This window comes from Coregonus clupeaformis, chromosome 37, assembly GCF_020615455.1.
Source record: "Coregonus clupeaformis isolate EN_2021a chromosome 37, ASM2061545v1, whole genome shotgun sequence".
NCBI lineage: Eukaryota > Metazoa > Chordata > Actinopteri > Salmoniformes > Salmonidae > Coregonus > Coregonus clupeaformis.
This window is the reverse complement of record NC_059228.1, coordinates 28,466,140-28,587,730: the sequence shown is the minus strand read 5'-3', so window position 1 is coordinate 28,587,730 and position 121,591 is coordinate 28,466,140. Positions and strand designations below refer to the sequence as shown.

The 121,591-nt window shown below is 45.4% G+C and overlaps 2 protein-coding genes across 3 annotated transcripts; both read right to left on the bottom strand.

Annotated features, from left to right (window-relative positions):
• Positions 1-3,257: 3,257 nt before the first annotated feature.
• On the bottom strand, positions 3,258-42,960 carry LOC121553522. Of its 2 annotated transcripts, XM_041866700.2 has the most exons (3): positions 42,813-42,960; positions 25,854-26,457; positions 3,258-6,892 (listed from the first exon to the last, which is right to left on the bottom strand). In XM_041866700.2, exon 3 carries the CDS (start codon positions 6,881-6,883, stop codon positions 5,324-5,326), a length of 1,560 nt encoding a protein of 519 aa, XP_041722634.1. In that variant the 5' UTR covers positions 6,884-6,892; positions 25,854-26,457; positions 42,813-42,960; the 3' UTR covers positions 3,258-5,323. The 2 variants fall into 2 exon arrangements, with proteins under 2 accessions (XP_041722634.1, XP_041722633.1); XM_041866699.1 differs by lacking the exons at positions 25,854-26,457; positions 42,813-42,960 and adding an exon at positions 17,845-19,424.
• Positions 42,961-46,830: 3,870 nt separating this feature from the next.
• Positions 46,831-60,643, bottom strand: LOC121553602 (rap1 GTPase-GDP dissociation stimulator 1-like). Its single transcript, XM_041866848.1, has 14 exons — positions 60,335-60,643; positions 55,208-55,312; positions 53,988-54,110; positions 53,135-53,260; positions 52,781-52,909; positions 52,120-52,245; positions 51,813-51,956; positions 51,291-51,422; positions 50,850-50,984; positions 50,512-50,637; positions 49,165-49,304; positions 48,902-49,028; positions 48,478-48,606; positions 46,831-48,354 (listed from the first exon to the last, which is right to left on the bottom strand). Exons 1-14 carry the CDS (start codon positions 60,345-60,347, stop codon positions 48,227-48,229), a joined length of 1,683 nt encoding a protein of 560 aa, XP_041722782.1. The 5' UTR covers positions 60,348-60,643; the 3' UTR covers positions 46,831-48,226.
• Positions 60,644-121,591: the final 60,948 nt, after the last annotated feature.

Genomic DNA, 121,591 nt, shown 5'->3' with positions numbered 1-121,591 from the left:
TAAGATTTTTCTTGAACGAGTCGGATGTGAAGGATATTCTACAGACACCCGACAAGGCCCAAATCCCTGTCATTCGCATGAGAAATAGACAGAGATATTGTGGACGTAGGTCGGGGTGCCTTGTAAGGATCCGACGGCGAGCGAGTAAACTGCCTCTTCCATCAATCCTATTAGCCAACTTACAATCATTTGAAAACAAAATGGACAACCTAAGATCAAGGATATCTTACCAACGGGACATTAAAAACGGTAATATCTAATGTTTCACGAGTCGTGGCTGAACGACGACATGAATAACATACAGCTGGCGGGATATGCGCTACATCGGCAGGATAGAACAGATGACTCCGTTAAGACAAGGGGTGGCGGTCAGTGTATATTTGTAAACAACAGCTGGTGCATAAAATCTAATACTAAGGTCTCAAGGTTTTGCTCGCCTGAGGTTGAGTATCTCATGATAAGCTCTAGACCACACTATTTACCATGAGAGTTTTCATCTATATTTTTCGTAGCTGTCTATTTAACACCACAAACTGATGCTGGCACTAATCAATGAGCTGTATAAGGACATAAGCAAACAGGAAAACGTTTATCCAGATGCAGCGCTCCTAGTGGCCGGGGACTTTAATGCAGGGAAACGTTCTACCTAATTTCTACCAGCATGTTAAATGTGCAACCAGAGGAAAAAAAACTCTAGACCACCTCTACTCCACACACAGAGACGCGTACAAAGCTCTCCCTCACCCTCCATTTTGCAAATCTGACCATAATTCTATCCTCCTGATTCCTGCATATAAGCAAAAACTAAAGCAGGAAGCTCCAGTGACTCGGTTAATAAGGAAGTGGTCAGATGAAGCAGATGCTAAGCTACAGGACTGTTTTGCTAGCACAGACTGGAATATGTTCCGGGATTCTTCCGATGGTATTGAGGAGTACACCACATCAGTCACTGGCTTCATCAATAAGTGCATTGATGACGTCATCCCCACAGTGACCGTACGTACATACCCCAACCAGAAGCCATGGATTACAGGCAATGTCCGCACTGAGCTAAAGGGTAGAGCTGCCGCTTTCAAGGAGCGGGACTCTAACCCAGATGCTTATAAGAAATCCCGCTATGCCCTCTAACGAACCATCAAACAGGCAAAGAGTCAATACAGGACTAAGATTGAATCATGCTACACCGGCTCCGACGCTCGTCGGATGTGACAGGGCTTGCAAACTATTACAGACTACAAAGGGAAGCACAGCCGTGAGCTGCCCAGTCACACAAGCCTACCAGACAAGCTAAATCACTTCTATGCTCGCTTCGAGGCAAGCAACACTGAAGCATGCATGAGAGCATCAGCTGTTCCAGATGATTATGTGATCACGCTCTCTGTAGCCGATGTGAGTAAGACTTTTAAACAGGTCAACATTCACAAGGCCGCAGGGCCAGACGGATTACCAGGACGTGTACTCTGAGCATGCGCTGACCAACTGGCAAGTGTCTTCACTGACATTTTCAACATGTCCCTGACTGAGTCTGTAATACCAACATATTTCAAGCAGACCACCATAGTCCCTGTGCCCACAAACACTAAGATAACCTGCCTAAATAACTACCGACCCGTAGCACTCACGTCTGTAGCCATGAAGTACTTTGAAAGGCTGGTCATGGCTCACATCAACACCATTATCCCAGAAACTCTAGACCCACTCCAATTTACATACCGCCCCAACAGATCCACATATGATGCAATCTCTATTGCACTCCACACTGCCCTTTCCCACCTGGACAAGAGGAACACCTACGTGAGAATGCTATTCATTGACTACAGCTCAGCGTTCAACACCATGGTGCCCTCAAAGCTCATCAATAAGCTAAGGACCCTGGGACTAAACACCTCCCTCTGCAACTGGATCCTGGACTTCCTGACATGCCGCCCCCAGGTGGTAAGGGTAGGTAACAACACATTTGCCATGCTTATCCTTAACACGAAGGCCCCTCAGGGGTGCGTGCTCAGTCCCCTCCTCTACTCCCTGTTCACCCATGACTGCATGGCCAGGCACAACTCCAACACCCTCATTAAGTTTTCCGACAACACAATAGTGGTAGGCCTGATCACCGACAACGATGAGACAGCCTATAGGGAGGAGGTCAGAGACCTGGCCATGTGGTGCCAGGATAACAACCTCTCCCTCAACGTGATCAAGACAAAGGAGATGATTGTGGACTACAGGAAAAAAAGAGGTCTAAGCACACCCCCATTCTCATCGACGGGGCTGTAGTGGAACAGGTTGAGAGCTTCAAGTTCCTTGGTGTCCACATCACGAACAAGCTATCATGGTCCAAACACACCAAGACAGTCGTGAAGAGGGCATGACAAACCCTATTCCCCGTCAGGAGACTGAAAAGATTTGGCATGGGTCCTCAGATCCTCAAAAAGTTCTACAGCTGCACCATCGAGAGCATCCTGACTGGTTGCATCACCGCCTGGTATGGCAACTGCTTGGCCTCCGTCTGCAAGGCACCACAGAGGGTAGTGCGTACGGCCCAGTACATCTCTGGGGCCAAGCTTCCTGCCATCCAGGACCTCTATACCAGGCGGTGTCAGAGGAAGGCCCTAAAAATTGTCAAAGACTCCAGCCACCCTAGTCATAGACTGTTCTCTCTGCTACCGCACGGCAAGCGGTACCGGAGTGCCAAGTCTAGGTCCAAAAGACTTCTCAACAGCTTCTACCCCCAAGCCATAACACTCCTGAACAGCTAATCATGGCTACCCGGACTATTTACATTGTCCCCCCCACCCCACCCCACCCCCTCTTTTACATTGCTGCTACTCTGTTTATTATCTATTCATAGTCACTTTAATGTACAAATTACCTCAATTATCTCGACTAACCAGTGCCCCCGCACATTGACTCTGTACCGGTACCCCCTGTATATTGCCTCCCTACTGTTATTTTATTTTACTGCTGGTCTTTAATTATTTTTTATTTTACATTTTTTACTTATCTATTTTTTACTTAACACTTTTTTTCATTTTTTTCTTAAAACTGCGTTGTTGGTTAAGGGCTTTTCAGTAAGCATTTCACTGTAAGGTTTACACCTGTTGGATTCGGCGCATGTGGCAAATAAAATGTGATTTGGTTTGATTTGAGATTGAACCTTCCATAGTATATGTGAATTATCCACTCCAGTGACATTGTTTCTGATAGCTTTACAGCAAGGTAGACAATGAGAAAAAACATATTTTTATTTGTAATGACTGCATTAGTGTTACACTCTAAATACCTGACATTAGTGTTACCAGAGGTTAGTTTAGCTTCAGTAATACAGATGGGGAAAACACAGTTTCCTAGATGCCACCACCACAACTTCATCTAAGATACTTTATTGCTGATATCAACAGTAGCCTAGAACACATTATCTGAGACATACTGTATATTGACCATTCATTTGTGGTATTACTGGTTTGCCAAGTTACAAATCGACTTACATTGGACATAACCATCAATACAGGTGAGTGTTTTAAAGACTTGATAACAGCAGTAATATTCTACTGATAAGGACTTCTATTAACCTGCCATCTGGTCTCACGTCCTCCATTAGAAACCCAACAATACTGAACAACCTGTGCTGTGACCTGAAATGGCAACTTTGTGATTATTACTAAAGTATGATAAATGAAGTGTATTCAAATTATTCTGTAAAGAACAAAAGAGCCCTTTAATGCGAAGCTTGGTCATTATTTAATACACAATAATAACTTTCTTCAACATTATACAACTGATATCATGATTAAACAGTTCGTCCTGCATTGTAGCAACAGTAAAAAGCAACTTTAAATCAGGTTATAACACGTTTTGTGTTTGTTGTGATTGGTCAAAATCTCTTGGAAATGCAATATGTTGTAAATTACATACTTGACAGGTTTATCAAACTAACCGGCTAGTTGTAACTAATCTATTTTACAATACCAATGCAGTACATTGCTATGGCACAGTAAATTGATAAGATACTGTTACAGTGGTGATGGAATTCAGACTCAGAGGAGAGGTGTGGGTCTATTCAGTGATTGTAATTTGATTAACAGCATGACTGTTAACTGGTTAATAGTTAACCTTTAACCCTCTGGTTAGATATATTACTAAAATCATTCTTAGGCTGTGGTTTTGAGTCCACAAGACAATCATCACGCAGAACATATACATGAAAGCACGTGTCAAACTCATTCCACGGAGGGCTGAGTGTCTGCGGGTTTTTGAACCTCCCTTGTACTTGATTGTTTAATTAAGGCCACTGATTATAAGGAACTTCCCTCACCTGGTTGTCTAGGTCTTAATTGACAGGAAAAACCAACAACCAGCAGACACCCTCCATGGAATAAGTTTGACACCCCTGCATTAAAGGGTAAAATGCAATAAATCTTTATATAAGAGAAGTTGAAATATGGAAAGAAAAATGTATTCACAAATAGGCCATTTCGCCTATTGTTATGTGCATTAATATATTGTATGATGTGATGAGATGTTTGCGTTCTTGATAAACATTCTCCAGTCTGTTAACCCCTTCTCTATCTCACGGTTTTCTCCTCTGCATCACAGTGTTGTATGAATCATCTGAGATCACAGACTTTGAGGTCAGTTGAAGTTTTGCTTTATGGCAGTCTAATGAAGTACTGTCAATTCAGGATTGTGATAACTTTTCTAGATTTTCTATGTGAATATGGGGCAGTAGAAATGATTGTGAAAAGAAGGGTGTACATTTCTGTTGGCCCTATCATGTGCTAAATGATATACAGTATACTGTATGCTTCAAACATTCACACTGAATTTGATTAAATCATAGCATCAGAAATGAGAGGAAGATTGACACATATTTCTAGCCATAGTGATTAGAAGTCTGTAGTGTATTGGTGCTTTATTTTCCTACACTGTGTTGTTTATACCTTTTAGCATGTCCATTTACAGAAAACCCTTGTTCAGATTGAGTTATTCCCCTCAGTAAATAAATAATTCCTAAATTATATAGAAATCATTATATCACTTTGTTTGACTGTTATGGCAGCACGCTGTTCTATCACTTGGCATCTATGGTGATGATGAAGGTACCGTTACCAATGAAATCCATCCAAATATAACCTTTCACTGTCTTTCCATTCACCTCTTTTATCAATATGATGGTAGGTTCTTGTACACATGCCATGATTCTGACTGACACACAGATTCTCTTCATCCAGACTGGTCACACTATCTCTGGTGTATTGGAGTCACATTTGATAAAGTAATAAAGCAGAAGCCATCTTGACCACGAAATGCAGTGTTCAGGTTTTCCCCCTCATTCCACGGCCGTGCTGGAGCGTGCGCAGCAGGCTGGGGTCCTGATATAGCCTAACACCCCGCTCCTCTTCCTCCTGCCGCCGGCACCACTGCTGCTCTTCCTGGATGTGGCCGTATCCTGGCGGGACAGCTTGGCAGCGCGGCCAGCAGTCTCCTTGATCTGCAGCTCCAGGTGCTTTTGGATGGCCAGGCCCAGCTCCTCAGGGTCCACAGAAGCCCCGTACACCTCCCACGTCATCCCCTCCGCATCCCACTTCACCTCCTTCACTGGGGGCTTCTGGGACGTGTCCATCTCATTCCCGTTCTCGTTCTTGTTCCCATTCCTGTTCACGTTCTCCTCCACCAGGCAGACCTGGGGGAACACGTGGGCCGGACACGTCTCGTGGACTTGGCCCGTCTGCACCGCCACGTCCCTGAGCTCCCTGTGGGACATCATGGTCCCTGTGTCCCTGGTGGCTCTATTGTTGCTGCTAATACAGCTATACTCCTGAATGTACTGCTGCAGGGCTCCACTAGGGGGCAGAGTGTTGGCCCAGGAGCAGTTGAGGTTGCAATTGAGGTTGCAGCATTGCTGCAGGCGCTTGGCATCCAGCCCCGTCTCGCTGACGGAGGACATGAGGCGAGGGAAGGAGAGGAGGGTAGGCGCTGGGTGAGGCGGCAGCACCCTCTGGTCCCTGAACTCAGCTTCTGTGCCCGGAAGGCGTGGCAGCAGCTGGGCAGGGTTGGGGATGGGTTGGGGGTGGCAGTATGCCGCAAACGTGTCCTCCAACGTCCCGTGGTGGTGGGCGAAAGTGCAGTAGCAGATGGCCTCCTCACATGAATGTGGGCATTGGGTCTCAACGCCGACCTCAGCGGCTGTGTTAGAGGGGCTAGGGGCACCGACCCTGACACACCCGGCCTGAGGCTGCTGTGTGGGTCTGTCTCCCCCGCCGTTTCCCTGTCTGCAGGCAGTGGTGTTGGTTGTGGTTGTGTTGCAGTGCTGGAGCTGCATGGGCTGCTTGCAGGCTAAGGTGGAAAGGTAGTCTCTCCTTGGGCACGAAGGGCAGCTGGTCTCACTGTGAGGTTGGGGGGCAGGGACCTCCCTGAGCATGTGGAGGGTATCTGAGTGACTCCTCTGGACAGGCAGCCTGGACAGATCCAGTCCTCCCAGGTATCTCTGTGATGATGATGAGGGGTGGGGCGCCTGGCTCTCTCCGAAGGCTGATAACACGCTCCCGCTGGCTTGATGACCATGATTGGTGATGCCCTCCTTGTGGTGATGGGCTGTGTGAGGGCAGACAGCATTCCTGGTGTCCACACAGTCAGGTGTGTGTGGTTGGATGGTGTGCTGGACGGCCTGAGAAGGCCCCTGTCTGCCTGTTTCTCTGTCTCTATGAGAGCATGGAGCCGTATCCTCATTGGAGCTCTTCCTGAGTTCCTCCTGCCTCAGAGGACCTGTCAGCCCATCTGTGGAACTCTTCGAGAGAGGTAGGAGGGGGTCGGTGCAGAGGGAAGAGTCAGGGGAAACACTGCCCCCTGGTGGGTATAACACTGACACGGGATGCCCACTCTCTGCCATGGGAAAGCTCTGGAACACAATGGAAACAGATAGAGCATCAACAATATGGCTCAGGGACATAAGCTCTTATTTATGTCAAGGGGAGCTTACACAGTGTATGCATGAGGACTCCCTGATGAAACCAGTCATCTGGTACTATGCTAATTGATTCGTTATGAGATGACTCATCGTCCTACTGGGAGCTAGTCTACTGTAACGCCAGACTTGACAGCTAGAATTTCAGTGTTTTTAAAATAATTGAAGTCGAGTCTAGCCCCAAGTGTTTTCACAGTGTTAGTGTAGTGGTTTTGTTGATTTGCAAGAGAGACACAACCATTTGGTCTCTGCAGCTCAAACTAAAAAAGGAAAACTCCACCCAAAAAATATATTTTGGTATTTGTTTCATTAGTTAATTGTTGATATAGTCCCAAAATGTTTAGCATGTCAGCAATCAAGTTGTCAAGATATATAGCCTTCAAAATACAGAAATATATTAGGACTTTTACTGAGAGCTACCCGGGGGAAGATACCTGATCCGCGAACCTCTGAGGGACATGTCTTCTGAATTTCAGTAAGTGAATTTAAATGAATATGTATAAAAAAATGAAAAAAAATGATAAAAAATTAAATTAAAGCGAGTATCGCATAAAAAGTTACCCATAGTCTTATAGAGAGAAGACTATTCACTAGTTTTAGGAGAAAACTAGAGCGAGGCGTAACGGTACCATGGAAAGCCCCGCTGACAGCTGTCTGTAGGCATTTATAAGAGAAATATCTACGTGGTCTGCAGCCACTACAAAATAACAGAAAGTATTTTTGAATAAGAGGTGTTATTATATATGTATAGCAAGTAGCGGCAAGAGAACCGTTGACGATACATATGGTGCATAGCAAGTAATGACAAGAGAATTGTTGACGATGCACATGGGTTAATGAGGAGATTACCAAGTACGTTTGGGAATAGTACTAAGTGAATGTGGATGTGTTGTGTGATTGTGAGATATGACATATTAAGCTGATTGAAATGTGATAATAAGATTGATTGAAATCTGTATATTAAGCTGATTGGATAATAAGATTAATTGAAATGTGTATATTAAGCTGATTGTAATTTGGATAATAAGAGAATGAAATTTAGCTATAAATTATTGAGTGAATGAGAGCTGTCAGGGGACTAGCTCACGTGTGAAAGAGGTGAATGAATGCTCCAACCAGTTCTGTGAGCTGAGTTTTTTGATCTGTAATGTTATCTAGGGTTCTGTCCAACACTGCCGTTGGGTCTACTGTTAGAGGATAACATGTCTCGGAAATCTCATACGTAACATGTCTCAGAGGATAACATGTCTCGTTAGTAACGAGGATAACATGTCTCGTTAATGTCGAGGATAACGTCTCATTGGTAACGAGGATAACATGTCTCTGAGGTTAACATTACTTTAGATTACATGAGGATAACATGTCTCATCTATAGAGTTTGATGTATAACGTTATTATGTGCGTGGAGTTATGAAAGAAGAGTACTATTCCAAATATGCTGTTAAATAGGACTAGTGTAGATATCTAAATACCGGTTAAATAGAACACCAGCGAATGAGAAAAATGTGTTAAAGCAGTGTGCTTGTGACAGTTAAGGCAAGATATGAGAGTATTGTGTGCTTGACTAATTAACTGAACAGGAGATTATCTCCAGCGTGAAAGCTGTGTGGTTGTGAAAGTAAGTGTTAATTTGAGGAACATTCTTAGAAGATTTAAGATTTTTTTTAAACACTTTAAATATGGGTAAAAAAATAGTAAGAGCAGGAGGGACAATCCGAACTAGGAACCAAGGGGGCCGTGTAAAATAATGGCTAATAAATTTGGTAGGGGGGTACTGAACCAAACAGAAGATTGGACAAAATGGACAGATGGAGATTTCCCAGCTGACGGGACACTGAGCACTGATAAACTGGAGTCCATGAGAAGCCAACTTGAGAGAAAAGAGAGACAGAACAATAAAGTGAAAGTGAAGTGGGACGATTTCAGAAAATGGGAGAGGGAAGCAGAAAAAGCAAAAGATAAAGCTGTAAGAGGACTGCTGGTGAAACAAGTGGAACTACCAGAGAAGAAATAGGAGGATGAAGAGAAGAAGAAAAAGAAAAAGCCTGGCTGGCCCTTCTCCGAGGGGAACCCTTTCATGGGGCCCAACTGGTATCCACCACTGCCGAATCCTCCACCAGCGGACAGGGGTGGCCAGGTGCCTGGTGGAGGAGCGGGATATTTACGAGCTGTCAGAAGAGCTGCAGAGGGAGCTGGAATGGAAGATAGAAGGCTACCTGCAAAGACAACAGGAACGGAAGAGAGAGAGAGTGAAGAAGAAGCACTAGAGGACCTCAGAAGAGAACTGGAGAAATGTAAGAGACAAAAGGAGAAGAGAGAATGTAGAAATACTAGATGCAAATTAAGGAGCAAGACTCCCGAGTGGGAGCATTGCAGTGCTAGCTGTGCCACTAGAGATCCTGGTTCAAATCCAGGCTCTGTCGTAGCTGGCTGCGACCGGGAGACCCATGGGGTGGCGCACAATTGGCCCAGGGTAGGGGAGGGAATGGCCAGCAGGGATGTAGCTCAGTTGGTAGAGCATGGCGTTTGCAACGCCAGGGTTGTGGGTTCGATTCCCACGGGGGGCCAGTATGAAAAATAAAAAAATAATGTATGCACTCACTAACTGTAAGTCGCTCTGGATAAGAGCGTCTGCTAAATGACTAAAATGTAAGCAGCAGGAAGAATGTCAGTAAATAAGTTTTAGTTTTAGTAAACAACCACAAAATTCAATTTTTGGTGGACACTGGGGCCGTGGTCTCAGTGTTAAAAACATCTGCCCTATCTGTTCTCCCCTCAAGGAAAACAATGCGCACAGTTGGAGCGTCTGGAATTCACTCTGAAGAATGTTTGACCTTTCCCCTAGATGTGGTGTGGGGTGAGGGAAAATGGTAACACAGATTCCTATATTTATCTGCCTGTCCGGTAAATTTATTAGGAAGAGATTTGATGTTTAAAATGAATTTATCTGTTGCATGTACTGAAGAAGGATTGTCATTGGGATCGAGGGAAAATGGAATCTTCCCGTGCCTAATGAACTGTTACTATGCTTGGTATTTGAATGATCAACATGTTGAGGGACAGCTGGGAGAGCAATCCCTCTCTTCACCATTGCATGCTAACTGGGAAGGTTCTGAACACCTACATTGTACAGCTGCTGTTCCCTCATTCGAAAGAGACCCTGATTACCAGAGAAGGAAAGTGAGAAGGAAAGTGGTCAGCTTCAACAGCAACTTTCTATTCCCCATTCTGGGCTATTGAAATTATATTACCAAGAAAATAACCAATTCCCATTGAAACCATGCCTGTGGTATTACAAGATAATTCACACATTGATTGGCTAAGAGACATACCTGAAGAACTGTGGGCTAAATCAAAGACTGACATTGGACGCATGAAAGGAGCTGCACCAGTTGTGGTAGTTCCAAAAAGCACCCACAGACCTTACAAAGCTCAATACCCTCTTAGCAAAGAAGCTGAAAAGGGTATTATTCCCATTCATAGTGCATTGGTGTCACGGTTAACTAAGCCAGAACCCAGAAGCAGACCAGGACACGGTACGTGAGACAAAGGTGAGTGTTTATTTATAGAGTCCGAGTGAAGCTGAATAATCCAGGGAACAGAGCGGGTGGCGTGGATGGGTTGTTGAGGGTGCAGTGGTTGGTCCGGTACTGGCTCGGCAGCCGCCGACCATCAGGCAGAGGTTGGGTGAAGGTTCCGGGTGAGAGACTGCAGACAGAACAAAACGGAGGTGAGTACACAGCAAATCAACAAGGTGCAAAACAACAAAACTAACGCTAGAACTCAAGGGCTGATACGCTGACAAACATACTGTTCATGGCTAACGCATCCGGCAGGAACTGGATGTTGGGCCAGAGCCTAAGAAGGGTGATGATCAGGACCAGGTGTGCAGATTGCTGATGGGATGCAGGTGCGGAAAACCAGAGCGCTCCCCCGGAGCGTTCCCGAACCCTCGGGAAACTGGAGAATACGAGCAGGAACACTAGTCACCAGACAGGACCCGACTCAGACAGCCGGGATCGTCACAGTACCCCCCCTCCGACGTAACGCCACCGGGCGGACTTCCCGGAGCGCCAGGATGGAGGCGGTAGAAGTCACTGATGAGGTCTGCGTCTAGGACCTGTCGCCGCTGGAATCCAACTCCTCTCTTCAGGGCCATACCTCCCAGTCCACGAGATACTGGAAACCCCGGCCCCGCCGTCTGGAATCCATGATGCGACGCACCGTGTAGGCAGGACCACCTCCGATCATCCGAGGAGGAGGAGGAGGAGGCGGAGGAGGCAACAGAGGACTGAGGAAGACAGGCTTGAGGCAGGAGACATGAAAGGTGGGATGGACTCTGAGCGTCCTCGGTAGTTTGAGTCGAACTGCCACTGGATTGATCACCTTCTCCACCACAAACGGACCAATGAACTTCGGCAACAACTTCCTAGACTCAGTCCGTAACGGAAGATCCCGTGTGGCCAACCAAACCCTATCTCCGATGGTATAGGTGGGAGCGGGAATCCGCGCACGATTCGCCTGGAGCTGATACCGGTCCGAAACTCTAAGGGAGTGCCTTCCTGGCCCGATGCCAGGTCCGGTGGCAACGCCGAATATGGGCCTGCACAGAAGGCACTGAGAGCTCCTTCTCCTGAGAAGGAAACAGGGGGAGGTTGATAGCCATACAGGCACTGGAAGGGAGACATCCCAGTGGCAGATGTAGGAAGAGTATTGTGGGCATACTCAACCCAAGGCAACTGAGAGGCCCAGGAGGTGGGGTTGGAAGAGACCAGACAGCGTAGCGTTGATTCCATCTTCTGGTTGGCTCTCTCCGCCTGACCATTGGATTGGGGGTGAAAACCAGATGTGAGACTGACCGTAGCTCCAATGGCCAAACAGAAGGACTTCCAGACAGCAGAGGTAAACTGAGGGCCACGGTCGGAAACGATATCACTGGGCAAACCGTGGGACCCTGAAAACCTCCCTAACCAGGATCTCGGACGTCTCCGAGGCAGAGGGAAGCTTGGCAATTGGCACAAAGTGGGCGAACTTGCTGAATCTGTCCACGATAGTCAGAACGACCGTGTTCCCCTCAGAAGCGGGCAACCCCGTGACGAAGTCCAGGGCCAGGATGCGACCATGGTCGCGGGGAATAGGAAGGGGGTGAAGTAGTCCAGAGCTGGGCCGATTGGTACTCTTATTCTGCGCACACACTGGACAGGCAGCAACAAAACCCCGAGTATCCTCGGCCATGGCAGGCCACCAAAAACGTCTGCGAAGAAACGCCATAGTCCGAGCCACGCCAGGGTGACAAGCCATCTTGCTGGCGTGGGACCATTTGAGGACAGCAGGACGAACCGACTCAGGCACAAACAACCGACCGGGTGGACCGTTACAGGACCGGGCTGAGTCCGAAGGGCCGCCAGCACCTCCTCCTCAATCTTCCACATAACTGCTCCCACGACGCAGTTCCGGGGGAGGATTGTCTCGGTCTTGGACCCACTCTCCTCCGTCTTGGAGAACATCCGGGACAAGGCGTCCGCCTTGCCGTTCTTAGATCCAGGTCGGAACGTCAGGGCAAACTTGAATCGTCCGAAAACAACGCCCACCTGGCCTGACGGGAGTTGAGACGTTTAGCCGATTGCACGTAAGCAAGATTCTTGTGGTCCGTCCAGACCATAAACGGTTGCTCCGCCCCTCCAACCAGTGGCGCCACTCCTCCAAGGCAAGTTTCACCGCGAGAAGCTCCCGGTTACCCACATCGTAATTCCTCTCCGCAGGCGAAAGGCGACGAGAGTAGTAGGCGCAGGGATGGAGTTTACTGTCCGTGGAGCATCGCTGCGACAGGATGGCGCCAACTCCCACATCAGACGCGCCCACTTCAACGATCGAACTGACGGGCCGTGTCCGGTTGAGAGAGAATCGGTGCGTTGGTGAATCGCCTCTTCAAATCCAGAAACGCTCGATCCGCCTCCGGATTCCACTTGAAGGTCCTGATGCTGGAAGTCAAGGCAGTTAACGGAGCGGCCACACGGCTGTAATCCCGGATGAATCTGCGGTAGAAATTCGCAAACCCCAAAAATCTCTGGAGCTGCAATCTCGTACCGGGCTGGGCCCATTCCAGAACCGCTCTAACCTTCTCCTGGTCCATCCTAATCTCTCCCCTGGAGATGATGTACCCGAGAAAGGATGTCGTGTGGGCGTGAAACTCGCACTTCTCGGCCTTCACAAACAGGCGATTCTCCAACAATCGCTGCAGAACCTGCCGGACATGCTGGACGTGGTCGGAAGGTTCCTTCGAGAAGATCAGAATGTCATCCAGGTAAACAAACACAAAGAGACCGATCATATCTCTCAGGACGTGTTCACCATACTCTGGAATACCGCTGAGCATTGGTCAGTCCAAACGGCATCACCTGATACTCGAAGTGACCCATCGGTGTATGAAACCCGACAACCACTCGTCCCCCTCTCTGATCCGGACCAGGTGATACGCATGCGTAGGTCTAGCTTGGTGAACACCGTAGCACCCTGTAAGGAGTCGAAGGCAGAACTCATCAAGGGCAGGGGATACTTGTTCTTGACCGTGATGTCATTCAACCCCCGATAATCAATACACGGTCGAAGAGAGCCATCCTTCCTTACCCACAAAGAAGAATCCTGCCCCAGGGGTGATGACGAGGGACGAACGAGACCAGCAGCTAGGGACTCCTTGATGTAGGTCTCCAACGCCTCACGCGTTCAGGTCGGGAGATACTGTATAACCTTCCCTTGGGGTAGACAGCTCCAGGGACCAGGTTGATGGCACAATCATATGGTCGGGTGGGGAGGGAGTGACAGAGCCTTCTGCTTACTGAAAACTTCCCCCAAATCGTGATATGTCTCGGGAACCAGGGACAAATCTGGGGTTTAGCCTCAATCACCTGACTGGGAACCGAATGGGGGCAGGCAGTCTTGAGACAGTTAGCATGACAATCAAGGCTCCAACTTCGTTACCTTGCCCGTCACCCAATCGAACGTGGGATTGTGTTCCCTTCAGCCAGGGGTATCCAAGGACCAGAGGAACATGGGAAGACGGCAGAATGAAGAATGAAATCATCTCAGAATGATTCCCCGACAACCGCATCTTAACCGGGTTCAGTCCTCATCGTGATACGTGCCAGACTACTGCCGTTCAGAGTGGTAGCTTCAATGGCTTCCGGTAATTGCTCCTTGGAAAGCCCCAGCTGTTCCACCAACTCGGCATCTAGAAAGCTTCCACCGGCACCTGAATCGATAAAAGCGTTAATCGCTAAGCTCTGATTCCTGTTCATAAGGGTAGCCGGGAAACGCGGTCTGACAGAGGTATTGAGAGAGTCAAACTGGCTCGCTAAAAGTCCTCCCAACTTTAGCGAGCGCGCAGTTTGGACGACCCGACTGGATCCTGAGAAGCTGATCGGTTGGACGGGACCCATTGCTTCTCCCTCCTTCGCTCTCGGACTCCGATTATCCACCCGAATAGACAAAGCTACCAAGCTGTCCAGGTCACTAGGCTCCGGATAGGAGATCAACTCATCCTTGAGCTGCTCCGACAGACCCTGGTAAAAGGCCGCTTGCAGAGACTCCCTCGCTCCACCCACTCTCCACAGCCAACGTCTTGAACTCGATCACGAAGTCGGCCACGCTGCGAGTTCCTTGGCGAAGCGAAAACAGGCGCCAGCTGCGTCCCCTCCCTCGGACGGAATGGTCGAAGAGCTTCCTCATCTCGGCCGTGAACCCCTGGTATGAAGCCAGCAGGGATCCTGTCGTTCCCAAACGGCTGAAGCCCACTCCAGCGCCGACCACGCAGCAACTCAATCACAAAGGCTATCCTAGCCTTGTCTGTGGCATAAGAGTAGGGCTGTAGATCGAACACTAGTCCACACTGCATAAGGAAGGAACGGCATCTTCCCCAGCTCTCCCTCATACTTATCCGCGTTCGGAACCTTGGGCTCACGGATGGACACAGCTTCAGAAGCGGCAGGCGAGATGGGTGAAACCGGTAGTGGATCCTCCACCGGACACTTGCGTTGGTTCTGGACCTCCGTCAGACCGGTAGAAAGGTTCCGAACTGACAACGCGATCTCCTGTAGTACCGTGCTATGATGGCCCAACATCTTCTCCTGCTGGGTAATAGCATGGCGAACAGAGTCCAGGTCCGCTGGGTTCATTACTGGCCGGATCGTTCTGTCACGGTTAACTAAGCCAGAACCCAGAAGCAGACCAGGACACGGTACGTGAGACAAAGGTGAGTGTTTATTTATAGAGTCCGAGTGAAGCTGAATAATCCAGGGAACAGAGCGGGTGGCGTGGATGGGTTGTTGAGGGTGCAGTGGTTGGTCCGTACTGGCTCGGCAGCCGCCGACCATCAGGCAGAGGTTGGGTGAAGGTTCCGGGTGAGAGACTGCAGACAGAACAAAAACGGAGGTGAGTACACAGCAAATCAACAAGGTGCAAAACAACAAAACTAACGCTAGAACTCAAGGGCTGATACGCTGACAAACATACTGTTCATGGCTAACCATCCGGCAGGAACTGGATGTTGGGCCAGAGCCTAAGAAGGGTGATGATCAGGACCAGGTGTGCAGATTGCTGATGGGATGCAGGTGCGGAAAACCAGAGCGCTCCCCGGAGCGTTCCCGAACCCTCGGGAAACTGGAGAATACGAGCAGGAACACTAGTCACCAGACAGGACCCGACTCAGACAGCCGGGATCGTCACAATTGGTTGAAATAGGTGCTCTGGTTCCCTCCCCGAAGTCACCCTGTAACACACCAATTTTACCTGTTAGGAAACCATCTGGTGATTATCGTTTTGTGCAAGACCTTAGAATAGTAAACGATGCTGTACATGCTAGAGCACCTCTGGTGCCTAACACTGTTACCATTTTATTCCAGATGCCTCCTGGTAGTTGTTGTTTTTCAGTGATTGATTTAGCTAATACTTTCTTTAGCATCCCTGTGGCTGAAGAGTCACAGGACTGGTTCTCCTTTACGTTTCTTGGGGCTAAATGGAAATGGACAGTGATGCTCCAAGGCTACGTGGAATCACCGGTGATCTTTGCCCAAGAAATGTCTCGAAACCTAGAGGGTTTTGTTGCTCCGGGAGGGAGTACTTTGGTTCAGTATATTGACGATTTGTTGGTTTGCTCACAATCAGAGGAGAGATGTCACGAGGACACTCGAGCATTGTTGGTTTTCTTAGCAGAAAATGGTGTCAGCCCCTTGCCTGGGCCTTCCAGACCATATGAAACCTTTTCATCTGTTTGTTTCTGAGACGGGTGGGTTTATGTCAGCAGTTTTGACACAGTATCATGGTGTGGGATATAGACCTGTGGGTTATTATTCTAAACGATTGGATAGTGTGATCAGGGAATGGTTTCCTGTTTGAGATCGGTAGCGGCTGCTACTGAGGCTGTTTTGCCATGTTCTGATATTGTGGCTATGTCTCCCCTAACCGTCCATGTGCCCCATGATGTGTACGCAATTTTTACACAGGCAAGAGCTGCTCATTTGACACCTGCGAGACTGCTAGACTATCAGAACATTCTGTTGACAATGTCCCATGTTACTCTGAAAATATGTAAAATTCTTAACCCTGCAAATCTTCTCTCCACAGCAGAGGCCGGTGAAGACCACGAATGTGACTTAGCTATTAAAATTGACTGTAGGCCTAGGTTGGACTTGAGAGACACCCCATTAGAGAATCCGGATTTTGAGTTTTTTGTAGATGGGTCTGCTCAGTGTAATGATAAAGGAGAGCCTTTAGTTGGTTATGCTGTTGTGACTAGTTTAGAGACGGTGGAGAGTTCAAGGCTCCCATCGAATTATTTGGTTTGACTAGAACTTGTATTTTGGCTAAAGATATCTCTGTTAACATATACACCGACAGTAGATATGCGTTTGGTGTAGTGCATGATTTTGGAACATTGTGGAAGAGTAGTTTTTTAAAAACTTCCTCTGGAAAACAAATTGCTCACGGTAAGCTTGTGTCCTCTCTGTTGGAGGCTTTTCAACTCCCCTCGTTAATCTCGGTGATAAAGTGTCAGGCCCATACTCCCTCTAAAGATAACGTTTCTCTGGGCAATGCCAAGGCTGACTGTGCAGCTAAACAGGCTGCATCCTCTTCTGTTTCCCCCCTCCTACAGATGGCGGTAGTTCCAGCTCCCACCAACTTTTTCTCTGTTAATGATATTGTTGCTTTACAGGCCACGACTGATGCTTCAGAGAAACGCAAGTTGGCCTGGTGCTGCCATAAGGACGCCTCGGTGTGTAGCTTGATGAATGGAGCAGACCTGCCATGCCCCGTCAAAAGGAGGGATGGTGGATCTTGTAAATAAATATTGGTGTACAGTAGATTTTACTGCGTTTGCAGAACATTTCTGTAAGAAATGTTTGATTTGTATGACTAACAATGTTGGACACGGCATTTTAATATTCCCCCGCGTCCTATCCAAGGCCTGAAGGACCCTTTGAGCACTTAATGATGGACTTCATTGAGTTGACCCCTTGTGAGGGGAATAAGTATTGTTTGGTGATTGTTGACATGTTTTCTAAATGGATTTATGCTTTCCCTTGCAGGAGAGCCACAGCAGCTGTTGTGGCGAAAGCACTCGTGAGAGAGATCATACCCAGGTGGGGTCTGCTATCAAAAATATATTCCGACAATGGTTGACATTTGGTAAATGAGATTGTTCAATCCCTGTCAGAGGCTTTGCAGATTGATTTGAGAACTCATTGTAAGTCACTCTGGATAAGAGCGTCTGCTAAATGATGTTAATGTAAATGTAATTGTGCCTATCATCCCCAATCTGCGGGTGCGGTTGAAAGGGCGAACCAATCTCTGAAAACTAAATTAGTCAAATTGATTGGTGAAACAAGCCTGACATGGGTGAAAGTGCATCCATTGGCACTGATGAGTATGAGAGGCAGATCCCATACAGTCACTGGTCTCTCTCCACATGAGGTACTGACTGGCCGTCCCATGAGGATGACAAATGCGCCTTTTCCCCAGAACAGGTTGTCCCTGCAAGGAATGGAGAAAGACATGGTTAAGTATTGTATCACCTTTAACAGTGTTCTTAAGACTATTTTCCCCCGGGTGAAGGCTTCTTTGCCAAATCTAGCAGGTGGAGCTGAACACTGTTTGAACCCAGGTGATTTCGTGGTGGTGAAAGACTTCAGGAGAAAGAGTTGGAAGGACTCCGTTGGAGAGGCCCGTACCAAGTTCTTCTGACGACCCCCACTGCAGTGAAGGTTGCTGAGAGAGATACCTGGATCCACGTGTCGCACTGCAGACGAGTTCCTAATCCAGAAGACGATGGGCCCTTGTCAGTTCCAGTGGTGCAGTGTGGCCCTCCTCTGCATTATCTCAGGAGTGCTAATGAGAACGGTAGGTTGTCCCCTTGTGGGAAACCTGACAGAGGGTAGAAGGAGCCCTGAGCGAAAGGGGTCAATGCTGGTCCGGAGCAGTGACCCAGAAGCAGATGGTCATCGTCGAAAGAGAGCCCTGATGGGCCCTCATAACAATGAGGACAATTTGTTTAGTTTGCTTAATTGTGTTATTAACATGCTGTAAGGTGATCTGTGCCTCTCTGGCTGGTAAGATTTCAGCAGCTATCATGTTTTCTGCTCCTCCAGAGGATGGTGAACTTAATGAACTTCCAACTCTGGATGAGCTCCCATTTCCCGCTGTAGATACGGACAATGAGTAATGATTGAAGGTTGTTTTCTTTTAACAAGTTGAGGGTCTTAGCAGAATTGTTAAACAACAGGGTTTTATATTTTCACTAAGTTGATGTCCCAGGGACAGTTATAAAAACATAGGCCAATCCAACCCGATTGTGGTAAGAGATATGGAAACAATGGTTAACACTGAGAGATTTATTCACCTCTGAATCTACAGTTCTCTTGTGTCTGTGTGTGTATTTTTGATACTCACTCCCATTAATAGAAGTATAACCTTTATTATGATTATAGTATTACCATACTAATTGGATTGTACAACCCAGAATGAAGGGTTTGAAATGATGAAGTGTCTGGTTTTTATGTGTTGATTTCGCTTACTTTAATATAAATATTTTGATAGAACCTCCTTTGAGGGAAGCTAAAATCTAAATGATTACATTAAAATGTTATGATTATTATCACACAAGTGATAAGAGGATGGAATGTGATGGAAATTGTAATGTTGGTGCTTTCCTATTCTATACATTTCTATATTCTATTTAATGTTCTAATAACAAGTAAAGAAAAGTATTTAATAAGATTATTTCCTTCATTCAGATCTAGGATGTGTTATTTTAGTGTTCCCTTTATTTTTTTGAGCAGTGTACTTACATTTATTGTCTTTGGTAATATTATTGTCATTGATTAGCCCAGTCTGATATTGATATGCAAGCGACATACTGTAGTCCTGCACATCTAATGTGTTTCCTTGTATCTATCATCAGAATAAACACCAATCAACTGGGATCGCTAGCTGGACATTCCTTCTTTAAAAACACAATGCAAGAGAGTTACGAAGTAGGATCACATCTGTTACACCATGAACAGACTGGTCAGGTATCTCTCACTCACAGTGGCAGAGATTAGCCCGTCAGATTAGGTCTGGCTCAGCCCCTCACTGATCCATAAGATTACAAGAGAAACACAGGATTGTCTGTGTCTTCTTTGAGAGCATTAAGTGGTGTCTTCAATGTAGCTTCTCTAAAGCTTTGGTACTGTATGTGTTAACTTGTGACATGGCGTGATGATACGATGTCGGCTACAGTGCTAAACCTCGGTCACATAACCTTTAAGTCAAATATCCTTATACTGTATACACTAAACAGGTTCCACTTAACCAACAACACGCTTCCAATACAGGAATGATAATTAAAATGATGTTTTTCTCAGCCTATTAACATGTTTTTTTTTTTATGTATGTTTTTACTTGTATTTATTCAGGGGAGCCCAATTGAGACCAGGGTCTCATTCTCAATGGTGCCCTAAGAACAAACAATTCACAAATCAACAAGAGACAGCAGATACAGATTCACTACATTTCAACAACACAAATCAATTATTTCAATCAACCAAAACACCCGCAAATCTAGTGAATTCATTCCTCATCGGCGTTCTAAACTGCCCTATTGGCACCAGGGATTCAAGAAATAATGAGGATTGTAAATTATTCCAAACATGGGGGGCATTAAAATTAAAGGCTGATTTACCTAGGTCGTTAGAGACACAAGGGACCTCAAGAGTTAACCAACCCTGTGAGAGGGTTTAGTGCCTCATATTTTTATACTTTACAGAGAAGTGAGATATGTTGAAAGCTTGTGCAGCAGAGCTTTGTAAACAAAAAGGGAGAAATTAAGTGATCTACAGGAATTTAGAGAGGTCCAGCCGACCTTCTGATAAAGGATGCAGTATTAAACCTGTCGCCTGTGATAAAGTGAAACGTACTATGGTACAGTGCATCCAAGGGTTTTAGAGTAGTGGCTGCTGTATTCTGATAAATGGTGTCACCATAATCAGGAGCTGGCAGAAAGGTTGCCTGTACAACCCGCTTCCTGCTGTTTAGGAAGAGGCATCATTTATTTATATAAAAGAAGCCTACTTTAAATCTCAGCTTCTTAATTAGATCATCCATATGTTTTTTTGAATGTCACATTGTCAATCCAAAAGCCCAGATATTTATAGGCTGGAACCTGTTCGATGAGAGAACCATCCAATGCATAAATGTGTAAACCATCTGAAATATTTCTACGAGAATTAGAAAACACAATACATTTAGTTTTTCCCGCATTAAGTACCAAAGTATCAAAAGTATCAAAGTATTTGATACCATTAAGTATCAAAAAGGGCTTTCTGCAAGGCAAAAAAATCCAATTGCAGCTCTAACACAGACTGGTCAGCTGTAGGGGCAACAGTGTACATAACGGTGTCATCTGCATACAGATGAATGTTACAGGTTTTTGCAGATAGACCAATATTATTTATATAAATACTAAAGAGGACAGGTCCCAAAATCGACACCTGCGGGACACCTTTAGTAATATCGAGCTAACTTGACACCATCAGAAAGCACACATTGTGTCCTTTCTGACAGATAGCTCCCAAACAACTTGCAAGACGCCTGGCCGAGGACCATTTCAGACAACCTTTTAATGAGTAGGGGATGGTTGACAGTATCAAAGGCCTTGGATAGGTCTATAGATATGGCAGCACAGTGATTCCTATCCAATTGGGAGTTACAGTCTTGTCCCATCGCTACAACTCCCCTACGGACTCGGGAGAGGCGAAGGTCGAGAGCCACGCGTCCTCCGAAACTCGACCCTGCCAAGCCGCACTGCTTGCTTAACCCGGAAGCCAGCCACACCAATGTGTCGGAGGAAACACAGTCCAGCTGGCGACCGAAGTCAGCTTGCAGGCGCCCGGCCCACCACAAGGAGTCGCTAGAGCGCGATGGGACAAGAAATCCCGGCCGGCCAAACCCTCCCCTAACCCGGACGACGCTGGGCCAATTATGTGCCGCCTCATGGGTCTCCTGGTCACGGCCGGCTGTTACACAGCCTGGGATCGAACCCGGGTCTGTAGTGACGCCTCAAGCACTGCCTTAGACCGCTGCGCTACTCGGGAGGCCCTATGATCTAAGCAATTTAACACATAATTTAAGACAAGCGTAGCTGCTGAAACCATGCTATGTCCAGGTCTAAAACCAGACTGGTACACATTAAGAATATAATTTGAAGTGTACCTTTCTATGTACCCTTCTATGGGCTTTTTTAAATGGTGCATTTAATTCCCATTTTGTGTCTTGTTATTCTACTTCACATAAGAGGCCTCTAGGGCCAGTTTAGCTCTAAAAGCATCACCAATGAGCCTGCTCTACCCTGGGAGCCTAACGCCCCGTGGTAGCTCTCCATCCAACCCCATTCCCATGGTACACCTCCCTGTAGGGGCTCTGCGAGGGCTTTACAGACTGAATAAGAAAGCAGTGGCAACAACATGAACATTTGTTACAATCTTTTTGGGATAACATGCATGACATGCATGATGGCCTCTGTGCATTGTTAAATGTATTTCTTGAATGAATCTGTGTTGACAGCTCACAAGCTGAATGTTTTCACAGTCAGTTACAACAATATGTGTTTATGTAAATCATTATTGTCTACAAACAAAATAAGCCCTTTCAATTCAATGTTTACAATGTTGACAGATAGAAGCAAACGCTCAAGTCATTTAACATTGTGCAGTGGAATCATTGTAGGGCCTGGTGTCAGTGGGCAATCTGATCTGAAGCACAGAGCACAGGGTAACACTTTTTTGGATAGTCCATCTGTAGGTGCTCTACAGACCATCTACAGACTATCAGTAACATTTCAACTAACATATGGAAATGTCTGCTCTACCCAAAATTACAACCAAATAATTGCAGCATTACCGCAAAAATGGAAGGGGGAAAAAGTAAGGAACTTGTCTGTCGGCCCTGCATTAAAGAACATAATTGGTTAAAGAAAATTGTGATAAATAAAAAAGTATACCAGTTTCATTTAAGGACCAAAGGATTGACAGCCGTCCCATATAGATTGCAAAATAGTTGGGAAGAGATTTTTGAAGTACCGATTCCATGGCATAGTGTTTATGAACTGATACGCAAAACGACGCCAGATTCAAAACGTATAATTTTTCAATTAAAATTATTATACAAAATTCTTGCTACCAATAGAATGTTATTTATATGGGGGATACAATCTTCCAAGTGCTGCAGATTTTGCTGCGAAGAGACAGAATCATTAGATCATTTGTTTTGGTACTGTCCATTTGTAGCTTGTTTTTGGTCACAGGTCCAGGAATGGCTGAAGGATTGCTAAATGTACCTGGAGCTAACCCTGCAGATAGCACTACTGGGTGATCTGAAAAGTCATAGTCAATCGATCAATAATATAATAATACTTTTAGCAAAAAAAAAAAAAACAATTTACAATCTGTAAACCGGATGGACATCATTAAAATGATCGGAGAGGTTGAGGGTAGAGGAAGTTCAGGAGTAAAAACAAACAAAATAGAATTATTGTAAAATTGACTGTGTCCATACAATGTATATAGTATGTATAAGCTGGAAGTAGAGGCCTAAGCATTGTTGTTCACTAGTTTACTCCAATTAGGGAAGGGGTGGTGGGGTTGGAAAGTAATAAAGGGAAATATATTTTTTTAAAGGATATGTATATATATGTATGTATATGTATTTATATGTATGTATGTGTATATGTATGTGTATGTATGTATATGTATATATATACAGTGGGGGAAAAAAGTATTTAGTCAGCCACCAATTGTGCAAGTTCTCCCACTTAAAAAGATGAGAGAGGCCTGTAATTTTCATCATAGGTACACGTCAACTATGACAGACAAATTGAGAAAAAAAAATCCAGAAAATCACATTGTAGGATTTTTAATGAATTTATTTGCAAATTATGGTGGAAAATAAGTATTTGGTCACCTACAAACAAGCAAGATTTCTGGCTCTCACAGACCTGTAACTTCTTCTTTAAGAGGCTCCTCTGTCCTCCACTCGTTACCTGTATTAATGGCACCTGTTTGAACTTGTTATCAGTATAAAAGACACCTGTCCACAACCTCAAACAGTCACACTCCAAACTCCACTATGGCCAAGACCAAAGAGCTGTCAAAGGACACCAGAAACAAAATTGTAGACCTGCACCAGGCTGGGAAGACTGAATCTGCAATAGGTAAGCAGCTTGGTTTGAAGAAATCAACTGTGGGAGCAATTATTAGGAAATGGAAGACATACAAGACCACTGATAATCTCCCTCGATCTGGGGCTCCACGCAAGATCTCACCCCGTGGGGTCAAAATGATCACAAGAATGGTGAGCAACAATCCCAGAACCACACGGGGGGACCTAGTGAATGACCTGCAGAGAGCTGGGACCAAAGTAACAAAGCCTACCATCAGTAACACACTACGCCGCCAGGGACTCAAATCCTGCAGTGCAAGACGTGTCCCCCTGCTTAAGCCAGTACATGTCCAGGCCCGTCTGAAGTTTGCTAGAGTGCATTTGGATGATCCAGAAGAGGATTGGGAGAATGTCATATGGTCAGATGAAACCAAAATAGAACTTTTTTGGTAAAAACTCAACTCGTCGTGTTTGGAGGACAAAGAATGCTGAGTTGCATCCAAAGAACACCATACCTACTGTGAAGCATGGGGGTGGAAACATCATGCTTTGGGGCTGTTTTTCTGCAAAGGGACCAGGACGACTGATCCGTGTAAAGGAAAGAATGAATGGGGCCATGTATCGTGAGATTTTGAGTGAAAACCTCCTTCCATCAGCAAGGGCATTGAAGATGAAACGTGGCTGGGTCTTTCAGCATGACAATGATCCCAAACACACCGCCCGGGCAACGAAGGAGTGGCTTCGTAAGAAGCATTTCAAGGTCCTGGAGTGGCCTAGCCAGTCTCCAGATCTCAACCCCATAGAAAATCTTTGGAGGGAGTTGAAAGTCTGTGTTGCCCAGCGACAGCCCCAAAACATCACTGCTCTAGAGGAGATCTGCATGGAGGAATGGGCCAAAATACCAGCAACAGTGTGTGAAAACCTTGTGAAGACTTACAGAAAACGTTTGACCTGTGTCATTGCCAACAAAGGGTATATAACAAAGTATTGAGAAACTTTTGTTATTGACCAAATACTTATTTTCCACCATAATTTGCAAATAAATTCATTAAAAATCCTACAATGTGATTTTCTGGATTTTCTTTTCTCATTTGTCTGTCATAGTTGACGTGTACCTATGATGAAAATTACAGGCCTCTCTCATCTTTTTTAAGTGGGAGAACTTGCACAATTGGTGGCTGACTAAATACTTTTTTCCCCCACTGTATATATATATATATATATATATATATATATATATATATAAAAAGAAAAAAAACATATGGGGGATTGGAAGTGATGCAGACAATTACATTGATGGAAGTTACAATCTATCTGCAATATTAAAGCTGATCTATCCCCCAAAAAATATATAAAAAACATTAAATAAAATACAAACAATTCAACTACCCTAACCCTATTCCTAACCCTAACCTTAATCCCTTATCTTAACCCTAAACGTAACCTTAACCCTAGCACTAACCTTAACCCTTACCCTAACCCTAACCTTAATCGTAACATTACAAGCATTTGCTTATGAACTGATAGTGGACTATCCGGACTATCAAATAAATTGAGACTGAGCACAGAGGCACAACAAGTCGTCTGTCTTGGCTACATCTAAACTGCTTAAAAGCAGAGGTTAGGTCACTTCAGAAAATAGACAAAGCAGGCAGATGATATGGCCTAAAGGTTTAGGAACATGCAGCCAGTCAGTAATAAAGAAAGGAATGCCAACACTTTGCCCACTGACACCAGAACAAAACACCTGATGTGTGGTAGTCTGAAAGTAGAGGTGTGAGAAGTCAGATTAAATGCATTAGTTGCCTTTTTTCTTTTTACATAAATGCTTCAAATATTTCAGAATGTACCTCCTCACACAATGCAACAAATTGATATTCTTACTACTATGTGTTAGACACACCTAAATAGTAATAATTTCTCAAGTATCTGAAGTGTGTATGAGACTAGGGCCAGATGGTGACTGACTGCATGTATTGACTCACTCAAGGCCTGCATTCATTGTTTTCCAAAAAATAACCTGTAGGTAAAATACCACCCCCACCCCCCACCCCCACCCTCACCCATGTACACACACACACACACACACACACACACACACACACACACAAACAACATCAACAAAACAACAACAACATTTCTGCACCTCTGGAATGCAGAGATTTAACCCTTTTCATCCTTGAAGGTCTCTGTTGTAACCCTTGCTTACCTTTTAGAAAGAATACGTGCCTTACGTTCCTCTTCTTTATTTTCTCTCCTCCTTCTATCCCTCTCTTTCTCTCTCTCTCTCTCTCTCTCTCTCTCTCTCTCTCTCTCTCTGTGTGACAGAGTCCAGTTGTCCCCCAAGATCCCAGGATTATGCCCTGTTAGTCCAGAATGTTGGAAAGGAAAAGGAAAGTGGTTCTCCTTCCCTCACATCTACAGGTGACCCCCCTCTTGCCACGCACCGTCCACAGAGCCCTCCCTCCCTTCTCTCCAGTCTCTTCCTCCGTCCCTCTATCCTGGCCGTGAACAAGATGGAGCAAACCTTGAGATAATCCTCTCTTTCATCTGATTACAAATGAGAGGCTGCACTTGCAAATCTTCAAATCGCTTCCCAGGAGAGAGGGGTAGTGTGTGTGTGTGTGTGTGCGTGTGTCTATATGTGTGTGTGACGGTGTTAGAGATGGGTGGTGGGGGTGGTTGTTTGGCTCTGTGTGTGGTGGAGAGGGGGATGGCAGATAGGACTAGGGGATTGGATGAAGAGAGGGGAGGGGGAATGATAATGAGGAGATGCTCAGTCAGGCAGACAGTGTCATTGCCACTCCATCCACCTAGGAGAAAGAGAGAGAGAGAGAGGAAAATGCATGAATGAATGCTCTGGCAAAAATAGAAGGTTTAATGGCGGAAAACAAAAACGCCCCCTCACACAGACGTTCTGTTTCTCTTGCATCCTCCTCCTCTCTCTCTCTCTCTCTCTCTCTCTCTCTCTCTCTCTCTCTCTCTCTCTCTCTCTCTCTCTCTCTCTCTCTCTCTCTCTCTCTCTCTCTCTCTCATCCTCCTCCCCACACCCACACATGCACCCACACACACACACACACACACACATTATTTTGACTCCTACCTCACCTACTCCCTTACACACTCCACATCATTCTCGACCACTCTCCATCACTCTGTCCCTGTTGCTATGGAAACTGCAATACTCAATGGGACCCTGATGAATGTTCATTTTCTAAGTTGCTGGGAGGCGACAGACAGTGAAAACATGTCCGCCTGGAATTGACAGTGCTCATGGTTGTCAAGTTACAAGAGAACAATGTGATTTTAAGTCTATTTCTTCTGCATGGATGTCACATGCCATGGTATGTCTGTCCTTGCATGACAACGAATTAAAAAGCATGAATGTAATTTGCTTGAGATGTCATATTAAGATGAGAAGTAATGGGAGTATTGTAGTACTATGTGTTAGAATGGATTAGATAGCTATGACACTATAAAACAGTATTTATTGTAGTTCATAAGGTTTCCCTTAAGCACAGATCTAGGATCAGCTTACCCTTCCCAAATCGTAACCTTAACCATTGGGAATGCAAAACTGACCGTAGATTAGTATCCAGGGGCAACCAACATACTCTATCCTGCTTTGATAACATGAGAGTCAGACACTCCTGGACAGCATTCATATGCAACAGTGTGAGTGGGAGTCCATTGGCTGTGCGAGAGGAGGGTAAAGATCAGGGGATGGGGACCTTTAGTAAAGGACCTATCCTCACCACGGTAACTGGTGAAAAATACAGGCAGAGAGGGTGTTTGAGTGGAAGACAGAAAATGTGTGATCAAACAAAAGGCAGTCTTGACAAAGCCTGTAAGACATATAACATTTCCTTGTTTGGGATATTGTAATTGTACATCTGTGGAAGGTCAAATGAAATAATTATATTTATCTAGCAGAGGGAACATAAGTAACCTTTGATCTTCTAATTAGCTGTGCTTAGTGCATGCTGCTGAGATTAAAATATTGTTGTTTATAGTCCAGGGGATATGTGTGGAATTGTAGGTGATATGTTCACTTTTTCATAAAAGCATGAACATTTTCAGAAAGGGAGCCATTGCAAAAATGCCTCCTGGCGGCCGTGGCGACCATTTTTCTATTCTGCCATAGCCGGACAATGTATTTTCCTTCATATCTGCTGAACCAAACATGATAACACAGAAAAGGTGATGTGTACACCTACAGTCGTGGTCAAAAGTTTTGAGAATGACACAGGTATTTGTCTTCACAAAGTTCGCTGCTTCAGTGTTATGAGATATTTTTGTCAGATGTTACTATGGTATACTGAAGTATAATTACAAGCATTCCATAAGTGTTAAAGGCTTTTATTGATAATTACATTAAGTTTATGCAAAGAGTCAATATTTGCAGTGTTGACCCTTCTTTTTCAAGACCTCTGCAATCCACCCTGGCATGCTGTCAATTAACTTCTGGGCCACATCCTGACTGATGGCAGCCCATTCTTGCATAATCAATGCTTGGAGTTCGTCAGAATTTGTGGGTTTTTGTTTGTCCACCCGCCTCTTGAGGATCGACCACAAGTTCTCAATGGGATTAAGGTCTGGGGAGTTTCCTGGCCATGGACCCATAATGTCGATGTTTTGTTCCCCGAGCCACTTAGTTATCACTTTTGCCTTATGGCAAGGTGCTCCATCATGCTGGAAAAGGCATTGGTCGTCACCAAACTGTTCTTGGATGGTTGGGAGAAGTTGCTCTCTGAGGATGTGTTGGTACCATTCTTTATTCATGGCTGTGTTCTTAGGCAAAATTGTGAGTGAACCCACTCCCTTGGCTGAGAAGCAACCCCACCCATGAATGGTTTCAGGATGCTTTACTGTTGGCATGACACAGGACTGATGGAATTGCTCACCTTGTCTTCTCCGGACAAGGTGTTTTCCGGATGCCCCAAACAATCTGAAAGGGGATTCATCAGAGAAAATGACTTTACCCCAGTCCTCAGCAGTCCAATCCCTGTACCTTTTGCAGAATATCAGTCTGTCCTTGATGTTTTTCCTGGAGAGAAGTGGCTTCTTTGCTACCCTTCTTGACACCAGGCCATCCTCCAAAAGTCTTTGCCTCACTGTGCATGCAGATGCACTCACACCTGCCTGCTGCCATTCCTGAGCAAGCTCTGCACTGGTGGTGCCCTGATCCCGCAGCTGAATCAACTTTAGGAGACAGTCCTGGCGCTTGCTGGACTTTCTTGGGCGCCCTGACGCCTTCTTCACAACAATTGAACCTCTCTCCTTGAAGTTCTTGATGATCCGATAAATGTTTGATTTCAGTGCAATCTTATTAGCAGCAACATCCTTGCCTGTGAAGCCCTTTTTGTGCAAAGCAATGATGACGGCACGTGTTTCTTTGCAGGTAACCATGGTTAACAGAGGAAGAACAATGATTTCAAGCACCACCCTCCTTTTAAAGCTTACAGTCTGTTATTCTAACTCAATCAGCATGACAGAGTGATCTCCAGCCTTGTCCTCGTCAACACTCCCACCTGTGTTAATGAGAGAATCACTGACATGATGGCAGCTGGTCCTTTTATGGCAGGGCTGAAATGCAGTGGAAATGTTTTTTTGGGATTAAGTTAATTTTCATGGCAAAGAGGGACTTTGCAATTAATTGCAATTCATCTGATCACGCTTCATGACATTCTGGAGTATATGCAAATTACTAGCAGTCAATATAACATCAATCAAGCTCATTTCGCATCACATCAAAATCAATGAATACAAATGTTATTTATATAGCGCTTTTCACAACAACGATTTTCACAGAGTGCTTTACAACAACCCGGCTTAGACCCCAAAGAGCAAGCAGCAGCTATGTAGCAAGGAAAAATAAAGAAAAGATAAAGAAATAACTTTATTCAGCTGTACATAGAAGGTTGGAGTGCAAGCTGTGACAAGCTGTCAATTTAGACAAGAAAGTACAGCAGAGTATATCTGGCCACCAGACAGTTGTTAATTTAGGCAAGACGTATTATAATAAATTAATGGATGACCAACAGGGTCATAGTAGATCAGAGTGTACAAGACCCTAGCCTGAGAGTTGTCCACATACGCGGACGAAAATCTTATATTCTATACGCAATCAGACCCCTTGACTTTTTCCACATTTTGTTACGTTACAGCCTTATTCTAAAATTGATTACATTGTTTTTCCCCCTCATCAATCTACACACAATACCCCATAATGACAAAGCGAAATGTCACGTTCGTTGTATAAAGGATCGGACCAAGGTGCAGTGTGGTATACGTACATGTTTAATTTATTAAATAAACACTTGACAAAATAACAAAAGCAACTGAACGTGAAGTTCTAAAGGCTAACAGCAACAAGCCAAAACAGAAACTGAAACAAGATCCCACAACTAAAGGTAGGCAAAATGGCTGCCTAAGTATGATCCCCAATCAGAGACAACGATCGACAGCTGCCTCTGATTGGGAACCACACCCGGCCAACATAGATATAGAATACACTAGATTCTATCCAAATCACACCCTGACCTAACCAAACAGAGAATACAGGTGATCTCTAAGGTCAGGGCGTGACATGAAAACAGGTTTTTCAATTTTTTTGCAGATGTATTAAAACATTTAAAACAGAAATACCTTATTTACGTAAATATTCAGACCCTTTGCTATGAGACTCGAAATTGAGCTCAGATAAATCCTGTTTCCATTGATCATTTTTTAGATGTTTCTACAACTTGATTGGAGTCCACCTGTGGTAAATTCAATTGATTGGACATGATTTGGAAAGGCACACACCTGTCTATATAAGGTCCCACAGTTGACAGTGCATGTCAGAGCAAAAACAAAGCCATGAGGTCGAAGGAATTGTCCGTAGAGCTCCGTGACAGGATTGTGTCGAGGCACAGATCTGGGCAAGGGTACCAAAACATTTCTGCAGCATTGAAGGTCCCCAAGAACACAGTGGCCTCCATCATACTTAAATGGAAGATTTTTGGAACCACCAAGACTCTTCCTAGAGCTCGGGGAGAAGGGCCACAAAGCCTCTTTCACTCATGCTGCCAAACATGCCCTCGTAAAACTGACTATCCTACCGATCCTTGACTTCGGCGATGTCATTTACAAAATAGCCTCCAACACTCTACTCAGCAAATTGGATGTAGTCTATCACAGTGCCATCCGTTTTGTCACCAAAGCACCATACACTACCCACCATTGTGACCTGTATGCTCTTGTTGGCTGGCCCTCACTACATATTCGTCGCCAAACACACTGGCTCCAGGTCATCTATAAATCACTGCTACGCAAATCCCCGTCTTATCTTAGCCCACTGGTCACCATAGCAACACCCACCCGTAGTCTGCGCTCCAGCAGGTATATCTCACTGGTCATCCCCAAAGCCAACATCTCCTTTGGCCGCCATTCCTTCCAGTTCTCTGCTGCCAATGACTGGAACGAACTGCAAAAATCTCTGAAGCTGGAGACTCTTATCTCCCTCACTAACTTTAAGCATCAGTTGTCAGAGCACCTTACCGATCACTGCACCTGTACACAGCCATTCTGAAATTAGCCCACCCAACTACCTCATCCCCATATTGTTATTTATTTTGCTAATTTGCACCCCAGTATCTCTATTTGCACATCATATTTTGCACATCTATCATTCCAGTGTTAATACGAAATTGTAACTATTTTGCACTATGGCCTATTTATTGCCTTACCTCCATAACTTACTACATTCGCACACACTGTATATATATTTTCTGTTGTATTTTTGACTTTATGTTTTGTTTACCCCATATGTAACTCTGTGTTGTTGTTTTTATCGCACTGCTTTGTCATGAGCACTCTCTCTCCCTGGTAGCAACATTAATTGCATTCAATTATCTTCCACTCTGCTCACCTCCCTCTCTCTACTCAGCCTAACTAGCTCCACCTGCCCTGCTCTGCTCTTGTTACCTGGCCAGCTGCACTGCATTTCCCACTCACCATCCTCACCTTGCCTCACTCTGTTCTAATTACTCTGCCAGCTGAACTGCATTTCCCCACTACCTCTCCCAGTATATCAAGCCCTGGTTTTCAGCCAAGCCCTGTCAGATCGTCTTCAAACCCGGACCAGTAACCTGCCTGTCTGCGCTCTGACTCCTGTTTGTGATACCGATCCTTTCTTGACTGCCTCCTTGTTCTACTGCCCCGTCTATCCCAACCTGCCTTCTGGACCTCGACTACTCTCCGATCTTCAGCCCCTCCGGTAACTCGTTTCTGCCTTCTGTCTCTCACCACGATATTTGCCCAGCCCTGATCTGTACTTCTGCCTGCCATTCATATTGCTGTTGTGTGTGTGTGTTCCCCCAGGTCTCCGACCACCAGATGAGCGTGCCCAGACGTTTCACCACCCTCAGCCCGATACGCCGCTCCATCACTGGGGAACACACACACTAAGCACTTGGACTGGACACCCCCGGACATTTGGTGACCCCCGGAGCACAGGTACCCACAGGAGGACCCTGAAAGACCCCTGACACCCCTGGGACTCCTCTTCCCGCCTGTAACCTTGAATAAAGAACTCTGAATTTGAACTTGCGCTCTTGGGTCCTCTTCTGTTCGTGACAGAACGATCTGACCATCATGGACCCAGCGCACTCCCTGACCACGATGGAGGAAGAGCCAGAGAGGACTGCCCTACAGCGACTGGAACGCTCTGAGGGAGACATAAATCGGATGGCTGGCGACATCGCTTCCCTTCTCCAGCTATTCAACCAGCAGCAACAACAGTTCCAACTGCAGCAACAACAGCTAGCCCAAGCCCTGCAACTACTCTCAAGCCCGGCTACTCCACCTGCACCCCCCTGGTCCTTTTGTTCCTGTACCACCGATACTCCTTCATCCCTCCGCTGGAGGTCCCAATGCTGCAGGCCCGGCAGTGCTGCCACCAGATCCCCACGCTCCTGAACCAAGGATTGGGAACCCGGAACGTTTGATGGCAACCAGAAGCAAGTAAGACCATTCTTGAGCAGCTGCCGAATCCAGTTTGCACTACAGCCCAGGACTTTCTCAACAGAGGGAGCCAAGGTGGGGTATGTCATCACACATCTCACCGGTCGAGCTCGGTTGTGGGGAACGGCGGAATTCGACCGGCAAACCCCAGCCTGTGCCTCCTTCAGTGCCTTTGAGGAGGAGATGTTAAAGGTCTTTGACCTAGGCTCGCCAACAGCCGAAGCGTCACAAGCTCTGCTCACCATCCGTCAGGGCAATCGGACAGTGGCAGACTTCTCCATTGACTTTCGTACCCTGGCCAGTCAAAGCTCGTTTAACCCAGAGGCACTGGTGCAAGCCTTCCTCCATAGCCTGGCGGACTATATCAAGGACGAGCTTGTTTCCCATGACCCGCCCTCAACGCTTGATGCCGCCATTGACCTTGCCGTTCGCATTGACCGCCGTATACAGACCCGGAGGAGGGAGAAGGGCCGTCTCAGTCAACCTGCCATCCGTACTCGGGTCGATACCGCTTCTGTCCAGCCCCTGCCTGTCAAGTCCCATAGCCAACTCAATCAGCCTGAGCCCATGGAGATTGGCCGTGCCTCTCTGACTCCCGAGGAGCGTCGGCGCCGTCTAAGCTCCAACCTTTGCCTCTACTGTGGTGGCGAGAATCACCGTGTCGCTACTTGTCCGGCAAAAGCCGCAGCTCACCAGGTGTAGGGGAGATCCGGGTGAGCTCAACAAGCCTTCAGTCTCCCTCCATCCGAAAGACCCTGCTTCATCTCCGCCTTCAGCTTTCTGACAAGACTCATACATTGGCCGCCCTTGTGGATTCCGGAGCCGAAGCAAACATCATGGACCCTGAGCTTGCACAGCAACTGGGCGTGAACCATCATCAACTGACACAACCCATTCCTGCACGAGCCCTGGATGGGCATCATCTTGGCACTGTCACTCATATCTCCGCCCCTGTGACAATCCTGCTGTCAGGAAACCACCAGGAGTCCATCCAGTTTCACCTCCTACACTCACCTGGCCAACCACTCATTCTTGGATACCCGTGGCTCCGTCAGCACAACCCCCACATCGACTGGGAGACAGGAACAGTCCGTGAGTGGGGAAGGAGTTGTCACCAGACCTGTTTAAGGGGGGCCACCCTGCCCGTTCACCGGGAAGGATCTAGCGCTACCTCCGACATATCCAATGTTCCGGCCTGTTACCACAGCCTGAAAGAGGTGTTCAACAAATCCAAGGCGACATCTCTACCCCCACACAGACCCTATGACTGCGCGATTGATCTCCTGCCTGGCACAGCACCTCCCAAGGGTCGTCTGTATTCACTGTCAGCCCCGGAAAGAAAGGCCATGGAGGACTACATTAATGACTCTCTTGCCTCCGGGGGAATTAGGACCGTCGTCTTCCCCGCAGGAGCGGGATTCTTCTTTGTCGGCAAGAAGGACGGTTCTCTTCGTCCATGCATAGATTACCGGGGTCTGAACGACATCACGGTTAAGAATCGCTACCCACTGCCCTTACTTTCGTCTGCCTTCGAACTGCTGCAGGGAGCCACTGTATTCACTAAGCTGGACCTTCGCAATGCCTACCATCTGGTGCGGATGAGGGAGGGAGACGAATGGAAGACAGCGTTCAACACACCAACCGGCCACTATGAATATCTCGTCATGCCCTTCGGCCTCACCAATGCCCCAGCAGTTTTTCAAGCCCTAGTGAATGATATCCTCAGGGACATGCTAAATACGTTCGTATTTGTGTACCTTGACGATATTTTAATATTCTCAAAGACTCTGTCAGAACACACGCACCACGTCCGGTTGGTCCTGCGCCGCCTGCTGGAGAACTCTCTTTTCGTGAAGGCAGAGAAGTGCGAGTTCCATGCCAAGACCGTTTCATTCCTGGGGTATGTGGTGACCGAGGGCAGCATTCAGATGGATCTCACGAAGGTGTCGGCTGTCACTTCCTGGCCAGTTCCTGAGTCTCGGAAGAAGTTGCAACAGTTCCTGGGCTTTGCCAACTTTTATAGGAGATTCATCAGAAACTATAGCACAGTGGCTGCACCCCTCACGGCGCTAACCAGCACTAAACAACCGTACCAATGGACATCAGCTGCTGATAAGGCCTTCAATATCCTCAAGACATGTTTCACTTCTGCTCCCATCCTCCAGATGCCAGATGCAGCAAGGCAGTTTGTGGTGGAGGTAGATGCTTCGGACGTGGGAGTGGGTGCAGTGCTTTCTCAAAGAGCAGCTGAGGATGGCAAGATGCACCCCTGTGCCTTCTACTCCCGTCGGCTAACCCCTGCCGAATGCAACTACGACATTGGGAACCGCGAGCTGTTGGCTGTCAAGCTCGCCCTTGAAGAATGGCGGCACTGGTTAGAGGGGTCAAAGGAACCATTCGTAGTGTGGACAGACCACAAGAACCTGGAGTATATCCAAACAGCCAGGAGGCTGAACTCCCGTCAACAGCGGTGGTCTCTGTTCTTTACTGCGCTTCAATTTCACGCTCTCCTACCGCCCGGGGATCTCGCAACATCAAACCTGATGCTCTTTCCCGGATGTTTCAGAAGGACGAGACCACCGCCATGACAGCTCCCATTCTTCCCAGCCACTTGGTCGTAGCGGCCCTCACCTGGGAGATCGAGAAGCAGGTCATGGAGGCTCTTCGGGACCAGCCAGGTCCAAGCACCAGCGCCCCCAACCGTCTGTTTGTTCCAGCAAATCTCAGGTCACCTGTGATTCAGTGGGGGCACGAATCCCGTCTGGCCTGTCATCCCGGCATCACTCGCACCCTTCATCTGGTCCGCCAGCGGTTCTGGTGGCGGGGGATGAGACGGGATGTCCGAGAATTCATCCGAGCTTGTCCCACTTGTAACCGAAACAAGACTCCCAACCAGCCTCCTGCTGGGTTGCTGCAACCCCTACTCATACCCAAGAGGCCCTGGTCCCACGTTTCACTGGACTTTGTTACGGGCCTTCCGCCCTCTGACGGACACACAGTCATCCTTACCATTGTTGACCGCTTTAGTAAGATGACCCACTTCGTGCCCCTTCCCAAACTACCCTCTGCTAAAGAGACCTCCCAGGTGGTCCTGGAACATGTGTTTCGTATCCATGGCCTACCCCAGGATATAGTGTCAGACCGGGGCCCGCAATTCTCAGCAACCTTTTGGAAGGAGTTCTGTCATCTCCTTGGGGCCACCGCCAGCCTATCGTCTGGATTCCACCCGCAGTCAAACGGCCAGACTGAACGCATGAACCAGGAGCTGGAGAAGGCACTGAGGTGTGTGGCTTCCCAAAATCCCCGGGCCTGGGCTCAACACCTGCTCTGGGTGGAATATGCCCATAATTCACTCACCAGTTCCTCCACCGGGCTCTCCCCCTTTCAGTGTGTCTACGGGTATCAACCTCCACTGTTTGCCAGCCAGGAGGCGGATGCCACCTGTCCGTCTGCTCTTGCGTATGCCCGCCGCTGCCGCCGCACTTGGGCCCAGGCTCGCACTGTGCTCCTGAAGTCTGGAACCAGCTACGCCGTCGGTGCCAACCGACGGAGGACCCCAGCACCTACTTACCGGGTTGGTCAGAAGGTCTGGCTGTCTGCCCGGGATCTGCCGCTGCGGGTTGTATCACGAAAGCTGGCCCCTCGCTTCATTGGTCCTTTTCCTGTGCAGAAAGTCATCAGTCCAACGGCGGTCCGACTTCAGTTGCCCGCTTCCATGCGGGTCCACCCCACCTTCCACGTCTCCAAGGTCAAGCCGGTCCATGAAAGTCCCCTGGTCCCTGCAGCTCCGGCGCCACCTCCTCCGCGCCTCGTAGATGGCGGTCCTGTCTTCACCGTCCGGCGGCTGCTCCGCTCTAGGCGAAGGGGTAGGGGTCTCCAGTACCTCGTTGATTGGGAGGGATATGGTCCAGAGGAGAGGACCTGGATCCCGGCCAGGAGGATAGTGGACCGGACCCTTATCACTGACTTCCACCGACTACATCCTGATCAGCCTGCAATCCGTAGGGGCCGTCCAAGAGGGGTTCCTAGCCGTCCGGCCCGCCCTGCTCCTGTCTCAGTGCCTGTCCTGTCTCCCGACCGTGACCCTCCAGCTCCTTCTGAGGATGAGGAGATTCACTCGGACCGCTCGGAGGAGTTCTGACCCGCCGCCTGCTCCCCTCCACCCTCCCGGCATGATGTTGTTCTTGGGACTTCTGGGGCCGTCCCTTGGAGGGGGGTCCTGTCATGAGCACTCTCTCTCCCTGGTAGCAACATTAATTGCATTCAATTATCTTCCACTCTGCTCACCTCCCTCTCTCTACTCAGCCTAACTAGCTCCACCTGCCCTGCTCTGCTCTTGTTACCTGGCCAGCTGCACTGCATTTCCCACTCACCATCCTCACCTTGCCTCACTCTGTTCTAATTACTCTGCCAGCTGAACTGCATTTCCCCACTACCTCTCCCAGTATATCAAGCCCTGGTTTTCAGCCAAGCCCTGTCAGATCGTCTTCAAACCCGGACCAGTAACCTGCCTGTCTGCGCTCTGACTCCTGTTTGTGATACCGATCCTTTCTTGACTGCCTCCTTGTTCTACTGCCCCGTCTATCCCAACCTGCCTTCTGGACCTCGACTACTCTCCGATCTTCAGCCCCTCCGGTAACTCGTTTCTGCCTTCTGTCTCTCACCACGATATTTGCCCAGCCCTGATCTGTACTTCTGCCTGCCATTCATATTGCTGTTGTGTGTGTGTGTTCCCCCAGGTCTCCGACCACCAGATGAGCGTGCCCAGACGTTTCACCACCCTCAGCCCGATACGCCGCTCCATCACTGGGGAACACACACACTAAGCACTTGGACTGGACACCCCCGGACATTTGGTGACCCCGGAGCACAGGTACCCACAGGAGGACCCTGAAAGACCCCTGACACCCCTGGGACTCCTCTTCCCGCCTGTAACCTTGAATAAAGAACTCTGAATTTGAACTTGCGCTCTTGGGTCCTCTTCTGTTCGTGACATGCTTTGCTTTATCTTGGCAAGGTCGCAGTTGTAAATGAGAACTTGTTCTCAACTGGCTTACCTGGTTAAATAAAGGTGAAATAAAAAATAAAATAAAATGATCCAGTCAATGGTCAAAAAGGAAGAGTATCTGAGAGATGAAGGAACCCTGTCTCACTCCAGACTGCACAGTGAATCACTCAGACTTGCCCATAATCACACTGCATTCAAAGTGGTCAAAAAGTGTCACTATGATTGTAACAATCTTGAATAGTATACCTTGAATAGTATATATTGAATAGGATCTCAATATCTTCCAGGTAGTGTCACCATGTATACTAGCAAAAGCCTTGAAGCCTATGAAGTGAGAATGGGGAAGTGGGGGGGACCATACATCCTTGTCCCGTTCAGAATCCTGTTTGCTCCTGCCTTAGCTTGGTGTCAATGGCTGACTCTATACATTTTCGGAACGGGACAAGGATGTATGGTCCCCCCCACTTCCCCATTCTCACTTCATAGGCTTCAAGGCTTTTGCTAGTATACATGGTGACACTACCTGGAAGATCTTGAGATCCTATTCAATATATACTATTCAAGGTATACTATTCAAGATTGTTACAATCATAGGGACACTTTTTGACCACTCAAAAATGGTTGATAAAAAAATGGTTGATGGCATTACCCCAAACTGAGCTTCACTTTCCAGCATTATGTATAACAAAAATAATATTATATTTTGTATGTTTTCAGAAACAGCGATTTAATCTGATTTCTTTGCCATGGCTCACCCACGTTCACCAATATATAATAATCTGAACTGTTTATGATGTTGTACTTGGCACCATTGTAATCCTTGACCATCAAAACATAGCTGTAGACATCACCTTTTCTGTGTTCTCACATTTGGTTCAGCAGATATGAAGGAAAATGCATTGTCCGGCTATGGCGGACTAGCAAAATGGCCACCACAGCCGGCAGATGGCATTTTGAGGTTGTACATGGCAACATTGTAATCCTTGACCATCAAAACGTAGGTGTAGACATCACCTTTTCTGTGTTATCATGTTTGGTTAGACAGATATGAAGGAAAATACATTGACCGGCTATGGCAGAAATAAAAATTGGCCGCCAAGAGGCGTTTTTGCGATGGCTCCCTTTCTGAAAATGTCCAGGACCCGAAACTGTACAAGTGTACCACGTTTTATGCTTTTCTAAAAAAGTTAACATAATTTTCACACATTGGCTGGACTAGCATTGTAAGCAAGTCTTACTGATGTGTGGAAAGGGGTTGTGTTTGATCGGATGGGCTATGCTTGTGTGTCTGTATCTCAGTGGTTGTGATTGTTGTAGCGGCCTTGGGGGGAGGGATGCTGAGTTATTATTAGGAGCGCCAGTCTCATTAAGACAGTCTGAACATCTGGAGGGGGGCTGTACCAGGGACAAATGTGTGGGGATTAAGGGTTAGTGTTCAAAGAGTGACAGTAAGCGAGGCATTGGGGATTGAGGCAGACCCATAGTGTTTTCCCTGCTGACCAACAACCTACACAGCTAAGAATTATGTCAGGGCTCCTGTTCCAATTACAGTAACAGTTTCAGGACCTGAATAGAATCAGACAGAAGGAGTAATGAGACAGATTGAGACAAGTTGTCTGTTGAATTTCAGACTGAAATGAAATTAGATCCACTATCATACAACCCTGCTACGACAAGGTATCTCAGCAACAGCAATGCCCTAACATGGTCGTGTTATCTTCCCAGCATTGTTAGAGACAAGAACGCCTGAGCCGCATTCAGATATAATTACAGGCAGAGAAGAGCTCTGCGAAATAACTGTCTGAAAAGAATATTGATGACTGACACACTCGGCTCACTGAATAGATTCCCTGCTACTCTCTGCACACACAAACAACTCTCCAAATCTTTATGCAAACTATCCATGAAAATTTGGAGAAAAAAAATAAAATAAAATAATTGAAAAACACCTTTTATCAGCAATGGCTGTGTATAAACAAACATTGGAGCAGGCATTGACATCCGGATAAGGCTGTGTTTGAGTATGCCTCGTTCCCAACAAAGACCGTCAGAGATAAAGACACACCATCTCCTTGTAGTTCCATTGGCCATTGGAAGCAAACACATAGGAGGTGCATTAGCAGTAAAACATCTGTGGTGTGAGAAACTCTACCAGGTAGTTGACGTAGTAAGACTAGAAACTTTATAGCACTATTCAAGCATCAACTGTAGGCTAAACCTTTTCTCTTGGAAAGAGAAAACTGCTCATGTGATACATGAACCTTCACATATACAGTGGGGAGAACAAGTATTTGATACACTGCCGATTTTGCAGGTTTTCCTACTTACAAAGCATGTAGAGGTCTGTAATTTTTATCATAGGTACACTTCAACTGTGAGAGACGGAATCTAAAACAAAAATCCAGAAAATCACATTGTATGATTTTTAAGTAATTAATTTGCATTTTATTGCATGACATAAGTATTTGATCACCTACCAACCAGTAAGAATTCCGGCTCTCACAGACCTGTTAGTTTTTCTTTAAGAAGCCCTCCTGTTCTCCACTCATTACCTGTATTTACTGCACCTGTTTGAACTCGTTACCTGTATAAAAGACACCTGTCCACACACTCAATCAAACAGACTCCAACCTCTCCACAATGGCCAAGACCAGAGAGCTGTGTAAGGACATCAGGGATAAAATTGTAGACCTGCACAAGGCTGGGATGGGCTACAGGACAATAGGCAAGCAGCTTGGTGAGAAGGCAACAACTGTTGGCGCAATTATTAGAAAATGGAAGAAGTTCAAGATGACGGTCAATCACCCTCGGTCTGGGGCTCCATGCAAGATCTCACCTCGTGGGGCATCAATGATCATGAGGAAGGTGAGGGATCAGCCCAGAACTACACGGCAGGACCTGGTCAATGACCTGAAGAGAGCTGGGACCACAGTCTCAAAGAAAACCATTAGTAACACACTACGCCGTCATGGATTAAAATCCTGCAGTGCACGCAAGGTCCCCCTGCTCAAGCCAGCGCATGTCCAGGCCCGTCTGAAGTTTGCCAATGACCATCTGGATGATCCAGAGGAGGAATGGGAGAAGGTCATGTGGTCTGAAGAGACAAAAATAGAGCTTTTTGGTCTAAACTCCACTCGCCGTGTTTGGAGGAAGAAGAAGGATGAGTACAACCCCAAGAACACCATCCCAACCGTGAAGCATGGAGGTGGAAACATCATTCTTTGGGGATGCTTTTCTGCAAAGGGGACAGGACGACTGCACCGTATTGAGGGGAGGATGGATGGGGCCATGTATCGCGAGATCTTGGCCAACAACCTCCTTCCCTCAGTAAGAGCATTGAAGATGGGTCGTGGCTGGGTCTTCCAGCATGACAACGACCCGAAACACACAGCCAGGGCAACTAAGGAGTGGCTCCGTAAGAAACATCTCAAGGTCCTGGAGTGGCCTAGCCAGTCTCCAGACCTGAACCCAATAGAAAATCTTTGGAGGGAGCTGAAAGTCCGTATGGCCCAGCGACAGCCCCGAAACCTGAAGGATCTGGAGAAGGTCTGTATGGAGGAGTGGGCCAAAATCCCTGCTGCAGTGTGTGCAAACCTGGTCAAGACCTACAGGAAACGTATGATCTCTGTAATTGCAAACAAAGGTTTCTGTATCAAATATTAAGTTCTGCTTTTCTGATGTATCAAATACTTATGTCATGCAATAAAATGCAAATGAATTACTTAAAAATCATACAATGTGATTTTCTGGATTTTTGTTTTAGATTCCGTCTCTCACAGTTTAAGTGTACCTATGATACAAATTACAGACCTCTACATGCTTTGTAAGTAGGAAAACATGCAAAATCGGCAGTGTATCAAATACTTGTTCTCCCCACTGTATGTGCCTTGAACATTATCCGTCACAATAGGTAATGCTCTTGGGTCAAGTTTCACTTTACAACATTTTGGATATTCAGTCAAGCTGTTTTCCCCTTGGGGACAGTTTAATCTGCAGACCTGCACTCTAATATCCATGTTTGTGTTCACGACAGCAAGCAAAATGAAAGTGCCACATATGCTGCATTTGAGCTCTTGTGCTGTGTACATACTGTATATATGACAGGGGTTCCCAAACTTTTTGGGCCTGCGAACCAATTTTGATATTACAAAAAAACAAATACCCCACCATGTAAAAAAAGTGGCCAATGTTTACTTTTTTAATTGGGGCTATAACAGTCTATAACAAATCAGTCTGACTTTTTACAGTATTTAAATCTAAAAGAAGTATGATTTGAAGTGACTTAAATGCTTCAGAAAGGCATTGGGGAGTTCAGAAGATCATCAGGCAATAATCATGTATGATCTTCTATGTAGAAAAGAACATCCTCATTGATGATGTTCTTTTCCCCCCAGTCTGATTCAGTGCCTGGTCTTGTCCACTCTGTTCTAATGAGTCCTGCGTTCTAGAGGGGAACGCATTGTAGAGGGAAACATACGTGTTCCTTAGAGTCTTATCTTTCAGTGATGGGGTCATAATATTTTGGAGCTTAAACTGTTCAAATGATAGAGCCACATTTGTAGGAAGAAAACAGAAACCGCTTTGTTTATTGCAACCACATCTAGCGGCTACCGGAGGTTACTGACGTAACCCCGGTTCTATGAACCAAGCACATAATATTATTATTTTTCCGAGTTTCTCTCACGACCCCATTTTCAAATCAGGCGACTGCACATGGGTTTGCGACCCCATGTTTGTGAAACGCTGACATAGAACATACATAAAGGAACAAGACCATATGGTAATTGGATATACAACACACATTTCAGTCATTTAGCAGACGCTCTTATCCAGAGCGACTTACAGTTAGTGAGTGCATACATTTTTCAAACTGGCTGCCCGTGGGAAACGAACCCACAACCCTGGCGTTGCAAGCACCATGCTCTACCAACTGAGCTACAGGGGACCGTACATATACAACACAGCAAAACATTTTACCTGTTGGACACTTTGAAACTCTTATCTGGATTCAAACCCATAACTATCTTATACAGTATAACCACCTGTCACCAACTGAAGAACATAAAAAAGCCATTCAGGTATGCAGGTATGTGGTAATTGGAAGGATTGGAAGGCATTGTAACTTGCCCTGTCCCATTTCATGTCTAGTATTACCTTCATATTACAGGGTCAGGTCTATGGTGTTCCAGTGCTCCTCTCTGGTTTCTTCGTTCTCTTGTTGCTTTAGCAACCTCTACGTTAGCCATAACACCCCTCTCTGGCTGTGGAGCTCACACCTGACCCTGTGAAAACTGTGGATTCAGTGTAGAGCGTATCGGCAGTTCCAAAGTGCACTATTGTTCATTCACAGGTGCTTTTTAGAGCTCAGTTCCTTGTTTTCTGGCCCTGCAAACACGCCTACGCACACAACCCTGAGACACACCTACTCTACAGTATATCTGCATATTCAGTTCCACACGCAGACTCACCTTGACCTAGAATGCATTCCTAAACCCATTTGTTTTCCTTTTCTGGCTTCACAGTTCACACTACCTGATAGAAGGAATCTGCATAGCATGAATTATTCTCGTCTGATGGCTTTCTGTGATTCATACAAAGCACTGTGATTCATTCAAACCTAGGAGAACATTATGAGCTGAAATGAAGGAACTCAGATAAAAAACTGGCACATTATATTGTATTGCAAGTCACAGTATGCAGATTCTACAGAGTGTGACTCGTCATAAACCATAGATACTGCATGTGTTGTTATTGCGGGTTGCTTTGTCACACTTTATCTACACTCTTCAGATTGACAGTAGAAGTTGTCAAAGCATTAGGGTCATCAGCAATAAGATGCCATGGCCTGTAATCCATTGAGATCAAAGGGTGAGGATCAACAGTACCAATCATAATTGAGGTTAAACCATGGAGCTACAATAGACAGACAGTATCCGGATGTAGGTTCTTGATTTGATCACTCTGTTTTACATAAAGGATTTACATAAATTCACTGAAAACCTGCACTAACACAAGGTTAAATTAACAGTACTGCAATTTTCATGTAGCATAATTTGTACCAGCTGATAGCCTAACCACCAATCAAGCAACATTACATCGGCGGAAAAGAGTGAATGGATTTACTAAACATTACAATTCTGTTGCTATTTTTCTGCGACAATACTTTTAAATCCCACACCTGTACATGGCGGACAAAAACGATAACCCAGCATTTGTGTTTACCACAGGAGGTGAGGGATCGCATACAAGCGTCTTTTGTTTGACCTTCTTTAGATTTATGCTTGCTAAGCCCCCTATGAGAGCCACCATTTCTATTGGACACAAAATTATCTGAAACACAACCAAAACAAACAGCAAATGCATCCAACAAGTTTGTAGAGTCACAAGCTTGATGTAATCATTGCGCGCTAGGAATATGGGACTAAATATATTTTTACATTTTTACAAATCTTTTGACTACTTTAATACACATACAAGTGAATTTGTCTTAATATTTTTGGTCCCCTAAAATGGGGAGACTATGTACAAAAAGTGCTGTAATTCCTAAACGGTTCACTCGATATGGATGAAAATACCCTCAAATTAAAGCTGACAGTCTGCACCTCATAGTCATTGTATTATTTCACATTCAAAGTGCTGGAGTACAGAGCCAAAAAATGGATCACTGTCCCAATACTTTTGTAGCTCACTGTATTTTCCAAGGTGACACAGGTCTCAAGTGACAGGGTTTGTCCTTGGTCTCTGTTAAGTGGGTCTCGCGTTTATACAATACACCCCACAGTCTCTTTGTAGAGAGAAGAGGATTTGAGGATGATGTTGGGTAAAGGATAAGACAGGAAATCATGATGAGAATAACACCCCTCTGTGTGTTGTTTTATCTGTGCAGATCAGTATGTGAACAACCTTGAGAGTCACAAATGTATTTTCTTTTCAAGTACTTTAGACTTCAAGGTGCATTTTCCATTAACCTTATCTGTCAATTTGCCCACATCAATCCAGTCATAGTACCTTAGAATAGAAAATGTCCACGTCAACATTTTCCAAATGTTACCTGATGCTGCTGAGAGACAGTCCAATGACCTGAAGAGAGCTTTCTCTGCACATCACTGGACATCACTCAACCTTTCTGTCTGTCTAGTGCTCAGAGTTTCTGGGGAAAGCTCTACTAGAGGACATAGAAGATGTAGGAGCCATATCATTTGGATTTATTTATTAGAGCCTGAGGTGCTATCTGAGATCTGTATTCTCATACAAAATGAATGACATTCAAATATGCGATTCATACACTTCCATAGATAACTTGGTATACTGTGGTATACATACTGTATCTATCATGGGTGACAATTATAGACATCTCTTACTAGTAGGCTATGTGGTCCTACATGTTTATCCCACACCGTAAATACTGCAGTGCGACTGCAAGAAAGACACTCTGGTACACAACCATAGTGATTATTGAGGTGGTTATCTGATTGGTTCAGGGTGCAAAAGTGTTAATGACACACTCGGAACTCAGCTGTGCTCTGCCTGGTGTGAGTCACACACACGCCCGTGCACACACACACACACACACACACACACACACACACACACACACACACACACACACACACACACACACACACACACACACACACACACACACACACACACACACACACACACACACACACACACACACACACACACACACACACACACACACACACACTCACACACACACACACACACACTCACACACACACACACACACACACACACACACACACACACACACACACACACTCACACACACACATAATCTTTTCCCAACACCAGTTGTTAAAGGGGTGGTTTGGTTGATAGCAGTCCCATGTTTTGCTGTGGTTTTCTCTGTTTCAACTGATGTTTATCTGTCGAAACAGATTGCTCAGGAAATAGCAGGCAGTTGAATGTGCGGACACAGGCACGCACGTACAGACACACACACACACACGTCTGGGCTCTTGGCCCAGAATCCCACTCTCCTGCAGTGTGCAGAGATCAACCATTTTACAGTGCAATCTCTGCAAATCAGCCGCTACCCAATGATATACGCGCAAGCTTGTACTCACACACAGTAAACTGACACATACAGACACACACACACAAACAAACACACACACACACTGAGTACTGTAATTGTGTACATACTGAGCCTCATTTCAATAAAGAGCTCTGAATACGCATTGACTGTACTGTAAAAACAATGTTGCCATCTAGTGGTTAGAGTGGTTGTCTTCTCTCTAATGTGGCACATTGTTTCCCTGCGCTTCTACAGCCTGGACAGACAAGGGCTTTTCACACAGTAGGTATGGATGTAAAGCACAGTAAGGGCCTTAACCACCTGACTAAAACATTACCACTCCTGTAACCACTGAGGCTTTAGTTTATCTGAATATGGATGAGGCAAAATAGGTTTAGGGAGGGAAAGAGCCTTAGGGAGTCTGAGACAATGGGTTTATCAGTGTTCCGAGTACGCTAGCAGAATGAGAAGGGCAGCCATTTTGTTTGGAAAAATGACAAGCAGACGGCAGACCCATACTGAACTGAAAGTATTGGACTGGAGAAAGAAAATGACCAGTAGCCTTCCTCCAAATTGCTTAACCTGTCCTATGTTTTCAGATATGCATATGAAGAAAAGGAGACTAGGACAGGAAGTATTTTTGAGAACTGAAACACACCCACATTCAGTCATACATACTCCAATGAACAGAAAAGAGTCAGGCCATTGCCAGTTTTTTCTGTAAGCCATCCTTTTTATTAAAACACCAACGTTGTTATTTCAAAGATCAATTGAAGAGTTTATTTCCAAAACGCTATATCCACAAATTTTTCACATTCGTGTTTTTTCATCAGAAATGATTGCTTATGGGTACCTTCATGTGTGTGTAAAATATTACTATTCTCAGATTTGTATATAATTCATAGATTTTAGATGTATAAGAAAATGTGTTTTTTGCAAAACGCCATTAGCTGGAATGGAATGTTCGTATCCTGTATATTTGACAGTCATATGTGGTTGTCTCACCGAGCTATCTTAAGATGAATGCAGTTGGTGTAAGTCGCTTTGGATAAGAGCATTTGCTAAATGACAAAAATGTCAAATGTAAATGTTTTACATACATATTATTGTATTGAATTATTTATTTAAAAAATAAAATAATATTTTTGTCACAAAAGTATTATTTGTACATTTCTTTATTAAAAATGTCGTTATTTGTTACATATTTGTTAGCATTTTGAAAAAGAACATGATTATGTGTCTCTCTGAAATGAAAAAGTTATAGATTTTAAACAAATACATCTCTGTCATTGAACAACCATATGCCATGATTAGATAGTGAGAAAACATACCAATCTCTTTCATAATTTCATAATTTACCAACATATTTACAAATGTATATATAGCGTTTTGGAATGAAATGCTTCAATTCAACAACAACAACTCAGCTCCCATTGGGTACTAAAAAGGAAAGACAGACAGAGTCCTGTTTTCAGTTGCTATTTTCTATATTAATCCTTTTAAAATAGCCAGCCAGTCACCATTGGGCTTTAGACACCTTAAGAAATTGGTGTTAAAAGGAGTTGAATCAGCAGGGATCTGAGAGCAACATTAAAGGTCCTTTCACCACAAGCCCTTTGCTGCCCCAGCATCCGCATAACATATTGATCCCTTTTAGTCAGAATGTTAGAGCTGGCACCCAGTGGGAGAGCTGCCTGACACTCTCACAACTCTGTAATGATTACCCCCAGTGCCCACCCACCTGTGGTCTAACATAACTTAGAATTAGAATGTACTTTGGTATAATATCGCAATTGAGATATTGGCTCTGAATGCTTTTCTTGAGCTATACACTGTAGATATTACCAAGGGGATCTCACTATGCAAGATCCACAGAAAAGAGACAGGTATGGTCATAGTCTAGGAACATTTACATCCATGTACATTGATCAATATAGAGCATAGATAGAACATCACATTAAGAAACAGTGTCAGACTTTAGTTTTATGTTTTCCATTGAGGGTAAGCACATTAGATACTATGAAACAGTAGCCATGATTAACACTATGGCACATACATTCGCAAACATTTCCTTTGATAATATACACTGGTCGTTATAGGAAATCATACATACATTGAATTGATTGGTGTACTGATTAGAGTAGCTATTTCACACATAAACACGGGGATGTTGTGATTCGTGTGCGTTTTCATGGGTTGGCTCATTCAGCTTGTGCTTAGAACATATGCTATCACCTTGTTAGCTCTTTGTCAGATTGGGTTGGTCAGTCCTAACATAGCTATGTCCAACTGTGCTCTCCAAAGGCCAGGTGAATGGAGGCCCAGCTTTGGAAGACTCAATATCTGCTTCTTTTCAAACCCTCCACCCCTTCTCATCTGTCAGAACGAGGGATGGGTTGTTATCTGGTGAAGTGCGGTTGATGGAGAGGATGGTGTAGTTACGAGAGTAGGGGAGGTTGCGGTGGCACGTGGTACTGAGAGTCTGTGGTCACATTGACCAGGGCAGTGGTCCGGTCAGGTCAGTCTAGCTGGTTTCAGAGAGCATGGCCAGCACTGTGTCGGCCTGTGTGGCTAGCTTGGTGCTGGAGTGACCAGAGAGCTTGTTGAGCGTCTCCTTCAGGTTAAGAGATTCCATTTCTTCCTTCATCGAGCCTAAGAGAGAGAAGTATAGAGACAGAGATAAAGAGAGAGAGTGAGAGAGAGAAAGAAGGAGCGAGAGAACATGAGTGTGTGCGTGTGTGTGTTTGCACGTGCGTGCGTGGGTGGGGTACCTACTGGAGTTGGCCAGGCTACAGATAAGCCCTAGGGCGCTGAACTTGAACTCCACCGCCCCTACTGGGTCATCCAGCATCTTCTGCAGTGTGGGCAAGAGCTCTGCCTCCCGGAATGATTCCTGCATGGAGTCTGGAAAACAGCAGGACATGTTACACGCACACATGCAAGGAGAGTGTGTTAGTCTCTCATTTACAGGAAGTACATCATGGTATTGTACATTGGTATGCAGGGGAATTAGTATAACCTAAAAAGAGCTTACAGTAATTCACCATTGTAAAATATATATTGATATTATTACAAATATATTAGTTTTGGTTACTGTCAGTAAACCTGTATCTAGCTACGTTCTGTTAGTCCAAAGGATAGCTTTAGATGTGTTGATCTTTCCATCTGATTGCTCTCAAAGGATAGTAGAATCCCTCACCGATGTCAATGGCAGATGCAATCGCCATGGCCACCAGTGCTTCATTCTGCATGATCAAGTGTTCACTGGTTGCCATGGAGATGAGGTGTCGCACCCCATCTGCTTTGGTTACAGCGTTGATTACTTCCTGTCAGAGTCGGAAGGGAGAGAATCAGCCTCTAGAAGAGATGAAGATTACATACTGTATGTTTGTATGGTGTGTGTGTGTGTGTGTGTGTGTGTGTGTGCGTGCATGCGTGCATGCGTGTGTGTGAGTGACTCACTGGGGCACGGGAGTGTCTAATAAGGGCGGCCAGGAGGCGGTTTGCCTCTCCCCTGACCCCTGAATGGTCCCGTGCCTCACACCACTCCATGATCCTCGCCAACAAAACCTCATCTTTACCCAGCACTGCAGCTGCCTCCTCTGAGAGAGGAGGAGAGGAGCGAGTGGAGGAGGAGAGAGTCAGAGATAGAGAGGGGGTGTGAGAGATTGAGTGAGGGGAGAGAGTAGAGATGAGAGAAATATGTTGGTTAGAAAGGGATAGAAAGAGAGAGAGAGAGAGAGAGAGAGAGAGAGAGAGAGAGAGAGAGAGAGAGAGAGAGAGAGAGAGAGAGAGAGAGAGAGAGAGAGAGAGAGAGAGAGAGAGAGAGAGAGAGAGAGAGAGAGAGAGACAGAGACAGAGAGAGAGAGAGAGAGAGACAGAGACAGAGAGAAAGGGAGGGAACGATAGAGAGAGAGAGACAGAGAGACAGAGAGAAAGGGAGGGAAAGAAACAATGAAAGGATTAGAGAGAGTTGTGGGGAGAAGAGTTAAGGGAACGGAGATTGAAGAATGTAGAAAGAGAACCACAGAGAAAGGAGAGAGGTGAAGTGAGAAAGCAGACTCAGAGTGGTGATTCCCTTAAATGTTATTGGCCACATGCGCCGAATACAACAGGTGCAGACATTACAGTGAAATGCTTACTTACAGCCCTTAACCAACAGTGCATTTATTTTTAATAAAATAGTAGAATAAAACAACAAAAAAGTGTTGAGAAAAAAAGAGCAGAAGTAAAATAAAATAACAGTAGGGAGGCTATATATACAGGGGGGTACCGGTGCAGAGTCAATGTGCGGGGGCACCGGCTAGTTGAGGTAGTTGAAGTAATATGTACATGTGGGTAGAGTTAAAGTGACTATAAATAAATAATTAACAGAGTAGCAGCAGCGTAAAAATATGGGGTGGGGGGGGCAGTGCAAATAGTCCGGGTAGCCATGATTAGCTGTTCAGGAGTCTTATGGACTATTTTACTCATAAAAATCAGGCCATGTGATGTGTTGATGATGATAATGATGTTGATGATGATGATACATGGTTTTCTTGTTTTTTTGTCTTTTATCTGTTTCGAGTTCTTTGCTAAATGAAATATTGATCACAAAACATGGATGATTGGTGGTTGACTAGTTTGATGTGCTGACTGTCCCTGTGTGCTATGTTTGGTGCATTAGATGAGTCCCACACACATTCAATTACCTCTGCACTAGATACATGCATTTTGCCTATATTTTAGTTTAGTCACATACAGTATAACCCAGACCTCTACATTAAGCACACATCCTATTTTCCTTCACCATACACCTTTCCCACTCACCTTGTCCATCCACCATCATGCGCAGGGTGCCCAGCAGTTTGAACTGCACTGGGGGCATGTCAGAGCGCAGCAAGGTCCTAATTCTCTCTGTCACCCCATCCTCCAGCATCCTCACCTTATTACTGGCTGAAACACCAGGTAGAAGAGGGGTCACAGTGGTCTTAGAGCTGAGAGTCCTCAGTGTAAGAAGAGCTTACAAGATAATCACATTAGTGATACATTTTCCGCTGCCAGTTTGTCATTCAGTGGTGGGTTCAGTGGGGTCAGTGTGTGTGTGTGTGTGTGTGTGAGTGCGTGCGTGTGCATGTGTGTTTGTGGTTATCCATCCTACTATATACCTGGGATCGCCAGGTTTCTGAGTGCGCTCAATCCGGCATGCTGGACGGACACGTCGCCTTCGTCCACATGCTGCTCCAGCAGGGTCAGGATATGAGGAACCACCCCCAGCTCCAACATCTTCACACAGTTACTGTCTGAGAAGGGTGAAAGAGACAGAGAGAGACAGAGAGAGAGAGGGAGCGGGAGCGGGAGGGAGGGAGGGAGGGAGGGAGAGAGGGAGGGAGGGAGGGAGGGAGGGAGGGAGGGAGGGAGGGAGGGAGGGAGAGAGAGAGAGAGAGAGAGAGAGAGAGAGAGAGAGAGAGAGAGAGAGAGAGGAGAGAGGTGATAAGGTAATATAATTTGGGCTTTAGAACATCAGAGACTGATGAGAATCCATTCTCATGTCAAAACCAAAGCAGTCAATGCAGATAAGTCAATCTGAAGGCATTTTGTCATCTCACCGTTCCTGGCAAAGTTGGCGATGGCCAGGGCTCCAGAGAGCTGCAGCTGAGTGTTGGAGGACTGCAGCCAGGAGAGTACGTCCTGGTACACCACCCCCGTGCCCTCGCCGAAACACTTCTGCATGGACTCATCTAATGCACCAAAACACAGCACACAGGGACAGTCAGCACATCAAACTAGTCAACCACCAATTATCCATGTTTTGTGATCAATATTTCATTTAGCAAAGAACTCGAAACAGATAAAAGACAAAGAAACAAGAAAACCATGTATCATCATCATCAACATCATTATCATCATCAACACATCACATGGCCTGATTTTTATGAGTAAAATAGTATTCTTAGTTTGAGAGTATTTTAGCTCGATTACATACGGAATCAAACATCAATCAAATTGAGTGATGTGAGCTGACAGACAGTGAAGGGGTGTGTGTGAGTGAGGCATGGACTATGGGGTTAGGTTCAAGGGGAGGACCATAGAGGGATTCTGGTGCCTCCAGGTCAGGTTGAGTTCTTTACCTCCCAGCAGGAGAGAAACGATAAGGTTAGAGGCGATCTTGATGCTGCAGAGGTCATGGGGGTCAGAGCCGCCCTGTAGACCTCGAATCATCTCAGACAGAGCCTCAGGAACCCCCGACTCCACAAACTGCAGCTTCAGCACGTCTGACAACAGCAGCACAGGAGGGGTGTGTTAGTCTGAGCACACATTCATTCAACCCTCCATGTGAAAAGCTTAAGCCTCACTTGCAGCCTATTTCATCTCATCCGTTTCTGTATAAATGATAATCATTTGAATGACCACATTCAGGCCCTTGCCCAGACTCACCATTCTCTCCCAGTGATCCCAGCACCTCCAGTATAATGTGTCTTCTCTCTGCGTCAGTAGCCCGTTTTAGCTGGGCCGTCAGCACCTCTGCCACGCCCACCTCTACTAGCGCCTCCCGCGTCGTGTCTGCAGGGGTCAGAGACCACTTTTTTAAATGGACACCTTTGTCTAACCAGGCCTGTCAGTTAAGAAACAATTTTCATTCACAGATAAGATGTGAGAAACACAATAACTGGTTCAAGTCAGTATATTTACATTTTAGTCATTTAGCAGACGCTCTTATCCAGAGTGACTTACAGGAGCAATTAGGGTTAAGTGCCTTGCTTAAGGGCACATCAACAGATTTTTCACCTAGTCGGCTCTGGGATTAGAACCAGCGACCTTTCGGTTACTGGCACAACGCTCTTACCCACTAAGCTACCTGCCGCTCCAAGTAAACAAATGAGACAAGCACGCAATTTTGGTTCAGAAATGTAACCAAAAACAAACAGGCTTTCCTCCCCACTGGCTACAGACGTCAGTTCAACGTCTATTCCGGGTTGGTTCAATGTAATGTCATTGAAATGACGTGGAAACAACGTTGATTCAACCAGTGTGTGCCCAGTCGGTCCCCTCTGTGACCCTCTCTAGAGTATACTAAAGTTCCTCTGATTTGACTCACCCATGTCAGCCAGGTTACAGAGGGCCAGCAGACACACGTTGACCAGTGGGTCGTTCTCTAGGTTCTCCCTCATGATGGCTACCAGCCTGGGGATCACCCCACACTGCACTAGCTGATCCTGCTGGGCCGCTGAGAGAGGGAGGAGGAAAGAGATGAAAGGGGAAGGGAGAGAAGGAGGTAGAGAGTAATGGAGACTGAGATAAATAGACATAGAGACGTGGAGGCACACACACCAAATCCACCAGGACATATTCATTTAGTAGGCAGATTCTGGTTCAGATTTATCCTGTCACCGCAGGTAAAGCCTGATTCCCCCTGGGAAGGTCCCGGCCTGCAGGAGTCAGTCTCACTCACTGTTGTCGAAGCAGATGCGTCCGATGGCTCTGCCAGTGTGGAGCAGCAGCTCCTCGTCTGCACTGTTCAGCAGGGGCACCAGAACCGTCACGAGGCCCGCATCAATGCACGGGTCCCTCACCGCCGCTGGAACACAGGGACAGCATTTCCTTAATCTCTGTTTCTACCCACAGTAAGCCTATGGCATTGTTGTGTTTGTAAATAGAGGACTGGATCTTGCTAGATGCAAATGAAAAGTACTCCTGCTGCTGTCATTGAGTGATAACCAAAACCACCCCCTCATTTTTGGTTTAGGGTTGGTACAGAATGCATATAAGTCAGTGGCAGAAGTTCTGCTTTAAGAAAAATATATATAGATTAAAGAACAAAGGATAGTGAAGGAAGTATAGGGCACATCAGTAACATATATTGTGCATAGATATCATCTACATAAAGTTAATTAAAAGAGAACATTAGCATAACTTATTTTGAAAGGGCACTTTGAACCTCAAGTACCCACTGGGCACACACTGGTTGAATCAACGTTGTTTCCACGTCAGTTCAATTAAATGACGTTGAACCAACGTGGAATAACAGTTGAATTGACATCTGTGCCCTGTGGGTACTTAGTAGAGGTCATGAATATTAGTTGATAGGTAATGAGTAGGAGCAGGTGAGGTTGCACAGAGACCACTGTTCTGTCAAAACTGTCCATCAATGGAAATTGTCTGATTACAGCCATCCATAGCAAAATGAACTTATTTTATTTTCAAACACAGTGCGAGTCAGAGTAGTAGTGATTAAGGGCTTGGTTCTCTCCATTAAACTCAGATTGGTAATCATCCGTTCTTCACGGGCTGGCATCTCAACTCACCTTCCCTGGCCATTTCTGCCACCACCAATGCCACTTGATTGGTGAGAGGACTCTTCTCCCTGAGGGACTGGGCTAGGATGGGAAGGATCCCACTGGAGGCGATCTCCACAGCAGCTCCCTTCTCTGGGGACAGATCATACACACACTTATATGTCAACTACCCCTTGGCATTGAGATACAATAGAATGGAATTGAACTGAAGACAGAAAATGACAATTGGCTTTATAGTAACATAAATAATCTTTATTGACCTATAGACAAACCAGCTAATTGTTAACCAGAAATGAACTCAGACACAACTTTTGCTAATGAAAGTGTCCCAGCATTAGATGTAATGCCATTTCCTGTGCCAAGTCTCTTCTCTTTGATGAGCTTGATCAGGATCACTGAGTGCACCGGTTGTCTTTGGCTTTCCTCTCTCTTCTCCTCTCTACAATTAACAATGACTCTAACACCTCTGTGATGTCAGGAGGAGACCAGAGAGAGAAACTAAAATTGAATCCTCCTCTGTTGAGCTTAGGAGGGAGATTCATTGTGATTATTAAAGCAGCAACATGCAATAGACACAGAGGAAAACTTAATATTAGCATTTCCCCTTTCAGAGAATGTCACAACTGCCGAGGAGGCAGGTCAGGTTGTCAGGCACTAGGCCACGCTGCTATGGTAATAATGTCCCCTTGCCCGTTTTTGAGGAGAACCAAATGTGGCTGCCCGTGCACAGTGCAACCTCATATAAATTGGATATTTGCCGAACCAGAAAGAGGGAGAGATGGAGAATAACCTGACCTGTCACTCTCACACTTCCTTCCTTTCATTCTTTCTCTCCGATCCCCCCTCCCCCTCTTCACAGCACTGTGATGTTTAATGAATACAGATGAGAAACAGCAGGGGTGTTCTGAACACTGCTGCAACACTCAGTCTTTTTATAGCTGAAGATTTGGGCCAAGACTACGCCAGGCATCCAAAATATGATTTTTTAAAAAGAGAACTTGTGCCTCAGCCCAGAAAATCAAAAAAGGGGGAACGATAGATTCCTAAACAACATGATAAATATGTTGAGATAATTGAAGCTGAGACGATATATCGTTTCTAAATGATCTGGCCTTGCTTGCCATGGCCAAAGCAATGTCATAAAAGCTGACTGCTGGGAACAGGGCAGGAGTGAGATTGATGAGTCCGAGGTCAGTGTCTACTGGTGTGTGTGTAGAGTACAGACTCACTCTTGTCCAGTAGCACAGCCAGCAGGGTGTCCAGATGAGGCTTCAGCTCCTGCTCTACCAGCTCGGTGCTCACACTGATGGCATTCAGTGCCTCTGTCAGAGTGTCTGCAACACATACACACACGGGCACGGGCACGCGCACGCACACATCATATATTAGTCATATCCTTCTGCAGAACAACTACACTGCTTACATATACTACATAATATTCCTGTAGATATAATACATGCTGGTACTGTACATTCTGATCTTGTATACACACCCACACATAAATATCTACACTGAAACCCCTCATGAACCTTCAGGCTTTCCAATCTCATAGTGGCTTGCAAATGCGCATACACGTCAATAATGGTATAAATGTATTGCCCTCATTCATCATCCTGCCTACTGTCAATAGATGCAAACCAACACAAGCTACAGTAACGCTGTTTTTATGTTAATTCTGAATATTTCTGGACAAGTGACTCCCCCAAAGACACTGCAGTGATTGCAAATAAATGTTGCTGCAATGCACCTCAGCAAAACATACTGTACAGGACCAGAGTGACATGAATATATGAATACACAGGCAGAGAGATCAAGTCGCATCATGCCATTTTACATCGGAGACAGGGAGGGGGTGGCTGGCGATGGTATCCCCCATACCAGAGGCTAGGAGTAGAAGGGAGAGAAGGGGGGGGAGGTGCATGTTTACATCATTCCTCGAACATGCCTCTGTCCCCTCCAGCTAGCAAATATCTGACCGCTTGGTACATGTTTTGTCACGTCACACACTTTCCTGCATGAGGATGTTGTTGTGACAGGGGACACTGTGTGCGTGCGTTCGGCGTGTGTGTATGGGGGCGGTCTCGCCATTCAGGCTCTCCATTGGTCTCCCCATACAGTCTACTTATAGACAAATTAAATCAAATCAAATCAAATCAAATCAAATTGTATTGGTCACATGCGCCGAATACAACAGGTGCAGACATTACAGTGAAATGCTTACTTACAGCCCTTAACCAACAGTGCATTTATTTTAAACAAAAAAAGTAAAAATAAAACAACAAAAAAAGTGTTGAGAAAAAAAAGAGCAGAAGTAAAATAAAGTGACAGTAGGGAGGCTATATATACAGGGGGGTACCGTTGCAGAGTCAATGTGCGGGGGCACCGGCTAGTTGAGGTAGTTGAGGTAATATGTACATGTAGTTAAAGTGACTATGCATAAATACTTAACAGAGTAGCAGCAGCGTAAAAAGGATGGGGTGGGGGGGCAGTGCAAATAGTCCGGGTAGCCATGATTAGCTGTTCAGGAGTCTTATGGCTTGGGGGTAGAAGCTGTTGAGAAGTCTTTTGGACCTAGACTTGGCACTCCGGTACCGCTTGCCGTGCGGTAGCAGAGAGAACAGTCTATGACTAGGGTGGCTGGAGTCTTTGACAATTTTGAGGGCTTTCCTCTGACACCGCCTGGTATAGAGGTCCTGGATGGCAGGAAGCTTTGCCCCAGTGATGTACTGGGCCGTACGTACTACCCTCTGTAGTGCCTTGCGGTCGGAGGCCAAGCAGTTGCCATACCAGGCGGTGATGCAACCAGTCAGGATGCTCTCGATGGTGCAGCTGTAGAACTTTTTGAGGATCTGAGGACCCATGCCAAATCTTTTTAGTCTCCTGAGGGGATAGGCTTTGTCGTGCCCTCTTCACGACTGTCTTGGTGTGTTTGGACCATGATAGTTCGTTGGTGATGTGGACACCAAGGAACTTGAAGCTCTCAACCTGTTCCACTACAGCCCGTCGATGAGAATGGGGGCATGCTCAGTCCTCTTTTTTTTCCTGTAGTCCACAATCATCTCCTTTGTCTTGGTCACGTTGAGGGAGAGGTTGTTGTCCTGGCACCACACGGCCAGATCTCTGACCTCCTCCCTATAGGCTGTCTCATCGTTGTCGGTGATCAGGCCTACCACTGTTGTGTCGTCGGCAAACTTAATGATGGTGTTGGAGTCGTGCCTGGCCATGCAGTCATGGGTGAACAGAGAGTACAGGAGGGGACTGAGCACGCACCCCTGAGGGGCCCCCGTGTTGAGGATCAGTGTGGCAGATGTGTTGTTACCTACCCTTACCACCTGGGGGCGGCCCGTCAGGAAGTCCAGGATCCAGTTGCAGAGGGAGGTGTTTAGTCCCAGGATCCTTAGCTTAGTGATGAGCTTAGAGGGCACTATGGTGTTGAATGCTGAGCTGTAGTCAATGAATAGCATTCTCACGTAGGTGTTCCTCTTGTCCAGGTGGGAAAGGGCAGTGTGGAGTGCAATAGAGATTGCATCATCTGTGGATCTGTTGGGGCGGTATGCAAATTGGAGTGGGTCTAGGGTTTCTGGGATAATGCTGTTGATGTGAGCCATGACCAGCCTTTCAAAGCACTTCATGGCTACAGACGTCAGTGCTACGGGTCGGTAGTCATTTAGGCAGGTTATCTTAGAGTCCTTGTGCACGGGGACTATGGTGGTCTGCTTGAAACATGTTGGTATTACAGACTCAGTCAGGGACATGTTGAAAATGTCAGTGAAGACACTTGCCAGTTGGTCAGCACATGCTCGGAGTACACGTCCTGGTAATCCGTCTGGCCCTGCGGCCTTGTGAATGTTGACCTGCTTAAAAGTCTTACTCACATCGGCTACGGAGAGCATGATCACATAGTCATCCGGAACAGCTGGTGCTCTCATGCATGCTTCAGTGTTGCTTGCCTCGAGCGAGCATAGAAGTGGTTTAGCTCGTCTGGTAGGCTTGTGTCACTGGGCAGCTCGCGGCTGTGCTTCCCTTTGTAGTCTGTAATAGTTTTCAAGCCCTGCCACATCCGACGAGCGTCAGAGCCAGTGTAGTACGATTCAATCTTAGACCTGTATTGACTCTTTGCCTGTTTGATGGTTCGTCGGAGGTCATAGCGGGATTTCTTACAAGCGTCCGGGTTAGAGTCCCGTTCCTTGAAAGCGGCAGCTCTACCCTTTAGCTCAGTGCGGATGTTTCCTGTAATCCATGGCTTCTGGTTGGGGTATGTATGTACGGTCACTGTGGGGGACGACATCATCGATGCACTTATTGATGAAGCCAGTGACTGATGTGGTGTACTCCTCAATGCTGTCTGAAGAATCCCGAACATGTTCCAGTCTGTGCTAGCAAAACAGTCCTGTAGCTTAGTATCTGCGTCATCTGACCACTTTTTTATTAACCGAGTCACTGGTGCTTCCTGCTTTAGTTTTTGCTTATAAGCAGGAATCAGGAGGATAGAGTTATGGTCAGATTTGCCAAATGGAGGGCGAGGGAGAGCTTTGTATGCGTCTCTGTGTGTGGAGTAAAGGTGGTCTAGAGTTTTTTTCCCTCTGGTTGCACATTTAACATGCTGGTAGAAATTAGGTAGAACGGATTTAAGTTTCCCTGCATTAAAGTCCCCGGCCACTAGGAGCGCTGCATCTGGATGAGCGTTTTCCTGTTGATTAATGGCCTTGTACAACTCATTCAGTGCAATCTTAATGCCAGCATTGGTTTGTGGTGGTAAATAGACAGCTATGAAAAATATAGATGAAAACTCTCTTGGTAAATAGTGTGGTCTACAGCTTATCATAAGATACTCTACCTCAGGCGAGCAAAACCTCGAGACTTCCTTAGTATTTGGTTTTGTGCACCAGCTGTTGTTTACAAATATACACAGACCGCCACCCCTTGTCTTACCAGAGTCAGCCGTTCTGTCCTGCCGATGTAGCGTATAGCCTGCTAGCTGAATGTTATCATTGTCGTCGTTCAGCCACGACTCGGTGAAACATAATATATTACAGTTTTTAATGTCCCGTTGGTAGGATAACCGTAATCTTAAATCGTCCACTTTATTTTCAAAAGATTGAACGTTGGCTAATAGGATTGATGGAAGAGGCAGTTTACTCGCTCGCCGTCGGATCCTTACAAGGCACCCCGATCTGCGTCCACGATATCTCCGTCTCTTCTTCACGCGAATGACGGGGATTTGGGCCTTGTCGGGTGTCTGTATGATATCCTTCGGGGACGCCTCGTTGAAGAAAAAATCTTCGTCCAATACGAGGTGAGTAATCACTGTCCTGATATCCAGAAGCTCTTTTTGGTTATAAGAGACGATGGCAGAAACATTATGTACAAAATAAATTACAAATAACGCGGAAAAACACACATAATAGTACAATTGGTTAGAGGGCTGTAAAACGGCAGCCATCTTCTCCGGCGCTGTTCATACATTACTTTGGAGCCAAGACTGTTATTGATTACTATAATCTTGGCCGTAAATCACTTTCCAACTTCATTTAACCAATCTGAAAATAAAGCCATGTGAACAAAAAAATAGCCTAGAACCCTTGACTTGAGAGCAGAGAGAAAGACAGAGCCTTGTCAATGTGTGGGTGTGACAGTCAGCTGTCCTCTGTGCTGTTCCGTCAACACACACTTTCTGAGCAGAGCCACAGAGAGAGCCACAGCACAGAGAGTAATCACCTTGGCTAATCCCTGGTAAGCAGTGTGGAAATAGAACCTGCAGTGGGGGGCTATCAGGGTTATATGCACAGTGTCAATTACCATAGAGACCCCCGTTCCTCTGTTTCCATTTGTCACTCAGTGTGTGTGTATATGTGTGTGCATGTGTGTCTAGACAGGGGAAATGCTGCCTACAGCAGAGTGTTAATCTGTCCCCCCGAGACGTCAATTCAATGTTAATTCCACGTTGGTTCAACGTAATTTCATTGAAATTACGTGGAAACAATGTTGATTCAACCAGTGTGTGCCCAGTGGGAGTGTGCTTCCATTTAGACATCTCCAGCCCTCCCGGCTCTCTCTCCCCTCCTCGCCCTGTCTCCCGGGGTTTCTATGGCAACAGCCCCCTGCACCCTCTCTCTATCCCAACGGGTTTACCTGAGCCGGTAATGTCAGCCTATGTTACTATGACCTTTAAACACAAGACAGGAAACGAAACACCTTGTCTCCTGGAATCTAGCCTGAGCTACATCCTTGTTGATCCCTGCTGTACTGTACATCCCCACCCTGCTCCAAATATTGTCAACGCCTCCACTGCTAAATGCACTCATTAGCATGCACACGCTGTAAGGGAGGTTTTCAGAAAGGGTTTTTCTACTCACCCATGTTAGCCATGGCTGCAGGTCGGCAGGCGCTCACTCTGTCTCCCTAGGATTCTATCCCGGCTCCCTGGCTGTGTGTGTGTTTGGCTTAGTAATGAGAGAAGAGTAGCCCTTCTTCAGGCCAGGCGTGCCCCGTCTCCCAGCTCTGCTTCAGTCAGCTGAGCAGTCTGTGTCTCCCTCCCTCCCTCTCTCTCTGCTCTACCACCCTGCTCCCCCTCTCATCACTGCACTTGCGTTCTCTCTCCCTATCTCCCTCTCTGTCTCTCTGCCTTCATTTCCCTCTGTTTCTCTCACACAGTACGAGAGCTTGGGACTATAAGGTTCTATCTGCATTTTAGTCAAAATGTAGTTATTGACATAGCCTTGTTCTGTTCAATGTTCTCTAACTATATAGTACTCTAAATACCCCAATTCATGTTGTTAAGTTCAAAAGAATACACGGATAAAAAATTGCTGACACCATTCAAACCAATGAAGGTTCGGAACACTGTCTGTCTTGTCTGTACCGCTCAGTCCCTGCCTCTGTTTTCTAATTCTCTCATGTCTTTCTCCTTCTCCTTCTCTTTCACACAATCCCTCCCACTCCCACTCCCCCTCCCCCTCCCCCTCCCCCACCCTTCTGCCTCTCTTCCTCTCGCTCTCTCAAATCAATTCAATTCAATTCAATTTAAGGGGCTTTATTGCCATGGTAGACATTTGTTTACATTGCCAAAGCAAGTGAAATAGATAATAAACAAAAAGTGAAATAAACAATCAAAAATTAACAGTAAACATTACATTAATCGAGAATTTCAACAAGCATTTTGCTACGGCTGGCCATGCTTTCCACCTGGCTACCACTACCCCGGCCACCAGCTCTGCACCCTCAGCTGCAAATTGCCCATGCCCCCCCGCTTCTCCTTCACACAAATTCAGACAGCTGATGTTCTGAAAGAGCTGCAAAATCTGGACCCCTACAAATCATCTGGGCTAGACAATCTGGACCCTTTCTTTCTAAAAAATAGCAGCCGAAATTGTCGCAACCCCTATTACTAGCCTGTTCAACCTCTCTTTTGTAACGTCTGAGATCCCCAGAGATTGGAAAGCTGCCGCGGTCATCCCCCTCTTCAAAGGGGGTGACACTAGATCCAAACTGTTACAGACCTGCAGTGAGGGAAAAAAGTATTTGATCCCCTGCTGATTTTGTACGTTTGCCCACTGACAAAGACATGATCAGTCTATAATTTTAATGGTAGGTTTATTTGAACAGTGAGAGACAGAATAACAACAAAGAAATTCAGAAAAACGCATGTCAAAAATGTTATAAATTGATTTGCATTTTAATGAGGGAAATAAGTATTTGACCCCTCTGCAAAACATGACTTAGTACTTGGTAGCAAAACCCTTGTTGGCAATCACAGAGGTCAGACGTTTCTTGTAGTTGGCCACCAGGTTTGCACACATCTCAGGAGGGATTTTGTTCCACTCCTCTTTGCAGAACTTCTCCAAGTCATTAAGGTTTCGAGGCTGACGTTTGGCAACTCGAACCTTCAGCTCCCTCCACAGATTTTCTATGGGATTAAGGTCTGGAGACTGGCTAGGCCACTCCAGGATCTTAATGTGCTTCTTCTTGAGCCACTCCTTTGTTGCCATGGCCATGTGTTTTGGGTCATATTCATGCTGGAATACCCATCCACAACCCATTTTCAATGCCCTGGCTGAGGGAAGGAGGTTCGCACCCAAGATTTGACGGTACATGGCCCCATCCATCGTCCCTTTGATGCGGTGAAGTTGTCCTGTCCCCTTAGCAGAAAAACACCCCCAAAGCATAATGTTTCCACCTCCATGTTTGACGGTGGGGATGGTGTTCTTGGGGTCATAGGCAGCATTCCTCCTCCTCCAAACACGGCGAGTTGAGTTGATGCCAAAGAGCTCGATTTTGGTCTCATCTGACCACAACACTTTCACCCAGTTCTCCTCTGAATCATTCCAGATGTTCATTGGCAAACTTCAGACGGGCCTGTATATGTGCTTTCTTGAGCAGGGGGACCTTGCGGGCGCTGCAGGATTTCAGTCCTTCAGGGCGTTGTGTGTTACCAATTGTTTTCTTGGTGACTATGGTCCCAGCTGCCTTGAGATCATTGACAAGATCCTCCCGTGTAGTTCTGGGCTGATTCCTCACCGTTCTCATGATCATTGCAACTCCACAAGGTGAGATCTTGCATGGAGCCCCAGGCCGGGGGAGATTGACAGTTATTTTGTGTTTCTTCCATTTGCGAATAATCGCACCAACTGTTGTCACCTTCTCACCAAGCTGCTTGGCGATGGTCTTGTAGCCCATTCCAGCCTTGTGTAGGTCTACAATCTTGTCCCTGACATCCTTGGAGAGCTCTTTGGTCTAGGCCATGGTGGAGAGTTTGGAATCTAATTGATTGATTGCTTCTGTGGACAGGTGTCTTTTCTACAGGTAACAAGCTGAGATTAGGAGCACTCCCTTTAAGAGTGTGCTCCTAATCTCAGCTCGTTACCTGTATAAAAGACACCTGGGAGCCAGAAATCTTTCTAATTGAGAGGGGGTCAAATACTTATTTCCCTCATTAAAATGCAAATCAATTTATACAAATTTTTACATGCGTTTTTCTGGTTTTTTTTGTTGTTATTCTGTCTCTCACTGCTCAAATAAACCTACCATTAAAATTATAGACTGATAATTTTTTTGTCAGTGGGCAAACGTACAAAATCAGCAGGGGATCAAATACTTTTTTCCCTCACTGTATATCCATCCTGCCCTGCCTTTCGAAAGTTTTTGAAAGCCAAGTTAACAAACAAATCACCAACCATTTCGAATCCCACCGTACCTTCTCTGCTATGCAATCCGGTTTCTGAGCTGGTCATGGGTGCACCTCAGCCCCGCTCAAGGTCCTAAACGATATTATAACCGCGATCGATAATAGACAGTACTGCGCAGCCGTCTTCATCGACCTGGCCAAGGCTTTCGACTCTGTCAACCACCGCATTCTTATTGGCAGACTAAATAGCCTTGGTTTCTCAAATGACTGCCTCGCCTGATTCACCAACTACTTCTCAGATAGAGTTCAATGTGTCAAATCGGAGGGCCTGTTGTCTGGACCTCTGGCAGTCTCTATGGGGGTGCCACAGGGTTAAATTCTCGGGCCGACTCTTTTCTCTGTGTATATCAATGATGTCGCTCTTGCTGCTGGTGACTCTCAGATCCACCTCTACGCAGACGACACCATTTTGTATACATCTGGCATTGGACACTGTGTTAACAAACCTCCAAACAAGCTTCAATGCCATACAACACTCCTTCCGTAGCCTCCAACTGCTCTTAAACACTAGTAAAACTAAATGCATGCTCTTCAATCGAACGCTGCTGGCACCCGCCCACCCGACTAGAATCACTACTCTCGGCGGGTCTGACCTAGAGTATGTGGACAACTACAAATACCTAGGTGTCGAACTCCCGAGTGGCGCAGTGGTCTAGAGATCCTGATTCGAGTCCAGGCTCTGTCGCAGCCGGCCGCGACCGGGAGACCCATGGGCGGTGCCCAATTGTTCCAGCGTCGTCCAAGGTAGGGGAGGGTTTGGCTGGCAGGGAAGTGGGTTCGTTTCCCACGGGGGGCCAGTATGAAAAAAACAAACACATGTATGCATTCACCAACTGTAAGTTGCTCTGGATAAGAGCGTCTGCTAAATGACTAAAATATCTGGTTAGACTGTAAACTATCCTTCCAGACTCACATTAAGCATCTCCAATCCAAAGTTAAATCTAGAATCGGCTTCCTATTTCGCAACAAAGCCTCCTTCACTCATGCTGCCAAACATGCCCTCGTTAAACTGACTATCCTACTGATCCTTGACTTCGGCAATGTCATTTACAAAATAGCCTCCAACACTCTACTCAGCAAATTGGATGTAATCTATCACAGTGCCATCTGTTTTGTGACCAAAGTCCCATATACTACCCACCACTGTGACCTGTACGCTCTTGTTGGCTGGTCCGCACTACATATTCGTCGCCAAACCCACTGGCTCCAGGTCATCTATAAATCACTGCTAGGCAAATCCCCGCCTTATCTTAGCTCATTGGTCACCATAGCAACACCCACCCTTAGTATGCCCTCCAGCAGGTATATCTCACTGGTCATCCCCAAAGCCAACACCTCCTTTGGCCGCCATTCCTTCCAGTTCTCTGCTGCCAATGACTGGAGCGAACAGCACTAACTCTTATCTCCCTCACTACCTTTAAGCATCAGTTGTCAGAGCACCTTACCGATCACTGCACCTGTACACAGCCCATCTGAAATTAGCCCACCCAACTACCTCATCCCCATATTGTTATTTATTTTGCTCATTTGCACCCCAGTATCTCTTTTTGCACATCATCTCTTGCACATCTATCATTCCAGTGTTAATACTAAATTTTTATTATTTTGCACTATGGCCTATTTATTGCCTTACCTCCATAACTTGCTACATTTGCACACACTGTATATATTTTTTTCTGTTGTATTTTTGACTTTATGATTTCTTTACCCCATATGTAACTCTGTGTTGTTGTTTTTATCGCACTGCTTTGCTTTATCTTGGCCAGGTCGCAGTTGTAAATTAGAACTTGTTCTCAACTGGTTTACCTGGTTAAATAAAGGTGGAAAAAAAAAAAAAAACATTCACAAACGTTTGAAAGGAATATTGACATTTCATATGTCATATTATGGCTATGTACAGTGTTATAACAACGAGCAAATTGTTAAAGTACAAAAGGGAAAATAAATAAACAGAAATATGGCTTGTATTTACAATGGTGTTTGTTCTTCATTGGTTGCCCTTTTCTTGTGGCAACAGGTCACAAATCGTGCTGCTCTGATGGCACACTGTGGTATTACACCCAATAGATAGGGAAGTTTATCAAGATTTATCGGCCAAATAGCATTCCAGTTTGCTCTGTTTCTTGGTAAATTATTTTCTCATGATTCGGTTGGGGCTAATTGTGTTGCTGTTGCTGTCCTGGGGCTCTGTGGGGTCTGTTTGTGTTTGTGAACAGAGCCCCAGGACCAGCTTGCTTAAGGTAGTCGTCTCTAGGTTAATCTCTCTGTAGGTCATGGCTTTGTTATGGAAGCTTTGGGAATCGTATAATTTAATCTCTCTCTCTCTCTCTCTCTCTCTCTCTCTCTCTCTCTCTCTCTCTCTCTCTCTCTCTCTCTCTCTCTCTCTCTCTCTCTCTCTCTCTCTCTCTCTCTCTAAATGCTCATCAGTCAACTATTAGCTCCTAGGAGACACTGAGACTGAAATGCAAGAAGCCCTAACAATGACGCAAAAACGGATTCCCTTTACGGGTTCAGCCTCCCCGTAGACCTTTTACGATTACAACAAATAACAACAAATAAAAAAGAATGGTGTGACTGCTAAATAAATAATGCAGTATAAACTACAATGGGTAAGCTACTGTGATAGGACTATCTATCTGACATCATCTTATAGTTTTTCTCGATTGCTAAGACACATTTCTTGAAAGCTGCTCTCCTTTTCTCTTAACTGTGAAGACAAAACCCAATTTTCAAGCTACATTCACAAAACCTCAGACTCTTCTTGCAAAACCAAACTTTCACCTCAAAACAGTTCAATCTGTGCTCAAAACTGAACTATGTTGTCAAATCGTGCCCCGAGTCAATCAAAATTAAAAACACTACTGAACAGTCACTAAACACTACGTAGAAAAATAGAAAACACAATGCTCAGGACATGAAGCTGGAGAAATAAATGTTTATTGTTCACTGTAGGCTAAATGCATGTTGCAAAACAAAAAAAACCTGTGCATTTAGCACTTGTACAAAAAGACAAAACAGAAATCTTGTGCATTTACATGTAGCACTTGTAAAAACAAACAGAAATCTTATGCGTTTGCCACTTGTGTACAGTAAGCCCATGTAAAAATAAAGTACAAAAATATACAAATAAGTGCATTACTCAGCCACAGCATCATGTCTCCGTACTGGGTCAGGCCACAGGACTTCATCCACATCACAGGCCACATATTGTCTGGCCAGGCAACGGGGGGAAAAAAACCTGGCATGCCGTATCCAGGCTTGGCATGCCTCCACACCTATGTCACCACAGGCAAGTCCCATGGCTTGCAGGAGATTTACCCTGGTGTAAGGTTGGCGTTCATATACCTTCCACCGCCATGAGGAGAAGAATTCCTCAATGGGGTTTAGGAAAGGGGAGTACGGTAGAAGGCAAAGATTGATAAAACCTTGGTTCATATTGTACCACTCTCTAACCTGGAGGGCTCTGTGAAAACTCACATTGTCCCAAACAACAACATAGATGGGATGCTCATCCTGCTGCCCTAACAAAGCATCTCGCATGTGATTGAGGAAAATGAGGAGCTGGTGAGTGTTGTAGGGCCCCAGGTTGGCATGATGGTGGACAACCCCATGATTGCTGATGGCAGCACATAATGTGACATTGCCACCACGCTGCCCAGGAACACCAACAATGGCCCGATGGCCAATCACATTACGGCCTCTCCTTCTCCTTTTGGTGAGATTAAACCCAGCTTCATCCATGTAGATGTATTGATGGGGTCTTTCCATTGCATCCAGTTGAAAAACCCTCTGTAGAAATAGATATAGTTTTGTAAGTGATACGGAAAAAGTGATTTAGGCCACTACAGTAAATCACTACTTAGAGTAATCAACATTGAATGTGTCTGGATATATGCCAACCTGTACATACTGGAATCTTTGCTCTTTGACTCTGTCTGAGTTGCGATCAAAAGGCACTCTGTATAGCTGTTTCATGTGCAGTCTGTTGCGCTTGAGGACATGATCAACAGTAGAGAGGCTGACACTGTTGATACCCTCAAAATTTAAATGGTCCTCAATGATCTTCTGCTGAATTTCGCTCAGTTTAATGGCATTGTTCTCACGGACCATATCAACAATTAGGGTCTCTTGGTGTGGGGAGAACATACCTGTCCTCCCACCCCCATGTGGCAGTCTTTCAATTCTACAAAAAGAGAACATGGAGTTACAAAAAATATACATGGAATACTAGGCCTACAAACAGTTAGACCAACCCTCCATTACAATACTACAGTACATTGGTACAGTGATGTACTGAAACATATATTTACTTACAGTATACTGTGGTACAGTATATAGTATGTCATACAGTAATTGCTGTCAACATTTACATACTGTACTATAATGTCAAAAAAAGGTAATTACCTGTTCTCTTCTCTAAATCTTCGGATTATGGTGGACACAGTGAATCTACTGATGTTTGGTTGTACCCTTTGTCCAGCCTCCCTCATGCTCATACCATGGACAAGAACATGGTCAATCACAGTAGCTCTGATTTCATCAGATATTACTGTTCTTTGTCTTCGCTGACCCCCTCGACCACCTCGACCTCCTCTCACACGAACTCTTCCTCTCAGATTTCTATCCATTGTAGGGCCTCACAAACCAGTGCTCTCTGAACTGGCTTACTGTAAATGTTCCCTCACATCATTACAGTTTTTCTCAATTGCTAAAACACTCAACCCTATTGTCTGAACCAAATGCTCAGTTGCCTGAACCCACTGATTGAATCAATCACTCTTTTGGCAAAACCATAAGCACTTTTCACCTGTTTAGACACAACTTGCCAACACATTTTCATTGTGATGCACCCGTGCTGCATAATGGTGAGCACAGGTGACAAAAGTCAAACACAATTAGAGCACAGGTGTCACCACTTGAACACAACAACTTAAAATTGATCACACTTGTGGCTAATGATGTGAGGGAACATATACAGTAAGCCAGTTCAGAGAGCACTGGTTTGTGAGGCCCTACAATGGATAGAAATCTGAGAGGAAGAGTTCGTGTGAGAGGAGGTCGAGGTGGTCGAGGTGGTCCGAAGACAAAGAACAGTAATATCTGATGAAATCAGAGCTACTGTGATTGACCATGTTCTTGTCCATGGTATGAGCATGAGGGAGGCTGGACAAAGGGTACAACCAAACATCAGTAGATTCACTGTGTCCACCATAATCCGAAGATTTAGAGAAGAGAACAGGTAATTACCTTTTTTTTGACAAGTACAGTATGTAAATGTTGACAGCAATTACTGTATGACATACTATATACTGTACCACAGTATACTGTAAGTAAATATATGTTTCAGTACATCACTGTACCAATGTACTGTAGTATTGTAATGGAGGGTTGGTCTAACTGTTTGTAGGCCTAGTATTCCATGTATATTTTTTGTAACTCCATGTTCTCTTTGTAGAATTGAAAGACTGCCACATGGGGGTGGGAGGACAGGTATGTTCTCCCCACACCAAGAGACCCTAATTGTTGATATGGTCCGTGAGAACAATGCCATTAAACTGAGCGAAATTCAGCAGAAGATCATTGAGGACCATTTAAATTGTTGAGGGTATCAACAGTGTCAGCCTCTCTACTGTTGATCGTGTCTCAAGCGCAACAGACTGCACATGAAACAGCTATACAGAGTGCCCTTTGATCGCAACTCAGACAGAGTCAAAGAGCAAAGATTCCAGTATGTACAGGTTGGGGATATATCCAGACACATTCAATGTTGATTACTCTAAGCAGTGATTTACTGTAGTGGCCTAAATCACTTTTTTCCGTATCACTTACAAAACTATATCTATTTCTACAGAGGGTTTTTTCAACTGGATGCAATGGAAAGACCCCATCAATACATCTACATGGATGAAGCTGGGTTTAATCTCACCAAAAGGAGAAGGAGAGGCAGTGTGATTGGCCATCGGGCCATTGTTGTTCCTGGGCAGCGTGGTGGCAATGTCACATTATGTGCTGCCATCAGCAATCATGGGGTTGTCCACCATCATGCCAACCTGAGGCCCTACAACACTCACCAGCTCCTCATTTTCCTCAATCACATGCAAGATGCTTTGTTAGGGCAGCAGGATGAGCATCCCATCTATGTTGTTGTTTGGGACAATGTGAGTTTTACAGAGCCCTCCAGGTTAGGAGAGTGGTACAATATGAACCAAGGTTTTATCAATCTTTGCCTTCCACCGTACTCCCTTTCCTAAACCCCATTGAGGAATTCTTCTCCTCATGGCGGTGAAGGTAAGAACGCCAACCACACCAGGGTAAATCTCGCAAGCCATGGGACTCTGCCTGTGGTGACATAGGTGTGGAGGCATGCCAAGCCTGGATACGGCATGCCAGGTTTTTTTCCCCGTTGCCGGCCAGACAAAATGTGGCTTGTGATGTGGATGAAGTCCTGTGGCCTGACCCAGTACGGAGACATGATGCTGTGGCTGAGTAATGGACTTATTTGTATATTTTTGTACTTTATTTTTACATGGGCTTACTGTACACAAGTGGCAAACGCATAAGATTTCTGTTTGTTTTTACAAGTGCTACATGTAAATGCACAAGATTTCTGTTTTGTCTTTTTGTACAAGTGCTAAATGCACAGTTTTTATTTTGTTTTGCAACATGCATTTAGCCTACAGTGAACAATAAACATTTATTTCTCCAGCTTCATGTCCTGAGCATTGTGTTTTCTATTTTCCCACGTAGTGTTTTTGTGACTGTTCAGTAGTGTTTTTAATTTTGATTGACCCGGGGCACGACTGACAACATAGTTCAGTTTTGAGCACAGATTGAACTGTTTTGAGGTGAAAGTTTGGTTTTGCAAGAAGAGTCTGATAATAAATAATAATAATATGCCATTTAGCAGACGCTTTTATCCAAAGCGACTTACAGTCATGCGTGCATACATTTTTTGTGTATGGGTGGTCCCGGGGATCGAACCCACTACCTTGGCGTTACAAGCGCCGTGCTCTACCAGCTCATTAGCCACAAGTGTGATCAATTTTGAGTTGTTGTGTTCAAGTGGTGACACCTGTGCTCTAATTGTGTTTGACTTTTGTCACCTGTGCTCACCATTATGCAGCACGGGTGCATCACAATGAAAATGTGTTGGCAAGTTATGTCTAAACAGGTGAAAAGTGCTTATGGTTTTGCCAAAAGAGTGATTGATTCAATCAGTGGGTTCAGGCAACTGAGCATTTGGTTCAGACAATAGGGTTTAGTGTTTTAGCAATTGAGAAAAACTGTAATACATCTTATTACATCATAATTCCTTCCTATCGACAAGACTTGCTCGGCCAACAGAGCAAGAGACATTCATTTCATAAGAAGTAGCAAAATAAGGCCACACCAGCGACACATCATGTAAAGTAATACAAATAAAGATAGAAATTAAAATAGAACCCATTACTGTAGTGGTGCAGGAAATGCTGGTACAGATTAAGAGGCTCTGTCAGCAAGATGATCAATACTTATACTGTGTTAGGAGTGTTAAAACCAAATTGATGCCAAGAATAGTTGTATTACCATGTCCATGGATGTGCATAGAAGGACTTTAAAAAGACCTCCAGCTAAGAGCCACATGTATGGATAGTTCCATTTCTGCTGCCCTGGTCCTCTGTAGCTCAGCTGGTAGAGCACGGCGCTTGTAACGCCAAGGTAGTGGGTTCGATCCCCGGGACCACCCATACACAAAAATTTATGCACGCATGACTGTAAGTCGCTTTGGATAAAAGCGTCTGCTAAATGGCATATTATTATATTATATTATTATTTTGATCAGCAGGTGGCAGTGTAAGACAGATCACTAAAATGATTTTTTTCCGCCCCAAGGTTGATGATTACATTTTGTCTCTCCAACTTACATCCATTATCAATATTCGTGATAGTTGCGGTATCTACTGAAAAACTGTCATGTAAAAATGGCAATGCCATTGTCCAAAGCTTTAGTGGCATGTTTGATTCCTCCACTCTGTACAAATAATGTGGACACAATATCAAGGCCTGTTCTTTGTTTATGAGTCATGTCCCACCTGGGACAAAGAGGACTAAGTAAGGAAGTCTGTAAATAGTTTCCCTCTTATTGACTTTAGATTTAACCCAATGAACAGAATCCATCATGACCAGACCAGGCATGTTATCACAAGACAATCATGGGGAAACCCAGGTCTCTCTGACACAACTTATTAGTGATTCTACCTCAGACAAGTCAGCTAAACGTATTGGAAGGTCTGAATAGGGGCCAGAAGGTTACTGGACACAGAGGGAATATTTAGCCTCACTGCTTCTGTGTCCTGTTGACAGATTCTGACCTATGGTAAAGCTTCAGAGTTAAATAAATATATCTTACTCAGTGATGTGTCCATTCCAGACCCAGATAGAATGCATTATATGGATAAGTGCATCATTTGTATATTAAATGCTCCATACATAGACAGGGAATCATATTTTGTTAGACTGATGAAACAAAACCAAGAGCTTTTTATTCACAGCACGAGGTGTGTTTTCTTTTCTTTCTAAGTGTGCCTGCCACAGAGAAAACACGTAATTCAATTACCCAACAGACAATCTAATTGGTGTTACAGTTCAGATAACTCTATTTCATGGACAGAGCAAGTTAAGATCAGCCTCTGGGGTATTTTAAGAGAAGAATCCAGGAGCACTTCAGAAGTGCATCAGCTATTATGACAGAGAAGCAGTCATTCGTATTCACACGTTCCTTCCTCATGTCATGCCTTATAACAGAGACATTATTCACACTACTGCACAAGAGCATAAGAGCAGCTTTGTGATTCATTGCGCCTTTCTGGATGACGTCAAAGTCAGCGCATCAGGCATACTCTAAATTCCCTAATTGAACTGTCTGTGAAGTAGGGCTGTAGTTCATGTACTGTAGTAGTTTGTATCAGAAAACCACATCTGGTCCAAACTGAATGACCTATTTCACAGCTGTTACGTATGGTATTTGACAATGATAGTGGATGCTGTAGTGTTGTCAGCACTCCCTCCCGCCACTGGCCAGATAATTCCAGTGTTAGGGAAGGAAGGTAATTTCTGGGAGTGGTGCTGTTGTCTTCCCCAGACAACCTTCATTAGCTAATGGCCTTGTCCAGGACTAATCAATTCAGTCTCCCAGACATCCCTCTTCCAACCTAGACAGTACGCAGTGTAACACTCTGTGCCCTCTCTCTTTCACTCTCTCCCTCACTCCTTCTCTCCCTCCCTTGTTTCTCTGTTGTCTCCTTATTCCATCTCTTTCACCCACCCAGAAACCCTGCTTTATTTCTGTTTGTCTTTTACCCTAGGCAGTGACATTGGAGATACATGCTCATGCCTTTCCCTGTTTAACTGCCCAAGAGGCCTGTTATGACGCAGTGTGAATTACTACAGCCTGCTCGAAAATAACTACCAACTAAATTATAACATTCATTCAAATAAAAACAATTATATGTGGAGTCGTATGGGACAGTGCCATTAAAATAAAATGGTTGTCAATGTAATAGGTACCCCTAAAGGGTTCAAACTGGACATTTCATAAAGTCTGCTCCTTCATATTACTATATCGTTCATCAGTGAGTGGGTGGGGTTTCTCTCTCTCTCTCTCTCTCTCTCTCTCTCTCTCTCTCTCTCTCTCTCTCTCTCTCTCTCTCTCTCTCTCTCTCTGACAGCTGGGATGGTGGACCAAGGCTCTATGGGTGGTCAGGGGAAGTGTCCTCTGCCCCCCCGTCGGGGTGTTACCCCCTGTGCCAGCTGAGACAGCTCCCAGACCTTACGCCCTCATCAAATAGTCAAAAGCACCAAAACACAGGGACCCCTTCATCCTCCTGGAGAGTACCCACATCATGCAAGTAATTTGAAATATAATGACGACCCTACAGTATACTCAGAACTGCATATTTAAGACTGGGTGAGGGGGGAAGCGCACCCCTTGACCTGGGCCAGAAATAAACAAAAGGAAAGATCCAGAATGAAGTAACAGACTGCATGTGTATGGCGACAAACATGGAAGATGGAGTCTAATAGAAAACACACACATCCACACACACGTGCACTCAGAAGTGTGTGCACACGCACATTCGCACACACACACACACACAATGTGGACACACAAAAAGTGAACACACAGATAATCCCCTTTCTTCATTTTTTCTCATGTGGAGTGTAGAGATTTTAGAGTGCCAGTTCATGAGGCTCTGACAGATTCATCTCCTTCAAACTCACTGTGTCGTTTTGCCAGATGAAGCTGTAAACTGATCAAACGGAGAGATTTGACATATATTGATGAATTCCTCAAAGCCATCCTGTTTCATTAATTGCAGGACCATTATGCAAAAACTTGCACAGCCGGCGATATCTACATTCCAATGTTCTCATATGGCATATAACAAGACATTTGATCCTGTTTCGATTTTCCTTAAGACAACTTGCTACAATGTGGCAAAACATAAATTCCTGCAGCAGTTCTGCACCTCTTTGCCTGCCCACTGGGCACAAACTGGTTGAATCAACGTTGTTTCAACGTATTTTGTCAACGTATTGTGACGTTGAATCTATGTTTGAAAATCATTTGGATTTGCAAAAAGTCATCAACCAGTACTGTTTTCATATCATTTCCACCAGCATTGCAAACATTAAAATTTGGGTAAAACTTCAATTTAAATACAATGACTTAACCTGACTAACAGGTTGTTACATCAATCTAATTTCAACGTAATCATCAAAACTATGTATATGTTGAAATTGCGTAGGAAATTCCACATAGAATGGTTACAAATTTCACGTAGAATTTAAGTGGAAATTGTAACACAATTCAAGTCATGTGGTGTTGTAAATACACTGACCATGCAACATCACATCCATGCCACTTTTTCATAATATTTTAGATGTTGAAATGTTTGCATATTCTCACTGTTTAATCAACATCTGTTTTTCATCCTATATTCAATATACTGTATATTGGGTGGTTGAAATTATGTTGAATTTCATATTTGATTAGACATATTTTATTTGACTTTGTTTCAATGTTGACAGTAAAATGGTATGTTTGAATCAACGTCATTGTTTCAACGTCATGCCATCAACCTAAATAAAGAGATACCTACAGTGCATTTGGAAAGTATTCAGACCTGCCACGTTTGTTCATAGACGGGTCAGACCAAGGCGCAGTGTGATATGCATACATGTTTATTTTAAACTTAATAAACAACGACAAAACAATAAACCAACGAAACGTGACGTCCAAAGGTAACACACAACAAACCTCACACGGAACAAGATCCCACCACCCCTAATTGCCAATAGGCTGCCTAAGTATGCTCCCCAATCAGAGACAACGAGCGACAGCTGCCTCTGATTGGGAAACACACCCGGCCAAACATAGAACTACAAAACCTAGATCACAAACATAGAAAATACAACATAGAAAATCACACCCTGACTCAACAAATAAGAGTCCCTAGAGTCAGGGCGTGACAAGACCCCTCAACTTTTTCCACATTTTGTTACGTTACATCCTTATTCTAAAATTGATGAAATTGTTTTTTCGTATGGTGGATGGAGTGGTTGGTGCACGCCGACTGACCCGTATGGTGGATGGATTTGTTACGCTATGGTTAAACCCAGCACTCAGAGAAACAAAACACGACTAAGGGAGTGGAAGAAACAAAATTATTTTAATAAAAGTTCAATTTGTCTTAGTCCAAAAACAACTGAAGAAAAGGAACAGAGTGGGCTAGTCGGCTCCGGAGGAAGGAGAGGCTGAGGCAGGCAGGCAGGCAGGCAGGCATGTCTGAACTGAAGACAAAACAAACGACAGGTTAAGGAGAGTAAAAAGCCAGGCTGAAGACAAAGACAATTTAACTTTACTGGTGAGCCAAGTTACCGCTCTAGTAAGAACAACGATCTGGCGCCGGTGGAGAGCCATGCCCAGGAATTAGTAGTGCAGGTTGATGAGAGAATAGGATGCAGCTGCGTAGGCAGGAATCACTGGAAACAACCCGCAGCTGCACAGGAGAGGCAGATCCTGAGCACGCCCCCCGATCCACTCCAGACACACCCACATAATGGGGACAAACACACATACAGATACAACAGACAAAGAGGGGACAAAACAAGGAGGAAGGGAAACAGAAAAGGGAGAGACAAGCTGCCACATAACAGGATTGGTTGGTGCACGCCGACTGACCCGTATGGTGGATGGAGTGGTTGGTGCACGCCAACTGACCCGTATGATGGATGGAGTGGTTGGTGCACGCCGACTGACCCGTATGGTGGATGGAGTGGTTGGTGCCGACTGACCCGTATGGTGGATGGAGTGGTTGGTGCCGACTGACCCGTATGGTTGATAGAGTGGTTGGTGCACGCCGACTGACCCGTATGGTGGATGGAGTGGTTGGTGCATGCCGACTGACCCATATGGTTGATGGAGTAAAGAAGCCCATTCCATCCATTCTTTTGTTTTTTGAAGAAGAGTATCTTCCTTCGCATGTACAGTATATTTGGGTTACAGTACCTTCCACTAATATTGGCACCCTTGGTAAATATGAGCAAAATGGGCTGTGAAGAAAATGTCTTTGCTGTTTATCCTCTTGAGAAAAACCTGTATAAATAAAGGCTAAATAAAAAGTGTTAAGTAAAAAATAGATAAGTAAAAAATAATGCAAATAGTCCGGGTAGCCGTGATTAGCTGTTCAGGAGTCTTATGGCTTGGGGGTAGAAGCTGTTAAGAAACCTTTTGGACCTAGACTTGGTGCTCCGGTACTGCTTGCCGTGCGGTAACAGAGAGAACAGTCTATGACTAGGGTGGCTGGAGTCTTTGACAATTTTGAGGGCCTTCCTCTGACACCGCCTGGTATCGAGGTCCTGGATGGCAGGAAGCTTGGCCCTAGTGATGTACTGGGCCATACGCACTACCCTCTGTAGTACCTTGCGGTCGGAGGCCGAGCAGTTGCCATACCATGCGGTGATGCAAACAGTCAGGATGCTCTCGATGGTGCAGCTGTAGAACCTTTTGAGGATCTGAGGACCCATGCCAAATCTTTTCAGTCTCCTGAGGGGGAATAGGCTTTGTCGTGCCCTCTTCATGACTGTCTTGGTGTGTTTGGACCATGATAGTTCGTTGGTGATGTGGACACCAAGGAACTTGAAGCTCTCAACCTGTTCCACTACAGCCCCATCGATGAGAATGGGGGCATGCTCAGTCCTTCTTTTTTTTTCCTGTAGTCCACAATCATCTCCTTTGTCTTGATCACGTTGAGGGAGAGGTTGTTATCCTGGCACCACACGGCCAGATCTCTGACCACCTCCCTATAGGCTGTCTCATCGTTGTCGGTGATCAGGCCTACCACTGTTGTGTCGTCGGCAAACTTAATGATGGTGTTGGAGTCGTGCCTGGCCATGCAGTCATGAGGGGCCCCCGTGTTGAGGATCAGCGTGGCAGGTGTGTTGTTACCTACCCTTACCACCTGGGGACGGCCCGTCAGGAAGTCCAGGATCCAGTTGCAGAGGGAGGTGTTTACTCCCAGGGTCCTTAGCTTCGTGATGAGCTTTGAGGGCACTATGGTGTTGAACGCTGAGCTGTAGTCAATAAATAGCATTCTCACGTAGGTGTTCCTCTTGTCCAGGTGTGAAAGGACAGTGTGGAGTGCAATAGAGATTGCATCATCTGTGGATCTGTTGGGGCGGTATGCAAATTGGAGTGGGTCTAGAGTTTCTGGGATAATGGTGTTGATGTGAGCCATGACCAGCCTTTCAAAGCACTTCATGGCTACAGACGTGAGTGCTACGGGTCGGTAGTCATTTAGGTAGGTTATCTTAGTGTTCTTGGGCACAGGGACTATGGTGGTCTGCTTGAAACATGTTGGTATTACAGACTCAGTCAGGCACATGTTGAAAATGTCAGTGAGGACACTTGCCAGTTGGTCAGCGCATGCTCGGAGTATGCTTCCTGGTAATCCGTCTGGCCCTGCAGCCTTGTGAATGTTGACCTGCTTAATAGTCTTACTCACATCGGCTACAGAGAGCGTGATTCCATAGTCCTCCGGAACAGCTGATGCTCTCATGCATGCTTCAGTGTTGCTTGCCTCGAAGCGAGCATAGAAGTGATTTAGCTCGTCTTGTAGGCTCGTGTCACTGGGCAGCTCGCGGCTGTGCTTCCCTTTGTAGTCTGTAATAGTTTGCAAGCCACCAAGTAATGATGGTGAGGATGACCCTTCACAACGTAAGCCAACTCCTAATTCTTGATCACTGTATTTGAGAAAGGTACTCTAATTGTAAAAACAATTTGCATGATGTTGTCCAATCTTTTATTGCAGAGAATCATCTTGGTCTCTCACATGACTTAACCCTGGAGCATGAGGTCTCCTTCTGCCTTCTTAATTGAGGGATCCCCTCACAAAATCACTGCAAATTATCATCAGACCCTTTTCCTGTGACAGACGCAAGTATGAAACTCTCCATTTAGAATGTTGGTTAGAAATTAGATTGTGTTTAGATTGCCTTACAAATATGTAGAAAAAGACTGGATGTTATTTTACACTTGCATGTGTTATTGTTTTAGGCCTACCCTAAAAAAAAAAAAAGATCCGCCAGAAAACCTGTGCCAATGAGAAGCAAAAGGCAAAAACTTCCTGCAAGCCGCCAAGTATTGGTGATGGGAGGAAATGGCAAACTAAAACGCCACGCAAGTCACCAAGCAGCTATAGTGAGGAGGACCCTTCACAACGTACGCCAACCCCTTAATCTCATTCTTGATCGATGTATTTGGGAAAGGAATTGTAATTGTACCAAGAATTGCCATGATGTTGTTCAATATTTTACTGCAGACAATTTTGAGCCTTCATGCTATATAGGTCATGTGTTAGACCGAGGTCTCCTTTTGCCTCTTCAGATGAGAGATCCTCCCCCTCACCAAAGCGCTGCAAAGGCTCAGACCCTTTTCCTATGCCGGAAGCAAATATGACATTTATTTTTAAACCATGTTTTATGAAATTGAAATGAGGCTGTTATATTTGGAAGTGAATAAAATGTAAAACGACTATGTTTAAAAAATAAAAATATGTGAGTCTCATTTGTGAGATCCGTGACCTTTTAAAGGAAAGTCACCCGAGTCCGGTTGAGGAATTCGACTTCAACCTGAATGAGACAGAGGAATATTTACTAAAGATGAAAGAGCAGCTAATGGAGAATGATAAAAATTAAATGCTTCATTGGTATGAGTTGAATGACGTTATATTGCCATGTAGTACTGTCACAAGCTGGGCTAGAACTCCGGTCTCAGATGTGGGGAGCTGGGGGTTCAACCCCTTAGCCACAGAGGAGGTATAGTTGGACCCAAATGAAACACCCAAGGCAATACTCCAGGTAAGTAGATTTAATGTAACAAAAAGGTTCTTTGCACTTCAAAAATAGTCCAACAAAAGTTCTTCTCAGAAAGAGGTATATTAACATAGGTAGAGTAACAAAACAGGAGGCAAAACAAAATAACTCCACGAGGGGAAAAACAAACTAAAGATAACTTAGAAAAGCTTACTTGGAAAGACACGGTGGGACAAAGCAGGAGACACATAGCCAGGACTCAAAAACCAAGTGAGGAACAGGGGAAAAAACACAGCTAAAATACTCTAGGGGAAACAAGGCACAGGTGACCTGGATCAAGCTAATAAGGACACACGAGGAAGAACTAAGGCAGAGGGGAACACAGATGACCTCTAGAGGCCCGGAGACAAACAGGAGGCAGGAAGCTGACAGGACCCCCTCCTCTAGGAACGACTCCTGACGTTCCTTCCAGAACACCCTGGCCTCAGGGTGCGAAACTCTCGGATCAACCCTGGGTCCAGGATGTCCCTGGCTGGAACCCAGGAGCGCTCCTCTGGCCCGTAGCCCTCCCAGTCCACCAGATACTGCAGAGAGTTCTGGACCCTCCGGGAGTCCAGTATCCGGCGGACTGTGTAGGCTGGCTGGCCGTCAATGATCCTGGGAGGTGGCGGGGGTCTGCGTGGGGGGGCAAAGGGAGAAGACAAGACAGGTTTAAGTAGTGAAACATGGAAAGTGGGGTTAATTCTAAGGGAGCGAGGGAGAACCAAACGATACGAAACAGGGTTAACCTTTCTTGCAATGCGGAAAGGGCCGATGTATTTCTGGGAAAGCTTCTTGGATTCGACCCGGAGGGGCAGGTTCTTAGTGGCCAACCAAACTCTCTGACCAGCTCGGAAACTAGGGGCCGTCCGGCGGCGGCGATTAGCCTGACTTTGGTATCTCTGGGAGGTCCGAAGGAGGGTACGCCTGGCCTTCTTCCAGGTCCGCCTACAGCGTTGGACAAAGCGCTGGGCCGAGGGAACACCAACTTGCGCCTCTTCCTCTGGAAATAATGGAGGGGGTGTAACCGAACTGGCATTCGAAGGGGGACAATCCGGTGGCTGAGGACTGGAGGGTGTTGTGGGCATATTCAGCCCAAATGATATAGGTGGCCCAAGACGTGGGATTACTGGCCGCCATACACCGCAGGATGGTCTCCAGATCCTGATTAATCCGTTCCGTTTGGCCATTAGACTCTGGATGGAACCCCGACGATAGGCTGGCTGTGGCCCCAATAAGCCTGCAGAAGGCCCCCCAAAACCGGGACGAGAATGGGGACCTCGGTCGGAGACCACGTCCAGGGGAATTCCAAATATCCGGAAGACATGGTTCATGAGGAGCTCAGCAGTCTCCTTAGCCGAGGGCAGCTTGGGCAGGGGAATAAACCGGGCAGCCTTAGAGAACCGGTCTACCACCACTAGGATGACGGTGTTGCCCTGGGATGGAGGAAGTCCCGTAACAAAGTCCAGAGAAAGGTGTGACCATGGCCTTCGAGGAACAGGTAAGGGATGGAGCAGTCCCTGGGGTCGCTGGCGTGTCGACTTTCCCTGGTTGCACACAGGGCAGGCCTCAACATAGACCTGCACGTCCTTCTTGATGGACGGCCACCAAAACCGCCGTCGGAGGAATTCCAGTGTGCGAGCACTGCCTGGATGGCATGTCAAGGGCGACTCACGACCCCACTGCAAGACGCGGGCCCGAACAGAGAGAGGAACGTACAGGCGACCGGCAGGACCACCGCCTGGATCGGGCTCATGGACAAGGGCCTCTCGTACCCCTCTTTCTAGTTCCCACTGAAGAGGTGCGACGATCCTAGACCTCGGAATAATCGATGCCAAGGGCTTCTCTTGTACCTCGGGAGAATAGGCTCGAGACAGGGCATCCGGCTTGACGTTCTTGGTGCCAGGTCGGTAAGACAGGAGGAACTGGAATCGATTAAAGAAAAGGGACCATCGTGCTTGCCGAGGGTTCATCCGCTTAGCCTGTTGGAGATATTCCAGGTTCTTGTGGTCTGTGAGAACCTGGAAAGGATGCTGAGCCCCCTCAAGCCAATGGCGCCACTCTTCCAAGGCCAGCTTAACCGCAAGCAACTCTCGATCCCCCACGTGGTAGTTGCGCTCGGCCTCAGACAGGCGGCGAGACATGAAGGCACAAGGGTGTAATCTCCCCATCCTCACCCCTCTGTGACAGGACGGCTCCCACCCCCACCTCTGAGGCGTCCACCTCCACCACGAAAGGTCTTTCTGGGTCAGGGATCACCAGAATCGGAGCAGAAGTGAAGCGGCGCTTGAGATCCTCGAAGGCCCCTGCTGCTTCCGGACCCCAGTGAATCTTGGTCCCTCCTCCCTTGGTAAGCGTCGTCAAAGGGGCTACCACAGAGCTGAAATTCTTAATGAACTTCCGATAGAAGTTAGAAAAGCCAATGAACCGTTGAACCTCCTTGACCGTGGCAGGTGTGGGCCAGCTGTGGACCGCTTTGACCTTCTTGGGATCCATCTCTAGGTGGCCGGGAGTGACAATAAACCCGAGAAACTGAGTCTGAGAAACATGAAACTCACACTTCTCAGGTTTAACGTAGAGGTGATTGTCAAGGAGCCTCTGGAGAACCCTGCTAACATGCCCCTCATGCTCCTTCAGTGACCTCGAGAAGATGAGGATATCGTCCAGGTACACGAAGACGAACAGATTAAGCATATCCCGGAGAACATCATTAATCAGGGCTTGGAATACTGCGGGGGCATTGGTGAGCCCGAACGGCATCACCCGATATTCATAGTGCCCCGTGGGCGTGTTGAACGCCGTCTTCCACTCGTCCCCTTGCCGGATCCGCACAAGATGGTAAGCATTGCGGAGATCCAGTTTAGTAAAAATGGAAGCCCCTTGAAGCAGCTCAAAAGCAGTGGCCATGAGAGGAAGGGGGTATCGATTCCGAACCGTGATCTTGTTGAGTCCCCGGTAATCAACACAAGGCCTAAGACCCCCGTCTTTCTTTTCAACAAAAAAGAAGCCCGCCCCAGCCGGGGAAGTAGAGGCACAGATGAGGCCGGCTGCCAAGGACTCCTTAATGTAGGTGTCCATAGCTGCTTGCTCGGGGGAGGACAAGGAAAAGATCCGACCTCTAGGAGGGCAGCAACCAGGGAGTAGATCAATGGCACAGTCATACGTGCGATGAGGCGGTAAGGAAGTAGCCAGGGCCTTGCTGAACACTGCCTTGAACCGATGGTAAACACTGGGGACTCGGGAGACGTCAACAGACTCTTGAAACTGGGTACTAGGGGCTGAGGGACTCTGAAGCATGCAGGTGAGTTGGCAAGTGGAACCCCAGCTTAGAATGGTGCCAGTAGGCCAGTCGATCTGGGGATTATGTCTGCATAGCCAAGGGTGACCCAGGATAATAGGATACTCGGGAGAGTCAATGAGATAGAAGGTCTCCTCCTGCTGGTGTTGAGAGATGGTAAGTCGCAGGGACTGAGTCGCCTCAGTAACCTTTCCTGGTTCCAGAGGTCTGCCATCTAAGGCTGTAACTGCCTGGGGTTGAGGAAGTAGTTGGGTAGGGATCTTAAGTTCCTTAGCCAAGGTTACATCCATGAAATCACCTGCGGCCCCGGAATCGATCATAGCCTGGACCCGATGCTGGTGGCCCTCCCAGGACAGAGTGGCTGGAATAGCTAGGACAGCGTTAGTAGGAGGAGCTCTAATTTTCCCCATCACAACCCTCCTGTAGCTGGGCGGGGACAGGCGTTTCCCGAAAGCTCGGGGCAAGTGGAGCGGAAGTGGCCGGCAACCCCGCAGTATAGGCACCGACGCTCCCTCATGCGACGTTCCCTTTCGTTGGGAGAAAGCCTGGAACGGCCTAACTGCATGCTCTCCGGGGAATCCTGGAGCAGTTCAGGAGCCGGGGAAGCTCTGAATGACGGAGTCCAAACAGGAGAAACAGAGCTGCTCAGAGGATCCTGGGACTGAGACACCTGGCGGCGAGCCGTTCTCCGCTCTCTTAGACGATTGTCCAGGCGGATGGCCAAGGCTATGAGGGACTCGAGATCTCCAGCTGGTTCTCGGGTGGCTAACTCATCTTGAAGGGGCTCAGATAACCCTCCCTGAAAACAGACCCTCAGCGCTTCATCATTCCATCCGCTCCTTGCTGCTATGGTCCGGAATTCAATGGCAAAATCTGCCGTGCTTCGGGGACCCTGACGGAGAGACAGTAGGCGCTTGGAAGCCTCCCGCCCACTGACAGGATGATCGAACACCCGCTTGAACTCTTCTACAAATGCAGCGTAGGAGTCACAACAGGCCTCCTGGGACTGCCACACCGCAGAGGCCCAGGCGAGCGCCTTGTCTGAAAGAAGGGTAATGATGTAGGCAATCTTGGAACGGTCTGTGGGAAAACTTGAGGGTTGGAGCTCGAAGGTGAGGGAGCATTGGGTGAGGAAACCCTGGCAAGAGCTTGGATCCCCAGAAAAGGGCTTGGGAGGTGGTAGTCGGGGCTCCGCCACTGGAGAAGGCCTGTCGTCACTGGGGGTTGACCTGGAGGAAGGGAGAGGACCAGGGAGGCGTTCAAAGAGCTGGTGGAGGGAACTCATCATTTCGGCCAGGAGTTGAGAATGACTAGCCATCAGCTCTTCTTGTCGGCTGAGAACGGCTTCATGGCGCTGGAAAGATGCCTCATGTCGAGTGATCACCGCCAACAGGTCCTGGGAACTGAGTGTTTCTGGGTCCATGATTGACTTGGTTTTTCTGTCACACGCTGGGCTAGAACTCCGGTCTCAGATGTGGGGAGCTGGGGGTTCAACCCCTTAGCCACAGAGGAGGTATAGTTGGACCCAAATGAAACACCCAAGGCAATACTCCAGGTAAGTAGATTTAATGTAACAAAAAGGTTCTTTGCACTTCAAAAATAGTCCAACAAAAGTTCTTCTCAGAAAGAGGTATATTAACATAGGTAGAGTAACAAAACAGGAGGCAAAACAAAATAACTCCACGAGGGGAGAAAAACAAACTAAAGATAACTTAGAAAAGCTTACTTGGAAAGACACGGTGGGACAAAGCAGGAGACACATAGCCAGGACTCAAAAACCAAGTGAGGAACAGGGGAAAAAACACAGCTAAAATACTCTAGGGGAAACAAGGCACAGGTGACCTGGATCAAGCTAATAAGGACACACGAGGAAGAACTAAGGCAGAGGGGAACACAGATGACCTCTAGAGGCCCGGAGACAAACAGGAGGCAGGAAGCTGACAAGTACTGGATGGAAAAATCCTCTACATTTGTAATGAATTAGTGTCCTTTTGTAAAATGATATCTCAAATCTCAAAGCTGGGGGGGAAAGACATCCCCGGACCGGGTGAAGAGAGCATTGCACCGGTAAACTATTATCATATTTGTTCACTTTTAAATTAGGTCATGGTGCGTTGCTTGTTACGTAAATATGTTGTGTTCTATACAGAACCCTGACAAATGGCCTCATGTCAACGATGAATATGAAAGGAAACAAAGGGAAGAGGACCTTTGAGGACGTTAACCTTTGCAGTGTCATTATAGGTACAGTGGAGTCCAAATCATGACATTTGAAAACCTTATCTAGCTAATATGTTTCCCCCCCTTTACAGCAGGTGTGAGTCTTGGCGAATCAAAGGCTACAGAGGCAGAATTACTACAGGCGATGTCAACCTGCCTGAAATATGCACCTGACGGCAAGGGGGCAGTGGGAGGACCAATGAGTAAGGGGATGAAAGAGCTTATGAAGTCAAAAGCATCAAAGCCTCATCCAACTGTGCCTTTTTTGGGGGTTTATATCTAATGTGTTTCCAGAAGCCTTTGCCAGAAAACCATTTTTGGGCTTTGTATTACCTTTTTTTGGCTTGTACATCTATTGAGGTGCAATACATTTTCATTTCAACCGTTCTTGACTTTGACAAAAATAAATTGCATAACAGTTTTTACATGGACAAAGGTTTACACAATGCTGTTACAAGTTACTGCTCTAAATGTGTTACACAGAATTTGTATAGAAGCAACAAGTATTATTGAGGCTTAAAAATAGATGTTGGAGGATACATTTGTAAAGGGTATTTTTTCTGTGCCCAATCGTTTCATTTTTTTTTTTTTTTACATTTTAGTCATTTAGCAGACGCTCTTATCCAGAGCGACTTACAGTTAGTGAGTGCATAAATGTTTCATACTGGCCCCCCGTGGGAAACGAACCCACAACCCTGGCGTTGCAAGCGCCATGCTCTACCAACTGAGCTACAGGGAAAATCATTACCCCTTGCTGATGACTGTTAAATCCCTGACACTGCACTGTCCCCTTCCTTTAGGCCTGCTTGAACTCTGCTCCTCATCCTAAAACGTCTTAAATCAAGGTGAATCCATTAATTCAAACCCTCTCTCCATGATAATTCAATTTCATGCTGGTTCACGCTTCTTCACTCTCCCCACCTCTCCACTTACATCCTACATTCCATAACTTCTCACAATTTCATTTCTCTGATGAGTGTAAAACCTGCCCACTCTGACACAAGCAACTATAAAGGTGGTCGGGGCAATTTCTTGAGGCATACATTCTCATTAACTGTACAACATTGTAACTCTTGAAATAAATAGGGGGTTTCTTTTGCCTCCATGTGCAGAACCTCTCTCATTATAAGTACATGAACACCCTGAAGGAGAAGGAACAACAGAGGAAGCTAGAGGGACTCATGGTTCAATATGAAACATGTACCGTATATTAATCAGACAGTTAGCTGAGCCTGACTTGCATTAAATCATCTGTATCAATGGAGCTGGAACATTGTCAATTAGATCACAAACACCCTCTGCTCATTAAAAGCTACTGCTGCCCACACATGCTTTTCTCTATATGCTTTCCACATGCATCTTCAACATTTAAAGTCTTACTATTCATATATTGTGTGAAATTGCATGCAATTTAGTAGGTTGTGCATCACAACAAACAGTATGTCAACAGCTTGTTATTACAGTAATAACATTTGGTCACACTTCTTCTTGCACTTGTTTGTTTATTAATTTTTTACCCCTTTTTCATGATATCCAATTGGTAGTTACAGTCTTGTCCCATCGCTGCAACTCCCGTACGGACTCAGGAGAGGTGAAGGTCAAGAGACATGCGTACTCCAATTGGCCGGCTGCGACACAGCCTGCGATTGAACCCGGGTCTATAGTGACGCCTCTAGCACTGTGATGCAGTGCCTTAGACCGCTGCGCCACTCGGGAGGCACTTGTTTGTGTCGGAATGTTACTCGCTCAAGGTCCAAGGTCTGATGAGGACAATAAGGGTAAACAAATATAATGATTAACTGTGGCCATTTAACCATCAACACCAGTTGTCCATTCCTAGTCTTCATCTTCTGGGGAAAATAAAGAGGTGGGATCAACTTGTATAAAGAGGTGGGATCAACTTGTATAAAGAGGTGGAAGTATTGTGTAGTGTCGAGAAAACGATGCTGAGATGCTGTGATGACAATGAATCCGCTGACACTGTCCTCGATTATAATTATTTATTACATTGAAGATTTCAGCGCCAATTTACAGACTTCTGCAGACATCTGGAGAACAACCGGCCCAATCTCTTAATATGTTATTCTCCCCGTCCTTTGTCCCAACCAAGTATATATATCCTATGTAACCTGATATGGGTGTTTTCCCTACAGACCAATCCCAGGACGCCACATAACAGACTTCCCCTGTTTTAGGGTGCCCCTATAGAAATGCTCTCCAGATGCTTCCTCAAGCTGAGTCAACATCCTCTAACACCATTTGCAAACGTCAGCAAAGTCATAAATTGTCTAGATACTACATATTTCCCCCCTTCGAGACTAATTAAGTCTCGAAAACAAAAAGAATAGGATTATGACAAATAACAATTTTTCTTATTGAGTAACTTTAGCAATAAACCAAATTTTATGGAGAGTAAACACATTTTTCTATGGAGTGTAAATACATTTCTATGAAATATGAACAAATCTTTATGGAGTGTGAGAGCGAAAAACTTGTCTGGCAGCTTTCTACCCAAATATCCATCAATCAATCAAGACAGTAAAATTCTCTCACGGCCCCTCTGCCCCAGGTAACCACTTAAGTACTCCAGATCAATTCATAAATCTTTATCAATGCATTTTAAACTATGATACAATTGAATACACCTGAAAGCCTCAGAAAACAAAATACAATCAAAAAATGTCCACATTCAGGCTGGTCGACCCATCGGACCCTCCTGTGGATTCTCTCTGTCCCTGCCTAGACCCAATATCCCTAAGCATCCACGAAATAAACAAAAACATCCGAGATCCCCACATGCATCCAACTACAGAAAATATCATTCTTCAAAAATTAATACAGAAAGAATATGACACAAATTATGTATTACACATGCAAATATGTCTATATATCATTGCAGACACTGGAATGTAGTCCACTACACTTAATCTCCTCAGCAGTTTCGACTTTCAATGAAACGTCGATGATGGAATCTGAACATTTCCACACCTTCCTTGTTCCACTTCCTCCAGTCCATTCATATTGTCCATGTTTGAGTATTTGAATCCCCTCTACACATTCCCCCATATGCTTCTGGAAGAAAAGAAAAGACCAAACAGTATCTTTTGCAAAACAACACATGCAAATTTAAACAACAATATCAACAATAATATAAAAATGATATGTAAATTAATCACATTCCATTTCCCCCCTTTGATTCATCACAAAATACTAACTATCACAATAATATGTAAAAACATGTGAAAAATGATCGGATATTCAAAATTGATATCTATCCATCAATACTCCTTTGAGTATTGACAGAAGGTTAAACCCTCTTATCGTTTCATTTGCAAATCCCTGCAAAGTATAGGTAATATGATCAATGTGATCTGCCAAAAATGTTACACCATACCATGGAAAAAGTCAAAGTCCCCACTTTTCTCCTAGACTTATCCTCCAATGGTAGGCTTCCAGACTATGAAACTTCGCCATGTCTCTTTTCACCCTATTTCCAAACCTAGAATCAGATTTATCTGTGTCCGGTGCTTCCCCTCTTTTAATTGTAAAAACCTCATATGGAAGCTTCAACTTCAACATATAACAACATCCTTTCCATCCATAGGGTAAGAATATATATGCTTTCTCACCACAAACCCCAGATGTTTCTAAAATTCCCAATAGTCACATTGCCATGCAAAAGCTGATCTTTCACCATCAAAGTCATGCTCTTCTTACTAACTGGAACATAAAAAGTTACATTATATTTCTCATTACTAACCTTATGTTCATGCTTACCCAAAGTCATCATATAATCATCACAATCTGATATTTAATAAACATACCCTTTCCATCATATGTGTTATTTGAACAAAAACAGCTTTTAGCCCTCACGGGTTTCACCTCCAATGCTTCAGGAATCGCTGTTAACTGATTTTCCTTCCTATCTAACAAATTCACATAGGGTAATCCATTTAACCAAGAACACTTAAACCTAGGCCTAAACAAATGCTTCTACAACGACATTATTGTATCTGTTAATGATTGTTGCTGATACAACAGCCATGATAAAGCATAAGATTGACACGTACTTGATAGAGGTTGAGCCACCGTCTCTAAGATCGAACCCCATGTAAGATTACGCAAAATAAGTGAGCAATCACTCATAACCCTCTTCCACTTCATATCGTTGTACAAAATATACTTCCTTTGACTAGGTGAAACAGCTTCTACTTCTGGTCCTGATAACAACACTTCTTCTTTATTATATTTCCACTGAACTCTAAATTTCCCTTCACCACTGTTCTCTCTCTTGTGCACTGACATAGAAGCTGAGCTGACTTTCCTAGAGTTCCTTCAACCCTAGTTTTTGTAACTTTTTTTTGTCTGACATTTTTCCCCAATTTTTTCAAAAACCATTTAACTGATTTATCCACAAATTCCTTTCCCACTAATTTGAGGATATGTCGATCGGGAAGTCCCCACCTGCTTATGACTTCTTTACACAAAAACTTGGCAAACAATTGAGCATCTTTTAGCTTAGTTTGACATCCTATGCACCTCTTGGTGTAGGAATGTAACCAAGAATAACAGTCACACCCCTGCGAACATTATTTTTCAGACAGATTGTGCACCTGCCTATGACATAGTCAACCTGTTCAAGCAAATATGGTTCCCAAAAACCATACTCCTTTGTGATCTTTCTCCTAACCTCCCCCCTTGCAACATTAGCTAACCCATAGCTTCCTAAATCATCAGACCTATTAGGTCTAGAGGCGCTACTATCAACCCCTCATGGTTTCTCCAAAGACAACAATGGATTGCTACTCTAAGGATTTTTTCTATTGTCTTCAAAACACCTGCTTTTGAAAGTCCTTCAATGTCTGGTTCAATCCCTTGGATTGCTTCATCTTTCAATGGATACTGATTCTTCCAAGGAGGTCTGGCTCCTCGTTGAAGTTCAACTTTCACCTCAATTGGGCTGATTTCACAAGTCCAATATCGGTACTATTTTGAGACCACAAACATTCTTGAACTTTTTGCAACATCTCCTCTTTCATAGGGTCTTAATCCATCTTCGCACTGCAAATAGATTCATGTGTCATCCGTACAGCTTATGACTCTCCTTGTCCTTGAGCCAAAATCATTATTTTTAGAAATCGCTGATCTTCACTCCTCCAAATCCCCCAATTCTCTTTCATCAGTACGAAAACAACTTTATCTGCTTCTGTCATCATTTCTCGTATTTGCTTCTGCTCATAGCCTTCAGAAACCAACAAGGTCACATGTGGCACACTCTTCTCAATCTCCAATTCCTTATCCAGATAATCGTCTGTGTTTATCTTCATAGCTGCTCCTTGTGGTCCTAAAATTATTCAACATAAGCTGAGTTGAACTTTCTTTGGTTGATTACTCAACCATTCCTCTGAGTTCGATTGGGCAGCATTCTTAAAATACTTGAGCTTACAATGAAATGGATATTCCAGAAGCCTCGCATCTGGCATATTTTCCCCCAGCCTGCTTCAAAAAATCTTCACTGAGATTTCCAATCCAGAATACTAAAGACGAATCCATCTATGTCATCATCAACAATTGGTAAACCTTTTCCTTTGCAGCAAAGTCACCAACCTGTCCACAATTATAACACACTTCTGAAGATTGCTGGAAGTATGGCTTAAATCTTCCTCCTCTTCCTCTTTCTAAGTCTTCTCGTCCTCTTCCTCTCCAATTCTGTGTCTGTCCAGCGACTGGCTGTGGATATGAAACAACTGGTACCGCTATTGGTGGCTGGTACAATTGTGGTTGGAACTGGTCCGGTTCAAGCTGTGGCAGTGATTGTTGATTTGGTGCACACTGATTCTTCATAACCAAAGCTTGTTTCTTCTCCTTCTTATTCTCCACCAGTTGTATTTGATTGAGTTTTCTGAGAGTTTCTTGGTCCTGTTCTTTCTGGTTGTATTCCTTTTTCCTGTACAGATCCACTTGATGGGCTATATGATCTGTATAGACACCTTTTGTCATGCTTCCAAGTCCAACCACCTCTGCCAGTTTGCTCCTTACTGGTGAGAGCAGTCCCATCTGCAGTTTAGCTCTCAAAATTGACTGCTCAATTTGACTCACATCTGGATCATTTCCGGTAATATTTCTCCACACTTGATGAACTCTTGACACATAGGCTCTCGGATTTTCTTGTTGCCCTAGTGGGTCAATCAGAATGTTGTCAGGATGCACATTTGTTGGAAACGTATCTTTCAGTGCTCTCCACAGCCGATTTCTACTTGCAGCCAACAATTCAGGGTCATTCACCGAAGTCCCCACATATCTATCAAGTCCAGCTCTCTGAAAAATTTATTCCATATCTGGAATCCCAAGGAGATTAGCCAAAACTCTCTTAATATCTCCTATGGCAGACTGTGTTCCCACCGTAATTTCTTCCAATTTTAAAATCCAAGGATATGCTCCATCTTGAAGGGTAGGCAGCTTCTCAAATATATCTGACATATCGGTATTCTGCAAAGGCTTATACTCTAGGTTCTGTCCTCGAATTATCACTGGCATCATCTTCTTACTTGTGCTCTCTTTCCTTGGCCTCAATGTATACTTCTTCTTCAATTCTTGGGATCCTTTTCTCAGCAGTTTTTTCTTCTGTATCTTCAGCTTCTTGAGTTGTTCTTCCAGTTCTCTTACTTCTTCTAAATTATTCTCCTTATCCAGGCATGATACGCATCGGTCTATATCTCTTTCTATTTCTTTTGTGCTAATCATTGTAGGATAAAATCCTCTTGAATATGAAGCACCTTTAATCTCCAAATCTTTATCGCTGTCTTCATCTTCACTTTCATCAGAACTCGAATATCTTGTATCCTTCTCCTTCAAACATCCATCACCCCTTCTTTCCTCTCTTGCCAACTTCCTTCTGATCACAGGGTCATATCCACCCATGATCTCTTCTGAATCACTCTGATCATCATCATCATCATCATCTTCAAGTTCCATCCTCCTGAACCTCACTCCACCCTTAGTTTCCAGACATCTCGTTTTCTTCTTACTTTTGGAGTTTGGATTCATCTTTATGGTCGTTTCTGCTTGTCCTCTCTCTATTATTCGTTCATCTTCATCTCTGATGCAATAATCACCCTCATGAATGATCATTGGAAGCTGAGGATAGACGTCCTTAAACTCTACTTCTTTCTCATAAGGTGGGGGTCTTTTTGCTGAATCCATATGTGAGAAAGGTGTATTGACTTCTGCCATTAGTTTTTCTGTTACCTTCACCTCTTTTACCATTTTCTCTATACCTCTGTTTCTTTTATCGTTGGTATCTTTTATCAGTTTTTGTCCTTCATTTTCAAACAGCTTAAGAACACCCAGCTCTCTTTGTCTCTTTTCTTTACGTTGTTCCCTTTTTTTTTTCCTTCTTTTGATCTGCCTTATAAATTGACACAAGGACTTTCATTATGTTGATGACGTCAGGGTTAAGAGTCCCTTCCACTGGCCATGGTTGTTCAATGTCAGGCCAACGTTTATTCCATTTTCCAGATAGCCTTGCAATACCATTAACTAAAGGATTACTATTTTCTACTACATCAACAGGAGTAATTACTTTCATAGTTTTGATGTCCTTTTTCCCCATTGTAACAACTCTTTTATATTCCTTTATTGTGAATTATTTTATTATTTTAGACTATGTAGCTTATGGTTCCCTCCCTTTTTTAAATTTTTTCCCCAAATTAATTAATTAATTAATCAATCAATCAATCAATCAATCAATTCATCAATTTATTCATCAATTTACTCATTTGTATCAATTTATTTTATTTTATTTTATTTTACCAAATTATTGATTGGTGGCAATCTTACCACATCCGATCAAGAAAAGTAAAGGAAAGTAGTCAACTTCAGAGCAATCCAAAAAAGAAAGACCTCTAATCCAGCAACACTACAGCACTCACAAACCAATTGCTTAATAAGCACCCAATTACCTTAATTTTACAGAATAATGTCAGTGCTGGATTTCCAACACAACTCTAATCAAACCAACTCATGCACAAAAAACTCCAATATGCAATTCTCAATTACATCAATTGATCAGTCTGTTGCCAAGTCCCTGTCAAATTGTCATAACATCTCCCAGGAGTCACGTCGGGTGAGGTTATGTTTTCTCTAGCAGGAGGTAAGCTTGGCTTCTTATATGGTGTTGAGTAAAGCTTAAACCATGTATTTAGATTGTAGGTAGGTATTGTAGTTAGGTATTGTAGGTAGTTTATTTAGGTAGTTATTGTAGGTAATTATAGGTAATTATTGTAGGTAAGTATTGTATTCGAGTGAGCCCGGTGAAGCACGAGGCTAGCTAACCCACTGCCTGGACCGATAGAGCTAGCTAGCTAGCGGGTAGCTACTGGTAACTTTTAGCAACGGTGGATAGTTGTTTCCAATGTTATTTCACGCTTAAGAGTACCTGTAATTAAGCCAGCTAGCTACCTACCATTCAGCTGTTTTTCTAACCTCATTATCCGAGGCATTAACGTTAGGTAGTTAGTAGCTACTGTACTTAATTACAGCTACTGATTGCAGAAAACCAATGTCTTCTTGTCTGCCTCCCAGACAGCTGGCGTCGGGTAAGTTTGGCTTTATGCATAGCTTGGGCTTTGTCGAGTAAGGCTTAAACTATGTATTTAGATTGTAGTGGGTATTGTAGCTAGGCATCGTGGGTTGTTGTGGGTAGTTGTTGTATGTAGTTATTGTAGGTTACTTTTGTATTCGGCGGTGCCGGGTGTAGCACGAAGCTAGCTAGCTAACTCACCTCCTGGACTAGCTGGCGAGTAGCTATTAGCAACGGTAGCAACTAAATACAATATCCTTTTAGCCAGCTACATTCGTTCGCAGCGACGCCGTTTTTCAAACAAAGTCAACACAGCAGCCATTGCTAGCTAGCCAACACTACCAGCTAGCTGTACTGTAGTAGCTAAATACAATATCTTTGTGCTAGCTAGCCAACGTTTAATTATTGCTGCGTTATGAAAGACCTAGACACGGACACGAATTATCTGTTTAGTGTGTTAATACACTATTGGTAGTTTGTTGTAACCAAGTATTGGTGCTAAACTGTGTGTTATTGGATGCTAGCATGCTAGTTAGCTATGGCGTCATAGTTAGCTAGCTGAATAAAGTAAGTTGAGTCTATTCCTTGAAACATTGAACCGCTGTAGTTTACAACAATTCTAATTTCTAAAGTGGAAGTTGGGAGAGTTTTATTCGGGTGGTTCAGTGAAACAATTATAGTTTCTGAGGTGGAAGTTGGGAGAGTTATATTTTTTTGGTGAGGGAGGCCCTGCTCTCTCCTTTCCCAGATGTTTAGTTCATTTCATTCCGATCTCCTCTGCATTATTGTAGCCATCTGCTACAGCCTGTCAACTATGCCTCTGCCTATCCCTGTTCTCTCCTCTCCGCACAGGCTACACAAACGCCTCACACCGCGTGGCTGCTGCCTCTCTAACCTGGTGGTCCCTGCACGCACCACACACCTGGAGTTCCAGGTCTCAGGCAGCCTCTGGAACTGCCGTTCTGCTGCCAACAAGGCTGACTTCATCCCAGCCTATGCTACCCTCCAGTCCCTCGACTTCCTGGCGCTGACGGAAACATGGATTACCACTGAAAACACTGCTACTCCTACTGCTCTCTCCTCGTCTGACCATGTGTTCTCGCATACCCCGAGAGCATCTGGTCAGAGGGGTGGTGGCACAGGAATCCTCATCTCTCCCAAGTGGTCATTCTCAATTTTTCCCCTAACCCATCTGTCTATCTCCTCATTTGAATTCCACGCTGTCACAGTCACTAGCCCATTTAAGCTTAATATCCTTGTCATCTATCGCCCTCCAGGTTCCCTTGGAGAGTTCATCAATGAGCTTGACGCCTTGATAAGTTCCTTTCCTGAGGATGGCTCACCCCTCACAGTTTTGGGGGGATTTCAACCTCCCTACGTCTACATTTGACTCATTTCTCTCTGCCTCCTTCTTTCCACTCCTCTCCTCTTTTGACCTTACCCTCTCACCGTCCCCCTACTCACAAGGCAGGCAATACGCTTGACTTCATCTTTACTAGATGTTGCTCTTCTACTAATCTCACTGCAACTCCCCTCCATGTCTCCGACCACTACTTTGTATCCTTTTCTCTCTCGCTCTCCTCCAACACTACTCACTCTGCCCCTACACAGATGGTAACGCGCCGCCGCAACCTTCGCTCTCTCTCTCCCACTACTCTCTCCTCTTCCATCCTATCATCTCTTCCCTCTGCTCAATCCTTCTCCCTCCAATCTCCTGATTCTGCCTCCTCAACCCTCCTCTCCTCCCTTTCTGCATCCTTTGACTCCCTGTGTCCCCTATTCTCCCGGCCGGCTCGGTCCTCCCCTCCAGCTCCGTGGCTTGATGACTCATTGCGAGCTCACAGAACAGAGCTCCGGGCAGCTGAGCGGAAATGGAAGAAAACTAAATTCCCTGCCGACCTGGCATCTTTTCACTCCCTCCTCTCTACATTTTCTTCATCTGTTTCTGCTGCTAAGGCCACTTTCTACCACTCTAAATTCCAAGCATCTGCCTCTAACCCTAGGAAGCTCCCCCCCCTCCTCCCTCTCTGTGGATGACTTCGTCAACCACTTTGAAAAGAAGGTTGACGACATCCGATCCTCGTTTGTTAAGTCTAATGACACTGCTGGTCCTGCTCACACTGCCCTACCCTATGCTTTGACTTCTTTCTCCCCTCTCTCTCCAGATAAAATCTCGCGACTTGTGACTGCAGGCCGCCCAACAACCTGCCAGCTTGACCCCATCCCCTCCTCTCTTCTCCAGACCATCTCCGATGACCTTCTCCCCTACCTCACCTCGCTGATCAACTCATCCTTGACCGCTGGCTATGTCCCTTCCGTCTTCAAGAGAGCGAGAGTTGCACCCCTTCTCAAAAAACCAACACTCGATCCCACTGATGTCAACAACTACAGACCAGTATCCCTTCTTTCTTTTCTTTCCAAAACTATTGAGCGTGCCGTCTTTAGCCAACTCTCTTGCTATCTCTCTCAGAATGACCTTCTTGATCCAAACCAGTCAGGTTTCAGGACTGGTCATTCAACTGAGACTGCTCTTCTCTGTGTCACGGAGGCTCTCCGCACTGCTAAAGCTAACTCTCTCTCCCTCTGCTCTTGTCCTTCTAGACCTGTCTGCTGCCTTTGACACTGTGAACCATCAGATCCTTCTCTCCACCCTCTCCGAGCTGGGCATCTCCGGCGCGGCTCACTCCTGGATTGCGTCCCTACCTGACCGGTCGCTCCTACCAAGTGGCGTGGCGAAAGCTGTCTCCGCACCACGTGCTCTCACCACTGGTGTCCCCCAGGGCTCAGTTCTAGGCCCTCTCCTTTTCTCCCTATACACCAAGTCACTTGGCTCTGTCATATCCTCACATGGCCTCTCCTATCATTGCTACGCTGACGATACACAACTAATCTTCTCCTTTCCCCCTTCTGATAACCAGGTGGCGAATCGCATCTCTGCATGTCTGGCAGACATATCAGTATGGATGACGGATCACCACCTCAAGCTGAACCCTGGCAAGACGGAGCTGCTCTTCCTCCCGGGGAAGGACTGCCCGTTCCATGATCTCGCCATCACAGTTGACAACTCCGTTGTGTCCTCCTCCCAGAGTGCGAAGAGCCTTGGCGTGACCCTGGACAACACCCTGTCGTTCTCCGCTAACATCAAGGCGGTGACCCGATCCTGCAGGTTCATGCTCTACAACATTCGAGAGTACGACCCTGCCTTACACAGGAAGCGGCACAGGTCCTAATCCAGGCACTTGTCATCTCCCGTCTGGATTACTGCAACTCGCTGTTGGCTGGGCTCCCTGCCTGTGCCATTAAACCCCTACAACTCATCCAGAATGCCGCAGCCCGTCTGGTGTTCAACCTTCCCAAGTTCTCTCACGTCACCCCCCTCCTCCGCACACTCCACTGGCTTCCAGTTGAAGCTCGCATCCGTTACAAGACCATGGTGCTTGCCTATGGAGCTGTGAGGGGAACGGCACCTCCGTACCTTCAGGCTCTGATCAGTCCCTACACCCAAACGAGGGCATTGCGTTCATCCACCTCTGGCCTGCTGGCTCCCCTTCCTCTGCGGAAGCATAGTTCCCGCTCAGCCCAGTCAAAACTGTTCGCTGCTCTGGCACCCCAATGGTGGAACAAGCTCCCTCACGACGCCAGGACAGCGGAGTCACTCACCACCTTCGGGAGACATTTGAAACCCCACCTCTTTAAGGAATACCTGGGATAGGATAAAATATATATATAAAAAATAAAAAAATAAAAAATAAAAGCAATTGTAAAGTGGTTATCCCACTGGCTATAGGGTGAATGCACCAATTTGTAAGTCGCTCTGGATAAGAGCGTCTGCTAAATGACGTAAATGTAAATGTAAATGTAAATGAAATATGCTAGGCACACAAAATATCCTCTATGGGAAGGTAAGTTTTGTGAATAGAACAGTACTGGCCTTAATTTGACTGGATCCGTTGCAGCCCACACTGTCGCGTGATGCACTCGTCAGCACCTCCTCTCTCTCTCTGTCTCCTCCTTATCGTCTCTCATATCACAGAAGAACAAAGAACAGACAAGAATTTAGTCTTTTATGCACTCACTGGGTTATTTCAACCATGCAATACTCCTCTAGTCATACTTATTTTCACACTCGCGCTAAGAAATAAGCAAACAGCTTAACTCAGGAATATTATAAATAGCTCAATAAAATTTTATTTTATTTATTTTTAATCCGTCAACATATCTCTCATTTATCAATTCAATAGATCTCAATCAAATAGTTTCATCGTTAAGCAACAGCCGATTTAACAAACAGAATACTTTATTCGTGTTTAAGTCTCCCCCTTCTTCTCTGTCTGCATGTCACAGCAGCTCAGTGCAGGCAGGGGAGTGGCATATTTGCTCTACGTAACTCTAAACTCATAAAATCCCACGCATGCGTAGTTCATTCACCAATGCGATTTCAGAGTGAGAAGAGCTCCCAAGCAGCTCTCTCCAAGCTAAACAACAGAAAGTAGACAGACCAGCTGTCCCTCCGTTATTTCCCCCAACACAGACAAACAGTAACACTTAACAGAACTCACAAACCAACACAAAACATAGAACACAAATCCTACTTCGAAGTTTCTTATCTTTACTTATCCTAATCTGCAGATTTATAGTTATTTTCTTATCCATTACAACACATCTCTATACACTCTTAAAATCCCTCCCTTTAGGCATAATCTTCTAACAGTTATTAAACTTTTTCTTTTTATAGAGACTCATAAGATTTTAACCCTAACTAACATATTTCCTTACAAAAAACTAAAACCCCTGTTGTCATAGCCCTAGTCGACCCACTGCAGAGACCTCCCCTTTTTTTTTTTCCCCACACAAACACACACAATTCAAGAGGCTTGTATCCGTTCCTACGGACCTCTAAAGCATGCTACCGTCGCTCCTTATTTCTAATTATTCCTTCCTACATTTCTGCTACCTCTGAGTTTGCAGATATTCAATGAGCGGTTACATCGAACATATACCTCGTCAACTATAAGTCGAGCGGTAACTTGCAACCGAATGTATCTACCACAAACTCCAGTCCCCAGAACTGACCTAAAAACAACCTAGTGAGTTTTCAGGATTTTCGGCCCATCCTAATGATCGCCTCGTTTGAGGGCTTGCCATAGATCAACGACGTCCTAATTTGTATACATTTTTCCTTAGTTCCTGGCCTTTCCTTCATTGTATTCTTTTTGAATTTTATTCAAGCAAAATATCCCTGTGTCCAGTATTATCAATTCTTATAGACACTCCCCCCTGTTTGCGTTGCTTTCAACGCAAACAAATTTAGAAATTTAGAACGGCTTCTCATCACACAGCAAATAACAGCAAAGCACACACGCAAGTTCTTAACGGTGCATTCATTCAACGCACACACACGGACACACGAACTGACCAGTGCCCAAAGTGGTGAGAAAACTCACCCTTATCTGCCGGACTCTGGAGCGAGAGTCAGCTCGGCGCCCATGAATGGAACGCTGAGAAAAGACGCAACGCGGCCCAAATACCTCGTCGCCATTAATGTAGTGTCGAGAAAACAATGCTGAGATGCTGTGATGACAATGAATCCGCTGACACTGTCCTCGATTATAATTATTTATTACATTGAAGATTTCAGCGCCAATTTACAGACTTCTGCAGACATCTGGAGAACAACCGGCCCAATCTCTTAATATGTTATTCTCCCCGTCCTTTGTCCCAACCAAGTATATATATCCTATGTAACCTGATATAGGTGTTTTCCCTACAGACCAATCCCAGGACGCCACATAACAGACTTCCTCTGTTTTAGGGTGCCCCTATAGAAATGCTCTCCAGATGCTTCCTCAAGCTGAGTCAACATCCTCTAACACCATTTGCAAACGTCAGCAAAGTCATTAATTGTCTAGATACTACAATTGTCACTTGGATGATTCTATTATTATAAATATGTTATATTAAAGGTCAGTATCTCTTCTTTCTATCGTTTTACTCTCCAGTCACTCCGAAGGACAGAAGGACAGAAAGATAGTACAGCAATGGACATTGTAGCATCTTTCATGTCCAAATCATTCCAAAGTGTCTGAAATTGATTGTGTAGCTCAAAGTTACAGTACATGGCCATAGCTAGAGCTGACAAGAGCTCTTGAATACGCTTGCGCGCGAGAAGATCACAGGCCAAACAGGTGAAACTGTGGATTATGATGATTTTCAGTGACTCTTGACACCTGAGCCCTGTTGTAACCCCGCTACAATTGTAACCTTGTTTAATCAACTGCTGTCTCCTCTGGCCATGGTTCTTGTGATGGATCATCCAGCCCAAACCACACTGTCTTATGTCAGGGTGACAGTCGTCTGCACTGTCCATTGAGGGATTACGCGTTGCGTACTAATGATGCCACCTGTCAGAAGACAATGCCCAAATCCAAGTTTCTTATTACAAACTGAAACAATGGGGATGCTACTATTGCTAACAACCGTGATGAGAGTGGTGAGGGTTGCCGTTGGTCTTGTTGATGTTTGCCATTTCTATCAGACTGAAAATATGTCCTTATCGGCTGCTGTATAAAATAAGTCTAAATGTCCCATGTCCAATTTGTACTTTCCTGTATATTCAGTACTCATCACTCACCAAAAGCTACTGTCTGATTTCCAGAACACAATGGAAGTGTGGTTATTTGCATGTGCAAATCACATGAATTCACTGATTACGGTAGTCTCGTGACCCAGAACCAAATATTGAGTGCGGGCTAAATGTTTAAGGTAGGTTGTGCGATTATGAATAAACAACATTACAAGGGACTAAAACAAATTGGTTTTAAGTTACTGCTAACACATTGAAGAAGTCCTGTTGCTTAAGGATGCTCGAGGCCACTTGCCTTTTCACCTTTTAACTCCTCCCCTAAACTCTCCTTAATCTGTGTCTGTCAAAAGGAGACAGACACTGTCCAGATAAAAGACTGCCAGTTCTACAGCCCAGTTGTAACTGCAATATGGACTCCATGGACCTGAATACTACCAACTGCTCTCACATGGTCCTCTCTCCTCTCAACCAGAGCACATCAGTTTCAACAAGGCAACTCCATGTCTCCTCGTGTATCTTTTGGCAAATCGAACAGAATGAGACATCACTTGTCCTCTTGGTCTTGTTGTTCATAACTCTTTTCCTCTTCTCTGTGATGGTGAACAGCTACCTGCTGAAGCGCTCGGATAGCCTCTCCTGGCAGACTCGCTTTACTCTGCTGAAGAATCTGATCATCAGTGACCTGTTGCTGTCTCTCGCTCTGTCATCCACCGTGCTGCGCTGCCTGTTGACCAGGCACACCCTGGTGTTTGGAGGCTGGTGCCTTTTGCAGGTCACTGTCTGTAGCACAGGCATCCTCTGCTCTCTGCTCACTCTGAGCCTCATGGCCGTGGATCGTTTCATCTTTATATGCCACGGCCTCCTAATCCTCCCAGTTTCCTTTATTGAATCTCCTTGAGATAATCTGTCGGACACTTAGTGTGTCTTGAGGATCAAAGTTGTTCTTTTCAGAACCTCCCCCATGATGTCTACCTTTACCATGTACAGTCAGGTCTGTAATTATTGGTACCCTTGATAAAGATGGGCAAAAAAGACTGCATAAAATAAATAATACAAATACTGAGCTATATTGTATGCTCAAAACAAATGGGGAAATTATATTATTTTATACTAATACAATTGCTCAGAGAAAGATATTTAGTTTAACAAGTAATAAATACAAAAAAATTGAAATAAATAGAGGTACCTATTTTACTTTTTACTTTCTTTGCTTTTAGGCCCATGGGGAAGGGTGGTATGAGGAGGTTTTTTGTGGTTGCTAAGGGGGGTGGGAAGGAGTGGAGAACATGGTTTACGGGTGGGTGGTTGTAGGGAGACATGTTGGATGGGTGGGTTGGGGGAATGCTAGCTACTCAATTTATTCTTCCTTTTTGGCTCTGTGATGCGCAGTAACTATTGAATTATAAACATTTGTGTATTATATTTACATGTACATGTAGCCCACAAGAAATGAAAAAGATTATAAAGATTTGGTCACACAACAAAAAGATAGGGATCAAAATTATTGGCACCCGTTTTCAATACTCTAGCACCCTCCCCTTGCGAGGATAACGACACTAAGCCTTTTTCTAATGTGTTTTATGAGATTGGAGAACATATTGGGGGGGATCTTAGATCATTCCTCCATACAGAATCTTTCCTGATCCTTGATATCCTTCATTTGCGCTTCTGGACTGCCCTCTTCAATTCAAACCACAGATTTTCAATGGGGTTCAATTCCGGAGACTGAGACGGTGTGCGTGGCCAAATAGCTCTATTTTCATGTCATCTGAACATAGCACCACTTCCAATCCAAGTGCCAATGCCATTTATCAAACTCCAGGCGGTGCTATGGTCAGATGACATGAAAATAGAGCTCTTTGCCCACGCACACCAGTGGTGGGTTTGGCGTTAAAAAAGAGAAACATATGCAGAAAAGTACCTCATACCTATGGTTAAAATATGGTGGTAGATCTTTGATGTTATGGGGTTATTTTGCTTCCATCATTAACTTTATCAAGTACCAGGACATTTTAGACAAAAACCAGGCTAGGTTTTCTCAGAAGCATCATAGCACTAAGAGCATCTTAATTCCATTGAAAATAAATGGACTAAAGATGATCTTAGTGCTAAAATGCTTTTGGGAAACCCAGCCCAGATTGCCTCTGCAAGGAGGCTGACACTTGGCCATAAGTAGATCTTCCAGCAAGACAGTAACCCCAAGCACTAATCAAAAGGGAAATGGTTAATTGACCACAAAATCAATATTTTGCAATGGCCACCTCAGTCTCCGGACTTGAACACAAACCTGTGGTTTCAATTGATGAGGGCAGTCCATAAGAGCAGACAAAGGATATCAAGGATCTGGAAAGATTCTGTATGGAGGAATGGTGGAAGATTCCTCCCAACGTGTCCTCCAATCTAATAAAACATTTTAGAAAAAGGCTCAGTGTCGTTATCCTCGCAATTGGAGGGTGCTAAAGTATTGACAACAGGGGTGCCAATAATTCTGACTCCTATCTTTGAGATTTTTAAAAAATTACTTGTTAAACAAAATCTCTTTCTCTGAACAATTGTATTAGTATATTATATAATTTCCCAATTTTTGAGCATATAATATAGTATGGTATTTGTATTATTTATAAAGTATTTTTGGCTAATCTTTATCAAGTGTGCCAATAATTATGGACCTGCCTGTACCTCTGACGTGCATCTCTTCTGTCAGACTGGGCCTTACAGTTAGCCTTTACTTGGACCCTCCATCATAAAGCCCATTCATATGACAGCTATGACAGCTGATGACAGCTAATGACAAGAAACTTGACAATTCAAGTGTTACAGATTGTACTTGTATTTGAATGTACTTGTAAGTAATGTTTTATTTAATGTACCTTATGATTGTATGTACTGTGTTCATGAGGATGTTGCCATAGACAAGGTAGCTACAGTATTTATTGTCTAGCTAGCACTACGAGCAAATTCAGTTTCTTCCTATTAAAAAACACCAGAAAACATGCTGGACACACAAACTTACATTCTTTATAACTAGGATTGCAAAACTACCGGTAATTTACCAAAGTTACCTGAATGTTCAGGTAATTAACAGGTAATATATGGCAATCTATGGTAACTTTGGTAATCAAATCAAATACAATTATATTTGCCACATGCGCCGAATACAACAGGCGTAGACATTACAGTGAAATGCTTACTTACAAGCCCTTAAACAACAATGCCGTTTTTAAGAAAAGAAGAAACAAAATGTTAAGTAAAAAATTGATAAGTAAAAAATTTAAAATAGCAAATAATTAAAGAGCAGCAGTAAAATAAAATAACAGTAGGGAGGCAATATACAGGGGGTACAGAGTCAATGTGCGGGGGCACCGGTTAGTAGAGGTAGTTGAGGTAATATGTACATGTGGGTAGAGTTAAAGTGACACTGCATAAATAATAAACAGAGTAGCAGCAGCGTAAAAGAGGGGGATGGGGTGGGGTGGGGGGGCAATGCAAATAGTCTGGGTAGCCATGATTAGCTGTTCAGGAGTCTTACGGACCTAGACTTGGTCCTCTGGTACTGCTTGCCGTGCGGTAGCAGAGAGAACAGTCTATGACTAGGGTGGCTGGAGTCTTTGATAATTTTTAGGGCCTTCCTCTGACACCGCCTGGTATAGAGGTCCTGGATGGCAGGAAGCTTGGCCCCAGTGATGTACTGGGCCGTACGGACTACCCTCTGTAGTGCCTTGCGGACGGAGGCCGATCAGTTGCCATACCAGGCGGTGATGCAACCAGTCAGGATGCTCTCGATGGTGCAGCTGTAGAACTTTTTGATTTATACTTGAATACGTTTTTTTTAATGTATTCATATAAAATATAAAATATTTTCTTAATCTTTATATCTGTGTCCATATTGTCCATGAGTTTCTAGTGGATAGACCAGTGATGATGGGCAAGCGGTCGATCGTGATTGACTGGTCGATCTCCAAGCCATTTCTAGTCGATCACCAAACATTTCTGTAAATAAAACAACAATAAAGCCTTGCGTTCCTATTTTTTAAATTAGTTTTGTGTTGTTGGCGGTAGGGCACTTGATTCAGCAGCCCTAGCACCGGGAAGGCAAAGTGTTCCCATTTTGTACCATTTCATGTGTCTGAAGGAAGCAAATCAAGTGCACCTATAGGCCTACCGCTGGCCAATCAGATAGCTCAGATCACTGTGTCTGCACAGTTTCCTCAAGCCATAGACTGTAAAAAGAAGCCTGGAACGCACAGCAAAGTTGATACTGTGAGATTTAAAAACTTTTAAAACCATGAATAGAGAGCGACTCAATGAATACAGCTGTATTTATGAGTAAGTTCATGTTTAAGTTGTTATTCAACACTTTTATAAGCCATAAAATGTGCGTTCTCCCTACTTCCACTCATGCTACAACCAGCACTGCAGCTGCAATGAACGAATATTATATATAAGTGTTCCGATAAGCTTGCGTTGTTATTATTAGCGGCTTGTGTCTTTTTTAATATCAAGTAATATTTAACTTTCTCTGACCATAGGAGTAGCAACATGAATTGGTGCATGAGGCAGAAATAATGCAGTGAGACTTGAGTTTCGCCATCAGCTGGAAGATTGTGTCCCCTTTTCTCAGCGGAGGGAGGGAGAGTGGAGGAACGATGTGTCTGGTGAGGCAGCCTCACTGCTGCTCCCTCCCTCCCCTCAGACTGACCATCAGATGCAGGCCATCAGTCCAGTAAAAATATATATATATATATATTATGCTCACTCAGCTGTGCATCACAAGGAATACAACATTATCTATTATCAGTGTGATCATATACCTACATATTCAATATGCAGTGATAATGTATTGGGCCTATTGTCTACTGCACAAACCTCATTGCTACAGAACTGTTTTTAATGGGTTAATGTTGCATGGGCTTACGTTTTTTAAGTCATGTTTTTTTTGTTTTTTTTATCTGAGCAGTACATCTCGGCTTGCATTTTGACTCAGAAAGTGATCTTGACTCAGAAAAGGTTTGTGACCACTGGGATAGACCATATAGTTCAAGAAGAAATTGATGAACATTTTGTATCGATAATTTTTTTTCATGAAAAAAGCATCTAATCCACAATGACATAATTTGCTATTAACTCTGCAACTCCTCCAACTATTGACTTTTTACCAAAACTGCCAGCAGTTTGGCGCCAAACCATTTACAACAAAGACATATTCGGCCTATTGCAACCATCGATGGCCACCAGAATATTGCCAGCTGATCTCTGGTTAAACCATCAATATGCATTAAATGCATCCTTACAGCTGATCTCAATTGCAACCATTATTGGTCACCTCATTTCCGCTCCCTAAAAGCTGATGTCGGTGTTACTTTAGGCTTGTTACCAAGAATTTCAAGATATGTTCACCCTCTGGTGGGTAGGCCTATTACCATCGGACCAATTTAGTTTTAAGGTTTGAGCAGACTAAGGGCGATTTACAGTATATATTTGACAACCATTCCATACAACTGAAAAAGTATTTCCTTGTTTCCCACGGCAAATCTACTGTGGCAATTTACCCAACACGTTGTATGAATGGCAAACTAATGTTGGTGTAGCCTACTCAGTCTTATTCCTTTATTTGTTTCCGTTCTATGTAATCCATTAAATACATACAGTGGGGAAAAAAGTATTTAGTCAGCCACCAATTGTGCAAGTTCTCCCACTTAAAAAGATGAGAGAGGCCTGTAATTTTCATCATAGGTACACGTCAACTATGACAGACAAAATGAGAAAAAAATTCCAGAAAATCACATTGTAGGATTTTTTATGAATTTATTTGCAAATTATGGTGGAAAATAATGATTTGGTCAATAACAAAAGTTTCTCAATACTTTGTTATATACCCTTTGTTGGCAATGACACAGGTCAAACGTTTTCTGTAAGTCTTCACAAGGTTTTCACACACTGTTGCTGGTATTTTGGCCCATTCCTCCATGCAGATCTCCTCTAGAGCAGTGATGTTTTGGGGCTGTCGCTGGGCAACACAGACTTTCAACTCCCTCCAAAGATTTTCTATGGGGTTGAGATCTGGAGACTGGCTAGGCCACTCCAGGACCTTGAAATGCTTCTTACGAAGCCACTCCTTCGTTGCCCGGGCGGTGTGTTTGGGATCATTGTCATGCTGAAAGACCCAGCCACGTTTCATCTTCAATGCCCTTGCTGATGGAAGGAGGTTTTCACTCAAAATCTCACGATACATGGCCCCATTCATTCTTTCCTTTACACGGATCAGTCGTCCTGGTCCCTTTGCAGAAAAACAGCCCCAAAGCATGATGTTTCCACCCCCATGCTTCACAGTAGGTATGGTGTTCTTTGGATGCAACTCAGCATTCTTTGTCCTCCAAACACGACGAGTTGAGTTTTTACCAAAAAGTTCTATTTTGGTTTCATCTGACCATATGACATTCTCCCAATCCTCTTCTGGATCATCCAAATGCACTCTAGCAAACTTCAGACGGGCCTGGACATGTACTGGCTTAAGCAGGGGGACACGTCTGGCACTGCAGGATTTGAGTCCCTGGCGGCGTAGTGTGTTACTATTGGTAGGCTTTGTTACTTTGGTCCCAGCTCTCTGCAGGTCATTCACTAGGTCCCCCCGTGTGGTTCTGGGATTTTGCTCACCATTCTTGTGATTATTCTGACCCCACGGGGTGAGATCTTGCGTGGAGCCCCAGATCGAGGGAGATTATCAGTGGTCTTGTATGTCTTCCATTTCCTAATAATTGCTCCCACAGTTGATTTCTTCAAACCAAGCTGCTTACCTATTGCAGATTCAGTCTTCCCAGCCTGGTGCAGGTCTACAATTTTGTTTCTGGTGTCCTTTGACAGCTCTTTGGTCTTGGCCATAGTGGAGTTTGGAGTGTGACTGTTTGAGGTTGTGGACAGGTGTCTTTTATACTGATAACAAGTTCAAACAGGTGCCATTAATACAGGTAATGAGTGGAGGACAGAGGAGCCTCTTAAAGAAAAAGTTACAGGTCTGTGAGAGCCAGAAATCTTGCTTGTTTGTAGGTGACCAAATACTTATTTTCCACCATAATTTGCAAATAAATTCATAAAAAATCCTACAATGTGATTTTCTGGATTTTTTTCCCTCAATTTGTCTGTCATAGTTGACGTGTACCTATGATGAAAAATACAGGCCTCTCTCATCTTTTTAAGTGGGAGAACTTGCACAATTGGTGGCTGACTAAATACTTTTTTCCCCACTGTACAACTGTCTTTAAAATACAATTGTCTGGTACGGTCATTTCTTATCAAAATCGGGGGTAAAATATCCCAGGGCAGTGGACTGTCCATATTTGAAATGTGTAACTAAATCAAGTCAATCGTGTTTGAGTCATATAATGCCTCCTGTAGCTCAGTTGGTAGAGCATGGCGCTTGCAACGCCAGGGTTGTGGGTTCGATTCCCACGGGGGGCCAGTATGGAAAATGTATGTACTCACTAACTGTAAGTCGCTCTGGATAAGAGCGTCTGCTAAATGACTAAAATTAGAATTATAATCTATATTTCTTATCGAATGAAAATGTAGGCTAATAAAGTTATTTCAAATGGCATATATAATATTATTTATCCATTCAAGGTGAAACGTTTGAATTAAATATAGGCCTATTACTTCTATATTCTTATACTCTTAAGTATTTGTACATTAATCAGCCTTACATTTTTCGATGCTCCTGATAGGTTGATATTTTTATATTTTATTGGGGGCGGCAGTAGAGAACCTAGACCATGCTGCTTTCTGGTATCACAATCACTTGATAAGGTAACAATGAGAGATTAACTGATCTGCTGATTTACTCTTGTGGGTTTTTGGTTGCAAGCAAGTTTGCTTTAACACGCAAGTGCATGCTGAAACACTCAAAAATAAACACAACGGTATTCACTAAGTTGATTGGTAATATTTAGGGTAACGTTTTACAGCTTTGTCATTCAATTTTTTTAAATATTAAAATCATCATATTTTATTATTTTATATTTTACATGTTATGAAAATTCCATAAAATCCTTGAAAGTTTCTCAAATTCAGGTAGTTTACTGGTAAACTTTGAGAGTTATCATTAATATACCCTCCCTTTGTAACCCTATTTATAGCACACTATCCTTTAGCCACTGGTGAAACTCTGCTGCTGTTGTTTCAGCCTACATTCCTCATTGTGAAAATTGCCTGAGATAGAAGATATTTTGTTAACCCCCTCTCCTTTGTCTAGCGTGGACAATCACTCCAATGGCAACAGGGAGGTCAACTTGTTTGGGTAAATAGAGGAGACCAGGTGAAAAGTTAGTTTAACCTCTTGAGAGATTATTTTAAAATGGTAATTTTGTTGTTGTGACCTATAAGTGGAAGTAGACACATACAGTATACTCCAAGTCTCCAACATAAGAATCTCCAAAAAGAGGCAAAATTCTAAACTGCAGTATATCTCAGAAAGTACGGAGGAAGAGGACTTCAAGTTCTCCACAGTTTATAAACAGAGTTTGTATAATGATGGGGAAGTCCGAGGCATACAGACCGTTCATGTGTTGTTATTCCTTTGTCTGTAGCCAGTGAACCCGTCTCTCAGGCGCACTACAGAGGTGAGAGGCTGAGAAAGCAGAGCTGACCTTAGCAACGGCCAGCCACCCCCTCCCCACGAGGTCACTAGTAAATAAGTAGATTTAAAGAGCGTTCAGAGTGATTCAGACATCCCTGGGCGCAAAGCTGAACAAGACAGTACAGGTCAAAGGTCATTCTACAAAATTTTACATTTACGTTTACATCATTTAGCAGATCACCCCTGGAACAGAACGGGTATTCCTGAAGCTACCAATTCAACTGACCCTCCAACATTCCTTCAATTAATAGACAGTATACAGTAAGATTATATCCCGCTATTTGTACATCAGCAAATGGTTAGCACCAAAAACATCACTGCATCATTACTGGGGCTGTGACAGGAGAATGGGGGCAGCAAATCCATGTGGGTTCCGGTTTACCAATTTACCAGTTAAGTGTTGACTTTCTGAGAGCTGTTTCCATACCAACAGTCTTGTAATCTGCTCTGGTTGGTAGGCAGGGGGTTGGGGTTGGTGAACATTGACAACAGTGTGAAGGGCAGGCTCTTGACACTGAGTTTGACAGCCATGCTTGAAGCAATAAACATTTCATTGTTTGTCAATGTTTTAATTTCATCATCTCAATCTATCGTACTGTTTGTTGTTCCATTGGTGGGACACACCATGCTCATATTGAGGGTGATGAAACATATAGGATATTGGTTGTCGTCATTAGGCCACAAGCGATGTCTTACTTTTGCCGAATACTGTGGTTGACAAAGGCATCGTCTACATCAAGCTGTCAAAGGCCCGATGCCTGTCAATGTTTTTACAAGGCATTTTTTTCATGACAGCCATATACCACAAGACAAGTGTTTCCTGTTCCGATTCAGCTTATATTCATTATCTTAATTACACTGAAATGTTGGGGTTGTGTTACAACTTGACTTATCACTTGTTCCTGGCATGGATGATAATAACATCAGGTTAGAATCACTACAAACTCTGGAATTCCTCTTTCAGTTTTTCAGTTTTTTCATATGCAAAAAAAGAGTGTGATTACTTGTGTTTAAAGAGAGACGGGGAAAGAAGGGTAAACCGCTTAGCCAACAAATCAGAAAGAATGCTCAAATAGAAAGTGCTGGATTGATTTACGATTAGAATCCTCACAAAAGGAGGAACTTCACAAACCTTCCTGAGAGAGTGTCTTCTTTGTAAGTGTAAGTGTGTGGTTTTGGTTTTACTATCCTTGTGGGTATCAGAAGTCCTCTTAAGGATAGTAAAACAAGGAAAATTCGGACAAGTGGGGATATTTCGCTGGTCCCCTCAAGGAAAAAGGCTATTTTAGGCTTAGGGGTGTCACAAGCCGGGCTAGAAACTCCGGTCTCAGATGTGGAGAGCTGGGGGTACTACCCCTTAGCCACAGAGGAGGTGTTGTAGGACCCAAATGAAACACCCAAGGCAATACTCCAGGCAAGTAGATTTAATGTTCCAAAACAGGAGGCAAAACAAAACAACTCCACGAGGGGAGAAAAACAAACTAAAGATAACTTTGAACAACTTACTAGGACAGACACGGTGGGACAAAGCAGGAGACACATAGTCAGGACGCAATAACCAAGTGAGAAACAAGGGGAAAACACACAGCTAAAATACACAAGGGGGAAACAAGGCACAGGTGACCTGGATCAAGCTAATTAGGACACATGAGGAAGAACTAAGGCAGAGGGGAACACAGATGACCTCTAGAGGCCCGGAGACAAACAGGAGGCAGGAAGCTGACACACACGAGGAAGAACTAAGGCAGAGGGGAACACAGATGACCTCTAGAGGCCCGGAGACAAACAGGAGGCAGGAAGCTGACAGGACCCCCTCCTCTAGGAACGACTCCTGACGTTCCTTCCAGAACACCCTGGCCCCAGGGTGCGAAAATCTCGGATCAAACCTGGGTCCAGGATGTCCCTGGCTGGAACCCAGGAGCGCTCCTCCGGCCCGTAGCCCTCCCAGTCCACCAGATACTGCAGAGAGTTCTGGACCCTCCGGGAGTCCAGTATCCGGCGGACTGTGTAGGCTGGCTGGCCGTCAATGATCCTGGGAGGTGGCGGGGGTCTGCGTGGGGGGCAAAGGGAGAAGACAAGACAGGTTTAAGGAGTGAAACATGGAAAGTGGGGTTAACTCTAAGGGAGCGAGGGAGAACCAAACGATACGACACAGGGTTAACCTTTCTAGCAATGCGGAAAGGCCCGATGTATCTCTGGGAAAGCTTCCTGGATTCGACCCGGAGGGGCAGGTTCTTAGTGGCCAACCAAACTCTCTGACCAGCTCGGAAACTAGGGGCCGTCCGGCGGTGGCGATTAGCCTGACTTTGGTATCTCTGGGAGGTCCGAAGGAGGGCACGCCTGGCCTTCTTCCAGGTCCGCCTACAGCGTTGGACAAAGCGCTGGGCCGAGGGAACACCAACTTGCGCCTCCTCCTCTGGAAACAATGGAGGGTTGTAACCGAACTGGCATTCGAAGGGGGACAATCCGGTGGCTGAGGACTGGAGGGTGTTGTGGGCATATTCAGCCCAAATGATATAGGTGGCCCAAGACGTGGGATTACTGGCCGCCATACACCGCAGGGTGGTCTCCAGATCCTGATTAATCCGTTCCGTTTGGCCATTAGACTCTGGATGGAACCCCGACGATAGGCTGGCTGTGGCCCCAACAAGCCTGCAGAAGGCCCCCAAAACCGGGGACGAGAATTGGGGACCTCGGTCAGAGACCACGTCCAGGGGAATACCAAATATCCGGAAGACATGGTTCATGAGGAGCTCAGCAGTCTCCTTAGCCGAGGGCAGCTTGGGCAGGGGAATAAACCGGGCAGCCTTAGAGAACCGGTCTACCACCACTAGGATGACGGTGTTGCCCTGGGATAGAGGAAGTCCCGTAACAAAGTCCAGAGAAAGGTGTGACCATGGCCTTCGAGGAACAGGTAAGGGATGGAGCAGTCCCTGGGGTCGCTGGCGTGTCGACTTTCCCCTGGTTGCACACAGGGCAGGCCTCAACATAGACCTGCACGTCCTTCTTGATGGACGGCCACCAAAACCGCCGTCGGAGGAACTCCAGTGTGCGAGCACTGCCTGGATGGCATGTCAAGGGCGACTCATGACCCCACTGCAAGACGCGGCCCCGAACAGAGAGAGGAACGTACAGGCGACCGGCAGGACCACCGCCTGGATCGGGCTCCTGGACAAGAGCTTCTCGTACCCCTCTTTCTAGTTCCCACTGAAGAGGTGCGAAGATCCTAGACCTCGGAATAATCGATGCCAAGGGCTTCTCTTGTAACTCGGGAGAATAGACTCGAGACAGAGCATCCGGCTTGACGTTCTTGGTGCCAGGTCGGTAAGTCAGGAGGAACTGGAATCGATTAAAGAAAAGGGACCATCGTGCTTGCCGAGGTTCATCCGCTTAGCCTGTTGGAGATATTCCAGGTTCTTGTGGTCTGTGAGAACCTGGAAAGGGTGCTGAGCCCCCTCAAGCCAATGGCGCCACTCTTCCAATGCCAGTTTTACCGCAAGCAACTCTAGATCCCCCACGTGGTAGTTGCGCTCGGCCTCAGACAGGCGGCGAGACATGAAGGCACAAGGGTGTAATCTCCCATCCGCACCCCTCTGTGACAGGGACGGCTCCCACCCCCCACCTCTGAGGCGTCCACCTCCACCACGAAAGGTCTCTCTGGGTCAGGGGTCACCAGAATCGGAGCAGACGTGAAGCGGCGCTTGAGATCCTCGAAGGCCCCTGCTGCTTCCGGACCCCAGTGAATCTTGGTCCCTCCTCCCTTGGTAAGCGTCGTCAAGGGGGCTACCACCGAGCTGAAATTCTTAATGAACTTCCGATAGAAGTTAGAAAAGCCAATGAACCGTTATACCTCCTTGACCGTGGCAGGTGTGGGCCAATCGTGGACCGCCTTGACCTTCTTGGGATCCATCTCTAGGTGCCCGGGAGTGACAATAAACCCGAGAAATTGAGTCTGAGAAACATGAAATTCACACTTCTCAGGCTTAACGTAGAGGTGATTGTCAAGGAGCCTCTGGAGAACCCTGCTAACATGCCCCTCATGCTCCTTCAGTGACCTCGAGAAGATGAGGATATCGTCCAGGTACACGAAGACGAACAGATTAAGCATATCCCGGAGAACATCATTAATCAGGGCTTGGAATACTGCGGGGGCATTGGTGAGCCCGAACGGCATCACCCGATATTCATAGTGCCCCGTGGGCGTGTTGAACGCCGTCTTCCATTCGTCTCCTTGCCAGATCCGCACGAGATGGTAAGCATTGCGGAGATCCAGCTTAGTAAAAATGGAAGCCCCTTGAAGCAGCTCAAAAGCAGTGGCCATGAGAGGAAGGGGGTATCGATTCCGAACCGTGATCTTGTTGAGTCCCCGGTAATCAATACAAGGCCTAAGACCCCCGTCTTTCTTTTCAACAAAAAAAGCCCGCCCCAGCCGGGAAGTAGAGGCATAGATGAGGCCGGCTGCCAAGGACTCCTTAATGTAGGTGTCCATAGCTGCGTGCTCGGGGAGGACAAGGAAAGATCCGACCTCTGGGAGGGCAGCACCCAGGGAGTAGATCAATGGCACAGTCATACGTGCGATGAGGCGGTAAGGAAGTAGCCCGGGCCTTGCTGAACACTGCCTTGAACCGATGGTAAACACTGGGGACTCGGGAGACGTCAACAGACTCTTGAAACTGGGTACTAGGGGCTGAGGGACTCTGAAGCATGCAGGTGAGTTGGCAGGCGGGACCCCAGCTTAGAATGGTGCCCGTAGGCCCAGTCGATCTGGGGATTATGTCTGCATAGCCAAGGGTGACCCAGGATAATAGGATACTCGGGAGAGTCAATGAGATAGAAGGTCTCCTCCTGCTGGTGTTGAGAGATGGTAAGTCGCAGGGACTGAGTCGCCTCGGTAACCTTTCCTGGTTCCAGAGGTCTGCCATCTAAGGCTGTAACTGCCTGGGGTTGAGGAAGTAGTTGGGTAGGGATCTTAAGTTCCTTAGCCAAGGTTACATCCAGGAAATCACCTGCGGCACCGGAATCGATCATAGCCTGGACCCGATGCTGGTGGCCCCCCAGGACAGAGTGGCTGGAATAGCCAGGACAGCGTTAGTAGGAGGCGCTCTAACTCTCCCCATCACAGCCCTCCTGTAGCTGGGCGGGGACAGGCGTTTCCCGAAGCTCGGGGCAAGTGGAGCGGAAGTGGCCGGCAACCCCGCAGTAGAGGCACCGACGTTCCCTCATGCGACGTTCCCTTTCGTTGGGAGAAAGCCTGGAACGGCCTAACTGCATGCTCTCCGGGGAATCCTGGAGCAGTTCAGGAGCCGGGGAAGCTCTGAATGACGGAGTCCAAACAGGAGAAACAGAGCTGCTCAGAGGAACTTGGGAATGAGACACCTGACGGCGAGCCGTTCTCCGCTCTCTTAGACGATTGTCCAGGCGGATGGCCAAGGCTATGAGGGACTCGAGATCACCAGCTGGTTCTCGGGTGGCTAACTCATCTTGAAGGGGGCTCAGATAACCCTCCCTGAAAGCAGACCCTCAGCGCTTCATCATTCCATCCGCTCCTTGCTGCTATGGTCCGGAAATCAATGGCAAAATCTGCCGTGCTTGGGGCCCCTGACGGAGAGACAGTAGGCGCTTGGAAGCCTCCCGCCCACTGACAGGATGATCGAACACCCGCTTGAACTCTTCTACAAATGCAGCGTGGGAGTCACAACAGGCCTCCTGGGACTGCCACACCGCAGAAGCCCAGGCGAGCGCCTTGTCTGAAAGAAGGGTAATGATGTAGGCAATCTTGGAACGGTCTGTGGGAAAACTTGAGGGTTGGAGCTCGAAGGTGAGGGAGCATTGGGTGAGGAAACCCTGGCAAGAGCTTGGATCCCCAGAAAAGGGCTTGGGAGGTGGTAGTCGGGGCTCCGCCAACCGAGACGACCTGTCGTCACTGGGGGGTGACCTGGGGGAAGGGAGAGGACCAGGGAGGCGTTCAAATAGCTGGCGGAGGGAACTCATCATTTCGGCCAGGAGTTGAGAATGACTAGCCATCAGCTCCTCTTGTCGGCTGAGAACGGCTTCATGGCGCTGGAAAGAAGCCTCATGTCGAGTGATCACCGCCAACAGGTCCGGGGAACTGAGTGTTTCTGGGTCCATGATTGACTTGGTTATTCTGTCACAAGCCGGGCTAGAAACTCCGGTCTCAGATGTGGAGAGCTGGGGGTACTACCCCTTAGCCACAGAGGAGGTGTTGTAGGACCCAAATGAAACACCCAAGGCAATACTCCAGGCAAGTAGATTTAATGTTCCAAAACAGGAGGCAAAACAAAACCACGAGGGGAGAAAAACAAACTAAAGATAACTTTGAACAACTTACTAGGACAGACACGGTGGGACAAAGCAGGAGACACATAGTCAGGACGCAATAACCAAGTGAGAAACAAGGGGAAAACACACAGCTAAAATACACAAGGGGAAACAAGGCACAGGTGACCTGGATCAAGCTAATTAGGACACATGAGGAAGAACTAAGGCAGAGGGGAACACAGATGACCTCTAGAGGCCCGGAGACAAACAGGAGGCAGGAAGCTGACACACACGAGGAAGAACTAAGGCAGAGGGGAACACAGATGACCTCTAGAGGCCCGGAGACAAACAGGAGGCAGGAAGCTGACAAGGGGTTAGAGTTACAATTATGGTTAGGGGTTAGGTTTAGGGTTAAATCAAATCAAATGTTATTTGTCACATGCACCAAATACAACAGATGTAGACTTTACCGTGAAATACTTACTTACGAGCCCTTTCCCAACAATGCAGAGTAAAAAAGTATGAACACTTGCAAAGAAAATACGAAATAGTAACACAATAAATACCAATAACGATGCTATATAAAAGGACTATATACAAGGACTACCTGTACCGAGTCAATGTGCAGGGGTATGAGGTAGTTCAATCGAGGACAGACTTAACTGAATGACAAAGACAGAATGCAATATGGAATTTTATTGAAACTTTTGGGTTATGGCTTCTGAGCCAGATGCTGAAGACAGGTTGCCCTATGCTGGGCAGCTGGCATTGAAACCCCCTATTCACAAGTCCTTGTGAATATAGTTGGAAAACGGGGTTCCGATGACGGGCCTTCAATTGGTGGTAGTGGAAAGTCATTGGAAGACTGTTGCTGCAAAACAGCAAGTGAGAGACAAGGGGTGAGTTGACATTCAGCATATGCTCCCCTAGATTTATGCCCATTGGTTGAAAGAAAGGGAAGTGATTATTGCACGAGTGAGCCCATAGGTTAATCAGCACGTGTGCCAGCAGTTGCCATACCAAGCGGTGATGCAGCCAGTCAAGATGCTCTCAATGGTGCAGCTGTATAACTTTTTGAGGATCTGAGGGCCAATGTCAAATATTTTCTGCATCCTGAGGGAGAAGAGGCATTGTCGTGCCTTCTTCACGACTGTGTTGGTGTGTGTGGACCATGTTAAATCCATAGTGATGTGGACACCGAGGAACTTGAAGCTCTCGAATATTGGTCCACCGCCCCAGCTGTGTGTGTGTGTGTGTGAGTGAGAGAGAGTGAATTATGTCAACAAATCATGCCCCCTATTGCCTTTCCTCTCCCCCTCCTTCGTCCTAGTAAGGGGGAGAGTTAGGCTCTGTTCAGAGCTGGATAACAAGTAATCCCTAGTTATTCTGTTTAGCATTTAGACCTAGTCTTTAGCTGCAGTAGAAACCCTATTGAGGGGCTGAGCTTTTGTATCCTGAATGTTACTGTTATGGACAGGACTGTTTTCAATGCAAGGCATGTTTCCTAAAATCCTTCATCTGCAATAAATCAAGTACCATTCTTCTACAACGATAGGTCCTCCTCATTCTCAACTATCACCTCCCTTGGCTACTCTGGGTCCACTATTCTACAAGTAGTCCTTGTGAATAGAGTTGTATGGTTTGTTAAACTTTGAAACCAATGGTTTTTATTTGGCATACAGATTCTCAGCGCAATTCCGTCACTGTGGAATTGCCCACCTCTATCTGGGTTTGAAGTTAAGTGCAGCCGTCATGTGGTCAGACTTTAATGGTCTTAGAAGGATGCTGGATGAAATGTTGTGCAGTTGTTCATGCCCGTCTCCGCGGTGCATGGCCTAATTACTGTCACATTTCAGTGGAAATGGCACCCAGTAAAAACACCAGAAGAATACATTAGATAATGTCCTATATGCAATGGAAATGAAATAGTGCATTACTCCTGTTGATTTTAACAAAACCTTCCATACATATTTGCACATTGTAGAAGTGCTCAGAAAGTGACTTTTTTGGATCTGAATGCCAAAGTATTCAAGAGATAAAGGTGCTCAGTTTTCTGATTAGCATACCCCACCATACCATGAGACATACATGTTTTCATTACTGGAAAATATAAACGGTTGAGATTCATATAATTTAAAATCTTACAAACAGGGTTCTCAAACTATTTTATAATTTCAAAAAGTAAACCTTTTTTACATTTAACATCAATTATCTAAAAACGCGTAAACTATGATTTCTATGTTGTAGCTTAAACCATATTTTACATCATCTAAGGTTTTTGTGTTGTGCCACAACATGCTCTTGAATACAGGGTGGATGTCATGTTTTGGCTGATAAATGTACTAAAATGGGATAAAAAATTATAATAACAACTTTCAAATGGCACCACAAAGATGGTTGGAGGTACACATATCTGAGAAAGTTTACTTGAATGGGAATATCTGTTGTTTTAAATTACACTGAACAAAAATATAAATGCAACATGTAAAGTGTTGATCCCATGTTTCATTAGCTGAAATAAAAGACCCAAGAAATGTTCCATACGAACAAAAGGTTTATTTATCTCAAATGTTGTGCACAAATTTGTTTACATCCCTGTTAGTGAGCATTTCTCCTTTGCCATAATCCATCCACCTGACAGGTGTGGCATATCAAGAAGCTGATTACACAGCATGATCATTACACAGGTGCACCTTGTGCTGGGTACAATTAAAAGCCACTCTAAAATGTGCAGTTTTGTCACACAACACAATGCCACAGATGTCTCAAGAGAATTAAATGTTTATCTCTCTACCGTAAACTGCCTCCAACTGCGTTTTAGAGAATTTGCCAGTATGTCCAACTGGCCTCACAACCGCAGACCATGTATAACCACCCCAGTCCAGGACCGCCACATCCGGCTCTTCACCTGTGGGATCGTCTGAGACCCGCCACCCGGACAGCTGATGAAACTGTGGGTTTGCACAACCGAAGAACTACTGCACAAACTGTCAGAAACCGTCTCAGGGAAGCTCATCTGCGTGCTTGTCGTCCTCACCAGGGTCTTGACCTGACTGCGGTGTGATAACAGACTTCAGTGGGCAAATACTCACCTTCGATGGCCACTGGCATGCTGGAGAAGTGTGCTCTTCACGGATGAATCCCAGTTTCAACTCTACCGGGCAGAGGGCAGATAGCGTGTATGGCGTCGTGTGAGCGAGTGGTTTGCTGATGTCAATGTTGTGAACAGAGTGCCCCATGGTGGCGGTGGGGTTATGGTATTGTCAGGCATAAGCTACGGACAACTAACACAATTGCATTTTATTGATGGCAATTTGAATGCACAGAGATACCGTGACAACATCCTGAGGCCCATTGTCGTGCCATTCATCTACCGCCATCACCTCATGTTTCAGCATGATAATGCACGGCTCCATGTCACAAGGATCTGTACACAATTCCTGGAAGCTGAAAATGTCCCAGTTCTTCCATAGCCTGCATACTCACCAGACATGTCACCCATTGTGCATGTTTGGTATGCTCTGGATCGACGTGTACGACAGCATGTTCTAGTTCCCGCCAATATCCAACAACTTTGCACAGCCATTGAAGAAGACTGGTACAACATTCCACAGGCCACAATCAACAGCCTGATCAACTCTATGCGAAGGAGATGTTTCACGCTGCATGAGGCAAATGGTGGTCACACCAGATACTGATTGGTTCTGATCCACGCCCATACTTTTTTTTTTTTATGGTATCTGTGACCAACAGATGCATATCTGTATTCCCAGTCATGTGAAATCCATAGATTAGGGCCTAATGAATGTATTTCAATTGACTGATTTCCTTACAGTATATGAATTATAACTCCGTAAAATCTTTGAAATTGTTGCATGTTGCGTTTATATTTTTATTCAGTGTATAATGTCAATCCTCCATTGGAAACCTATTGAAAATCACAGAAATATAGATAATAGAATATACCATTTTAAGTTGACATTCGACAATGGGTTGACAATTGAGTCTCAACCGATGGCGGGCACAACACAATCACCTCAGATGATGTGAAATAAGATCTAAGCTACAACAAATGTGTATTGGAAAAAAAATCTGAGTTCACACGTTTTTAGATAATTGACGTTAAAGGTTTAAAAAATGACAAATGTTATTAAAAAACTTTTTTTTCAGAAATTATCAAATTGTTTGACAACACTGTTTGCAGTTGTGGAGAAAGTACCCTATTGTCATACTTGAGTAAAAGTTAAGATAGATTAATAGAAAATTACTCAAGTAAAAGTGAAAGTCACCCAGTAAAATACTACTTGAGTAAAAGTCTAAAAGTATTTGGTTTTAAATATACTTAAGTATCAAAAGTAAATGTAATTGCTAAAATATACTTAAGTAATGAAAGTAAAAGTAAAAGTATAAATAATTTCAAATTCCCTATATTAAACAAACCAGGAGCACATTCCAACACTCAGACATAATTTACAAACAAAGCATTTGTGTTTAGTGAGTCTGCAAGATCAGAGGCAGTAGGGATGACCAGGGATGTTCTCTTGATAAGTGTGTGAATTGGACCATTTTCCTGTCCTGCTAGCCATTCAAAATGTAACGAGTACTTTTGGGTGTCAGGGAAAATGTTTGGAGTAAAAAGTACATTCTTTTCTTTAGGAATGTAGTGGAGTAAAAGTAAAAGTTGTCAAAAATATAAATAGCAAAGTAAAGTACAGATACCCCAAAAAAGTACTTAAGTAGTATTTTAAAGTATTTTAACTGAAGTACTTTACACCACTGACTCTTTGTAAGCTTTTAAATGATATCAAACTCACCGTTTATCTTTTCCAGTGATGAAGACATTGATGTTTTATGGCAGAATAAGGAATTATCATGGTCCACACACACCAACACAGTCGTGAAGAAGGCACGACAATGCCTCTTCCCCCTCAGGAGGCTGAAAATATTTGGCATGGGCCGTCAGATCCTCAAAAAGTTATACAGCTGCACCATTGAGAGCATCTTGACTGGCTGCGTCACCTCTTGGTATGGCAACTGCTTTGCATCCGACTACAAGGTGCTACAGAGGGTAGTGCGTACGGCCCAGTTGTCACGAGTTACAAAGCCAGAACCCAGAAGCAGACCAGGACAAGGTAAGTCGAAACGAAGGTGAGTGTTTATTTACAAATTCAAGAGTGATGCTGAATAATCCAGGGAACAGAGCGGGCGGCGTTGATTAGTTGTTGGGGGTGCAGTGGTTGATCCAATCATGGCTCGGCAGCCGCCGACCACCAGGCAGAGGTTGGATGAAGGTTCCGGACGAGTGACTGCAGATGGAACAAAACGGAGGTAAGTAAACAACAAACCAACAAGGTGCAAAACAACAAAACTAACGCTAGAAGCTCTAAGACTGATACTCTGGTAAACCTACTGTTCATGGCTAACGATCCGGCAGGGAATGGATGTTAGGCCAGAGCCTAAGAAGGGTGATGATCAGGACCAGGTGTGCAGATTGCTGATGGGATGCAGGTGCGGAAATCAAGAGAGCTCCCCGGAGCGTTCCAGAACCCTCGGGAAACTGGAGATCACGAGCAGAAAAACTAGTCCACAGACAGGACCCGACTCAGACTGCCGGGATCGTTACAGTACCCCCCCTCCGACAAACGCCACCGGGCGGACTCCCGGAGCGCCAGGATGGAGGCGGTAGAAGTCACGGATGAGGTCAGCATCTAGGATCTGTCGCCGCGGAATCCAACTCCTCTCTTCAGGACCATACCCCTCCCAGTCCACGAGATACTGAAACCCCGGCCCCGCCGTCTGGAATCCATGATGCGTCGCACCGTGTAGGCAGGACCACCTCCGATCATCCGAGGAGGAGGAGGAGGAGGCGGAGGAGGCAACAGAGGACTGAGGAAAACAGGCTTGAGGCAGGAGACATGAAAGGTGGGATGGACTCTGAGCGTCCTCGGGAGTTTGAGTCGAACTGCCACCGGATTGATCACCTTCTCCACCACAAACGGACCAATGAACTTCGGTAACAACTTCCTAGACTCAGTCCGTAAAGGAAGATCCCGTGTGGCCAACCAGACCCTATCTCCGATGGTATAGGTGGGAGGCGGGGATCCGGCGACGATTCGCCTGGAGCTGATACCGGTCCGAAACTCTAAGGAGTGCCTTTCTGGCCCGATGCCAGGTCCGGTGGCAACGACGAATATGGGCCTGAACAGAAGGCACTGAGAGCTCCTTCTCCTGAGAAGGGAACAAGGGAGGTTGGTAGCCATACAGGCACTGGAAGGGAGACATCCCAGTGGCAGATGTAGGGAGCGTATTGTGGGCATACTCAACCCAAGGCAACTGAGAGACCCAGGAGGTGGGGTTGGAAGAGGCCAGGCAGCGTAGCGTGGATTCCATCTTCTGGTTGGCTCTCTCCGCCTGACCATTAGATTGGGGGTGAAAACCAGATGTGAGACTGACTGTAGCTCCAATGGCCAAACAGAAGGACTTCCAGACAGCAGAGGTAAACTGAGGGCCACGGTCGGAAAACGATATCACTGGGCAAACCGTGGACCCTGAAAACCTCCCTAACCAGGATCTCGGACGTCTCCGAGGCAGAGGGAAGCTTGGCAATTGGCACAAAGTGGGCGAACTTGCTGAATCTGTCCACGATAGTCAGAACGACCGTGTTCCCCTCAGAAGCGGGCAACCCAGTGACAAAGTCCAGGGCCAGATGCGACCATGGTCGCGGGGGAATAGGAAGGGGGTGAAGTAGTCCAGAGCTGGGCCGATTGGTACTCTTATTCTGCGCACACACTGGACAGGCAGCAACATAACCCCGAGTATCCTCGGCCATGGCAGGCCACCAAAACGTCTGCGAAGAAACGCCATCGTCCGAGCCACGCCAGGGTGACAAGCCATCTTGCTGGCGTGGGACCATTTGAGGACCGCAGGGACGAACCGACTCAGGCACAAACAACCGACCGGGTGGACCGTTACCGGGACCGGGCTGCGTCCGAAGGGCCGCCATCACCTCCTCCTCAATCTTCCACCTAACAGCTCCCACGACGCAGTTCCGGGGGAGAATTGTCTCGGTCTTGGACCCACTCTCCTCCGTCTTGGAGAACATCCGAGACAAGGCGTCCGCCTTGCCGTTCTTAGATCCAGGTCGGAACGTCAGGGAAAAAATTGAATCGTCCGAAAAACAACGACCACCTGGCCTGACGGGGAGTTGAGACGTCTAGCCGATTGCACGTAAGCAAGATTCTTGTGGTCAGTCCAGACAATAAACGGTTGCTCCGCCTCCAACCAGTGGCGCCACTCCTCCAAGGCAAGTTTCACCGCGAGAAGCTCCCAGTTACCCACATCGTAATTCCTCTCCGCAGGCGAAAGGCGACGAGGTAGTAGGCGCAGGGATGGAGTTTACTGTCCGTGGAGCATCGCTGCGACAGGATGGCGCCAACTCCCACATCA

Coding starts and splice junctions, on each gene's coding strand:
- LOC121553602 (XM_041866848.1), bottom strand. Junction 51,423..51,812: donor CGTTTCTCTCCTGCTGGGAG/GTAAAGAACTCA, acceptor TTGGTGCATTAG/ATGAGTCCATGCAGAAGTGT. Junction 48,607..48,901: donor TGCATCTGCCATTGACATCG/GTGAGGGATTCT, acceptor GCTGTTTTCCAG/ACTCCATGCAGGAATCATTC.
- LOC121553522 (XM_041866699.1), bottom strand. CDS start 18,006: ATGTCTTTCTCCATTCCTTGCAGGGACAACCTGTTCTGGGGAAAAGGC. Junction 6,893..17,844: donor ATGGATGCACTTTCACCCAT/GTCAGGCTTGTT, acceptor ATTGTGTTCCAG/AGCTTTCCCATGGCAGAGAG.